At 46.0% G+C, this 121016-nt stretch overlaps 3 protein-coding genes across 3 annotated transcripts in view; 2 read left to right on the top strand and 1 right to left on the bottom strand.

The window, feature by feature from the left end:
• Positions 1-11771: 11771 nt before the first annotated feature.
• Positions 11772-72402, bottom strand: LOC311232739 (uncharacterized protein; the record flags this gene model as incomplete). The annotated part of the gene is made up of 6 exons (XM_084338319.1): positions 72172-72402; positions 60504-60738; positions 53631-53758; positions 38427-38588; positions 22051-22105; positions 11772-12364 (listed from the first exon to the last, which is right to left on the bottom strand). Exons 1-6 carry the CDS (start codon positions 72205-72207, stop codon positions 11772-11774), a joined length of 1209 nt encoding a protein of 402 aa, XP_084194445.1. The 5' UTR covers positions 72208-72402.
• A 4898-nt stretch (positions 72403-77300) lies between these two features.
• On the top strand, positions 77301-81792 carry tmem187 (transmembrane protein 187). Its single transcript, XM_084338310.1, has 2 exons — positions 77301-77857; positions 80443-81792. The coding sequence occupies exons 1-2, from the start codon at positions 77456-77458 to the stop codon at positions 80848-80850; spliced, it is 810 nt and encodes a 269-aa protein (XP_084194436.1). The 5' UTR covers positions 77301-77455; the 3' UTR covers positions 80851-81792.
• Positions 81793-113301: 31509 nt separating this feature from the next.
• LOC311232728 (NADH-ubiquinone oxidoreductase subunit 8-like) overlaps positions 113302-121016 on the top strand; it is an 11430-nt gene continuing 3715 nt past the window's right edge. The window contains exons 1-5 of the mRNA XM_084338309.1: positions 113302-113377; positions 116112-116162; positions 118190-118255; positions 119355-119444; positions 120665-120773. Of these exons, the coding sequence (XP_084194435.1) occupies positions 116117-116162; positions 118190-118255; positions 119355-119444; positions 120665-120773 (311 nt within the window). The 5' untranslated portion in view covers positions 113302-113377; positions 116112-116116. The remainder of the gene's footprint in view (positions 113378-116111; positions 116163-118189; positions 118256-119354; positions 119445-120664; positions 120774-121016) is intronic.

Below are 121016 nucleotides of genomic sequence, written 5' to 3'. Positions count from 1 at the left end.
ATAAAAAAAATTAAAAAAAAACATTTTTTTTTAACAACAGATGTATGTTTATTTTGCAGCAATTCTTTGTCATTGCCGCCATCTTTAGTGTTACATCCCCTCACACTCCAGTTCTCAGGCTGCAGCTGGTTTAAAAGCTAAAGTAAACCGGCTTCTCTGCTGGCTGTGGCTCCAGAGGAGTTGAACAGTTCTGGCTCTGCTAGTTTATTTTTGATCTTTTGGCGCTTTTTTGGTGGACAAACCACCGCACATGTGCACTGTGACTCGTGACTGGAGTCTAGTTCTGCTAGCACACATAGCCTACTGTGTACAGACGGTTTCAAAATGTATTTTAAATTAGAAAGCAAACAAAATAAATGGACAAGAGAAAAAGAAATCTGAATTTGGTCAGTATTGTCATTTGGACAAGCAAAGCCATTACTTTAAGTTGCAGGCAAGAAAGACAAGTCTGTCCACTGTCTCTGGTTTTAAAACTGCCCTGTTGCAGGTAATAAAAATAAAAATAAAATCGATTTTTTTTTAAATTTCGATATTCGATATCGATTATTAAAATATATCGCCATATTTATCGTTATCGTTATATCGCCCAGCCCTACATCCACAGGGCTTTTTAGAAAGGGGCCAAAATAAATGTATTGCTTTTCCCCCAAAGAAATTATTGATTAATGAATTCATCCTTTAGAAAGTTGTTGCGGGTCCAAAATTAACGTTGTTGTTTACATGTTGTGTTGCATGTTTAGGTTTACTTTATTTGTTCACAGTAATAAAACATTTTAAAAACGTAAATGCACCCAATTTTAGCCAAAAGGCTAATTTCCATTGGAAGTCCCCCTGCCAGAAGGTACAGGCTAAATGTATCCCCTCCCTACTTCCCATTTCCCCACATGGAAGGCACCTGATTGGGTAAATGACATGCTGGTGCTCTAGTGCGACATCTAGTGGCTGAATGATATCTATAGCACCTTTAATATTAACATCTAGTGGCTGAATGATATCTATAGCACCATCTAGTGGCTGAATGATATCTATAGCACCATTTAGTGGCTGAATGATATCTATAGCACCATCTAGTGGCTTAATGTCGCCTCTATAGCACCTTTAAGAAACACTTCCATCACTTGGATTTATATCCCTCCTGTCGTCCCGTGGAATGAGGAATGTTCTCTCTCAGCATCTCCTTCTGGGACCCAGTACAGGAGGAGTTTAACCAGCTGGGCTCAGAGCACAGGGTCAGACGGCAGCGCCCCCTGGAGCAGGGAGGGGGTGGACCTGTGACTGTTCCTAGGGCAGCGTCTTGGTGTCTTGGATGGACCTGTGACCGTTCCTAGGGCAGCGTCTTGGTGTCTTGGATGGACCTGTGACCGTTCCTAGGGCAGCGTCTTGGATGGACCTGTGACGGGCTCTTGGCCTGGTGGATGGCCTGGTTAGGGCAGCAGGCTCTTGGCCTGGTGAATGGCCTGGTTAGGGCAGCAGGCTCTTGGCCCGGTGGATGGCCTGGTTAGGGCAGCAGGCTCTTGGCCCGGTGGATGGCCTGGTTAGGGCAGCAGGCTCTTGGCCCGGTGGATGGCCTGGTTAGGGCAGCAGGCTCTTGGCCCGGTGGATGGCCTGGTTAGGGCAGCAGGCTCTTGGCCCGGTGGATGGCCTGGTTAGGGCAGCAGGCTCTTGGCCCGGTGGATGGCCTGGTTAGGGCAGCAGGCTCTTGGCCCGGTGGATGGCCTGGTTAGGGCAGCAGGCTCTTGGCCCGGTGGATGGCCTGGTTAGGGCAGCAGGCTCTTGGCCCGGTGGATGGCCTGGTTAGGGCAGCAGGCTCTTGGCCTGGTGAATGGCCTGGTTAGGGCAGCAGGCTCTTGGCCTGGTGAATGGCCTGGTGGCGGATCAGGTTGCTCAGGAAGGAGAACAGCTTGCCGCACTGCGCGCAGTGGAAGCGCTTCTCGCCCGTGTGCACGCTCTGGTGCACCTTCAGGTTGTTGGCCGTGCTGAAGCGCTTGCCGCACTGGGCGCAGCGGTGCGGCTTCTCGCCCGTGTGCACCAGCTGGTGGCGCTTCAGGCTGCACAGCTGGCCGAAGCGCTTGCCGCACTGGGGGCACTGGTAGGGCTTCTCGCCCGTGTGCACGCGCTCGTGGATCCGCAGCTGGCAGAGGTGGGCGTAGCGCCGGCCGCAGAACGAGCACGGGTACGGGGTGGGGGGCTCCATGGGGTACGGGACGGGGGGCGCCATTAGCCCCGCCCCCTGGTTCTGACCGGGGTACGGGGCGGGGGGCCCCATTAGCCCCGCCCCCTGGTTCTGACTGGTCGACGGCCGGTGACGAGGATCGGCGTCGGCGGACCGCAGGGGGGGCAGGAGGAGGGGGGGGGCGAGGGCGTCCTGGTAACCGGGCCAGCAGGACGGGGTCTGGTGCTGGGGTCCCTCGGTCGCCATGGCGATAGAGGGGGGCGGGAAGCCGCCCTGGTCGAACATCCCGTCGCCGCGGTGACCCCCACCGTGATGCGCCGCGCCTCTCGCCTGAAGCATCGCCGCGCCCCCGTCGACGTCGTCTCCTCGTAACCACGACGACGAAGGTGCGACGTCGCCGTCCGCCCGGTGGTCCGCCAGCGAGTCGATCACGATGACGTCGTGGTAGTCGGTGCCCGCGGCGCCCTCGTCTCGGCCTTCAGTCCCGTCGGCCGCAGAGGGGAAGTGCGACCATGTTTGGGCGGAGGGAGGCGTGTGCTGGGCGTCCGGGGGCAAGAGGTCAAGGGTCGGAGAGGAACCTGCCGAGGACACAGGAACACCAGCGTTAGAATGAATGAAAACTTTATTGACAGATTGCAGAATGGGTACAGTACAGTACGGCTCAATACACACAATTGTTAAGGGGATGCAGACCAGAGAAAGACTTTCGTCTTGTTTACATCAGGGTCCCCCGTTTTCAATTCATCATAAAGTCAACGAAAGTCTTTCTCTGGTCTGCATCCCCCCGACAATAGTGTGTATTGAGCCGGTGTTCTGCCAAATTCTGCTGCCAGCGCTCCTGCAGAATTCATATTGAAACCTGGTTGAACCTGGTTGTTGTTGTTGTGCTTCACTTCCTTGTGTATCTGTCATATAATAACCAGATAATATCTGTATTATAATAATAATAATATAATAATTTGGTCGATTGTGATGCTTGGGAGCTACTGGTGGGGAAGTGAACATAGGCCAGCGCTACCGGAGTCTCATGGCCGGCACAGAGACACTCAGAAGGAGCTTCTATCCCCCCAGGCCATCAGGATGCTCAACGACTCCATGTAACAACCCGTCATCTACACTCACTCACTTTAACTCATTCAGCGCCAGGGGGCGTTGTTTACCTTCTGGGCCAGCACTCTGTTCAATGGGGAGAAAGCCGAACTTGCGCGTGCTTAAAATATATGAAAGATTATAGCTATGGATCTAATAACACCGTCGATTGTCAGTGAGTTGCTTCCGGTCAACATGCAAAAAACAGATTGTTTTTTCATCCGTACATTTCCGTTTTATACCGTTTTGAATATGGGTATAGTTTGGGTGATTCTTAGTAATCCCAGGAAAAGACGCGATAATAGCGTTTTAGTGGAATCAAGTTATCACGTTGTAATTTTTCGCCTGATTATCGAATCTTCCCGAAATCAATGCTAGATTATCGTTATTATCCTTCCTCATGCAAGAATGAGATGGCGCTTGGACCGGCACGCCCCCCCCCCCCCCCCCCCCCAAATGGTAAACAGCCACACAGTCCACAGACGGCTTCGATCGCGGGAGAAAAAATTATCAGATCAACGCAAGATTGGATATATAGTGTCCTTACCTTGTCTCTGATGTAATGCAAAAAGAAGATTAATCCAATTCCTGTTTTGTTGATCGAACGTTATATGTCCAAAAGGCATAATCCATGCTGCTCCGAGTGTCCCAAACTCTGTGTAATAACGTTAGTCATGCTGGAGTAGGAATACCCCGCCCGGACTTCTCAGATCAGCGTACAGCCCATGGGGGAGGGATTTCAATGATGTGCAATACCGGCTGGAAGGCGTAGGCGGCGGTATTTGCCCTTTGCGAGCTCAGACCCATTCCCAATGATAACATCAGGCTGGATGGATGAAAAATTTATGGAAATAGCTAATAAAAGAAATAACGATTAAAACCAGAGATTTCTCGTGATTGGCACTCAACGCATTGGCGAGTTAACCCGACTTTTTCCGTGATTGGCGCTGAATGAGTTAATGACTCACTTTAGACACTTTAACACTAGATTATATTTATCTATTAAAGAGATTTGCACTACATTCATACCTCATTTGCACCTTACCTCAAAGTTTTGTACCTCACTGTTTATTCATTTTTACTGTATATTGTATATTCCTCTGTACTTACTTCTTTTTTACTGTATGAAGCACACTCTCAGGGGCTCATACAGAACCAAGCATTTCACCGTAAAGTATGTGTATTTTATTGTGATCATTAATAAACAAACTTGAACTAAATCAGAATCAGAAAGGTCTTTATTGCCAAGTATACTTTACACATACAAGGGATTTGCTTTGGACGTTACTGGTGCAACATTAGCGGACGGACATTAACAAACAGATAAAACAACAAAGTGGTGGAGTGAAATAAAATGAAATATGAGCCAAGTTAAGCACAATAGAATAATATATTTATGAAATAAAATATAGGCCACGGCTGTACGACTGTATAAGAGGTTGAATACAATTATGTGGAATATAAACTAAATTAAATATAGCTCAATAGATATAGTACAATTATAAGTAAAAAATAAAATAGGAGTAGGCCAGTTCTGTGCAACTGGGCAGATGTGGTCAATTATACAATTATATACACTAGTTAGAATGAAGTAACAATACAGTATATAGTCCAGTAGGGTGTGTTAGTGTAACACAGTGGGGGGGTGTCAGTGAGGGTCCCGAGCCTTGTTGATGAGGCTCATTGCAGAGGGGAAGAAACTGTTCTTGTGGCGTGAGGTTCTGGCCCTGATGGACCACAGCCTCCTGCCAGAGGGGAGTGACTCCAACAGGTTGTGACCGGGGTGGTAGGGGTCAGAGGGGAGTGACTCAAACAGGTTGTGACCGGGGTGGTAGGGGTCAGAGGGGAGTGACTCAGACAGGTTGTGACCGGGGTGGTAGGGGTCAAAGGGGAGTGACTCAAACAGGTTGTGACCGGGGTGGTAGGGGTCAGAGGGGAGTGTCTCCAACAGGTTGTGACCGGGGTGGTAGGGGCCAGAGGGGAGTGACTCCAACAGGTTGTGATCAGGGTGGTAGGGGTCGGAGGGGAGTGACTCCAACAGGTTGTGACCGGGGTGGTAGGGGTCGGAGGGGAGTGACTCCAACAGGTTGTGACCGGGGTGGTAGGGGTCGGAGGGGAGTGACTCCAACAGGTTGTGACCGGGGTGGTAGGGGCCAGAGGGGAGTGACTCCAACAGGTTGTGATCAGGGTGGTAGGGGTCGGAGGGGAGTGACTCCAACAGGTTGTGACCGGGGTGGTAGGGGTCGGAGGGGAGTGACTCCAACAGGTTGTGACCGGGGTGGTAGGGGTCAGAGGGGAGTGACTCCAACAGGTTGTGACCGGGGTGGTAGGGGTCAGAGGGGAGTGACTCCAACAGGTTGTGACCGGGGTGGTAGGGGTCGGAGGGGAGTGACTCCAACAGGTTGTGACCGGGGTGGTAGGGGTCAGAGGGGAGTGACTCCAACAGGTTGTGACCGGGGTGGTAGGGGTCAGAGGGGAGTGACTCAAACAGCCTGCCTTGGTCCTTGGCCGTGTCTCATAGGTGTAACGCGTGTGATATAGAGGCACAGAATGATTGTGTAGTTCCTTCTTCCAGTATGGCTGCCTGTAACCATGGTAACGCCTCGGTTGTGTTCATATATATCTCGGCACACGGCGACCATCGTCTCTTCCGCTGCCACGTACAAAACAATGGTTTCCATGTTACAGGCGGCCATGTTGGAAGACGGAGAACTAACACAAACATTGTGCGTGAGGCCTTTACACTCTGGTGCCACGCGCACACAAATTAGTTAAGTTGTTTAATGTTTATAGTTTCCTACCGCGCATAAAAATAATGACGTCTTTACAGCGAGTAGAACTCTGGACACGGACCATTTAGCACCGCTCTCTGGACACGGACCATTTAGCACCGCTCACTGGACACGGACCATTTAGCACCGCTCACTGGACACGTACCATTTAGCACCGCTATCTGGACACGTACCATTTACCACCGCTCTCTGGATACGTACCATTTACCACCGCTCTCTGGACACGTACCATTTAGCACCGCTCTCTGGACACGTACCATTTAGCACCGCTCTCTGGACACGTACCATTTAGCACTGCTCTCTGGACACGTACCATTTAGCACCGCTCTCTGGACACGTACCATTTAGCATCGCTCTCTGGACACGTACCATTTACCACTGCTCTCTGGACACGTACCATTTAGCACCGCTCACTGGACACGTACCATTTAGCACCGCTCTCTGGACACGGACCATTTAGCACTGCTCTCTGGATACGTACCATTTACCACCGCTCTCTGGACACGTACCATTTACCACCGCTCTCTGGATACGTACCATTTACCACCGCTCTCTGGACACGTACCATTTAGCACCGCTCTCTGGACACGTACCATTTAGCACCGCTCTCTGGACACGTACCATTTAGCACTGCTCTCTGGACACGTACCATTTAGCACCGCTCTCTGGACACGTACCATTTAGCATCGCTCTCTGGACACGTACCATTTACCACTGCTCTCTGGACACGTACCATTTAGCACCGCTCACTGGACACGTACCATTTAGCACCGCTCTCTGGACACGGACCATTTAGCACCGCTCACTGGACACATACCATTTACCACCGCTCACTGGACACGTACCATTTAGCACCGCTCTCTGGACACGGACCATTTAGCACCGCTCACTGGACACGTACCATTTACCACCGCTCTCTGGACACGTACCATTTAGCACCGCTCTCTGGACACGTACCATTTAGCACCGCTCTCTGGACACGTACCATTTACCACTGGGCTACTGAGCCACAGCTGTGGGGAATAATAGAACACAATAGAGAGAAGCATAGATTTTTGTTGTGATGAAACTTTTTATTTTCAATCAGCCATTATAGTAATTCGTAGTAATTAATTCGTTCAACAGAATGTATATATGTATAAACAATAACAGAAAACATACAGAACTATATACAGAAATAAAGGTTCCCAGGGTCCATGTCTCTGAGAGGGGAGAGAGGGACACTAGTCCAGCTAACGCTAGCGGACCAGGCTAACGCTAGCGGACCAGGCTAACGCTAGCGGACCAGGCTAACGCTAGCGGACCAGGCTAACGCTAGCGGACCAGGCTAACGCTAGCGGACCAGGCTAACGCTAGCGGACCAGGCTAACGCTAGCGGACCAGGCTAACGCTAGCGGACCAGGCTAACGCTAGCGGACCAGGCTAACGCTAGCGGACCAGGCTAACGCTAGCGGACCAGGCTAACGCTAGCGTACCAGGTTAACGCTAGCGGACCAGGTTAACGCTAGCGGACCAGGCTAACGCTAGCGGACCAGGCTAACGTATTTTCCGGGAACAAAAGCATTAATTATGAACGTTGCTCATCACTGATGCTTGAAAGGTGCGAACTTAGTGAAACAATATATTAGTGAAACAACATATGAACGGATCAGATATAGAGTTGCAGGTAGAGAGGACATATTTATTGAGGTCTGGGGCTTTATTTCTCACTGAGATCTTAAGAATCTGATGCTGGAGTAGGGATGGGCAAAACTAACTAAAATGCTATTGGATCAGTGGGAACTATCACTGGGAACTATTCGATGATCACTGGGAACTATTCGAATACTAATGAAAATAGTATTCGATTAACACACGTTAACATTATGATTTTGTTCTTACTTAACTCATTGGACGCCAGTCACGATGATAGTCGGGTTAACTCGCCATCGCTTGAGCGCCAATCACGAGTATAGTCGGGTTTTAATCGTTATTTCTTTTATTAGCGATATCCATAAATTTTCATCCATCCAGCCTGATGTTATCGTTGGGAATGGGTCTGAGCTCGCAAAAGGACAAATACCGCCCCCTACGCCTTCCGGCTGGTATTGCACTCCACTGGGAATGGTATCGTTTATTTTCTGGGACGATCCAAGCCGTGCGGGCGTGGTTTAAATACTCAAGCGAGGTAACCTGTTTCAACGATACATCTGCGAGGCTGCCCCCCTCAATATGCAATGCTGTTGAACGGACCTCCGTGCCCAGTACTTCAAATGGCGATGAGATAATTGGATTATTTCTTTTGCATTACATCAGATACAAGGTAAGAACACTATATATAAATTTGATCGTTGATCTGATATGTATTTCTACCCCGATCGACGCTGTATCTGTAAAAAGTAGATCAACAAAGGGCTATTATAGCGTCTTTCTCTGGAATTACTAGAAATCACCAAAACTATACTCTTATTCAAAACGGTATAAAACGGAAATGTACGGATGAAAAAACAATCCGTTTTGTACATGTTGACTGCAAGCAACTCACTGATAAGCGACGGGTGTATTAGACCCATAGCCATAATTTAAGATATATTTTAAGCACTCGCAAATCTCCCCGTCCTCACATTGATTAAAGCGGTGGCGCTCTAGCTGCCCTCTCGCGCACTTAAGCGGCGGCGTCCAATGAGTTAATAGCGAAAGTGAGCTAGCTGGCTGCCGCCATCGCTAACAGCTAACGCTAGCGGACCAGGCTAACGCTAGCAGACCAGGCCAGCGTATTTCCCACGAGCAAAAGCATTAATGCTGAAGAACGTTACATGACTGATGCTTGAAATGTGTGAACTTAGTGAAACAACATGGCAAACGTACAAAAACGTTGCTACCATGTAACATGGACATTTTACTGTTTGTACTGAACTGTCAAAATATTAAAAATAGAATAAAAATAGTATGATGAATAACATCATGTCTGAATATAAACAGTAGAAGGATGCAAACAGGACATATTTACATATAGTAGAAGAATGCTAACAGGACCTCTTTTCATACAGTAGAAGGATGCTAACCGGTGCTGTTTGGACTCTCTTACTTCCTGTAGTTGTTTGATAACAGCTGCTGTTTGGACTCTCTTACTTCCTGTAGTTGTTTGATAACAGCTGCTGTTTGGACTCTTACTTCCTGTAGTTGTTTGATAACAGCTGCTGTTTGGACTCTCTTACTTCCTGTAGTTGTTTGAGAACAGCTGCCGTTTGGATTCTCTTACTTCCTGTAGTTGTTTGATAACAGCTGCTGTTTGGATTCTCTTACTTCCTGTAGTTGTTTGAGAACAGCTGCTGTTTGGATTCTCTTACTTCCTGTAGTTGTTTGAGAACAGCTGCTGTTTGGACTCTCTTACTTCCTGGGCCCCGTTCCCCGTACCTGGCTAACTGAGTTAGCCGGATAATTCTCAGCATAGCTTGACTTAAGCCAGACCTTTCTGTTCCCCGAAGTCGGATTTTCTAAATCACCATGGTAACAGATCAGAAAGTTTGAACCTGGTCCGGAGCAGGGTTAAGTTCAGTTAGCTGGATGAACCATGGCCACGCCCCCGCAAAGAAATGCCAGCTCGCTTCCTGAAATATTTCTCACAGTCTAGATCCCATTATACCACTCTGAATTATGTTTCTGTGCTTCGTTTTCCTAGAGGGGGCTTTTGAAATGTATAATAATAGAACTAAATGCTGATAATAAATCATATTCAGCCTATAGATTTACTTTGTCCTAAATAAAATAATGCACGTCATATACGGCGCTCGGAGTGCGATACACGCTGCATGTGGTTATTTTAATAACGGCGCATTGCAAATGTGAATCCCGCGGGGATATTTTTAATGAATGAAACCTATCGGCCGTTTGGCTCTGATTAGTTTCATATATTCTCCGCTGTAGATTTTCTTAACGGAGCGCCCGGATTGTGTTTCATTCAAGCATAAAATTGAAGTGTCTATGCGTGGATTGTGGTTTTTGTGGATTATGAATTACGAGGACTCTGAGGATTGTTGAATTGTATCATCACTCACACGTTATTGTGATATTGTAACTGGGATTAAAATGTCTGATGAGATGCGCTGTTTGATGGATTTGAGAAATTGAATGAGCCGTTGACGTCACATTAATGCATTTGAGAATAAAGAGATAAAACTTCATTCAAAAGAAAAATATTCGAAACACGGGTCTCTTGTCCATTGATGGATACACAATGAATATATCCCGTCTGGCACAGTGGTGCAACGGCTAGTGCTCACTCCTGTCAAGCGGACGACCCGAGTTCGAAACCCCGCGTTTCCAATATAATTTTTTTGGAATATAATATTAATGATTATACGCAAAAGTAGCCTAGTTTTAAGTTAAAATATTATAAATCTACATGCATTGAGGATGTCATTCTTTATATAGCTCTCAACGTGCACAAAATTGAAGTATTTACAAATTACATTGCAAAAAGAAGAAAAAGACTAGAAGAAGGGGGACTCGAACGCGGGTCGTCCGCGTGAAAGGCAAAAGGACCAGCCGTCACACCACAGTGCAGATAAGTAAAACATCCACCATACATCAATCAATGGATAAGAGAGCCGTATCCTTATTCTGAAACAGTTGAACTAATTATTTTCGCTAGCAAGATCTCATTTGATTATTCAATCCATAAACCTACTGCCAGCAGGCACGTTTAAAGAAATATAATCTGATTGATTGGGGTAATGAGGGATTTAAAATTAGCCTATAGATTATGCATTTAACTTGTCGGCGAGGCTATTGAGCCGCCTGCAATCTGTTAATAAAGTTTTAAATCAATCAATCAATCAATGTCGTTAGAAAATCAGGATTTCTGCTATCGACACCTGCTGTCTTTTCAACTGAAGCGGCCGCGCGCACTTATCCTGAGTCTCAAGTCTGGTTCGAGTTAACGAGACTGAATCAGCGTTCGAGGAACAGGAAAATCCCGGCTTCAAACATCGGGTTAATTGAATCTGGATAATGGGACTCTTGATCGACTTAGTTGAGCCAGGTACGGGGAATAGGGCCCTGTAGTTGTTTGATAACAGCTGCTGTTTGGACTCTCTTACTTCCTGTAGTTGTTTGATAACAGCTGCTGTTTGGACTCTCTTACTTCCTGTAGTTGTTTGATAACAGCTGCTGTTTGGACTCTCTTACTTCCTGTAGTTGTTTGATAACAGCTGCTGTTTGGACTCTCTTACTTCCTGTAGTTGTTTGATAACAGCTGCTGTTTGGACTCTCTTACTTCCTGTAGTTCTTTGAGAACAGCTGCTGTTTGGACTCTCTTACTTCCTGTAGTTCTTTGAGAACAGCTGCCGTTTGGACTCTCTTACTTCCTGTAGTTGTTTGATAACAGCTGCTGTTTGGACTCTCTTACTTCCTGTAGTTGTTTGATAACAGCTGCTGTTTGGACTCTCTTACTTCCTGTAGTTGTTTGATAACAGCTGCTGTTTGGACTCTCTTACTTCCTGTAGTTGTTTGATAACAGCTGCTGTTTGGACTCTCTTACTTCCTGTAGTTCTTTGAGAACAGCTGCTGTTTGGACTCTCTTACTTCCTGTAGTTCTTTGAGAACAGGTGTCACATATAATCATATAGGTTTATCGCTGGTCTTGTCCCCTTATTGGAAACGTTACAATATCTATCTACCTGTCGTTTTTATACAGATCAAAATGAACAAGACATTTCTAGACGTTAGACCTCGAGTTACCAGCAGTTATCTGAAGACTTCTCGAGGATATGGGAGCCTGGGGGGAGGGGCATGTGGGAGGGGAGGGGCCTCTGGGAGGGGGCGGCGGGGGGAGGGGCTCTGGGAGGAGGGAACACTATCTTTCTCCTCTTCTTGATGTCCTCCAGCCACTGCTCCTTGGGCACGGACTCCACGGAGGGGCAGTACACGATGCCCTTGTACTGACTGTGCCCCGTGTCCGCCGTCCGGAAGTGGCCGCACTTCTTGCAGGTGTTGTGCAGCACCTTGCGGGTCAGTTTCCGGGGCGCTGGCGCCGCAGCGGTGGGACGGGCGGCGGCGGAGGAAAGGAGGGTGGCGACCAGGACGGGCGCCCCCCCCTGTGAGGTCACCGGAGGAGGCGGGGCGGGGCAGAGCTGCCGCGGGGGGGGGCGTGGCCACGCGGACTCCGGGGTCCCTCCTCCCATCCTCTTGGGGTCCACGTGGTACCGGTGAGACGGGCCGGGCTGAAGGGGCGGCGGGGGGCGGGTCTGAAGGGGCGGCGGGGGGCGGGTCTGAAGGGGCGGAGGGGGGCGGGTCCACCCCGCCTGCTGCTGGCGGCTCCGCTCCACAGCTGTGGATAACCAGGGGAGTCAGAGAGTCCTCTGATAGGGCGGCGATATGGCCTAGAAATGTTATCTCCGATTTTTTTCACACCACATCCGATTTACGATTTTAATCAATTTTTTCTCTTAAAAACTAGAAATGCCAAGGAAATCATTCAAATAAGCTTTGTTTTTATCAAACCAAGATGAATTTCCCTATTGGGATTGAAGTGCAAACCTAACTTTCACCAATCTTCACTTAAAAAATATATAAATAAGAATAATAATAATATATATATATATATATATATATATATATATATATATATAATATAAAAGGTTACTCTTGATCAAACAAAGATGAATGTCCCTATTGGGATTAATAGTGCAATAACACCAAACTTCACTTAAAACAAAATAAAGGTGCCTCTTGATCATCAAACAAGAATGAATTTAATAAAGTGCAAATCTAACTTTCACCAAACATCACTTTTTGTAAAATAAAAGGTGACAATTTTTTTTGGAAAATCATCCTAAATCATTCGCCCAGCCCTCTGGCTGCTGTTTGTTACCAGCTGTGCTTCTAAAAATAACCCACAGGGTTCCCACAGACATTGCAAAATGAAATTCAAGGACTTTCAAGTACTTTTCTAAGCACTATTTTTCCATTTTAAAAAGGGCATTTAAAAGGATCCAATTCACCTTTAAATGCTGTTTTTTATAGAAAAAAAATATCGGATCCAATTTTTATGGCTTAAAGGAAAACTCCAACATTTTTGGAAATTAGCTTATTTGCCATCTTCCCTGGAGTTAGACAAGAAGATACAAACCTTTTTTGTCTCTCTGCATGCATTAGGCTTAGGGAACGCCCGCACCGTTAGCGTAGCTTAGCTTCATCACTGGAACTGAAGTCCCCTACAGTCACGAAATACACACGAAATACAACTCAAACGTTCCTGTAAACATGTTGTGACCTGTGTATTTACCACGTGGAGAAATAAAAAATAATTGAATTCGACATTTACGTTTTCTAAGCAAATATACTCTGAATTTTTTTTTGCCGAACCACTCCTCTCTGGGCTCAGTGATTTCACGCAACGCAGTGCTACTTTCTAACGTGACGCCAGTGTTTGTTTACATTTTCATGTCATTCAAAGGATCCGAACCGATTGAAGTTTATGGATACCATGTGGTAAGTTTTCATTTATGTTTTTAGATGGAAGGCTGTATTCCATCTGTCTAACGTTAGCGAATATTGTGAGATTGATGAATAGGACATAACGTTGCTGGACTATCGACCTAGTTAGCCCCTTTCCTGACTGCGATGCACGGCTACAGGGTTTGGGCGAGTGAATCCACACTTGTGGTATTATTATAACTCATTTATTGTGTAACACTAGCCCCTTAAAACTTACCACAGTCATGGTATCCATAAACTTCAATCGGTTCGGATCCTTTGAATGAAATGAAAATGTAAACAAACACTGGCGTCAAGTTAGAAAGTAGCACTGTGTGAAATCACTGAGCCCAGAGAGTGGTTCGGCAAAAAATTGTTCAGAGTATATTTGCTTAGAAAACGTAAATGTCGAATTCAATTATTTTTTATTTCTCCACGTGGTAAATACACAGGTCACAACATGTTTACAGGAACGTTTGAGTTGTATTTGGAGTGTATTTCGTGACTGTAGGGGACTGTAGGGAACTTCAGGGTAAAGGACTGCCTCACTTCCAGTGATGAAGCTAAGCTACGCTAACGGTGCGGGCGTTCCCTAAGCCTAATGCACGCAGAGAGACAAAAAAGGTTTGTATCTTCTTGTCTAACTCCAGGGAAGATGTTAAATAAGCTAATTTCCAAAAATGTTGGAGTTTTCCTTTAAAACCAATTTCCAACAATTAGTTACACTTTAGATAAAAAAATATTATATTTCTTGATTCAGAACTATTTTATCATGGATGAACAAAACTTTCAATGTGAATGGTTGATTTGAATTTCAAGGAATTTTAAGCACCTTGTTAAAAATGTTGCCGTTTTCAATGAATTCCAGGCCTTGACTTTTTTTTGTAAAAAATCAATCACTTTAACCCTTTGGCTGCCGACAATGTAGATCTACGTTTCTGTCTCGTTATTTCTTTTATTCGCTATTGCCATTCATAATCCATCGAGGCACCTTGTGTAGGCTGTCCTGAATGTGTCCGAGATCGCAGACGGTCAATACCGCCACCTAACGCCTTGCGGCCGCTATTGCACTCCATTTGAAACTATGTGGTTTGTTTTCTCGGCCGAGCTGCGGCGTCGATTGATTGTTGATCCAAGCGAGGAATGGCAACGTGTTTAGTGAATTCCAATAAAACGCATTTATCGCGTCTTTTCCTGGGATTACTCAGAATCACTCAAACTATACTCATATTCACCACGGTATAAAACGGAAATGTACGGATGAAAAAATTATCTGTTTTTTTGCATGTTGACTGGAAGAAACTCACTGACAATCGACAACGTTATTAGATCCATAGCTATACTATTTAATTTTGTTATTTGCACTGCAAACACGGCATTCTCCCCATTGAATAGAACGCTGGCACTGACGGCCCACAGTGCCCCCTGCTGCCTGGCACTGTGTTAAGCACCTCGAGGACCTTGTGCCAACCCTGCCACCAGTGTCATCACTTTAAGCACTTTAAGCACAGTGCCGTGTGAGACGTTATTCTATAAACACGTCTTCTATTCCGACATCGCTGTGAAAAGACAATATTGATCTGCATGATGGCATCAAAGGAGACGATATTGATCTGCATGATGGCATCAAAGGAGACGATATTGATCTGCATGACGGCATCAAAGGAGACGATATTGATCAGCATGATGGAGATCAGAGGAGCTCCGACGACGAGGCCGTTTCTCCAAGAACAGCCTCCACATTTAACTACTTTTGGCATCAAATGGAATTCAGTTTTGAAAATTAGATAAATAAAATACTAATAAGGCGCTAGATAGAAAACATTCCAATGAACACAAACATACTATTTAGGGATGTCCCGATGCCGATACTGGTCCGATACTGGTATATGTTGCTGTACTCGTACTTGCCCGATGCCACTTTACGGCGAAGTGCCGCTAACGTTAGATCAGGTGGGCGCAGTGTGCGGTGGAGCAGGTGGGCGCAGGTGGGCGTTGAGCCATGGTAAACCTTCGCGCTCCTACCACATAATACCTCAGAAAAACCGCAACAGTGAGGCATTCACCGGTAGGGGGTAAGTGTGCAAAGGTTACGATACATCAGCGTTGTCTCTAGGTGTTCAGGAGACTCAGGTTAGCGTGGTCATGTGTCTCTAGTCCCCAGACAACCTGACTTCAGGAGACTCAGGTTAGCGTGGTCATGTGTCTCTAGTCCCCAGACAACCTGACTTCAGGAGACTCAGGTTAGCGTGGTCACGTGTCTCTAGTCCCCAGACAACCTGACTTCAGGAGACTCAGGTTAGCGTGGTCATGTGTCTCTAGTCCCCAGACAACCTGACTTCAGGAGACTCAGGTTAGCGTGGTCATGTGTCTCTAGTCCCCAGACAACCTGACTTCAGGAGACTCAGGTTAGCGTGGTCACGTGTCTCTAGTCCCCAGACAACCTGACTTCAGGAGACTCAGGTTAGCGTGGTCACGTGTCTCTAGTCCCCAGACAACACGACTTCAGGAGACTCAGGTTAGCGTGGTCATGTGTCTCTAGTCCCCAGACAACACGACTTCAGGAGACTCAGGTTAGCGTGGTCATGTGTCTCTAGTCCCCAGACAACCTGACTTCAGGAGACTCAGGTTAGCGTGGTCATGTGTCTCTAGTCCCCAGACAACCTGACTTCAGGAGACTCAGGTTAGCGTGGTCACGTGTCTCTAGTCCCCAGACAACCTGACTTCAGGAGACTCAGGTTAGCGTGGTCATGTGTCTCTAGTCCCCAGACAACACGACTTCAGGAGACTCAGGTTAGCGTGGTCACGTGTCTCTAGTCCCCAGACAACCCGACTTCAGGAGACTCAGGTTAGCGTGGTCACGTGTCTCTAGTCCCCAGACAACCTGACTTCAGGAGACTCAGGTTAGCGTGGTCATGTGTCTCTAGTCCCCAGACAACCCGACTTCAGGAGACTCAGGTTAGCGTGGTCATGTGTCTCTAGTCCCCAGACAACACGACTTCAGGAGACTCAGGTTAGCGTGGTCACGTGTCTCTAGTCCCCAGACAACACGACTTCAGGAGACTCAGGTTAGCGTGGTCACGTGTCTCTAGTCCCCAGACAACACGACTTCAGGAGACTCAGGTTAGCGTGGTCATGTGTCTCTAGTCCCCAGACAACCCGACTTCAGGAGACTCAGGTTAGCGTGGTCACGTGTCTCTAGTCCCCAGACAACACGACTTCAGGAGACTCAGGTTAGCGTGGTCACGTGTCTCTAGTCCCCAGACAACCCGACTTCAGGAGACTCAGGTTAGCGTGGTCACGTGTCTCTAGTCCCCAGACAACCCGACTTCAGGAGACTCAGGTTAGCGTGGTCACGTGTCTCTAGTCCCCAGACAACACGACTTCAGGAGACTCAGGTTAGCGTGGTCATGTGTCTCTAGTCCCCAGACAACCCGACTTCAGGAGACTCAGGTTAGCGTGGTCATGTGTCTCTAGTCCCCAGACAACACGACTTCAGGAGACTCAGGTTAGCGTGGTCACGTGTCTCTAGTCCCCAGACAACACGACTTCAGGAGACTCAGGTTAGCGTGGTCACGTGTCTCTAGTCCCCAGACAACCCGACTTCAGGAGACTCATGTTAGCGTGGTCACGTGTCTCTAGTCCCCAGACAACACGACTTCAGGAGACTCAGGTTAGCGTGGTCATGTGTCTCTAGTCCCCAGACAACCTGACTTCAGGAGACTCAGGTTAGCGTGGTCACGTGTCTCTAGTCCCCAGACAACACGACTTCAGGAGACTCAGGTTAGCGTGGTCATGTGTCTCTAGTCCCCAGACAACCTGACTTCAGGAGACTCAGGTTAGCGTGGTCACGTGTCTCTAGTCCCCAGACAACACGACTTCAGGAGACTCAGGTTAGCGTGGTCATGTGTCTCTAGTCCCCAGACAACCTGACTTCAGGAGACTCAGGTTAGCGTGGTCACGTGTCTCTAGTCCCCAGACAACACGACTTCAGGAGACTCAGGTTAGCGTGGTCACGTGTCTCTAGTCCCCAGACAACCCGACTTCAGGAGACTCAGGTTAGCACGGTCACGTGTCTCTAGTCCCCAGACAACCCGACTTCAGGAGACTCAGGTTAGCGTGGTCACGTGTCTCTAGTCCCCAGACAACCCGACTTCAGGAGACTCAGGTTAGCGTGGTCATGTGTCTCTAGTCCCCAGACAACCCGACTTCAGGAGACTCAGGTTAGCATGGTCACGTGTCTCTAGTCCCCAGACAACCCGACTTCAGGAGACTCAGGTTAGCGTGGTCACGTGTCTCTAGTCCCCAGACAACCCGACTTCAGGAGACTCAGGTTAGCGTGGTCATGTGTCTCTAGTCCCCAGACAACCCGACTTCAGGAGACTCAGGTTAGCACGGTCATGTGTCTCTAGTCCCCAGACAACCCGACTTCAGGAGACTCAGGTTAGCGTGGTCATGTGTCTCTAGTCCCCAGACAACCTGACTTCAGGAGACTCAGGTTAGCGCGGTCACGTGTCTCTAGTCCCCAGACAACCCGACTTCAGGAGACTCAGGTTAGCACGGTCACGTGTCTCTAGTCCCCAGACAACCCGACTTCAGGAGACTCAGGTTAGCGTGGTCATGTGTCTCTAGTCCCCAGACAACCCGACTTCAGGAGACTCAGGTTAGCGTGGTCATGTGTCTCTAGTCCCCAGACAACACGACTTCAGGAGACTCAGGTTAGCGTGGTCATGTGTCTCTCTAGTCCCCAGACAACACGACTTCAGGAGACTCAGGTTAGCGTGGTCATGTGTCTCTCTAGTCCCCAGACAACACGACTTCAGGAGACTCAGGTTAGCGTGGTCATGTGTCTCTAGTCCCCAGACAACCTGACTTCAGGAGACTCAGGTTAGCGTGGTCATGTGTCTCTAGTCCCCAGACAACCTGACTTCAGGAGACTCAGGTTAGCGTGGTCATGTGTCTCTAGTCCCCAGACAACACGACTTCAGGAGACTCAGGTTAGCGTGGTCATGTGTCTCTAGTCCCCAGACAACACGACTTCAGGAGACTCAGGTTAGCGTGGTCATGTGTCTCTAGTCCCCAGACAACACAACTTCAGGAGACTCAGGTTAGCGCGGTCATGTGTCTCTAGTCCCCAGACAACACGACTTCAGGAGACTCAGGTTAGCGTGGTCACGTGTCTCTAGTCCCCAGACAACACGACTTCAGGAGACTCAGGTTAGCGTGGTCACGTGTCTCTAGTCCCCAGACAACACGACTTCAGGAGACTCAGGTTAGCGTGGTCATGTGTCTCTAGTCCCCAGACAACACGACTTCAGGAGACTCAGGTTAGCGCGGTCATGTGTCTCTAGTCCCCAGACAACACGACTTCAGGAGACTCAGGTTAGCGTGGTCACGTGTCTCTAGTCCCCAGACAACCTGACTTCAGGAGACTCAGGTTAGCGTGGTCATGTGTCTCTAGTCCCCAGACAACCCGACTTCAGGAGACTCAGGTTAGCGTGGTCATGTGTCTCTCTAGTCCCCAGACAACCTGACTTCAGGAGACTCAGGTTAGCGTGGTCATGTGTCTCTAGTCCCCAGACAACCCGACTTCAGGAGACTCAGGTTAGCGTGGTCATGTGTCTCTAGTCCCCAGACAACCTGACTTCAGGAGACTCAGGTTAGCACGGTCATGTGTCTCTAGTCCCCAGACAACACGACTTCAGGAGACTCAGGTTAGCGTGGTCATGTGTCTCTAGTCCCCAGACAACCCGACCTACGAGCGAATCTATGAAGGGGAGCAAAATATGGCAGGAGACTTATTTTGCAAAAACTCAAGCACTCCATACCTTCAGGAGGTGATAACCACTAATAAACTACAAAACCAAAAGGTCTATCATATCAAAAGATAATCTGATAAGATTTGGTCGTGCCGAGCCACATGTACACACACACTGTCTGGTAATCTGAGTCTGCAAACTAATCTGAGTGGTAATCTGAGTCTGTAAACTAATCTGAGTCTGCAAACTAATCTGAGTCTGCAAACTAATCTGAGTCTGCAAACTAATCTGAGTCTGCAAACTAATCTGAGTCTAATCTGAGTCTGTAAACTAATCTGAGTCTGTAAACTAATCTGAGTCTAAACTAATCTGAGTCTGTAAACTAATGAGTCTGTAAACTAATCTGAGTCTGTAAACTAATCTGAGTCTGCAAACTAATCTGAGTCTGTAAACTAATCTGAGTCTGCAAACTAATCTGAGTCTGTAAACTAATCTGAGTCTAAACTAATCTGAGTCTGCAAACTAATCTGAGTCTGTAAACTAATCTGAGTCTAAACTAATCTGAGTGGTAATCTGAGTCTGTAAACTAATCTAGTCTGGTAGGGGTGTAACGGTACACAGAAGCCACGGTTCGGTAGGTACCTCGGTATTGGGGTTAGGGTTCGGTACGAGTTCTGTACAATAGGATTTTTTTTTTATAATAATTTCTTTTTTTTAATTATTATTATTAAATAGAATAATTTTCTATAGGCTTGCCGTGGTAGTCAGTGATACTGGTGTCATTCTGTGTTCAGTAGGGGTGTAACGATGCATCGATTAATCGAAATGCATCGATTCTAATGTGTTCGATTCGATGCATCGATTTGAATATGTTAGAATCGATTATAATCAAAATTAATCGAAATTAAAAAATATATTTTTTTTCCTTTTTGTTTTTTTTGTGTGTGTATTGTTTTTATTGACCTATAGTCCTTTCATGCTGAGTGAATCAGTTCCCCCAGCCACATTTGTGTATTCAAAAACTGATATAAAATGCATCGAAAATTTATCGAATCGAAGTCAAATGAAGAGATTTCATGATGCATTGAATCGTTGCCTGAAGAATCGTAATCGAATCGAATCGTTGTGAGGTCGACTCATTACACCCCTACTGTTCAGGCATCCACTGAGTAAATTAATTGCCTACCGCCCCCTTAACACTTTCTTTGCCAGGCTTATGTACATCCTTATACCGTCCTCTGCCAGCTCTATTTGTCTATGGAGAAGTTCCCCTTCTTTGCAGGGCTATAACTTTTTAAATTGTATTGCTAAATTGACATTACTATGGCCCATTCAACGTCAATTATCTATCGTTCAGGATGTATGAACGTTATACTTTTTCATTCACATATTCATACTAAAATACGGTCTAAAGTATAAATGTTTTTATCGTTTTCTGCAGCATTCTGCAGAACGTGATTTATAGCCCTAAATGCATTATATTGATGATCAAATACAGTTTGATAGCGATCGGCGCGAGAAAAAAAATTTCAAATGGACGTGCTTCTAGAAGTTACTACTTATCATCTGATGTTTACCGGATGGGGGGGGGGTCGTTTATAATTCCGTGGCCAACGTTAGATGATTCTAGTGTGGGTGATATGATCATCAGAGCAGTTTGTATCGAACACGGTAAAAAAAAACGCTGAAACTTACCCCAGTCTCCTCGGGCCGTTGGGCGATGAGCAAAAATATTCCTATTATGGGATGTTGAAATATGCGATCCATCTCCAGGTTGTATAATGGTATATACGTCCAAATCATGTTGTTTATCGAGTTATTGGTAACGGATCGCTATCCATTGTGTCGAGCTCGAGTCCCGGGAGCTATAGCGAGTGATCGGACCGAATTTGGATGAGCACCAGTTTCTGTTTCCGGTTTGGGCGATCCGCCGATCGGCCACCAGATGGCGCTCTTGAACCGTTGGAGAGTTGAGAGGGGATCAACAGTAGATCTCAAGTCTCCGCGGGAGAAATATGATTGCGATCACAGATTTTTGAAATATTGATCTCAATGACGTGTTACGGCATCATTGGCAGAATTAGCATGGCGGGGAATGACGAGTTAAGGCGTCCTTGGCGATTAAAGTGTTAACAAATTATGCTTGTTAAGTTTCAGTTTCACTTGTAGAGAGGATTTAACTTAACGTGAAGCCGAGACTGAAGACTAGAGAAGAGATGACATGTTAGTTACACAACAATGGCAGAGGATTTATCAATATTTTGGATTTAAACACCGTAGCAGCTCAACTGGAGAGGAGCTCAGATGATCAGTCCGGAAAAGTATGTATTGCTTTTTTTTTCTCCGATCAGCTGTGAGAGAAAGTCCGTGGGAGAAAGTTGGCGTGTGTGTGTGTGTTTCCATTGGTTAACATTATTGGGCGAACAAGAAAACTAAAGAAAACTGTAAAATTGTAATGACCCTGCTGTGTTACACGCCCGTACCGTAAATTTGCGGGACAAATACACGTACCGTTACACCCCTACAGTCTGGTAATCATGAAGTAATATGAGTCAGTAATATGAATCAGTAATATGAGTCAGTAATATGAGTCAGTAATATCAGTAATATGAGTCAGTAATATGAGTCAGTAATATGAGTCAGTAATATCAGTAATATGAGTCAGTAATATGAGTCAGTAATATGAGTCAGTAATATGAGTCAGTAATATGAGTCAGTAATATGAGTCAGGTAATCATATGGATCGGGATGGATGGAGGGTAGAGGCAGAAATATTTACCTTCAATCCGTTTCATTGTCTCCTGAGAAAGACTTCTTTCTCTCGTCAGATCAACCTGGAGAGGAGGATAGTAGAGGAGAGGATGAGAGGAGAGGAGGATAGTAGAGGAGAGGAGGAGATGAGGAGGATAGTAGAGGAGAGGAGGATAGTAGAGGAGAGGAGGAGAGGAGGATAGTAGAGGAGAGGAGGATAGTAGAGGAGAGGATGAGAGGAGAGGAGAGGAGGATAGTGGAGGAGAGGAGAGGAGAGGATGAGGAGGATAGTAGAGGAGAGGAGGATAGTAGAGGAGAGGATGAGAGGATGAGAGGAGAGGAGAGGAGGATGGTGGAGGAGAGGAGAGGATGAGAGGAGGAGAGGAAGATAGTGGAGGAGAGGAGAGGATGAGAGGAGAGGAGGGGAGAGGATAGTAGAGGAGAGGAGGAGAGGAGAGGAGAGGATGAGGAGGATAGTAGAGGAGAGGAGGATAGTAGAGGAGAGGAGGAGAGGAGAGGAGGAGAGGAGGATAGTAGAGAGGAGGATGGTAGAGGAGAGGATGAGAGGAGAGGATGAGAGGAGAGGAGGATAGTGGAGGAGAGGAGAGGAGGGGAGAGGATGAGGAGGATAGTAGAGGAGAGGAGGATAGTAGAGGAGAGGATGAGAGGAGAGGAGAGGAGGATGGTGGAGGAGAGGATGAGAGGAGGAGAGGAAGATAGTGGAGGAGAGGAGAGGATGAGAGGAGGATAGTGGAGGAGAGGAGGGGAAAGGATGAGGAGAGGAGGATAGTGGAGGAGGAGGGGAGAGGATGAGGAGAGGACAGGATGAGAGGAGAGGGGAGAGGATGAGAGGAGGGGAGAGGATGAGGATAGTGGAGGAGAGGAGGGGAGAGGATGAGAGGAGGATAGTGGAGGAGAGGAGGGGAGAGGATGAGAGGAGAGGAGGAGAGGGGAGGAGAGGAGAGGAGGGGAGGAGAGGATAGTAGAGGAGAGGATGAGCGGAGGGGAGAGGAGGAGAGGAGAGGGGAGGATAGTAGAGGAGTGGAGGAGACGAGACGAGAGGAGAGGAGGGGAGGAGAGGATAGTAGAGGAGAGGAGGGGAGGAGATGAGGAGAGGAAAGAAGAGGAGCGTTTAGCTGACAAGACAGATTCCACACTTAAATATTAAAGTCATCATTTTGGACATTTACATATAAATACATGTATATATTTTGCTATTCTCCGTCACCAATTGATACACAATACTGACCCTCCTACCCAGTTCATGAATGTTTTAACATTTGCCGTTCTTGGACGTTCTGGTGTCTGGCAGGACAGTCCTGTTGTAAACACTGGTGTCTGGCAGGACAGTCCTGTTGTAAACACTGGTGTCTGGCAGGACAGTCCTGTTGTAAACACTGGTGTCTGGCAGGACAGTCCTGTTGTAAACACTGGTGTCTGGCAGGACAGTCCTGTTGTAAACACTGGTGTCTGGCAGGACAGTCCTCTAAACTCTGGTGTCTGGCAGGACAGTCCTCTAAACTCTGGTGTCTGGCAGGACAGTCCTCTAAACTCTGGTGTCTGGCAGGACAGTCCTCTAAACACTGGTGTCTGGCAGGACAGTCCTGTTGTAAACACTGGTGTCTGGCAGGACAGTCCTGTTGTAAACTCTGGTGTCTGGCAGGACAGTCCTCTAAACACTGGTGTCTGGCAGGACAGTCCTCTAAACACTGGTGTCTGGCAGGACAGTCCTGTTGTAAACACTGGTGTCTGGCAGGACAGTCCTCTAAACTCTGGTGTCTGGCAGGACAGTCCTCTAAACTCTGGTGTCTGGCAGGACAGTCCTCTAAACTCTGGTGTCTGGCAGGACAGTCCTCTAAACTCTGGTGTCTGGCAGGACAGTCCTGTTGTAAACTCTGGTGTCTGGCAGGACAGTCCTCTAAACACTGGTGTCTGGCAGGACAGTCCTCTAAACACTGGTGTCTGGCAGGACAGTCCTGTTGTAAACACTGGTGTCTGGCAGGACAGTCCTGTTGTAAACTCTGGTGTCTGGCAGGACAGTCCTCTAAACACTGGTGTCTGGCAGGACAGTCCTCTAAACACTGGTGTCTGGCAGGACAGTCCTGTAAACTCTGGTGTCTGGCAGGACAGTCCTGTTGTAAACACTGGTGTCTGGCAGGACAGTCCTGTTGTAAACACTGGTGTCTGGCAGGACAGTCCTGTTGTAAACACTGGTGTCTGGCAGGACAGTCCTGTAAACACTGGTGTCTGGCAGGACAGTCCTGTTGTAAACACTGGTGTCTGGCAGGACAGTCCTGTTGTAAACACTGGTGTCTGGCAGGACAGTCCTGTTGTAAACACTGGTGTCTGGCAGGACAGTCCTGTTGTAAACACTGGTGTCTGGCAGGACAGTCCTGTTGTAAACACTGGTGTCTGGCAGGCAGAGTTGCGTTCCTCTTATCAACATTGGCTGCACGCACGCTAATGACGCCACGTGCGCGCGCTCCCGCGCATGCGCACAAATGTTCCCTCGCTTAAGCACAGACCAGAGTCATAGGCCATGGTTAGACTAGTGTATTCCTGGCGGTTTTTTATACGTTTTTGACGACGTTTCATGTCCCTATTACACAGAAATGCGTTTTTTGGCGTTTTTTTTTGGATACGGGTTGAAACGCAAAATTGTGTTTGCGTTTGGAGATACGCAAAAAAAACGCGTCGACAACAGCGTGTAGTCAGCACGGAGCCGTTGTTGCGAAAACGCCCATGCGCAGTAGATACCATCTGCGTGCCCTTCCGGTGACAACAGTGTGTGTGTTTGGGACATAGCTCCGTGTCCCAAATAGCTTCAGCTACCATGTGTTGTCAAGTTATTGTTATAAGGAGCCCAGTCCAAGCTACAACAGTCTGCATTTCCTTAACAATTGTTTGTATTGAGCCGTATTGTATTGTACCCATATGCAATATGTTAAATAAAGTTTACATCCATTCATTCTGCTAGCATTACCGATTGCATGAGCAGCTGGCTAACGTGAGCTATCAGGATTCAGACCCTGTTAGCTCAGAGCTCCTCTTTCAACTTAACAAGCATTAAACTAAATGGCCCAGTCATCTATTCACCTTTGTTTAATACACAGCGTTGTCTCTAATGTTATCTAACTACTGATAGCTCGCAATATCATCAGTTTTGGTGCTGGCTAAGTAGCGTGAGCTAACGTTAGCTTCTAGCCACAATGCTATATTGTTATAATGGCATACTCCATTGACGTTAGCATGCAGCTAACAATGCTACCGATCTTTTTTTAGACTAAACTATCCGCTCTTGGTGGTCACTTGTGTTGATGTTAGTTTTGTTTCATCAACAAATGACAGGCAGAACACACAGTGAATGTATCCGTTTTGTTTATTGCACTTTTATTAGGCTTTGCTGAAAAAGAATTGCTGCATTGGGTAACTAGGCAAAAGATGGTGGCCGCCTTGTTGACATTTGCTTTGCAGGCACATTCAAGTTCTGATTGGTTGAAATTGCCTTCATGTTTGCCACCTACTGCCACCTACTGCTTTGGCAGTGTACTACATTAGTGTGCTCGGGTGACAAAAACGAGAAAAAAAACGAAAGTGTGACTCGAGGCGCACGACGTCGCGGCGAAACGCATATGACGACGATACGAAAATGATACGAAAGGTGTAACCGACGCCATAGATTATAAGGCTCTGGCACAGACTAAAGACGATGCCTAATTGCCTCTACGAATGGAATGTAACACATTTCATTCACAAGTTCTGTGTGAATGTATCCGAGAACGTCTTTAACACACCTGACGACCGGCGCTATTGATATGCAAAGTACTTATAGCGAGTTGGCGAGTGAAGCGCATTCCTGCGTGCACGCGCTTCTGCTCACAAAACTTAGCCTCGTCCCATGAAGAACGCATCCCTGCTGGTAGGACATTCGTAGGAAAATCATATGTCACACATCAGCAGCGACAGCAGTTCATTTTGGAACGGGTTTGGCCTGATGGTGGCGCTAGACTAGAGGACAGTTCATGAGTTTGGCCTGATGGTGGCACTAGACTAGAGGACAGTTCATGAGTTTGGCCTGATGGTGGCACTAGACTAGAGGACAGTTCATGAGTTTGGCCTGATGGTGGCGCTAGACTAGAGGACAGTTCATGAGTTTGGCCTGATGGTGGCACTAGACTAGAGGACAGTTCATGAGTTTGGCCTGATGGTGGCGCTAGACTAGAGGACAGTTCATGAGTTTGGCCTGATGGTGGCGCTAGACTAGAGGACAGTTCATGAGTTTGGCCTGATGGTGGCACTAGAGGACAGTTCATGAGTTTGGCCTGATGGTGGCACTAGAGGACAGTTCATGAGTTTGGCCTGATGGTGGCGCTAGAGGACAGTTCATGAGTTTGGCCTGATGGTGGCGCTAGAGGACAGTTCATCAGTTTGGCCTGATGGTGGCGCTAGAGGACAGTTCATGAGTTTGGCCTGATGGTGGCGCTAGACTAGAGGACAGTTCATGAGTTTGGCCTGATGGTGGCGCTAGACTAGAGGACAGTTCATGAGTTTGGCCTGATGGTGGCACTAGAGGACAGTTCATGAGTTTGGCCTGATGGTGGCACTAGAGGACAGTTCACGAGTTTGGCCTGATGGTGGCGCTAGAGCAGGGGTTCTCAAACCTTTTCATACCGTGACCCCATTTAATTTAGGATTTTTTTTGGAGACCCCACACTTTTGCGCATTGCGTAATTTCAAACTTGGAATTAAGGAGTATAAAAATAAAAGCACACGTTGTTGAACTTGATCATGCATATTTATTAGAACATTTAATTACAGCACTATGTTATCAATACACATTTATAAAATGAGGCATATTTAGCCAAAATATGTTGCCAGAACGGTAAAAAAAAAAAAAAAACGATTCTACTTGCCAATGCGCGACCCCAATTTGGGTTGCGACCCGTAGTTTGAGAACCACTGCACTAGAGGACAGTTCATGAGTTTGGCCTGATGGTGGCGCTAGAGGACAGTTCATGAGTTTGGCCTGATGGTGGCGCTAGAGGACAGTTCATGAGTTTGGCCTGATGGTGGCGCTAGACTAGAGGACAGTTCATGAGTTTGGCCTGATGGTGGCGCTAGACTAGAGGACAGTTCATGAGTTTGGCCTGATGGTGGCGCTAGAGGACAGTTCATGAGTTTGACCTGATGGTGGCGCTAGACTAGAGGACAGTTCATGAGTTTGGCCTGATGGTGGCGCTAGACTAGAGGACAGTTCATGAGTTTGGCCTGATGGTGGCGCTAGAGGACAGTTCATGAGTTTGGCCTGATGGTGGCGCTAGAGGACAGTTCATGAGTTTGGCCTGATGGTGGCGCTAGACTAGAGGACAGTTCATGAGTTTGGCCTGATGGTGGCGCTAGACTAGAGGACAGTTCATGAGTTTGGCCTGATGGTGGCGCTAGAGGACAGTTCATGAGTTTGACCTGATGGTGGCGCTAGACTAGAGGACAGTTCATGAGATTGGCCTGATGGTGGCGCTAGACTAGAGGACAGTTCATGAGTTTGGCCTGATGGTGGCGCTAGACTAGAGGACAGTTCATGAGTTTGGCCTGATGGTGGCGCTAGACTAGAGGACAGTTCATGAGTTTGGCCTGATGGTGGCACTAGACTAGAGGACAGTTCACGAGTTTGGCCTGATGGTGGCACTAGAGGACAGTTCATGAGTTTGGCCTGATGGTGGCGCTAGAGGACAGTTCATGAGTTTGGCCTGATGGTGGCACTAGAGGACAGTTCATGAGTTTGGCCTGATGGTGGCGCTAGACTAGAGGACAATTCATGAGTTTGGCCTGATGGTGGCGCTAGACTAGAGGACAGTTCACGAGTTTGGCCTGATGGTGGCACTAGAGGACAGTTCATGAGTTTGGCCTGATGGTGGCGCTAGAGGACAGTTCATGAGTTTGGCCTGATGGTGGCACTAGACTAGAGGACAGTTCATGAGTTTGGCCTGATGGTGGCGCTAGACTAGAGGACAGTTCATGAGTTTGGCCTGATGGTGGCGCTAGAGGACAGTTCATGAGTTTGGCCTGATGGTGGCGCTAGACTAGAGGACAGTTCATGAGTTTGGCCTGATGGTGGCGCTAGACTAGAGGACAGTTCATGAGTTTGGCCTGATGGTGGCGCTAGAGGACAGTTCATGAGTTTGGCCTGATGGTGGCGCTAGACTAGAGGACAGTTCATGAGTTTGGTCTGATGGTGGCGCTAGACTAGAGGACAGTTCATGAGTTTGGCCTGATGGTGGCACTAGAGGACAGTTCATGAGTTTGGCCTGATGGTGGCGCTAGACTAGAGGACAGTTCATGAGTTTGGCCTGATGGTGGCGCTAGACTAGAGGACAGTTCATGAGTTTGGCCTGATGGTGGCGCTAGACTAGAGGACAGTTCATGAGTTTGGCCTGATGGTGGCGCTAGACTAGAGGACAGTTCATGAGTTTGGCCTGATGGTGGCGCTAGAGGACAGTTCATGAGTTTGGCCTGATGGTGGCGCTAGAGGACAGTTCATGAGTTTGGCCTGATGGTGGCGCTAGAGGACAGTTCATGAGTTTGGCCTGATGGTGGCGCTAGACTAGAGGACAGTTCATGAGTTTGGCCTGATGGTGGCGCTAGACTAGAGGACAGTTCATGAGTTTGGCCTGATGGTGGCACTAGACTAGAGGACAGTTCATGAGTTTGGCCTGATGGTGGCACTAGACTAGAGGACAGTTCATGAGTTTGGCCTGATGGTGGCGCTAGAGGACAGTTCATGAGTTTGGCCTGATGGTGGCGCTAGAGGACAGTTCATGAGTTTGGCCTGATGGTGGCACTAGACTAGAGGACAGTTCATGAGTTTGGCCTGATGGTGGCACTAGAGGACAGTTCATGAGTTTGGCCTGATGGTGGCGCTAGACTAGAGGACAGTTCATGAGTTTGGCCTGATGGTGGCGCTAGAGGACAGTTCATGAGTTTGGCCTGATGGTGGCGCTAGACTAGAGGACAGTTCATGAGTTTGGCCTGATGGTGGCACTAGACTAGAGGACAGTTCATGAGTTTGGCCTGATGGTGGCACTAGACTAGAGGACAGTTCATGAGTTTGGCCTGATGGTGGCGCTAGACTAGAGGACAGTTCATGAGTTTGGCCTGATGGTGGCGCTAGACTAGAGGACAGTTCATGAGTTTGGCCTGATGGTGGCACTAGACTAGAGGACAGTTCATGAGTTTGGCCTGATGGTGGCGCTAGACTAGAGGACAGTTCATGAGTTTGGCCTGATGGTGGCGCTAGACTAGAGGACAGTTCATGAGTTTGGCCTGATGGTGGCGCTAGACTAGAGGACAGTTCATGAGTTTGGCCTGATGGTGGCGCTAGAGGACAGTTCATGAGTTTGGCCTGATGGTGGCGCTAGACTAGAGGACAGTTCATGAGTTTGGCCTGATGGTGGCGCTAGACTAGAGGACAGTTCATGAGTTTGGTCTGATGGTGGCGCTAGAGGACAGTTCATGAGTTTGGCCTGATGGTGGCGCTAGACTAGAGGACAGTTCATGAGTTTGGCCTGATGGTGGCGCTAGAGGACAGTTCATGAGTTTGGCCTGATGGTGGCACTAGAGGACAGTTCATGAGTTTGGCCTGATGGTGGCACTAGACTAGAGAACAGTTCATGAGTTTGGCCTGATGGTGGCGCTAGACTAGAGGACAGTTCATGAGTTTGGCCTGATGGTGGCGCTAGAGGACAGTTCATGAGTTTGGCCTGATGGTGGCGCTAGACTAGAGGACAGTTCATGAGTTTGGCCTGATGGTGGCGCTAGACTAGAGGACAGTTCATGAGTTTGGCCTGATGGTGGCGCTAGACTAGAGGACAGTTCATGAGTTTGGCCTGATGGTGGCGCTAGACTAGAGGACAGTTCATGAGTTTGGCCTGATGGTGGCGCTAGACTAGAGGACAGTTCATGAGTTTGGCCTGATGGTGGCGCTAGACTAGAGGACAGTTCATGAGTTTGGCCTGATGGTGGCACTAGACTAGAGGACAGTTCATGAGTTTGGCCTGATGGTGGCGCTAGACTAGAGGACAGTTCATGAGTTTGGCCTGATGGTGGCACTAGACTAGAGGACAGTTCATGAGTTTGGCCTGATGGTGGCGCTAGAGAGGACAGTTCATGAGTTTGGCCTGATGGTGGCGCTAGACTAGAGGACAGTTCATGAGTTTGGCCTGATGGTGGCACTAGACTAGAGGACAGTTCATGAGTTTGGCCTGATGGTGGCGCTAGACTAGAGGACAGTTCATGAGTTTGGCCTGATGGTGGCGCTAGACTAGAGGACAGTTCATGAGTTTGGCCTGATGGTGGCGCTAGACTAGAGGACAGTTCATGAGTTTGGCCTGATGGTGGCACTAGAGGACAGTTCATGAGTTTGGCCTGATGGTGGCGCTAGAGAGGACAGTTCATGAGTTTGGCCTGATGGTGGCGCTAGACTAGAGGACAGTTCATGAGTTTGGCCTGATGGTGGCGCTAGAGGACAGTTCATGAGTTTGGCCTGATGGTGGCACTAGACTAGAGGACAGTTCATGAGTTTGGCCTGATGGTGGCGCTAGACTAGAGGACAGTTCATGAGTTTGGCCTGATGGTGGCGCTAGACTAGAGGACAGTTCATGAGTTTGGCCTGATGGTGGCGCTAGACTAGAGGACAGTTCATGAGTTTGGCCTGATGGTGGCGCTAGACTAGAGGACAGTTCATGAGTTTGGCCTGATGGTGGCGCTAGACTAGAGCAGTGCTTCCCAATCCTCTCCTCGAAGCACCCCAGCCGTTCCATGTATTTGTTAAATTCCACCACCAGCACACCTGATTCAACTTAACAAGCCCTTTATTAGTTGAATCAGGTGTGCTGGTGGTGGAATTTAACAAATACATGGAACGGCTGGGGTGCTTCGAGGAGAGGATTGGGAACCACTGGACTAGAGGACAGTTCATGAGTTTGGCCTGATGGTGGCGCTAGAGGACAGTTCATGAGTTTGGCCTGATGGTGGCGCTAGACTAGAGGACAGTTCATGAGTTTGGCCTGATGGTGGCGCTAGACTAGAGGACAGTTCATGAGTTTGGCCTGATGGTGGCGCTAGAGGACAGTTCATGAGTTTGGCCTGATGGTGGCGCTAGACTAGAGGACAGTTCATGAGTTTGGCCTGATGGTGGCACTAGACTAGAGGACAGTTCATGAGTTTGGCCTGATGGTGGCGCTAGACTAGAGGACAGTTCATGAGTTTGACCTGATGGTGGCGCTAGACTAGAGGACAGTTCATGAGTTTGGCCTGATGGTGGCGCTAGACTAGAGGACAGTTCATGAGTTTGGCCTGATGGTGGCGCTAGACTAGAGGACAGTTCATGAGTTTGGCCTGATGGTGGCACTAGACTAGAGGACAGTTCATGAGTTTGGCCTGATGGTGGCGCTAGACTAGAGGACAGTTCATGAGTTTGGCCTGATGGTGGCGCTAGAGAGGACAGTTCATGAGTTTGGCCTAATGGTGGCGCTAGACTAGAGGACAGTTCATGAGTTTGGCCTGATGGTGGCGCTAGACTAGAGGACAGTTCATGAGTTTGGCCTGATGGTGGCGCTAGACTAGAGGACAGTTCATGAGTTTGGCCTGATGGTGGCGCTAGACTAGAGGACAGTTCATGAGTTTGGCCTGATGGTGGCACTAGAGGACAGTTCATGAGTTTGGCCTGATGGTGGCGCTAGACTAGAGGACAGTTCATGAGTTTGGCCTGATGGTGGCACTAGACTAGAGGACAGTTCATGAGTTTGGCCTGATGGTGGCGCTAGAGGACAGTTCATGAGTTTGGCCTGATGGTGGCACAGTTCATTTTTCCTTACCTTCGTCTGAGAGTGTTGCATTCATTTATTGAAACATGTTTGGACTTCATGGTGTTTTTGTTTTGGTCTTGATTTATTGTGATGTTTCTTCTTGACTTGTTTAACTCTTTCGCGGCCAACCACGTATAAATACGTTATTGGGCGCCAACGGTTAACACTTTGGGTGCCGTTCACGAGAATTCTCGTTTCTGTGGCCCAGCGATTTTAATATCCTATTCAATGTCACGGAGCTGTACCGTGCAGTACCGGCCAGATCCTGCTAGTAGGCAGTATCAAGAGTGCAGTAAACCCTGTTCCAGACCGGGTGCTACGTTTAAACCGCTCCGGGCACACTTTTCTAGTAATGGGAAACCTAAGGCTTCACTCGATCGCATTGAACCGTTTTCGGGACCCCAGATCCATATGTTGTGGTGGGTTATGTCGTGGACCAGATGGACATAGGATGGACCAGATGGCGATCAAATAATTGGAATATTCTTTTTGGAATACCACCGATCACAGGTAAGGACAATCAGATGTCAATTTCAGCTTGATCATGCATGGTTTTCATACTCATACCCCTGATCGGCGTGTGTTGTGGTAATAACGAATGCCGCTATTGGCAATCAAATAATCAGAAACGATTCATTCACGTTTCATGATGAAACATAATACCCATCATATGCATTTGATTTGAAAATAGCTTGTCACGGCGGCCGGGTAGCGCAGCGAACTAAACGTCTGTCTACCACCACAGAGACACTGGTATAGAATCCGGCTGTCGGTGGTGCCTCCGGCTTGGCCGGCCGTCATACTGACACAATTGGCAGAGTCAGCGGGAGGGAAGCTGGTGGTGTTCTGGTCGTTGTGGGCAGCCTGCACAGCGAGGGAGGGAGCTGGTGAAGGTAGTGTGACCTCCCACGCGTTACACCTCACCAATGAGAGTCCTCGCTGCCAGGTGAAAAGAGGCTGCTGGCTGTCTCCTATGTATCGGAGGAAGCATCTGATAGACTTCAGGGCTCCCTAGACCAGCAAGTGGGGGGCAAATGCGTGCAACGACCAGGAAGGGGAGGGGGGAATTGGCATAACGACTACAAATTGGGATGGGAGGAAAATACAAAAAAATAGGAGAATAAGTGGATAAAAAAAAAGAGAAAGTATGTGAGAAATCTGCGTGTGCAGGGACGAAACGCGAATGGTTTTAGTAGAATTCACGTTGCGCCCTGTAGCCAGCCTCCCAGGAATTAGCCCGGATCATTCCGAAATTATACTTATATTCACCACGGGATAACGCGTGAACGTATTTATGAAAACATTTATTCTTTTTGCATCTTGAACGGAAGATAGTTGCTGTCAAATGACCATGGTATTGTATCCATAGCTATAATATAAAATATAGATTTAGCTCTACAAACAAGGTGACGCACAGTGAAACTATGTAATGATAACCTGGCCGTGCTAGAACAGGATGGGGAAATCGAATGGCCCCGAATGTGTTAAAGAAGACGTGTCCGGCCCATGGGGTGTGTTGTCGGGCCTTACAAATAAATTTGATTTGATTGAAATACCTAGGCATCGAGATTTTCCCCACCCTAAGTCAGACAGTTAGACATAACTTTACAGGCACTTACAACAAAATACTTCAGGATCTCAATAGATGGTCGAGCCATCCCAACTACAAGCCCGAGCATCCACAATAAAAATTAACATACTGCCCAGGATAAACTTTGTTAGCTCAATGCTCCCCTTACCCCCTCCAATCAACCACTGGCGCAAGATACAAGCTATGGTATCTAAATTATATTAAATATTTCTGGTCCTTCTCATTGAGAGCCCTGATAAGCTGGTTGTCGTGGCGATACCTTAGACTGGAAGCAGCAGTCTATCCACAAGGATTACAAGATATAGTTATTATTATTATTTATTATAGTATACTCCCAACACCCCTATTACAAACTGTCAATTAATACAATATGGTCCTATCATCTCCCATGTGATTCAAACATGGCGTAACGCACAGAGGTCTTGTACTATCAAGAAACGTCTTTTGTAATGTCTGTGGCAACTTATTTTATATTCTGTTTTTATTATTTCTATTTATTGTCATTATTGTTATTATTATTACTGCCATTATTGTCCTGTGAAGTCTAGTCCATTATTGTTGTTCATTATTATTATTATTATTACTGTACTGTGCTTTAATAATAATAATAATGACTTGGGGATTTATATAGCGCTCTTCATGGCACCCAGAGCGCTTCACAGAGTCCATTATTCGTTCATACACAGTCATACCGGTGGTGGTAAGCTACAATTGCAGCCAGAGCTGCCCTGAGGCAGACTCACGGAAGCGTGGCGAATAATCATCGCCTACGGCCCCTCCGACCACCACCAACATTCATTCACATGCATACACACTCATACGAGGCAAGTAGGTTAAGTGTCTTGCCCAAGGACACAACGGCAGTGGGATGGACATGGGCTTGAGCGGGATTCGAACCACCAACCCTTCGATCATTGGACGACCCGCTCTACCCCTGCGCCAAAGCCGCCCCACATGTCTTGTCATATGAAAAAAAAGAAAAGCAATAAAGATTTGATTAAAAAAAAAGAATCAATTACAGAACAATTAAAACAGGAATTGTACAGTGTGATTTATCAATGCAAACTGTATTAATCATTCTGAAACAAGTACATTATTGGCAAAACACACAAGATTAACAAGTAAAATAAATAAAAAAGTATATTTATATGCCGTTAAAAACAGTATTCATTGATATTCTCCATCTTTACCAATGACCTTCCACACTAAAACCGTATGCAGATGACACAATCTTATATGTCATAATCCACAGTTAGTCATCTAACTATGGCTCTGAATGAGGAGCTGCAATCAATTGTAAGTAGGTAATAAAAAAATAAATCAGCTCTCATAATATCAATCTGCAGTGCCCTGCGTGGGGAACGGTTACCAGTAGGTGCATTTTTATTTGTCATACCATGACAACTCAGGACAACCTTTGAACAGATTTAATGATTTTCCTGGAGTTTGCGCGTCAGTCAAGGTTTCTCTCGTGGAGAGTGGAAGCAGAGGACGTCACAGTCACTTACTGTGTGTTGTTTTATCCATAAACAATTTGCAAACCTTTGGTTCCAGAGATAAAAGCCACAAAGTGGGAAAATCCAGAAACACTGGCTCAGTTGATCTGACACTAACATCACATCAGTCCTCTGAGATCAGTTGATCTGACACTAACATCACATCAGTCCTCTGAGATCAGTTGATCTGACACTAACATCACATCAGTCCTCTGAGATCAGTTGATCTGACACTAACATCACATCAGTCCTCTGAGATCAGTTGATCTGACACTAACAGCAGTCCTCCTCCTCTGATCTCAGTTGATCTGACACTAACAGCAGTCCTCCTCCTCTGATCTCAGTTGATCTGACACTAACAGCAGTCCTCCTCCTCTGATCTCAGTTGATCTGACACTAACAGCAGTCCTCCTCCTCTGATCTCAGTTGATCTGACACTAACATCACATCAGTCATCTGAGATCAGTTGAGGGAGAGGAAGAACGGGAGACAGAGCGGGGGGGGGGGGGGGGGGGGGACATTCGGCAAAGGACGCCGGGTCCGGGAATCGAACCCGGGTCGGCCGCTTCGCGACGCAGCGCGCTACATGGTCCGTGGGCGCCCCTATATATTTTTATTCTAAGATTGCAGACGTCTAAATAACGTGGAAAAGTGGAAGAGGGAAAGGTGTCGCTCAATTTCAAATGCCACATTAAATATCCATTAACAAAACTGTCCAAATACGTTGGTTTATTCGTTAAAATACGTTATTTTCTTCCTTTACCTGCTCTTCTCTCTCTCTCTAAAACTCTGTTTGAACCCTGCATTAATTAATATGTCATATGGTGCAACACAGCCATCTCAAGAAACTTGAAAGCTTGCAAAAGAGAATACTAGGAGTAGTGTCATGGTCCGGGTTTAATGCGCCCACACGTCCTCTAGTCCATCGCTTTGGTCTCCTGAGGCTCGCTGAGTTTAACGTCCACCAAAACGCTTCAATGGTGCATCAAGTTGTGTATAACATGAATCACAGACTGTCTGAGCTCGTCCCGGTCTGCCGTCCGCTGCACGTCCACAACACAAGGAATAGGCATCTTATCTTTGGTAAGAGGAGAAAGCTCAAATGTGTCTAAGTATAGCGTGCAGTAGGGGTGGACGGTATAAACGGTATACGGTATAAACGGTATGAATTTGCTCTACGGTATGGATTTTGACTATACCGTATAACCGGTAGTGCAGCTCTAAAATAGCAATGACGTCATGTAACCACAGCGCGACTATTTCACTCGCATTTGCCCCTAAAAATAGATAGAATTAGTCATAGATAATAGATATGTGCGAACTAGAAAAAGTTATTTAGGAGGCTTCGCGCAGTGGGCGTGCCAGCCCCTCCCGCACGCATGTAAACACGGGTCTACTAGTAGTCTAGTGGGACGGGACGTCTCCCTGAGCTAACGTTAGCTTAGCTACCGTTACAAAATGACCCAGTCAACTATTCACTTTTAGTTTAATACATGATGAGGCATTGTCTAACCGAACGGTATCTAGTCGGCCAGCTACCGATAGCTCCTGACATCAACAAACGCTCCATCAAGTCTAGTAGAGTAGACGTGTATGATAGCTCCGTTAGCCGTTAGCTCACGTTAACGCAAATTAGTTCACCGTTCAAAACGAAATGTCCCATTGAACTAAATAATTCACTGAGGCGTTGTATTAACGTTATATATCCGGCTAGCAGTAGCTACAGATAGCTCCTGATATCAATGTCTTATAACACTGATTCGATGCGTATTCGAGCTGAGGGCTTGCTAACGTTATAGTACCAATACAATAGGGTCCAGGTGCAGCGCCGGAGAATCCTGGCCGTAGCTCTGCTCGAGGCTACTCGAGTATAGGTCCAGGTGCAGCTCTGGAGAATCCTGGCCGTAGCTGGAGGCTACTAGAGTACACACAGACAGTGGAGCTTGTTGCGTGGTGGCGATGTCTCGCAGATAATACAAGTACAAGTCTAATTATATAATATATATATTTTATAAAAAAAAAAAAAAAATTATATAAAATAAAAATTTTTTTTTATCAAAAACGATGATACCGTGATATATACCGTTACCGTCTATGCTTCAAATTATACCGTGATATAAATTTTAGACCATACCGTCCACCCCTAGCGTGCAGGGGCCCGCACATCTGGAACGAGCTTGACGAGAGTCTGAAACTGTCAAAATCCACCCCCACCTTCAATAAAACACTGAAAGAGGATTTACTCAAATCATATCTATAAATTGTAACCATACTTGAGAATATTATTTGTCTGTATTTATGTATCTATGTTGTATGTATGTAAGTAGGTAGGTATGTAAGCCTATCCATGTTATTATGGCACACTACACGATAACGATGATATTTATTGTATCGTGTGTGTGTGCGTGTGTGTGCGTGTGTGTGTGTGTGTGAATAAATTCAAATTCAAATTGTTGCATCTTTTCTTTTTTTTTTCGTTCCAAGTCATACAAGCTGGTCTGGGGTCAGCGGTCCGTGCTGCAGCTTCTCTTCAGGTTGCTGGGGTGATGAGGAGCAGCTGGTCTGGGGTCAGCGGTCCGTGCTGCAGCTTCTGGTGCCTCTTCAGGTTGCTGGGGTGGGAGAAGCGGCGGCTGCACACCCGGCAGCCGAAGGGCCTCTCGCCCGTGTGCACGTTGCGGTGGATGTCCAGCTGGCTCTGGCACACGAAGCTCTTGCCGCACACCGGGCAGCCGTAGGGTTTCTCCCGGCTGTGGCGCGCCTGGTGCTTCTGGAGCTCCGCCTCCAGGGAGAAGCGCTTGGTGCAGCTGGTGCAGCCGTAGGGTCTCTCCACCGCGGCCTGCTGGGGGGGGCCCGGGGGGAAGCCGAGGTAGGGGGCGGGTCTGAGGGCGGAGTTACTCTGAGACGGCCTGTGGTGACCGAGATACGCCGTCGGTCTTTGGCTAAAATGGCCGAGAGGGTGATACGCCGTCCTTTGTGTCGTCCGCACCGCGGGGAAACGGGAGGCGCTCGGCCCGACGGAGGGCCCGGGGCGGTCGGCGGTGGGGTCCCGCCCCGCAGCGCCCTCTCTCCTCCACGGAGCGCCCGCCTCGCCCCCCCCCTCCTGGTCCACGCCGTCGATCACGATGACCTCCGGGTGAACCCTGACCTCCGGGTGAACCGTGACCTCCGGGTGAACCCTGACCTCGGCGGACGCTCCGCCGGGGGGCGAGGGGTTAACGCCTCCCGTGAACTCGCCGCAGGGCGTCGAGGAGGCGTGGCCTATGTGCACCGACACGTCCGCCCACACCTGCGTCAGCGTGTCGCTAAACAAGCGCTCCCCGTCCTCCTCCTCGCCGTCCTGCGCTTCCACTCGGACGCCGCCGCTCGGCCGGGGATTCTGGGTACAAACGCTACCGCTGTCTGTCTGCTGTGATTGGCCGGAAACGAGGGTGAAGATGATGTCGGAGCCACTGACCTCCGTTTGGCTGCTGCTGCGTCGTCGTCCGGCCGGGTCCTCCGAGGCTCCGGGGGGCGCTGTTGCTGCTGCTGCTGTGGCGTCTCTGCTGCTGGTCTCCGTGGCGCTCTCCACCTTCACGATCAGCAGCTCCGCCTCCTCTGCGTCCTCCGCGTCCAGACACTGACGACAGAACACAGTCCTGAGTAAACACACTTCCTGTCATCAAGTAAACACACTTCCTGTCATCAAGTAAACACACTTCTTGTCATCAAGTAAACACACTTCCTGTTGTGGTGGCAGAATGCCATATAAAGCACATCCTATATAAAATAGATTACACCTTTATGGATACAGGTCATTACAAAAAGGGAGCATCACTAACACATTGTTTTCATCACAATTTGAGAGGCCTAGTAATAGACACAGGTGTATTCGGACACTGTGAGTACATTCCCTGGGGTCGTGGATGTCCCTGGATGCCAGGGAGATGCAAATGGACCTCGTAGGAAGTGGAGCAATATTCCATTTGCCAATATGTATATGTATATTATATATATATATATATATAATAGTAAATATATATTTTAGGCGGTTTTTTCAGAAAACGTTCCATAGGTGGAAAAAGTGTAAGGTAATGAACAGATGATTTGTCATTTGATCAAAGGGAGGAATATAGAGAATAGGTAGAGAAGAGCAAGGACGACTGACCAGACATGAGTGAGTATGGAGACGAGTGAATGGGCGCGCCATGGATGTTTGATCATCAACCTAAAGCTGACTAACTTGATATGATGTAATTGCATGGAAAAGCTAAACTAATAAAAAAGTGCTAACGTAACACTGAGGCAAACAGGTCATTGCAGGCCAGCATCGCAGCTTAAAAGGTCCTGCATAGGACTTTTGCATGAGCCGCCTGTTGCAAACAGTGCGAATAAGCATTCTGTCAAAAAAGAGAGCATCCTTTGAAGGAGAGAGACCAGAGTGGGGCGAGCCAATCCAATTCCGAGACAAGGAAGCACGACTCAGCATCACCTGGAGCGCAACACAAGCACAGCACAAAACAAGGACAGTGTTGTAATAATATAATGACAAACAGAAATTACTAGGGATGCACCGATATGAAAATTGGCCGCCGATACCGATACCGATTGTTCAACTAACACTATCGGCCGATACCGATACCGATATTTGTATATTTGTATATAAGTATTTGTAAAAAAAAAAAAAAAAAAAAAATTATGAAATTACTGTATATTTGTATGTGTATGTTTGTATTTGTAGGCCTCTTTACTTACTTAAAAAAAGGAAACATCAAGAAATATGTTTATGGTATCACTATCTCTCTCCCAGTATCGTCTGGCGGCCTGCAGAGGGATACTATTTTCTCAACCAGAGCTTTCAACCAATGCAATGGAACCATTCTTGCGGCCTGCAGCGGGATACTATTCTCTCAACTAGAGCTTTCAACCAATGCAATGGAACCATTTTGATTGGCAGTCGATTCGGCCAATTACGCCACACCGCTAGCACCCACCTCCTGCTGTCCTTACCACCAATCGGCAAGCGTTTCTACTTTCGGGCATGCCGCCATTGTTCTGTTTGCGAGAGCAGAACACACTTAACGTAGCTACGTTAGCTGCCCGGCCCGCCGACCGGCGCTCCACATCATGACCAAATGAGACATAATGATTTTACTGCAACAAATGTTATAATAAAACAAAGCCTTTCTATACATTTGTCTGGTTGAAAACTTTATTAACAGATTGCAGAATGTGTAGTTGGGTACGGAATGAGCAACGGAATGGAACCGAGCTATGAACGGGCTAACGGAGTAATGCCTTGTTTACTGCTATCTTCGGGTAAATAATATGCTTGTTATTGAACGTGTAACACTAACTATATAACGTTATGCCACAAAACGAATGTTTGTGTCATTTTAACAGCAGATACTTTCTTAAATGCCATCTTCCCGAGAGAGGGTGTTGACGGGGAGTTGTGTTATTAATAGCATTGAACAGCTAACCGAAAGCTAGCGTTAACTATTGTTAAAGGTTTAGCCATAACGTTACCTTGGCTAAAGTTGGGGCTATTCATAATGCAGCAATAATGGCTGCAGACCTGCAAGCAAAGTACAGCAAGTTGGCAAAGAAGTATTCCAACGCAAATCACATTTTCACCAGTAACGTTAGTCTTGCAGCTCCCGGTAGCTAATGAATGGACTCTGAGTAATGCCTTGCTGCTATGGGTAATATTAATATGCTGATGTTATTGTCCGTGTAACACTAACTATATAACGCTAATGCCACAAAACGAATGCCTTGTTAATCATAAGTAGTAACTGATGCAGTAGCTTGTGTGTGTGTGGGGGGGACGGCGGGCGTTGTGCAGGTAGGTCGCGAGTGAACTTTTTTTTTTTGCCTTTTGACGCTACACAAATTGATGGGTATTTATCGGCGACTGCTATCGGCACATTTGAGCTTATCGGCCGATAGGCCGATAGCAGTCAACAAGGCACTTATCGGCCTATACCGATACCCGACCGATATATCGGTGCACCCCTAGAAATTACCATGTGCAAACACGCAAAAGATGGTATAAGGTTTCTGTTCTGTATTCTTTTATCATAAATCCAAGTGGGACAGCAGAGGCTGGAGGAGGCAGAGACTGAGGATCCAAGGATCCAGGGGGAGATACGCTGGACAGAAGGTCGAGTTATCGAAATGCAAAAGCCAGCACCTCAAAGTTAAGTACAAGTGCAACTCCCACATGCCAGCCCAATTGGGGTCACCTTGCCAGCAATCTCACTGTATGAACATATATTGAGTATATTTGTTTTTTTTTCTTTTTTTTATGGCATAAGGAGAGCAAAAATAAGCCTCCATAGTTATATGTATATCCATATAATGTATGTCCATGACATGACCTTTGACAATATAAAAAGAGGCCAGATAATGAAATAGGATTATAGAGCCACAGTGTCCTCACATTTTAGCATTTCAATAGTCCTGGTGACTAAGTAAGTCATTAATGTATGAAATGAGCAGAAGAGGTGTAATGACACACCAAGGGACCAGTATTGAAAACTAGCACTTGTGCTATAAACATGCAAAACAATACGTCTGGTCTATTCATTGTGATTGATCCAATGTAGCTGTGGTGTCATTTTTTAAATGAAGATATCATACATTGAGGTGCCCCAGTTTGACGACCAACACGATAAAGAGAGTCATGATGGACGTGATGAATGTACCTGGAATGTGACAAAGTGATGTGAAATGTGAAATTCATGTATTTGGAGTTAAGGCCTAAGGGATTCCTGTCTAGATTTGTGCCCGGGGAATGGGGACCTCTCGGTTATAAAAAAAAAAAAACTGGATCAAAGAAGAAGAAATCTACCAAAGGGTGTGTCCTAAGGGACAAAGAGGTGTACTCTACCAAAGGGAGGTCCTAAGGGACAAAGAGGTGTACTCTACCAAAGGGAGGTCCTAAGGGACAAAGAGGTGTACTCTACCAAAGGGAGGTTCTAAGGGACTGAGAGGGGTATCCTACACAAGCAGGTCTAAAGGTCAAAGTGGTCAAAGTGAACCATACAAATTAAAGAGTCTTATTCATCATTTCTTTCAATGTATTATATAATTGGATATTTGCAGGAAGCGGTTGTATGTCACTAGGACAGTTACTGCACAAGTCTGGTTTAGCAAATAATTGTGTCAATATGAATTTGAAACTGACATGTGGTGAATGAGAATTGGTTGTGCATTCAATGTTTACTTTTAGGAGGTTGACTATTATAGTTTGTAAGATAGGCCGAGATGGCTAGGAGAGAGTATTAGTCAATTTAAATCTCTCTGTAAACTATTATGTGTATTGAAGTAGACAGTGAAAATGTGGGCACGGGGCTGTACAATGGAGCTTGGCTAGATCAAATTTAGAAGGGTGGTGTAAACAAGCAGTTAAATATGGGAATTTCTAATTGTAATTTTTTTTCTGTTGGACATGTTGCAATTGTACCCTGGTCAAGACAGTGTGGAAAAAGAGGGACATTGGAGGAGGATGAGGACTTTCTGTCTGAGGACAAGTTGCTGCCATACTATCCTGGAGTCCTGACACAACTGACCTGGCCTGATCCTAGAAGCTAAGCAGGATCAAAGCCTGAGGCCAACATCATCAAGAAAGCGAGTGGCAGATGAAAGGACAATTGGGTTGTGGACTATGGACTAGATGATGGACGAAATGTGGACAGTAAAGAGTGATTAAATGATTAAAGTGTTATTAGATTTAGGCCATGACATGTTACATTACATGTTGGTTTTGTACTCAAGTGAAAATACGCATGAGAATATGATCTTTTATTTGATGAAGAACTAAAGATTGAAGTGGAGCCGAATGTTGGAAAATGTAAGGTTACTGGCTGTAAGTCACAATAGGTCACGGTTTTACCTTTCTTACAAATCTTGACAACAGGGAGTTAATTTCTTCTCCTGTAAGGACGGAAGTTTACTGGCAAATATTGTGGGCCTTTTTGCAAAATGCCTCGAATGGACTTGCGGAATTAGTAGGTCTATGGATTAGATAAGCCTGAGCGGTGATTTTCACTGCTGGTCGACGTATTCTGCTTCTAGGCACAGTAACTGGGGGAGTTGATATATGTATACACTAAACACTAGTGCAGAGTCACAGTATAGATACGGGTGTATCTAAAGGGAGGATATGTTGAGATGGGATGATGTGGAACAGTATGATGGTTGAATAAAGATTTTAGGTGGGGAGATAAGGTGTAAAAAACACAGGAAAAAGGACGTACGAGGCACTGAACAAGCAAAGTTGTGTCCTACTATTTAACATTATCAAAATGTTTTCAGCATATAAAAGAAAAGGCTGTTAGATGATAAGTTGGTTTTTGCAAATATAGAAGGGAAAACTTCATACAATAATCTGCAATTTACTTGGTGATGAATAAGTTACAAATAAGAAATGAATTTAATAGTAGTTTATGTTTTAAAAATGTTCAACTTGTGCATGCTGATGGTTTACAAAGACCAACAATGAGACCCAGCATTTCAGGTGCCACTAAGGAACGACACTAGGATACAAGTTTCTTTCTGTAAACAAATCTGCGGTGTCAGGTTTTTTCCCTCTTGTTAATGAAGTGTTTCATTAATGAAAATGTATTGTATAACCAAGTGTGGCAACCCCAAGCCACCCCTGGGCTTGGTGATTGATGGGCGCTATGTGGCGACCCAATGGCTGGGCGCTGCCCATGTTTGGGCGTCCGCTTCCGGACGCACCTGTCACTAAATACTCATCAGAGTGATTACCTGATTAGCGAATCACGGCGCGGTGCGCCTGTTGGAGAGGGGGGACTTAATGGAGCCGAGGAGCCTCCTCTCGGTCCCCCGTAGCAGCGCAAGGCAAAAGGCCACAGAGCAGAGACGCCGCCCGGCCGACAGCAAACCGTTATTTTTTTAGTAAGAAAATAAAGAGTATGATTTTGGGAACTGCAACCTGTCTGTGTGTTGTTTATTCTGCCACCCCTACACCTGGAATTGCCACAGTGGTGGAGAATGCGGGCATAGTCTACTGGCAATCAGGGGTGCAGAATAAACAACAATAGACTTTATCAGAATAGAATAAAAGAAATTAAAAAAAAATATATATATATATATATATAAATTTAATAACGGAAAAAGCATGGACGCGCTGGTGCAGCAGCTTGTACAGGCGAGCATGGAACAACAGACCCGGCACGAAGAGGCCCTGCACGAACAGAGGAAACAGACGGGGATGATCCACGCGGAGCTCCAGCGGATGGCCGCTCACCGGCAGGAGGAAGGGGCCGCCGGGACGCGGCCTAACCCCGGGCGCTTCATCCCCAAGCTGACGGAGCAGGAGGATATAGAAGCCTATCTCCTGGCGTTTGAGCGCACCGCCGGCCGGGAGGGCTGGCCCGAAGATGACTGGGGGGGACTGCTGGCCCCCTTCCTGTCGGGTAATGCACAAAAGGCCTACCAGGACCTGCCACCGGAGCAAGCCGGGAACTACACTCTGCTAAAGCAGGAAATTCTGTCCCGGTACGGCCATAGTCTGCAGTCCCGCGCGCAGCGGTTCCATGACTGGGTGTATGACGCACAGGCCTCCCCGCGCTCCCAGATGCACGACCTGGTCCGCACAAGCCGAGCCTGGCTAATGACTGACCCCGGAGGGCCCACGGTTTTGGAACGGATTGTTATGGACCGCTTTGTCAGAGCCCTCCCCTATGACTCGAAGAAGCAGGCGAGTCAAGCGGACCCCCGCTCCGTGGAGCAGCTGGTGAATATTGTGGAGGCCCACCAGGTAACGCGGGAGTTACTCAAAGGGGGGCGAGGGGAAAAGCCAGAGCGGCCGAGAACAAGGAGGGGTCCCGACGAGCCCAGCCCAAGGGGCCGGGTAGGGAACGCAGGTGAGCCCGAACTACCCCGAAGAAGACCGCTGTTCGACCAGGACCAAAGACGCTGCTACGACTGCGGCGAGCCCGGGCATCTCTCGTGGAACTGCCCAGGCCGGGATGTGTCCATGCCATCGGCGGCAGCTTCAGACCCCCGCGGAAAGACGTGCAACTATGGCGCAGCCTGTTGGGCCCATAAGGAAACATCGGCGACACTTTTACCCGTGCGCGTCAACGACAAAGATGCCGTAGCGCTCCTGGACTCGGGTAGTGCCATAACGCTGGTTCAGCCCCATTTGGCACACTGCGACGCAGAGGCTCCGCAAGTGTCAGTGTCCTGTGTGCACGGGGACACAAAGTTGTATCCTACAGCGCCGATCACCCTGACAACCACCAAGGGGGTCTGCTCGATGACAGCCGGCGTCATACCTAACCTGCCGGTAGCGCTGCTGATTGGTCGAGACTGCCCCCTGTATCGCCAGCTGTGCTCAGCCGTCATCTCCCCGTGCACCCCACCCTCTACGGGTAAACCGAGGAAGAAGAAAGGGTTACGTCAGCCGAAGGTGTGTGCTCTGAACGTAACAGGGAGTGAGACTGAGACGGCCTCAGATGTAGGTGACGACGCGCCGGAACCCCTGGATATACCGGGGAGTGAGACAGAGACGGCATCAGGTGTGGGTGACGACGCGCCAGCGCCCCAAGCGGGCCCCGAGACGGATAACAGTGACGAGGACCCCTTTGCGGAGTTCCCCCAGGCGGACGAGGTGGGGAGGGACCTGGCGGGTCAGTTCGGAACGGCCCAGCTGGAAGACCCAAACCTAACGCAGGCCCGGGCGAATATCAAGACCATAGATGGAAATCCCGTGGAGGGGGTGAGTAACCTGCCATATCCTCACTTTGCAATAAAAAGACAATTGCTGTACCAAGTTGTAAAAAAGAATGATGAGGTTAGGGATCTATTGCTGGTACCGAAGTTCTTTATTCCCACTGTACTCCAGCTGGCGCATTCACATATCCTCGGAGCGCACCTGGGCGTGGACAAAACCATGGAGCGCATAAGGGCGCGTTTCCATTGGCCGGGCATGAAGAGAGCGGTAGAGGACTATTGCCGGAGCTGCCCAGAGTGTCAACGCGCAGCACCAAAGGTACAATATAAAAGTCCTCTGATCCCGCTGCCCATCATTGAGACCCCATTCTCAAGAATTGCCCTCGACGTAGTGGGCCCTCTAGTTAAATCGTCCCGAGGCCACCAGTATATACTGGTAATCATAGATTATGCTACCCGTTACCCCGAAGCCATCCCGTTACGCACGGTGACGGCCAAAATTGTGGCACGGGAGCTCTTTCATTTGTTTAGTCGGGTGGGAATTGCCGACTCTATTCTCACGGATCAGGGCTCGTGCTTTATGTCGCGGGTCATGAAAGAAATGTGCAAACTAATGAAAGTGGAACAGCTACGAACCTCCATATACCATCCACAGACGGATGGACTGTGCGAGCGCTTTAACAAGACCCTGAAAAGCATGCTAAGGAAGGTGATGGAGAAGGATGGGAAGAATTGGGATCAGTTGTTGCCCTTTCTGATGTTCTCTGTGCGTGAGGTCCCACAGGCCTCCACTGGCTTCTCGCCATTTGAGCTGCTCTACGCCCGCAAGCCGCGGGGTCTCCTGGACATCGCAAAGGAGATTTGGGAGGAACAGCCGTCGCCCCACCGGTCTCTCATAGAGCATGTGCAGGTAATGAGAGACAGGATGAAGGCGCTCTGGCCAGTGGTGAGAGAACACATGCAACAGGCCCAAGACGCACAGAAGCGCATTTATGACCGGGGCGCACAGCCACGGGAGTTTAATGTGGGGGACCGAGTCCTAGTACTGGTACCGACAGCAGAGTGCAAATTCCTAGCCAAATGGCAGGGACCCTACGACATAATCGAGAAAGTGGGTCCCGTCAACTACAAGGTCCACCAGCCCGACCGTAGGAAGCATCGACAGTTATACCATGTTAACCTGTTGAAGAAATGGCATGCCCGGGATGTGTTGCTCTCGCCCCCCCCTCTTCCCTCTTTTGCGCAGCAGGTGGCAGAGGCGGCCGATGTTCCCATCGGGGAACAGTTGTCCCCGACCCAACGGCAGGAGCTTCGGGAGCTGGTCCAACAGAACCGGGACGTGTTCTCGGCCACGCCGGGCCGCACCACATTGGCCCAGCACCACATCATTACCAGCCCAGGAGACAAGGTAAAGCTGAAGCCCTATCGTATCCCAGAGGCAAAAAGAGAGGCAGTCAGAAGAGAAGTGCGGGTCATGCTGGAGATGGGAGTAATTGAGGAGTCTCATAGCGGGTGGTCCAGTCCTATTGTTTTAGTGCCAAAACCCGACTCAACAACCAGGTTCTGTAATGATTTCAGGAAGCTTAATGAAATTTCAAAGTTTGACGCCTATCCCATGCCTAGAGTGGATGAGCTCATTGACAGACTGGGCCTGGCCAGATTTATCACGACACTAGACCTAACGAAGGGTTATTGGCAAGTCCCTCTGGCCCCCGCCTCAAGGGAGAAGACGGCTTTCTCCACCCCAGATGGGCTGTTCCATTATAAAGTTCTCCCGTTTGGCCTGCATGGGGCGCCATCTACCTTTCAGAGGCTGATGGACAGAGTACTACGGCCCCATCGGGAGTATGCAGCCGCATATCTCGATGACATTATCATCCACTCGTCAGATTGGGACACCCACCTCCAAAAGGTGAGAGCGGTGTTGGGGGCCCTCCGGGAGGCGGGTCTCACCGCCAACCCAAAGAAATGCAGGCTGGGATTAGAAGAGGCAGAGTACCTGGGGTTCACAATAGGCCGGGGCAATGTGAAACCGCAGAAGAGGAAGATTGATGCAATAAGGGAGTGGCCTCGCCCTTTAACCAAGAAGCAGGTCAGGACATTTAATGGGCTAGCGAGCTATTATAGGAGGTTTATCCCTAACTTTGCTGCTCGCGCTGCTCCCCTCACAGATCTGACCCAGGCGCGGCGGCCGTTCACGGTGAAGTGGACACCGGAGGCGGAGGCGGCGTTCGAGGACCTCAAGACTGCCCTCTGTTCGGGACCGGTGCTGATCTCCCCGAACTTCGACAAGGAGATGACGGTACAAACAGACGCATCAGAGGTGGGACTGGGAGCGGTCCTCTCCCAGCAACTGGAGGGTGAGGAACATCCGATTTTATATGTGAGCAGGAAGCTGCTGCCACACGAGCGCAACTATTCTGCGGTGGAGCGCGAAGGTCTGGCAATTAAGTGGGCACTGGAGACGCTCCGCTATTATCTGCTGGGGAGGCGTTTCACGCTGGTGACGGATCACGCCCCCCTAGTCTGGATGGCCAAGACAAAGGGGACCAATGCCAGGGTGACTCGATGGTTTCTGGAGTTACAGTCATTTAACTTTTCTGTCATTCACAGGTCAGGGGTGGCGCATGGCAACGCAGACGCCCTCTCCAGGAAGGATGCCTGTTGGGCGTCGGACGCTCTTCCCCGACGGTCGGAGCTGGAGGGGGGGTACTGTGGCAACCCCAAGCCACCCCTGGGCTTGGTGATTGATGGGCGCTATGTGGCGACCCAATGGCTGGGCGCTGCCCATGTTTGGGCGTCCGCTTCCGGCCGCACCCGTCACTAAATACCCATCAGAGTGATTACCTGATTAGCGAATCACGGCGCGGTGCGCCTGTTGGAGAGGGGGGACTTAATGGAGCCGAGGAGCCTCCTCTCGGTCCCCCGTAGCAGCGCAAGGCAAAAGGCCACAGAGCGGAGACGCCGCCCGGCCGACAGCAAACCGTTATTTTTTGACTAAGAAAATAAAGAGTATGATTTTGGGAACTGCAACCTGTCTGTGTGTTGTTTATTCTGCCACCCCTACACCAGGAATTGCCACACAAGGTATATCTGAGGTACATCTTGCATGTTAGTACTGAGTGTTGTGTTTATACTCATTCATTCAGTCATGTGAAGTATTAACAGTCATTATTACATATAAATCACTAGTAAACAAATGTCACTAGTACATATATGTGGTAGGTACATATAAGTAGTACATATTCATGGCATTGCCATGAAAGGGAGGATTGTGGTGGCAGAATGCCATATAAAGCACATCCTATATAAAATAGATTACACCTTTATGGATACAGGTCATTACAAAACGCATCCCATGTCACAGACATTTATATTCTCTGAGCAAACTGTCAGAATGGACCACGAGGGGTGCAAGGGATGTTTTCTAGTGTTCTTATTTGGATTTGGATCTAACCTCGGTCATGACCTGAAATGAACCTCATAGACTCCAGCGCAAACTGGATTGGAGTCTGCAGATGTGGAAAGACCAGAGCCAGAATAAAACGCAGTTTATAAAGATTTGGCACTAACAGAAATTATTAGACACACCTAGCTTGCACCAAAACTTGACCAGTCACTCCAATGCCGTAAGAGTCTACCAATGAGAAATAACCTGCCTTTATTGAAACATGCCAAGTTTAGAAGAGTATAAATAGACTTCAATACTATTGACATGTTAGGACTTTGGTTTTCGAACTTGTGTGAAATAAACTATATCTCCTCCTATTCATCCGGTCTGCCCTGTGCCGTCTCTCTTCAGCTCTGTTTCATGTATACTCTACAAGTCATAGAAGTTAACTACTAGTGTGAGAAATTTAAGTAATTAGCTACCACACTGTCATCAAGTAAACACACTTCCTGTCATCAAGTAAACACACGTCCTGTCATCAAGTAAACACACGTCCTGTCATCAAGTAAACACACTTCCTGTCATCAAGTAAACACACTTCCTGTCATCAAGTAAACACACGTCCTGTCATCAAGTAAACACACTTCCTGTCATCAAGTAAACACACGTCCTGTCATAAGTAAACACACGTCCTGTCATCAAGTAAACACACTTCCTGTCATCAAATAAACACACTTCCTGTCATCAAGTAAACACACGTCCTGTCATCAAGTAAACACACGTCCTGTCATCAAGTAAACACACTTCCTGTCATCAAGTAAACACACGTCCTGTCATCAAGTAAACACACTTCCTGTCATCAAGTAAACACACTTCCTGTCATCAAGTAAACACACTTCCTGTCATCAAGTAAACACACGTCCTGTCATCAAGTAAACACTCGTCCTGTCATCAAGTAAACACACTTCCTGTCATCAAGTAAACACACTTCCTGTCATCAAGTAAACACACGTCCTGTCATCAAGTAAACACACTTCCTGTCATCAAGTAAACACACGTCCTGTCATCAAGTAAACACACCTGTCATCAAGTAAACACACTTCCTGTCATCAAGTAAACACACGTCCTGTCATCAAGTAAACACACGTCCTGTCATCAAGTAAACACACGTCCTGTCATCAAGTAAACACACGTCCTGTCATCAAGTAAACACTCGTCCTGTCATCAAGTAAACACACGTCCTGTCATCAAGTAAACACACTTCCTGTCATCAAGTAAACACACTTCCTGTCATCAAGTAAACACACTTCCTGTCATCAAGTCACACCGAACACCTTTTTTTTTACTTACATTTTGTATTAAGATTTATAGACAAACAACACTTACACTAGGGGTGGACGGTATAAACGGTATACGGTATAAACGGTATGAATTTGCTCTACGGTATGGATTTTGACTATACCGTGTAACCGGTAGGGCAGCTCTAAAATAGCAATGACGTCATGTAACCACAGCGCGACTATTTCACTCGCATTTGCCCCTAAAAATAGATCGAATTAGTCATAGATAATAGATATGTGCGAACTGGAAAAAGTTATTTAGGAGGCTTCGCGCAGTGGGCATGCCAGCCCCTACCGCACGCATGTAAACACGGGTCTAGTAGTCTAGTGGGACGGGAATGAATGAATGAATGAATGAATGAATGAATGAATGAAAACTTTATTTAACAGATTGCAGAATGGGTACAATACAGTACGGCTCAATACATACAATTGTTAAGGGGATGCAGACCTGAGAAAGACGTTTGTCTTGTTTCCATCAGGGTCCCCCATTTTCAATTCATATAGTAACGTATAGACACGGGAAGACGGCGGCGTCTCCCTGAGCTAACGTTAGCTTAGCTACCGTTACAAAATGACCCAGTCAACTATTCACTTTTAGTTTAATACATGATGAGGCATTGTCTAACCGAACGGTATCTAGTCGGCCAGCTACCGATAGCTCCTGACATCAACAAACGCTCCACAAAGTCTAGTAGAGAGACGTGTATGCTACCTGTTAGCTCACGTTAGCACAAGTTAGTTCACCGTTCAAAACGAAATGTCCCATTGAACTAAATAATTCACTGAGGCGTTGTATTAACGTTATATATCCGGCTAGCAGTAGCTACAGATAGCTCCTGATATCAATGTCTTATAACACTGATTCGATGCGTATTCGAGCTGAGGGCTTGCTGAGCACAGTTAAGTAACGTTATGCCAATAGGGTCCAGGTGCAGCGCCGGAGAATCCTGGCCGTAGCTCTGCTCGAGGCTACTCGAGTATAGGTCCAGGTGCAGCTCCAGAGAATCCTGGCCGTAGCTGGAGGCTACTAGAGTACACACAGACAGTGTAGCTTGTTGCATGGTGGCGATGTCTCGCAGATAATACAAGTACAAGTCTAATTATATAATATATATATTTTATAAAAAAAAATAAAAAATTATATAAAATTTAAAAAAAAATTATCAAAAACGATGATACCGTGATATATACCGTTACCGTCTATGCTTCAAATTATACCGTGATATAAATTTTAGACCATACCGTCCACCCCTAACTTACACAATACCTACAATGACATCAACAGCACAACAGTACATCCACATGGTCCCCTTGAATTCGGCTGCGCTCAGCCTCCCAGACCTCCATGAGGGCCCCCCCCCCCCTCCCCATCCCGCCATCCACCCCCAGAAACGGGGCTCCTCCACATCCCAGGGCCGTCCCACGCGGGGCCCAGCACTCAGCGACACGGGTACCTTGAATTTGATTGGGCCAGACCCAGTAGAGGGGCGACGGGTGGTACTCCCCCCCCCACCGAGCCAAGCCCGCTACCTCCCATGCCACCCAGCACCCCGCCCCACAGCCGATGACCCCACAACATCCAAGACCCCACTCTCCCGGCTCAAACCGCGGAAACGATGGCCCCCCACCCCCGACATCCCCCCCCCCCTGAGTTGAGCCCATTGGCGCCCCCCATATCCCAGGCCGATGCGCGCGCCGCCGGGTCCCCGGCAACACGGGTCCCTTGAATCGATTGGGCCAGCCCAGTAGAGGAGAGGGAAGGGGACTCCCCCCCACCAAGCCAAGACCGCTATTTCCCATGCCACCGAGAGCCCCACCCCACCCCACGCCCACCGACCCCCCCAACACACAGGACCCCACCGGGCAAAGCCCAGCCGCTCTGATCCCCCTGAGAGAGACCCCTCCCTCCCGCCCTCCTCCCCGAGAAACAGAACACCCCCATATCCTGGTCCACCATGCGCGGAGCCGAGCACCCAGAGCTCCCACCCGCCCCCGCCCGCCCGCCCCCGCCCGCCCGCCAGGCCCCCGAGAACCACAAGCCCAGGCCCGCAGAAGGCCAAAGCACCACACCTCAATGATCCCCCGACCCCCCAAACCCGGTGTCCCCCCAGCCCAGTGACCAGACTGCCCAGGCCACGGTGTATATTTCAGTTGGTTAGATAGTCAATTCTATTGACTTATTTGTTTACACTGCTTGTGTTGTTTTCACTACCTGTGTACCCCCCCCCCCCCCCCCATGCTGCTCAATGATCTTTCGTGTGACGAGCTACTGAAAGTCAAGTTCACTGGACAGCTCCTCGCAAAGTTGTGGACATCAGTCTGGAACGAGTACCCAGTGCTGTGTAATGCTGCGCTGAGAAGTTAACGCTTGTCCCCTTCGCATCAACATACCTCCGTGAGGCCGGGTTTTCAGAGTAGAAGCGGATCTGCGCCAAAGCGCACGTGTTCTGGCAACATATTTTGGCTAAATATGCCTCGTTTTTATAAATGTGTATACAGAAACAATTCTGTTGCTTTTGTTGATAATATTAATACATTTCATTGATAACATAGTGCTGTAATTTCATTTTCTAATAAATACACATGATCAAGTTCAACAACGTATGCTTTTATTTTGATATTCCCTATTTCCACGTTGAAATGACGCAATAATCATTTGGGGGTCGCCAAAAAAAAATCTTAAATAAAATGGGGTCGTGGTATAAAAGAGTTTGAGAACCCCTGATCTATATACATCTGGATGAGACGGATAGAACCCCTGATCTATATACATCTGGATGAGACGGATAGAACCCCTGATCTATATACATCTGGATGAGACGGATAGAACCCCTGATCTATATACATCTGGATGAGACGGATAGAACCCCTGATCTATATACATCTGGATGAGACGGATAGAACCCCTGATCTATATACATCTGGATGAGATGGATAGAACCCCTGATCTATATACATCTGGATGAGATGGATAGAACCCCTGATCTATATACATCTGGATGAGACGGATAGAACCCCTGATCTATATACATCTGGATGAGACGGATAGAACCCCTGATCTATATACATCTGGATGAGACGGATAGAACCCCTGATCTATATACATCTGGATGAGACGGATAGAACCCCTGATCTATATACATCTGGATGAGACGGATAGAACCCCTGATCTATATACATCTGGATGAGACGGATAGAACCCCTGATCTATATACATCTGGATGAGACGGATAGATACCTCAGTCTTGGTGGTAGTGACCACTTCCTGGTCTGGGTCTTGGTCCAGGTCAATGGGCTGGGCCTTCTGGACAGACAGGTGTCCTGGAGATCTGTTTAGAAACCTGTTCCTGGACTGACCCGGGCCGCCTGCAGGGGGAGACAGAACCACATGATGAGGAACAGAACATACCGGACCAGGAGGTCGGTTCTGGAGTTAGCGAGTGAACATAAACATAGGGTTATGGTTAAAATACCAACATTATTCATTTCTTACAGACCTCACTCTGCCATATCTGTTTGTTAGATACAAGTATTCCTCCATATATATATATATATTAGGGGTGGGAATCACCAGAGGCCTCACGATACGATACTATCACGATACTTAAGTCACGATAAGATAGTAATTAGTATTGCTATATAAATATTGCGATTTATTACCTTTTTTCAACTGCAAAGTAAAACTTTGTCAACGTGTTTTATCTAATACAATAACGTTTTCAGTCTGTTCATCTCACTTCAATCATTTTTATTGCAGCAATTGGGATTTTCTCAAGCAGACAGATGTCAACACTGTAATCTGTGTTGCATGTACCTGACAAACTGAACCGTTTGTATTACAGTCATATATATTTTTTTTTATCCACCTTTTCTCCCCATTTTCTATTTTTCTCCCATCCCGATTTCATATTTTTTCCAATTCTCCCCTCCCCTGTCTTGAACGTTGCTAGACCATGCCTCCCACTGGTCGGCTGTAGTGAGGATAGAAGCCTTGCATCACGTGTCCCCTCCGGTACATGAGGAGGCAGCCTGACGCATCTTTTCACCGCAGCAGCTCGAACTCTCAGTGGCGAGGAGTAACGCGTGGGAGGCTCACGCTGCCCCCGATACTTCCTGTAGGAGTCGCTGTCCACAACGTCCAGTCCCCACCCACCGGCTTTCCCACCCCCTAACACTTGCCAATTGTGTTAGTATGACGGCCGGCCAAGCCGGTAGCAACATCGAGAGCTGGGCTCGATACCAGCATCTCCTGTGTTAGTGGTGAGCGCCTTGCCCACTGCGCCACTCAGCCGCCCTGTATTACAGTCATATTCCAACTTAACTGAATGCACACGTGTGTGTGTAGACTACTGTACTATTACAGGTATTGAAATGAACAATGCAACTTCCTTATTTTTGCATAATAAAACATCGATACTTGGCATCCTTGTATCGATACGCAAAGTATCGCGATACTATACTGTAGGGATGCCCCGATCGATCACCGATCGTTATCGGCCGATAATCAGTATAAATATGCGATCGGGGAATTCCGATAATTAGTCATATTCGCCGATCGCGGAAACTGATCAAGTGGATATCTCACTCGCTTGTCTCAGACGCACAGGACCTGCAAACTGCTCCTCCTCCCTAGCCCCGCCCGCCCCCGTGTAGAGTTTGTAAACAAAGAGGTGCGGCTCCTCTGCTCGAGTCTGTAGTGCATTCGACCTGAGCTAACGTTAGCTACCTAGCTATCGTTACTGTTTAAACAAAATTACCCAGTCAACTATTCACTTTTAGTAGGCATTGTCTAACGGTATTTAGCCGGCTAGCTACCGATAGCTCCTGATATCAACAAATGCTCCAGCAAGTCTTGTAGTGCACGTTGATACCTCCGTTAGCTCGCGTTAGCTGACGTTAATTCACTGTTCAAAACGAAATGTCCGATTGAACTAAATAGTTGTCTTAACGTCATCTAGCCGGCTAGCAGTAGCTACAGATAGCTCCTGATATCAATGTCTTATAACATTGATTGAATGCGTATTCGAGCTGAGGGCTTGCTGAATGTGAAATGACCAAAGCAGTTAACGTTACCAATGGGGTCCCGCTGCAGCGCCGGAGAATCCTTTTGCTCGCTATCTGCAAACAGCTCCACTGTCTGTGTGTACAGTGGAGCTGTTTGCAGATAGCGAGCAAAAGGATTCTCCGGCGCTGCAGCGGGACCCCATTGGTAACGTTAAGTGCTTTGGTCATTTCACATTCAGCAAGCCCTCAGCTCGAATACGCATTCAATCAATGTTATAAGACATTGATATCAGGAGCTATCTGTAGCTACTGCTAGCCGGCTAGATGACGTTAAGACAACTATTTAGTTCAATCGGACATTTCGTTTTGAACAGTGAATTAACGTCAGCTAACGCGAGCTAACGGAGGTATCAACATGCACTACAAGACTTGCTGGAGCATTTGTTGATATCAGGAGGAGCTACTAGAGTACACACAGACAGTGGAGCTGTTTGCAGATAGCGAGCATTTTGACTTGTTGCGTGGTGGCGATGTCTCGCAGATAATACAAGTACAAGTCTAATTATATAATATATATATTTTATTAAAAAAAAAATTATATAAAATAATTTTTAATTTCTTTTTAATCAAAAACTATCGGTATCGGATCGGTATCGGCCGATATGGCTCACGACGATCGGTGATCGGTATCGGTGGCAAAAAACGTGATCGGGGCATCCCTACTATACTGTATCGATATTTTCCCCCACCACTAATATATGTAAGGGATAATGTATAGCTACGAGGTCATTGTCGCAAAATAATTGACCGACAGAGTTTAAAATACCGAGCCGCCTCGGCGAGGTGTTTTAAACGTCAGTGAAGGTCAATTATTTTGCGACAATGATCGAGTAAAGCTATACATTATCCCGCTTATTACATGGCTAACTTACTAACAATATACCTAATTCATTTTACATCGACTCGCAACACTGGTTCTGGCTGCGTTCTGGCTCCGCCCCCTGTCATCGCCGGCAGCAGAACACCGGCAGTGTCTAATTGCACTGAAACAGTGTGTGTCAGTGGGCTTGATTGCGAACAGCTGCGCACAGCGGTCATTATTGTCCCACAGCGGTCATTATTGTCTGATAATGACCGCTGTCGGGGGGCTATTGACCAATCACAAGCAAGCATTTCGGCGAATGTGAAAACGCCATGTAATAAATAGCTATATAGTAAAATATTATAGTGTGAATTTCTCCAGACCTCTCGTCAAAGCCTGGGCTGTGGCCCCCTATCCCCACCCCCAGGGGGCATAGTTTAATAGGGAAGTGGCACTGTGCTGCAGTCAGAGCCTGCATGGGGCAGATGGTCAGAGCCTGCCCGCCGGCGCCACTTTGGCGATCCGGGTGTGCATTTTTTTTATACGATATATATATCGAATTAAAGCCCAATCTGTTGCCTGTCGATTCAGCGGTTCTCGAGTTACATGCCGATATGTGAGGCGTGCACCAAAGTCTTTAGACTTTTATTTATATTATACAGACTTTATATTTTTTCAAATACCACTCCAGACTCCCGACGCTCTAGCTCCGTCAATCATTTGGCGATCTCGAAAACTATTGGACAGGGTTGTAACCAATGAGTGTGGCTTTTCAATGCTACCCCAATGGCCACTTTTGGGGTTGCCAGTTAAGAGGTTAAGAAACCCCGTTAGTGGCACTCCGGGATAATCAGCAGAGATTTTGGGGTATTTACTCTGCTTGGTGGCTTTTTCTAGGAACAGAATGTTGCAACAAATTATTTGAAGCCCATCACCTGTAGCCACTGGAAGGGCTCATTGAACAACTTCGGAGAGAGAGCACGGACAATTTGGACAACTGGATCAAAGACCCGTTCATTGCGCATGACGCAGCAGGCCACTGTCTGAGCAGGGAGCGCTCAATGATCTTTCGTGTGACGAGCTACTGAAAGTCAAGTTCACTGGACAGCTCCTCGCAAAGTTGTGGACATCAGTCCAATTCTGTAGTGTGGTAGTGAAAGGGTTAACATTATGTAGTGTGGTAGTGAAAGGGTTAACCCTTTGTCATGTGGTAGTGAAAGGGTTAACAGTATGTAGTGTGGTAGTGAAAGGATTAACAGTATGTAGTGTGGTAGTGAAAGGGTTAACATTATGCAGTGTGGTAGTGAAAGGTTAACCTTCTGTAGTGTGGTAGTGAAAGGGTTAACCTTCTGTAGTGTGGTAGTGAAGGGTTAACCTTCTGTAGTGTGGTATTGAAAGGTTAACCGTCTGTAGTGTGGTAGTGAAAGGTTAACCTTCTGTAGTGTGGTAGTGAAAGGGTTAACCTTCTGTAGTGTGGTAGTGAAAGGTTAACCTTCTGTCGTGTGGTAGTGAAAGGGTTAACCTTCTGTAGTGTGGTAGTGAAAGGTTAACCGTCTGTAGTGTGGTAGTGAAAGGGTTAACCTTCTGTAGTGTGGTAGTGAAATGTTAACATTCTGTAGTGTGGTAGTGAAAGGGATAACCTTCTGTAGTGTGACAGTGAAAGGGTTAACCTTCTGTAGTGTGGCAGTGAAAGGGTTATCCCTCTGTAGTGTGGTAGTGAAAGGGTTAACCTTCTGTACTGTGGTAGTGAAAGGGTTAACCTGCTGTAGTGTGGTAGTGAAAGGGTTAACTTCTGTAGTGTGGTAGTGAAAGGGTTAACCTTCTGTACTGTGGTAGTGAAAGGGTTAACCTGCTGTAGTGTGGTAGTGAAAGGGTTAACCTTCTGTACTGTGGTAGTGAAAGGGTTAACCTGCTGTAGTGTGGTAGTGAAAGGGTTAACTTCTGTAGTGTGGTAGTGAAAGGGTTAACCTTCTGTAGTGTGGTAGTGAAAGGGTTAACCATATGTAGTGTGGTAGTGAAACTTTTGAAAGGGTTAACCCTCTGTAGTGTGGTAGTGAAAGGGTTAACCTTCTGTAGTGTGGTAGTGAAAGGATAACCTTCTGTAGTGTGGTAGTAAAGGGTTAACCTTCTGTAGTGTGATAGTGAAAGGGATAACCTTCTGTAGTGTGGTAGTGAAAGGTTAACCTTCTGTAGTGTGGTAGTAAAGGGTTAACCTTCTGTAGTGTGATAGTGAAAGGTTAACCGTCTGTAGTGTGGTAGTAAAGGGTTAACCTTCTGTAGTGTGATAGTGAAAGGATAACCGTCTGTAGTGTGGTAGTGAAAGGGTTAACCTTCTGTAGTGTGATAGTGAAAGGTTAACCTTCTGTAGTGTGGTAGTGAAAGGATAACCTTCTGTAGTGTGGTAGTAAAGGGTTAACCTTCTGTAGTGTGGTAGTGAAAGGGTTAACCTTCTGTAGTGTGGTAGTGAAAGGTTAACCGTCTGTAGTGTGGTAGTGAAAGGTTAACCTTCTGTAGTGTGGTAGTGAAAGGGTCAACCTTCTGTAGTGTGGTAGTGAAAGGTTAACCGTCTGTAGTGTGGTAGTGAAAGGATAACCTTCTGTAGTGTGGTAGTGAAAGGTTAACCTTCTGTAGTGTGATAGTGAAAGGTTAACCTTCTGTAGTGTGATAGTGAAAGGTTAACCTTCTGTAGTGTGGTAGTGAAAGGTTAACCTTCTGTAGTGTGATAGTGAAAGGTTAACCTTCTGTAGTGTGATAGTGAAAGGTTAACCTTCTGTAGTGTGGTAGTGAAAGGATAACCTTCTGTAGTGTGGTAGTGAAAGGGATAACCTTCTGTAGTGTGGTAGTGAAAGGTTAACCTTCTGTAGTGTGATAGTGAAAGGTTAACCTTCTGTAGTGTGATAGTGAAAGGTTAACCTTCTGTAGTGTGGTAGTGAAAGGATAACCTTCTGTAGTGTGGTAGTGAAAGGGATAACCTTCTGTAGTGTGGTAGTGAAAGGGTTAACCTTCTGTAGTGTGGTAGTGAAAGGGATAACCTTCTGTAGTGTGGTAGTGAAAGGGTTAACCTTCTGTAGTGTGGTAGTGAAAGGGATAACCTTCTGTAGTGTGACAGTGAAAGGGATAACCTTCTGTAGTGTGACAGTGAAAGGGATAACCTTCTGTAGTGTGGTAGTGAAAGGATAACCTTCTGTAGTGTGGTAGTAAAGGGTTAACCTTCTGTAGTGTGGTAGTGAAAGGTTATCCCTCTGTAGTGTGGTAGTGAAAGGTTATCCCTCTGTAGTGTGGTAGTGAAAGGGTTAACCTTCTGTAGTGTGATAGTGAAAGGTTAACCTTCTGTAGTGTGATAGTGAAAGGTTAACCTTCTGTAGTGTGGTAGTGAAAGGGTTAACCTTCTGTAGTGTGGTAGTGAAAGGTTAACCTTCTGTAGTGTGGTAGTGAAAGGTTAACCTTCTGTAGTGTGGTAGTGAAAGGTTAACCTTCTGTAGTGTGGTAGTGAAAGGTTAACCTTCTGTAGTGTGGTAGTGAAAGGGTTAACCTTCTGTAGTGTGGTAGTGAAAGGTTAACCTTCTGTAGTGTGGTAGTGAAAGGGTTAACCTTCTGTAGTGTGGTAGTGAAAGGTTAACCTTCTGTAGTGTGGTAGTGAAAGGTTAACCTTCTGTAGTGTGGTAGTGAAAAGTTAACCTTCTGTAGTGTGGTAGTGAAAGGTTAACCTTCTGTAGTGTGGTAGTGAAAGGGTTAACCTTCTGTAGTGTGGTAGTGAAAGGTTAACCGTCTGTAGTGTGATAGTGAAAGGATAACCTTCTGTAGTGTGGCAGTGAAAGGGTTAACCTTCTGTAGTGTGGTAGTGAAAGGTTAACCTTCTGTAGTGTGGTAGTGAAAGGTTAACCTTCTGTAGTGTGGTAGTGAAAAGTTAACCTTCTGTAGTGTGGTAGTGAAAGGTTAACCGTCTGTAGTGTGATAGTGAAAGGTTAACCTTCTGTAGTGTGGTAGTGAAAGGGTTAACCTTCTGTAGTGTGGTAGTGAAAGGTTAACCTTCTGTAGTGTGGTAGTGAAAGGTTAACCTTCTGTAGTGTGGTAGTGAAAAGTTAACCTTCTGTAGTGTGGTAGTGAAAGGTTAACCTTCTGTAGTGTGGTAGTGAAAGGGTTAACCTTCTGTAGTGTGGTAGTGAAAGGTTAACCGTCTGTAGTGTGATAGTGAAAGGATAACCTTCTGTAGTGTGGCAGTGAAAGGGTTAAAAAGGTGAATACCGGGGGGCGTGTCCCGCTGGGGCCTGTTGAGGAGGCGGACCCCGGTGAAGGCGTCGGGGCCGCCGCCCCTCCCCATCCTGTTGCCGCGGTAACGCGCCACCTGCAGCTCCAGCAGCCGCACCTTCCTGCGCTGGAACTCGCTCTCCTTGTGTCTCTGCTGCAGCTCCAGCTGGACCAGCGCGTAGCCGTCGTCCACCAGCTTGCAGATCTCCGCCACGGCCGAGTTGGCCAGGACCTGCAGACACGACGGCGTATCATGTATCGGTTAGTTCAGGGGTTCTCAAACTACGGGTCGCGACCCAAATCGGGGTCACGGGTAGGTGAAAAAAATAATAATTTTGGCAACATATTTTGGCTAAATATGCCTCATTTTATAAATGTGTATTGATAACATAGTGCTGTAATTACATTTTCTAATAAATATGCACGATCAAGTTCAACAACGTGTGCTGCTTTGATTTTGATATTCCTTAAGTCCACGTTGAAATTACGCGATACATTAAGGTCAAGGTCAACTTTATTTATATAGCACATTTAAAACCAACCGAAGTTGCACCAAAGTGCTTTACAATATAAAAACGGAAATACTAAAAAGTACAATATAAAAACTGAGAAATAGAAAAAATACAAAACACAGTAATATACACAAAATCAAAAGCTGCAATACATTAAAACAATCACGACACGGGGGCGGCTAGGTGGTGCAGTGGGCAAGGCACTCGCCACCAACGCAGGAGACACTGGGTTCGAGCCCAGCTCTCGGCGTTGCTACCAGCTTGGCTGGTCGTTCACACTAACACAATTGGCAGTGTTAGGGGTGGGAAAGCTGGTGGGTGGGTCCTCCTGGTCGTTGTAAACAGCGACTCCTACAGTTCGGTCGGGGCGCCTGCTCAGCGAGGAAAGGATCTGAGGGGGGTAGTGTGATCCTTCCCTCTCAGTGAGAGTCCGCGCTGCCAGGTGAAAAGAAGCGGTTGATTGGCTGGACGTGTGTCGGAGGAAGCACGTGATAGCCTCCACTCTCCCAGATGATCTGACTGTGGGGGGTAAGTGCGCAGCGACCAGGAAGGGGACTGGGAATTGGCATAACGACTAACATTGGGATGGGAGAAAATCGGAGGAAAAAAAATTTAAACAATCACGACACGACCGGGGATGTATGGCTTACTAAGCCTCGAAACGCCAAAGGCCACAGGTGAGTCTTCAGCTGTGTTTTAAAACTCTCCTGGGTCTGGACTCTGGGCTAAAGACCTGGTCTGCAGTGGAAGACTGTTCCACAGTTTAGGGGCAGCCACTGCAAAGGCTCTGTCACCTTTTGTTTTGAACCTAGACCTCGGGGCGTCTAAAAGTAGTTTGTTTGATGACCTCGGTGCTCTAACTGGGGTGGAAACATGGAGGAGGTCAGCTAGGTAGTGAGGGGCCAGACCATTCAAAGCCTTAAACACAAACATCGCAATTTTAAAATCAATCCTGAAGCGAACAGGGAGCCAGTGCTGGTCTGATGTGTTCACGCCTCTTAGTGCGGTCAAGAGGCGTGAGCAGCGTTCTGCACCAGCTGCAGGCGTCGTAGGGAGAGCTGGTCCAGACCCACATACAGGGAGAGCTGGTCCAGACCCACATACAGGGAGAGCTGGTCTAGACCCACATACAGGGAGAGCTGGTCCAGACCCACATACAGGGAGAGCTGGTCTAGACCCACATACAGGGAGAGCTGGTCTAGACCCACATACAGGGAGAGCTGGTCTAGACCCACATACAGGGAGAGCTGGTCTAGACCCACATACAGGGAGAGCTGGTCCAGACCCACATACAGGGAGAGCTGGTCCAGACCCACATACAGGGAGAGCTGGTCCAGACCCACATACAGGGAGAGCTGGTCCAGACCCACATACAGGGAGAGCTGGTCTAGACCCACATACAGGGAGAGCTGGTCGAGACCCACATACAGGGAGAGCTGGTCGAGACCCACATACAGGGAGAGCTGGTCTAGACCCACATACAGGGAGAGCTGGTCTAGACCCACATACAGGGAGAGCTGGTCCAGACCCACATACAGGGAGAGCTGGTCCAGACCCACATACAGGGAGAGCTGGTCTAGACCCACATACAGGGAGAGCTGGTCTAGACCCACATACAGGGAGAGCTGGTCTAGACCCACATACAGGGAGAGCTGGTCTAGACCCACATACAGGGAGAGCTGGTCTAGACCCACATACAGGGAGAGCTGGTCTAGACCCACATACAGCTGGTCTAGACCCACATACAGGGAGAGCTGGTCCAGACCCACATACAGGGAGAGCTGGTCCAGACCCACATACAGGGAGAGCTGGTCTAGACCCACATACAGGGAGAGCTGGTCCAGACCCACATACAGGGAGAGCTGGTCTAGACCCACATACAGGGAGAGCTGGTCTAGACCCACATACAGGGAGAGCTGGTCTAGACCCACATACAGGGAGAGCTGGTCTAGACCCACATACAGCTGGTCTAGACCCACATACAGGGAGAGCTGGTCTAGACCCACATACAGGGAGAGCTGGTCTAGACCCACATACAGGGAGAGCTGGTCGAGACCCACATACAGGGAGAGCTGGTCGAGACCCACATACAGGGAGAGCTGGTCTAGACCCACATACAGGGAGAGCTGGTCTAGACCCACATACAGGGAGAGCTGGTCTAGACCCACATACAGGGAGAGCTGGTCCAGACCCACATACAGGGAGAGCTGGTCTAGACCCACATACAGGGAGAGCTGGTCTAGACCCACATACAGGGAGAGCTGGTCTAGACCCACATACAGGGAGAGCTGGTCTAGACCCACATACAGGGAGAGCTGGTCTAGACCCACATACAGCTGGTCTAGACCCACATACAGGGAGAGCTGGTCCAGACCCACATACAGGGAGAGCTGGTCCAGACCCACATACAGGGAGAGCTGGTCTAGACCCACATACAGGGAGAGCTGGTCCAGACCCACATACAGGGAGAGCTGGTCTAGACCCACATACAGGGAGAGCTGGTCTAGACCCACATACAGGGAGAGCTGGTCTAGACCCACATACAGCTGGTCTAGACCCACATACAGGGAGAGCTGGTCTAGACCCACATACAGGGAGAGCTGGTCCAGACCCACATACAGGGAGAGCTGGTCTAGACCCACATACAGGGAGAGCTGGTCTAGACCCACATACAGGGAGAGCTGGTCTAGACCCACATACAGGGAGAGCTGGTCCAGACCCACATACAGGGAGAGCTGGTCTAGACCCACATACAGGGAGAGCTGGTCTAGACCCACATACAGCTGGTCTAGACCCACATACAGGGAGAGCTGGTCTAGACCCACATACAGGGAGAGCTGGTCTAGACCCACATACAGCTGGTCTAGACCCACATACAGCTGGTCTAGACCCACATACAGGGAGAGCTGGTCCAGACCCACATACAGCTGGTCCAGACCCACATACAGCTGGTCCAGACCCACATACAGCTGGTCCAGACCCACATACAGCTGGTCCAGACCCACATACAGCTGGTCCAGACCCACATACAGGGAGAGCTGGTCCAGACCCACATACAGCTGGTCCAGACCCACATACAGGGAGAGCTGGTCCAGACCCACATACAGCTGGTCCAGACCCACATACAGCTGGTCCAGACCCACATACAGCTGGTCCAGACCCACATACAGCTGGTCCAGACCCACATACAGCTGGTCCAGACCCACATACAGAGCATCACAGTAGTCCAGCCTGGACGATATGAACGCTTGGACGACCCTCTCCAGGTCTTTGGGAGAGAGAGAGGTAGGGCTTCATCTTTGCCAGGAGCCTAAGTTGAAAAAAGGAGCCTTTAACCACAACAGACCCAATCTGTTGGTCAAGTTTCAGATCACTGTCAAAAGTGACACCAAGGCTTTTTATAAAATTACGTTTTTTGGCATCGAGGGGCCGAGGGCCCCTAAAGCACCAGCAGAGTGAGGGCCCCTAAAGCACCAGCAGAGTGAGGGGCCCCTAAAGCACCAGCAGAGTGAGGGGCCCCTAAAGCACCAGCAGAGTGAGGGCCCCTAAAGCAGCAGCAGAGTGAGGGGCCCCTAAAGCACCAGCAGAGTGAGGGGCCCCTAAAGCACCAGCAGAGTGAGGGCCCCTAAAGCACCAGCAGAGTGAGGGGCCCCTAAAGCACCAGCAGAGTGAGGGGCCCCTAAAGCACCAGCAGAGTGAGGGCCCCTAAAGCAGCAGCAGAGTGAGGGGCCCCTAAAGCACCAGCAGAGTGAGGGGCCCCTGAAGCACCAGCAGAGTGAGGGGCCCCTAAAGCACCAGCAGAGTGAGGGGCCCCTAAAGCACCAGCAGAGTGAGGGCCCCTAAAGCACCAGCAGAGTGAGGGGCCCCTAAAGCACCAGCAGAGTGAGGGGCCCCTAAAGCACCAGCAGAGTGAGGGGCCCCTAAAGCACCAGCAGAGTGAGGGCCCCTAAAGCACCAGCAGAGTGAGGGGCCCCTAAAGCACCAGCAGAGTGAGGGCCCCTAAAGCACCAGCAGAGTGAGGGGCCCCTAAAGCACCAGCAGAGTGAGGGGCCCCTAAAGCACCAGCAGAGTGAGGGGCCCCTAAAGCACCAGCAGAGTGAGGGGCCCCTAAAGCACCAGCAGAGTGAGGGGCCCCTAAAGCACCAGCAGAGTGAGGGGCCCCTAAAGCACCAGCAGAGTGAGGGGCCCCTAAAGCACCAGCAGAGTGAGGGCCCCTAAAGCACCAGCAGAGTGAGGGGCCCCTAAAGCACCAGCAGAGTGAGGGGCCCCTAAAGCACCAGCAGAGTGAGGGGCCCCTAAAGCACCAGCAGAGTGAGGGGCCCCTAAAGCACCAGCAGAGTGAGGAGGGGCCCCTAAAGCACCAGCAGAGTGAGGGGCCCCTAAAGCACCAGCAGAGTGAGGGGCCCCTAAAGCACCAGCAGAGTGAGGGCCCCTAAAGCACCAGCAGAGTGAGGGCCCCTAAAGCACCAGCAGAGTGAGGGGCCCTAACGGTCCAGATGCCCAAACACAATGACCTCCGTCTTGCCGCCGGGCCTAAAAGAAAAAATGGTTTGGTTCCGGTTGCCGACCCAATTTATTTTATGAGTTTAAAAAAATATATATATTAAAAAAAAAAAAAGCTTTTTTTTTCTTCAATAAAGTTTCATACAAATCTTAGTCAAACCTTTAGTTTTATGGATATTAAACATGCTGGCAGAGTACATGCATCCATGTTGTCGTGCACATTTTTATTCAATAAAGAAATTCCCTATATCCATAGTCGCCGTGGGAAAAAAAAAAAAATCCCTGCCTACCCATGTGGCCTTAACTGACAACCAACAGGAACCAAAAAAAATTCTTTTATGCCTCATTAAGATTTGGGAAGTTTAGATCCATCCAAATCCTAATGTCGGCAAGAGCCGCCAGCAGAGGTTCAAGACTAAAGATAAAAGGGTCCCAAAATATTCCTAAATAAAATGGGGTCACGGACGGTATGCAAAGGTTTGAGAAGAACCCCTGGGTTAGTTCCTTCCTCCTGCATGTAAACCAGATCATCACAAAAACCGCCTTCTTCCACCTCAGGAACATTGCCCGCCTACGCCCCTCACTATCCTTCTCTGCTGCTGAAACACTGACCCTAACCCTAACCCTACGCCCCTCACTATCCTTCTCTGCTGCTGAAACACTGACCCTAACCCTAACCCTACGCCCCTCACTATCCTTCTCTGCTGCTGAAACACTGACCCTAACCCTAACCCTACGCCCCTCACTATCCTTCTCTGCTGCTGAAACACTGACCCTAACCCTAACCCTACGCCCCTCACTATCCTTCTCTGCTGCTGAAACACTGACCCTAACCCTAACCCTACGCCCCTCACTATCCTTCTCTGCTGCTGAAACACTGACCCTAACCCTAACCCTACGCCCCTCACTATCCTTCTCTGCTGCTGAAACACTGACCCTAACCCTAACCCTACGCCCCTCACTATCCTTCTCTGCTGCTGAAACACTGACCCTAACCCTACGCCCCTCACTATCCTTCTCTGCTGCTGAAACACTGACCCTAACCCTAACCCTACGCCCCTCACTATCCTTCTCTGCTGCTGAAACACTGACCCTAACCCTAACCCTACGCCCCTCACTATCCTTCTCTGCTGCTGAAACACTGACCCTAACCCTAACCCTACGCCCCTCACTATCCTTCTCTGCTGCTGAAACACTGACCCTAACCCTAACCCTACGCCCCTCACTATCCTTCTCTGCTGCTGAAACACTGACCCTAACCCTAACCCTACGCCCCTCACTATCCTTCTCTGCTGCTGAAACACTGACCCACCCACGCACTCATCACTTCCCCACTGGAGACTACTGCAACAGCATCCTGTAATGTATGGCACATCCACCAAGATCCTCAACATTTACATGCATTTAGTCATTTAGCTGAAACGCTTTTATCCAAAGCGACTTACAAGTTCTGTACGACAGGTCATCAGGAAGGGCACAACTCTATCAGCTGAGCAACAATGTTCATCAAAGTGTTGAGTGCTTAAAAAATGACAATTTGATTCAGAATTTTTTGTTTGTCCAATTACTTTTGGTCCCTTAAAAACACTCCAGTCCCCCCCCCCCCCCCTCACTATTGGATGCCTCCGTCTGAGCATTCCCACTTCCCAGGGATAGCTTAGTTAGCGTTAGCGTTAGCAGCTAACATAGTTAAAGGTCCCCTATTGTTCACTATTTGGGCAATTTTACACAATTCCTGTGAGTCTGTACGTTTTTTTTCCAATAGAATTCATTGTTTTGTATTTTTAATCAGGTACTTTGGTGCACCACCACCTTCTCCCCTTCCAAAGTACAAGCTGTTTTTGGCTGGGCTCCGCCCACACTCGCAATGCGCTTTGATTGACAGTCGCCCACATGCACTGGTCTGGCAGATACGCTAGGATGGAGGAACCTTTTCAAAGCGCACCAGTAGAAAGAGAAAGAGAGAAAGAAAGAAAGAGAAACAGAAACAGAAAGAGAGAGAAAGCGGCCACACTTTATTTAAAAACAGCCAATCAAATCCCCATCAATGGAAAATGAACCCGCCCATACCCCGTGCTGATTGGTCCTTGTGCAACACTAGAAAGCGGGGATCTTTGATTAAACATCTGCTATCAGAAGAATAGACAGTCAGAGTGACGAGCTACAGAAGACGGCCACAAACGATAGTACGAGTGATGAAGAGGACGAAACGGAACATTTCATTGCCCCGTAATAAAAATAAAAAAAAGGGGTTTTAATTTTACTTTTTAGCACTTAAGTACATTTAAAAGTAGAAACTTTTTTACTTTTACTCAAGTGTGTTTTTAGCCGGATAATCTGCCTTTTACTTGAGTACGATTTTGAGACGGTACCCATACTTTCACTTTAATTATAATTTCTGGGTACTTTTTACATCCCAGATTTCCCCTAAAACAAATTTGGAATTTGAATGTATCATTTCAAAAATGTTTGCGGGTCCAAAATGAATGTTGTCGTTTTACATGTTTCGATCGCGGTTTTTACTTTTTTTTTTCTTTTTTTTTTTAACAAACATGACCATGTTCCCGTCTTAAACTCATACTGAGGCCTTAGTTTTGGTTTTAAATTGCATATCATTCATTTATTTATTGTCACACAGAGCAGAAGAATTTTGCCAAAACAAACGCATTTCCTTTGATTTAATTATACATCAAATGATTTATGTCAAGGATTGCAATGCCTCGCTTGAATGAAGTAAACTTTTCACCTGGATAACGTCAACATTCAGGGTGAATGTAATGTGAGAAATTGGGTTGAAAAAATATATATATATGTTAAAAAAAAAAAAAAAATTGATCGGATCGGTAGATACTCAAAATCACATGATCGGGATCGGGAGCAAAAAGATTTGATCAGGACATCCCTAGTTCATGTATAGACCACTGCACTTCCGCATTACATTGAGCTCATGGAGCAGAGAGAGGAGATGAATGAATGGACGAGAGCCTCGACATTAAGTGGTTGTTGCCACGGCTGTGGGGGCGCTGGAGACACCATCTTTATATACGAGTCTCCTGAACACGGCGCGACCAATCCCAAGTCCATCAGCACTTTCTCGGCCCAGCTGTAGTAACTTTTTCCGCACCTACTCCCAATCCAATCTATTTATAAAGCACTTCTTTTTTTGATCCACTTTTTCTTCTCTTTTTCTATTTTTCTCCCATCCCAATTTAGCCGTGCCAATTCTCCCCTCCCCTGTCTTGAACGTTGCTGGCTTATGCCCCCCACTGGCCGGTTGTAGGGAGGATAGAAGCCTTGCATCACGTGTCCCCTCCAGTACACACGGAGGCAGCCTGTCACATATTTTCACCTGCCAGCGCGGACTCTCAGGCTCACACTCCCCCCGCCACTTCCTGTCTCTGCTGTGCAGGCGTCCCCCAACCGACCTGTAGGAGTCACTGTCCACAACGTCCAGATTACCACCCATCGACTTCCACCCGCTGACTCTGCCAATTGAGTTAGTATGACGGCCGGCCCAAGCCGGAGGCAACGCCGACAGCCGGATTCGAACCCGGTGTCTCTTGCGTTGGTGACGAGTGCACTGTCCACTGCGCCACCCAGCCGCCTTATAAAGCACATTTAAAAACAACAAAGTTGACCCAAGTGCTGTACAAGTCGCACAACATAAGATAAAAAAACATAAAAAGATAAAAGCACACAATAAAAACATACAATATGTCACATAAAAAGGCAGGTCTCTCAAAAACTGTTTAAAAACAAAAAGCCAGAGCAAATAAATGTGTTTTGAGGCGTGATTTGAACACCTGCAGAGAGGGGGCCTGTCTAACATGCAGAGTGGGGGCCTGTCTAACATGCAGAGTGGGGGCCTGTCTAACATGCAGAGTGGGGGCCTGTCTAACATGCAGAGTGGGGGCCTGTCTAACATGCAGAGTGGGGGCCTAACATGCAGAGTGGGGGCCTGTCTAACATGCAGAGTGGGGGCCTGTCTAACATGCAGAGTGGGGGCCTGTCTAACATGCAGAGTGGGGGCCTGTCTAACATGCAGAGTGGGGGCCTGCCTAACATGCAGAGTGGGGGCCTGTCTAACATGCAGAGTGGGGGCCTGTCTAACATGCAGAGTGGGGGCCTGTCTAACATGCAGAGTGGGGGCCTGTCTAACATGCAGAGTGGGGGCCTGTCTAACATGCAGAGTGGGGGCCTGTCTAACATGCAGAGTGGGGGCCTGTCTAACATGCAGAGTGGGGGCCTGTCTAACATGCAGAGTGGGGGCCTGCCTAACATGCAGAGTGGGGGCCTGTCTAACATGCAGAGTGGGGGCCTGTCTAATAGAGCCATATGAAATCCGCGTTCACGGAATCGCGGACGGAATCGCGGAATTGACCAATAAAAATGGAATCAACTGCAAAACGTGGAATATTGCAGAATTTGGCCTAATCTGGACTGAAATTCCGTTTTTGGGTGGAACGCTTGGTGCACACGCGACCGGGGAGGCGGACGCTAGAGCGGGTTACACACAACACAGGCAGTCTCCCAAGCGTCTCGCTGCTTCGGTGTTTACATCGTCAAGAAGCTAATAAATTCCCCAATAAGCCCTCAATTCAGAGCAGAGCAGTATCCTAATGACTTTTATGCCTCCGGCGATAAGGTGTTTTGCTAATTCTGTCAACGTTCCGTGGACTGGACCCGCAAAAACACTTGCGACACTATTGTGATTAAATAGCTATGAATGAATGAATGAAAACTTTATTTAACAGATTGCAGAATGGGTACAATACAGTACGGCTCAATACATACAATTGTTAAGGGGATGCAGACCTGAGAAAGACGTTTGTCTTGTTTCCATCAGGGTCCCCCATTTTCAATTCATATAGACGTTAGGACATGATCGCTTCTTGCTAAATCTAGTGCACCCATCCATTTGTTTAATGCAAACGAGTCATTATACACTGCCCTTTATAATCGAAATAAACTTAAATAGCTATGAAACGTTTTACAGTACATAGGACTATAGATGGAAATGATAGCTTCTTGCTAAATCTGGTGCAATCCATTTGTTTAATGCAAACGATTGTCATTATACACTGTCCTTTATAAACGAAATAAACTAAACTAAAGGTGCCTAAATTATGCATTACTATATTTCATCACAATAAAATAGATATAGCTAGGCTACTGACATTGTGATAATGTCAGTAGTAGCTAGCTGTATCCATTGTTTACACTTGAAATGTGTATTTTTATTTTGTCACAATATTATTTGAAAAGTATTGTGTAAAATGTAACTGTATTTCTGAGTTGCAGCACTTAAAAACATTAAATGGACTGTTATATCATATTCAATTGTAGACATTTATTCATTCCCACTTATTAGACACTATTTCTGATGGTAAAATGAGCATAAAAAGCAAAATACAGAATTCTGAAATATTAAAACGGAAAAAACGGAATTTGGGAAAAAATAAAATGGAATTTGGAAAATAATAAAACGGATTTCATATGGCTCTACTGTCTAACATGCAGAGTGGGGGCCTGTCTAACATGCAGAGTGGGGGCCTGCCTAACATGCAGAGTGGGGGCCTGTCTAACATGCAGAGTGGGGGCCTGTCTAACATGCAGAGTGGGGGCCTGTCTAACATGCAGAGTGGGGGCCTGTCTAACATGCAGAGTGGGGGCCTGTCTAACATGCAGAGTGGGGGCCTGCCTAACATGCAGTGGCAGCTCATTCCAGAGCGTTGGGGCTGCCACTGCGAAAGCACGGCCCCCCCTAAAGCTTCAGCCTGGACTTGGGAACAGCCATCTACGCATGCGCAGATTGATAGAGCTAGACTCCGTGGGCAATCTGCGCTACAATGTGTAGTTCGGGAGTAGGTGCGAAAAAACAGCTCAGCCGAGAAAGTGCCGATCGACTTGGGATTGGTCGCGCCGTGTTCAGGAGACTCGGGCGTATAAAAGTCTATTGGATCACGTCTCCAGCACCCCCACACCGCTCTCTCTCCCATGATTTCAGAATCCTGGAAGTGTTGCAGTGGTCTATGTATCTATCCCCTCCCTACTTCCCATTTTCCCCACATGGAATGCTCCTGATTGGATAAATTGTATGCTGATTGATTGAAAACTTTATTAACAGATTGCAGAATGGGTACAATTATACAGTACAGCTCAATACACACAATTGTTAACGGGATGCAGACCAGAGAAATACTTTTGTCTTGTTTACATCAGGGTCCCCCATTTTCAATTCATAATGACATTAATAACATACACAACATATCTTGACATTTCTGACATACATGACATACACAGATATACAGTACTAGTTACATTTGTGACATACAAGATATGGAAATATATAGTACTACAGTAGTGCGATATCTAGTGGCTGAATGTTATGTATAACACCTCTAATTAACCTTAAATTAGCTAATACATCATTCATCCAAACTGCGCCATCTGCTGGACAGGGAACCAAAACGCTGTGAACTCTGCTGTTGAAAACGGGTCGTTTTAATCTCAGTCTGACTTTTGTTTTGTTTACATAATGTGTATTATGCGTACCGCCGACGCCGCAGAGCTGCTTACGTGTATATAGATGTGTATAAAACCCTTGTAATTCTGCAGTAATGGTGTTGACGGTAATTAATAACACGAACCTCCAAGATGGAGGCGATCTGCGAGTGCAGGTCCATGGCGGCAGGAAGACGAGCTTCTGTTCCGCAGCTCAACTTCCACTCACTCTCGGTGTTTCTCCAGCGCCAGATAAACACATTCAGTCAAACATATTCTCTTTGATGTGTGCCGTGTGGTGGTAAAAAAAAGTACAATAATAATAACAATAAAGGTTAAAAAGCCACCGAAAAGAGCGGGACTACTTCACTCTTTGTTGTGTTGACTGCTGGAGGGATACCGGATATCCGTGTTACTGTTTTGCTTCTTCTTCTGTGGTGTTTGAAGTCGGTCGTCATCCAGAGTTACTGTGACAACGGCGCCTCCTGCTGGAGTGAGGCGGCACTGATTCAAACTGGGCTAAACTATAGGAATAAAATACAGGTAAAACAATAATAATAATAATAATAATAATAATAATAATAATAATAATAATAATAATAATAATAATAATAATAATAATAATAATAATAATAATAATAATAATAATAAAACAACGTTGAATCAAATCATATCATATCAAAGTGAAATAAACGCATATACTGTATGTATGAATGAATGAACAAGTAAATAAATGCATTAATAAAAACTAATGAGCTGATGTCGCCATCTGGTGGCTGTAGCAGGTTATGGACGGTTGCCAGTGACAGTAAAGAGCCTGGTCAGGTTAGGTCAAGGTTATTATTTGCATAGCCACAAATAAATCACATTTTATGTTTCAACAACACCCGTTGACTTAATCCTTGGTGAAGATAAATAAAAGCTCTCACAACAACCTTAATATGAGAAGAAAAGGGGATGAACTAGGATGGACAATTCAGTGAGAGATCTATCTATCTATCTATCTATCTATCTATCTATCTATCTATCTATCTATCTATCTATCTATCTATCTATCTCGGTGTTTCTCCAGCGCCAGATAAACACATTCAGTCAAACATATTCTCTTTGATGTGTGCCGTGTGGTGGTAAAAAAAAGTACAATAATAATAACAATAAAGGTTAAAAAGCCACCGAAAAGAGCGGGACTACTTCACTCTTTGTTGTGTTGACTGCTGGAGGGATACCGGATATCCGTGTTACTGTTTTGCTTCTTCTTCTGTGGTGTTTGAAGTCGGTCGTCATCCAGAGTTACTGTGACAACGGCGCCTCCTGCTGGAGTGAGGCGGCACTGATTCAAACTGGGCTAAACTATAGGAATAAAATACAGGTAAAACAATAATAATAATAATAATAATAATAATAATAATAATAATAATAATAATAATAATAATAATAATAATAATAATAATAATAATAATAATAATAATAATAATAATAATAATAATAATAATAATAATAATAATAATAATAATAATAATAATAATAATAATAAAACAACGTTGAATCAAATCATATCATATCAAAGTGAAATAAACGCATATACTGTATGTATGAATGAATGAACAAGTAAATAAATGCATTAATAAAAACTAATGAGCTGATGTCGCCATCTGGTGGCTGTAGCAGGTTATGGACGGTTGCCAGTGACAGTAAAGAGCCTGGTCAGGTTAGGTCAAGGTTATTATTTGCATAGCCACAAATAAATCACATTTTATGTTTCAACAACACCCGTTGACTTAATCCTTGGTGAAGATAAATAAAAGCTCTCACAACAACCTTAATATGAGAAGAAAAGGGGATGAACTAGGATGGACAATTCAGTGAGAGATCTATCTATCTATCTATCTATCTATCTATCTATCTATCTATCTATCTATCTATCTATCTATCTATCTATCTATCTATCTATCTATCTATCTATCTATCTATCTATCTATCTATCTATCTATCTATCTATCTATCTATCAATCATTTGATTGATTCAGTTCAGTTTCAGTTTATTTAAAAGGACAGTACACATTAATCAGCATGTCTGTACATGTGCCAGTTGTAGCCAGCTGGCTAATTCGCAACTGTAGTCCTTTTGGCAAGATGTTATAAGACCATACACCTAAAATGGAAGCATTAAAAGTTAAAACACAATATTTACAACACAATCCAACATAATAGTAAAAGCAATAACACAATACACACAATGCACTGATTAAAAGTGATTACATGTTTGATTTGTCAATAGCCAGGTTTTTTTGTAAAGGTGTGGTAGTAGGTAGTGTAACGGAGGTACCACAGTCTATCCACAGTCACGAGGTACAAGTCGTGAAGTGGCTGTGGACGTTAAGCGGTACTGCAAGTAAACTCACTCCCCAGAGGCATCCAGACCCGGTGGTCTGTGATGCCGCCCGCGATGCAGGCGTCCGGGGTTCAACTCCCACTCAGGGCGATCCCTTAACAGGGGTCGAATCGACTAAACACAACGCAGACAAGATCACACCGGCTACAGTAGCACAGTGTCGTATTTCTGCTGGTAGGATGTTCCAAAACTATTACTAAAAAAATTTAAGCTGGAGGTCATGAAGCTGGAGGTCACAGGTCATGAAGCTGGAGGTCATGAAGCTGGAGGTCACAGGTCATGAAGCTGGAGGCCATGAAGCTGGAAATCACAGGTCATGAAGCTGGAGGTCACAGGTCATGAAGCTGGAGGTCACAGGTCATGAAGCTGGAGGTCATGAAGCTGGAGGTCACAGGTCATGAAGCTGGAGGTCACAGGTCATGAAGCTGGAGGTCATGAAGCTGGAGGTCATGAAGCTGGAGGTCACAGGTCATGAAGCTGGAGGTCACAGGTCATGAAGCTGGAGGTCATGAAGCTGGAGGTCATGAAGCTGGAGGTCATGAAGCTGGAGGTCACAGGTCATGAAGCTGGAGGTCATGAAGCTGGAGGTCATGAAGCTGGAGGTCACAGGTCATGAAGCTGGAGGTCATGAAGCTGGAGGTCACAGGTCATGAAGCTGGAGGTCATGAAGCTGGAGGTCACAGGTCATGAAGCTGGAGGTCATGAAGCTGGAGGTCACAGGTCATGAAGCTGGAGGTCATGAAGCTGGAGGTCACAGGTCATGACGCTGGAGGTCACAGGTCACTAGAGCAGCTGTTCCTGGTTCTAAACCTCATGTTGAAATGCAGCTCTAGGACCTTTCATGGTCATTTATAATGTTGCTGTTCTTGTTCAGAGATTCCGGTCCTGAACCCTGAAAATCCAAATGTATTGACTATGTTTACAATCAATACAAAGGTAAAGTGTTAAAGTGATGTTTATCTTCACCTCGCAGCACGAGCTTCATCAGCTGAGAGAGAAAAGCAGCTTCCAATTGAATGTTGTGATTTATCATGCACAACATATATGACATCATGACATTTGTGGCATAGGGACATACATGACATACAGGTATATAGTACTGTTACATTTGTGACATATATGATATGCAAATATACAGTACTGTTACCCCTAGATCCTGACAGAGAATATATACATATGATGGGGAGGGGACTGTACATTAGGAGGGGGTGGGTGGGAGAGAAATATACATACGGTGGGGAGGGGACTGTACATTAGGAGGGGGTGGGGGTGGGGGGGTTTGGACATTTACGGTGGCCAGTTTAGAATTGCAGTCTCCTGTAGGTGCTCTTTGAGAGTGGTTTTGAAAGTGGGTAGGGATTCACATTCCTTTACAGCTTTGGGTAGGGCGTTCCACATTGATGTGGCATAATTGCGAAACGTGTTTAGTCCCTTGTTTGAGCCGAATCTGGGTTTAACATGATTTGTGGAGCTCCCTCTGGTGTTGTGATCGTGGTATTCACTGACCTTTGGGAAGTATTTTGACATGTACATGGGTACCTTGGTCGTGTAGTGTATCTTGTACACCAGGCACATTGCAAGTTGCTGTACTCTGTCGTCTACTCTAAGCCATCCTAGGTTGTCAAAGTGGGCAGGGGTGAGGTGGGTTCTAGGAGTCAGGTCAAGCAGTAGTCTGACCAGTTCGTTTTGAGATGTTTGTAATCTTGTTTTTAGTGCCTTTGAGGTGCTTTGGTACCATGAGGTGCAAGCATAGTCGTAGTACCCTTGAATGAGTGCTCCTGTTAGAGTCTTCAGGGTATTCTTGTTTACCAGTGAGGAGATCCGGTACAAGAATCTAGTTTGTTGGTTGACTTTTTTTATTACCTTGGATGCCATTTTGTCACAGGAAAGATTTGCCTCTAGGATGGAACCTAGGTATGTAATTTCATCTTTCCTTTTTTTTTATCCACTTTTTCTCCTTATTTTTCTCCCATCGCAATTTCGCCTCGCCAATTCTCCCCTCCCCTGTCTCGAACGTTGCTAGACTATGTCTCCCACTGGTCGGCTGCAGTGAGGACCAAGCCTTGCATCACGTGTCCCCTCCGGTACATGACACATGTATTAGTATGAACGACCAGCCAAGCTGGTAGCAACGCTGAGAGCTGGGCTCGAACCCAGCATCTCCTGCGTTAGTGGCGAATGCCTTGCCCACTGCGCCACTTAGCCGCCCATAATTTCGTCTTTCCTTGTGACAATATTGTCACCCACTGTAACTGAGAAGCCGTCAGTCTTGCTGAGTTTGTTATTTGATCCGAAGAGAATGGACTCTGTTTTACCCAGGTGTAATGATAGTTTGTTATCAGCGAGCCAGAGAGCCAGAGAGAGAGAGAGAGAGAGAGAGAGAGAGAGAGAGAGAGAAAGACAGAAAGAGAGAGAAAGTCGAGAGAGAGAAAGATAGAAAGAGAGAAAGTCGAGAGAGAGAGAGGAAGTCGAGAGAAATAGAGACAGAGAGAGAAAGAGAGAGAGAGAGAGTGAGAGAGAGAGAGAGAGAGAGAGAGAGAGAGAGAGAGAGAGAGAGAGAGAGAGAGAGAGAGAGAGAGAGAAAGAAAGAGAGAAAGTCGAGAGAGAGAGAGAGAGAGAGAGAGAGAGAGAGAGAGAGAGAGAGATAGAAAGAGAGAAAGTCGAGAGAAAGAGAGAAAGTCGAGAGAAAGAGAGACAGAGAGAGAGACAGAGAGAGAGAGAAAGTCGAGAGGAAGAGGATCAACAGTTCAGCAGCCAATCAACACTCTCCATTCACCGACGTGCGTCACGTGATTGCCGCGCCGGAACAACAACAAAGTAAAGTCTGAAGTCTGAAGTCTCTCTCAGGTCGCTGGTTCCAAACCCTCCCGAGTCCCAGAGAGAGAGACTCCTGCAGAACAAACACGCTGCTGTCACCTCTGCGCCTGCGCCGCGTCACGACTTGGTACAACAGTTGTTGTTGTAACGTCGTCCAACTCTGCGCGTGAAGGAGCGCGTGTAATAATAACGCGTCTTCAGCCAAAGAAGAAAGCGCCGCCATGCTGCGCGCGCTGCTCCACGTGTCGCTGCCGGCTCTGCTGCTGTGCGTCGCCGCGGCCCACAGCGGCGTGTTCGGCGGCGTGGCCGTGGACCTGACGCACGAGCATTACGCGGAGCCGCCGGTGGCGCGTCTGCCCGGGTTCCTGGGCACCATGCCGTGCAACTCTCTGGTCAACCTGGGCTACGTGCTGCTGGGTCTGTACTGGCTGCTGCCGCCGAGGAGAGGAGGAGGAGGAGGAGGAGGAGGAGAGGAGGAGGAGGAGAGGAGGACCGCGTACCTGAGGGAGGTGTTTGCCTTCATGGCGCTGTTTTACGCGCCCGTGCAGTGGACGCGCCTCGCCACTCTGCGGCGCGCTCCCGCGGTCCTGGACCAGTGGGTCACCCTGCCCATCTTCGCCTGGGTTAGTTCATCCTATCATTTATAGATTAGTCTGGGTCAGTTCATCATATCAGTTATAGATTAGTCTGGGTCAGGTCGCCTATATATTAATGCCAGCCCAAGAGTGGCTTCCGCGTTTCTCTGATTGGCCGCGACGCCCCACGTGACAACGCCTAGCACCGCCCCGCGGCAGAGCGGCAGCGGCGCATAGGTTGCCGCGGCATTATGCATTCGTAATCCCCGCTGTTTTAACATCGACGGTTAGCTCAACTCGTTCCTCAGCTTGCTGTGGAGCCTGCGGTCAGTTGGTGACAAGTTCAAATCACTTCAATTTTTTTTTTTTTTTTTTTTTTTTACGTTTAATTAATTTATCATCTCTCTATATAAACGTAACTAGCGTCTGTCTTTCTTTCGCCGGTTAAGTTTAGGCATTCTTTCGCCGGTTAAGTTTAGGCATTCTTTCGGAGTTGGTTAAGGTTAGAGGCATAGGCGGCGCGTATATAAGGCCAGGGGGGGCTATGCCTACCCAGAATATTATGCTCGGAATCTTGAAATGTATATAATATGTGCGCAGGCTGCTGGCTATTGTGTGTGTCTTGTGCTGCAGCCGGCTGGCCGAGGTGTCAACGACGAAGGTGTCAATCGGTGGCAGCGTTTAACATTCCAGGTACAGGCAGTAACCAATCACGCATAGGCTCAGGTTAAATAATGTGGCCAATCACATCAGACATTCACATGATCATCCTGATCCCGCAGGCAGAGTAAAGCAAACATCTGTGTTCTGAATTTCAGCCCGCCGATCGCTTTGTAGAGAAGCGAGGAGAGGCATAACTAGCGATCACCTGAGGCTGTATGTTGTTTTATCTTGGCAAACAAGGGCTTGCTCTAAGAGGACATGATGAGAGTCCGAGTTCATCAAATCGTGGGAAACTTTTTTGTTGTGAACGGTCTTTCTCACCAAGACGAAACGTCGCATTTATCTGCATTAAGGTAAGACAATGGTTCATATATTATTGGATGCCTTCATTTGAACACTTAATTTGCACTATATATAAATGAGTGGGGCTCGCTGTAGTATAGCCTAGTAGTGTGTGTGTGTATATGAAATCAGAACCTGGACAGTTTGCGTGCAACCAAAAATAAAAGGTCAAATTTTTCGCGCTACACGCAATGGCCGTTCCATTTAACGGCCTACCTGGACCTGAAGCCCACCCGCCGCCTATGGTTAGAGGTTAGTCGCAGAGCATGGCAATAGAATGCCTGTCTTTCTTTCGCCGGAGCAGCAGCCTATTTCCGCTCTGCTGCGCGCTGTGGTCACATGGGCGTCGTGGCCAATCAGAGAAACGCGAAGCACTCTTGGGCTGGCATTAATATAGACGCGGTCAGGTCATCATATATCAGTTATAGATTAGTCTGGGTCAGGTCATCATATATCAGTTATAGATTAGTCTGGGTCAGGTCATCATATATCAGTTATAGATTAGTCTGCGTCATTTTATATTATAGCCTATATGTCATGTTAGCATCATAATACATGAAGCTTTCAACTGTAAACATTCATGAGCCCGGTGTGATCCGTTGCTATGGGAGATTAACTATGGCACTTTGAGCTGCCTGCCATTCTTGTATGAAAGGTGCTATACAAATAAAGTTTATTATATTATGGCTAACTGGGCGGGTGATAAATACATTGTCACAGTAATTAATTGGTAATTAACTAAATAGTCGAAAATGTGTTTAATACCTGATGTCCTTTACAATGACTGACGACTGACGGGCCAATCAGCGTAAAGATAGATGATGTCATCTCTTCAGGGAAGCTGATTGGATATCTGGAAGGGTTTTGATTGTGTTGATCAAAGGGCTTTAGTCATCCTCACAACAACAACAACAACAACAGCAACAACAGTTGTAACATGTTGGGTAATGTTACATTTATTTAATTTATTGATTTAACCTTTATTTTAACCAGGAAAAAGTCTCATCGAGATTAAAAATCTCTTTTACAAGAGCGTCCTCCTGGCCAAGACGGGCAGCAGCACTGTTACAATTTCACAATTATAGACGAAAACAAACAAAAAACAAAAAACATATATTAAAAAAAAAAAAAAAAAAAACAAGGACAATTCACAGAACCATTTATAGTCGGTCAAAACATCTGCAGCCAGATGCGCTGGATTCCATATCGTGTGGAAGGGTTTTAAAAGCAACCAGTGAGACCAGCTCATCATGCATCACCACCTGCCCATCGTCCTGCTGACTGTAATAATAATAATAATAATAATAATAATAATAATAATATAATAAACTTTATTTGTAGAGCACCTTTCATACAGAAACTGCAGCTCAAAGTGCTTCACAACAGACAAAAATGAGCACATAAAGTGCAGACATATAAAATCACAGTTTTCCACATTAGGATCTAACATCCCAACAGGCCACCTAGTCTATGGTTTGATTCAGTTTTAAACAGACAATAATAAAAAGAGTGAGATAGAATAGACACAGTAAAATAGTGCAGTGCAATAAAATAGTAGAATATAGAATAGATAAAAAAAAAAAATCTTTTTTCTTTAAACGCTGTAACGCTGTCTCACCCTCCCTCAGGTGTCGGTGTGGTGTGACTCCCTCCAGCAGGGGGCAGCGTGGAGCCCGTGGCGCGCGGCGGTGGGGCAGCTGTGTTCCGTGCTCAGCTACGGCCTGGCGCTGGTCCACCCGCTGGGCTTCGAGGCGGCGCTGGCCGGCCACGTGGCGCTGGCGGTGTGCGGGGCGCTGCGGGTACAGTGCGCCCGGGGGGACGCGCGCTCGCGGCGCTACCTGGGTCTGGCCGTGGCGTCCTGCGCCGGGTTCGTGGTTCTGAAACTGTTGGACCACCACATGGCCCGGTACCGGCTGTTCCAGAGACTCACCGGACACTTCTGGTCCAAAGTCTGCGACGTCGCGCAGTTTCACTACAGCTTCTGCTTCCTGACCAGCCTGGCAGCAGGACCCTCGGACATGGGCAAGAAGAAGTAGAGAGAGAGAGAGAGAGAGAGAGAGAGAGAGCTAGCAGGTAGAGAGAGATGGAGAATGAACAGAGAGAGAGAGCTAGCAGGTAGAGAGAGAGAGAGATGCAGCTAGCAGGTAGAGAGAGATAGAGATGCAGCCAGCAGGTAGAGAGAGATAGAGCTAGCAGGTAGAGAGAGATAGAGCTAGCAGGTAGAGAGAGAGAGAGAGAATGAACAGAGAGAGAGAGAGCTAGCAGGTAGAGAGAGATAGAGATGCAGCCAGCAGGTAGAGAGAGATAGAGCTAGCAGGTAGAGAGAGAGAGAGAGAGAGAATGAACAGAGAGAGAGAGAGCTAGCAGGTAGAGAGAGATAGAGATGCAGCCAGCAGGTAGAGAGAGAGAGAGAGAATGAACAGAGAGAGAGAGAGCTAGCAGGTAGAGAGAGAGAGAGCTAGCAGGTAGAGAGAGAGAGAGAGAGAGAGAGAGAGAATGAACAGAGAGAGAGAGAGCTAGCAGGTAGAGAGAGAGAGAGATGCAGCCAGCAGGTAGAGAGAGATAGAGCTAGCAGGTAGAGAGAGAGAGAGAGAGAGAGAATGAACAGAGAGAGAGAGAGCTAGCAGGTAGAGAGAGAGAGAGATGCAGCTAGCAGGTAGAGAGAGATAGAGCTAGCAGGTAGAGAGAGAGAGAGAGAGAATGAACAGAGAGAGAGAGAGCTAGCAGGTAGAGAGAGATAGAGATAGAGCTAGCAGGTAGAGAGAGATAGAGCTAGCAGGTAGAGAGAGAGAGAGAGAGAATGAACAGAGAGAGAGCTAGCAGGTAGAGAGAGATAGAGCTAGCAGGTAGAGAGAGAGAGAGAGAGAGAATGAACAGAGAGAGAGAGCTAGCAGGTAGAGAGAGAGAGAGCTAGCAGGTAGAGAGAGAGAGAGCTAGCAGGTAGAGAGAGAGAGAGCTAGCAGGTAGAGAGAGAGAGAGCTAGCAGGTAGAGAGAGATAGAGAATGAACAGAGAGAGAGAGAGAGAGAGAGAGAGAGAGAGAGAGAGAGAGAGGTGTAGCTAGCAGGTAGAGAGAGATAGAGAATGAACACAGAGAGAGAGAGAGAGAGAGAGAGAGAGGTGTAGCTAGCAGGTAGAGAGAGATAGAGAATGAACAGAGAGAGAGAGGTGTAGCTAGCAGGTAGAGAGAGATAGAGAATGAACAGAGAGAGAGAGAGAGAGGTGTAGCTAGCAGGTAGAGAGAGATAGAGAATGAACAGAGAGAGAGAGAGAGAGAGGTGTAGAAAGCAGGTAGAGATAAAGAGGATGAATCAAAAACAGTCTAATTAAAAGGAATGTGCTGATTTAACTGTGATGTTTCTGGACCAGTGGAGCAGGTGATTCTGTCTCCTTCACTTCTTTCTATTTATCTCTGTTTATTATTGGGACCAGAATCACAGCTAATAATGTACTGGGAGTCAATTAGCCTCAAACCTGTGTGGGCAGCAGACCTGAACCATCGCTGTGTGGGCAGCAGAGGGCAGCAGACCTGAACCATCACTGTGTGGGCAGCAGAGGGCAGCAGACCTGAACCATCACTGTGTGGGCAGCAGAGGGCAGCAGACCTGAACCATCGCTGTGTGGGCAGCAGAGGGCAGCAGACCTGAACCATCACTGTGTGGGCAGCAGAGGGCAGCAGACCTGAACCATCGCTGTGTGGGCAGCAGACCTGAACCATCAATGTGTGGGCAGCAGAGGGCAGCAGACCTGAACCATCACTGTGTGGGCAGCAGAGGGCAGCAGACCTGAACCATCACTGTGTGGGCAGCAGAGGGCAGCAGACCTGAACCATCACTGTGTGGGCAGCAGAGGGCAGCAGACCTGAACCATCACTGTGTGGGCAGCAGAGGGCAGCAGACCTGAACCATCGCTGTGTGGGCAGCAGACCTGAACCATCACTGTGTCATTTCAACATTGATTGATTGAAAACGTTAATTTAAAGATTGCAGAATGAGTACTCAATCCAAACAACTGCTAAGAGGATGAAGACCAGAAAAATACTTTCGTCTTGTTTTCATCAGGGTCCCCCATTTTCAATTCATCAGGACATTTATGACATACACGACATACAGATATACAGTACTGTTTAAGAAAAAGAGATCATAAAAAAAATATACATTCGAAGGGGAAGAAACTGTACATTGGAGGGGGTTGGGTGGGTGGGTGGGTGGGGAGGGATTTGGACATTTACCGGGGCCAGTTTCTATTTGCAGCCACCCGTAGGTGCTCTTTGAGAGCGGTTTTGAAGGAGTTTTAACATGGCCGCCCACATAAACATTAATGTTGTTGTTAGCCGTTTTAAGAGTACATTTGTAAGTATATTAGCTATGTCATGTCTTTGTGACTTGTAGTTCATGATTCAGAAGTATCTATAGGCCTATCCCTTGTCTGTTTGTAATATGAATAAATCATTTTAATTTGTGTGTGTTATAATCATCATTGTCATCATTTTATTAGAATTAGTGTATGTATATACTTGACCACAGTGTAATCTTATTTTTCTTTTTTTTTTTTACTTATAATTATACTATATTCTATTGTGCTCCTATATTTAATTTAGTTTATATCCCATTTTATTTTATTCCGCCTTTTCATTTTATTATCCGTCCGTTAATGTCGCACCGAAAACTACCAAATCAAATTCCTTGTCTGTGAAAACTACTTGGCAATAAAGACCTTTCTGATTCTGGTTCTGATTCTGGTTCTGATTCTCCAGCTGTAGCTAATTTATTTAGTATCCACTAGAGCTCAGTGTATTTTAAAAAGGTATCATCCTAACAATGTTTGTTCCACCACTTCAGCCATAACAAACATTGCTGTATATCTGCAGGGACGTGCACAGGACTTTAGAGGGGCAGGTGCTCAAAGGCTGAAAAGGGCACTGGGCCTGTGCTATTTTTGGGGGCCCTTTTTGGGCGGGGAGGGGCCTTTTTATGCTTTTTGGGGGGTTTTGGTGATCAAATATTGAATATTGAACTATAATAATCAGTGCAGGAGCTCACTTATCCTTGAAAGACACTTTTATCACTGACTTAAAAGGCCCATACATCTCCATAAATGTTCAGGGCGGAGGGAATAAGTGCTTACCCTACAGACCCCAAGTCTGTTAGGACAGCAGACTCGGTTGGCACTGCTCAAAACTTACCTTTTTAAAATAGCTTTTAAATGAATTATTATCTTTATTTCATTGTCTTATTTTTCATTATTTCTATAAATTTGACTTAAATATTTTATTATAATTTGTATCATTGTTTTATGTAGTTTTTTTTTTATCATTTTATTTGTTATTTTTTAATGTCAACATATTATTTAAATTATTCAAATGGAACTCAAACATGTTCCGTTGTGATGTCACCAGTGTTGGGCAAGTTACTTTTAAAAAGTAACTAGTTACAGTTACTAGTTACTTCTTCCAAAAAGTTACTAAATTACTTAACTCAGTTACAAATTATAAAAGTAACTAGTTACTTCAGAAAGTAGTGAGACTAGCCTCCAATCAAATGCCATGTATGTAGCTATTATAATTACTATGTTTATATAGTGGATCATACAAATACAAACACAATAGATGTTTTGGAACTTTTGATATGTATTGCCCCTCAACAGGCCACAACTGGGCAACATTAAATTATGCTTGTTAAGCACTATACCAAAAATAAATAACAAATATATACTGATTGATTGAACATTTTAATTACCAGATTGCAGAATGGGTACAATACAGTACAGCTCAATACACACAATTGTTAAGGGGATGCAGACCAGAGAGACTTTCGCCTTGTTTACATCAGGGTCCCCCATTTTCAATTCATGACATTTATGACATACACAACATACAGATATAAGAATCTAATCTAATCATCTATTCTAAACTAATCTAATCATGACATTTAACACTAGCACAGCCGGCATTTTCAATAAATGTATTCTAAATGACTTCAGGAAAATGTAATTAGAACGTTATTCCACATATATATGGAATATATAATATGTGGAAAGTCACAGCACTTTGTGAGCGTATATACAAACACTCCTCCTCCTCCTCATCTTCCTCCTCCTCCTCCTCCTGCTCCTCCACCTCATCATACTCCTCCTCCTCCTCTTCCTCATCCTCCTCCTCCTCCTCCTCCTGCTCCTCCTCCTCCTCATCTTCCTCCTCCTCCTGCTCCTCCTCCTCATCATACTCCTCCTCCTCCTCTTCCTCCTCCTCCTTTTCCTCCTCCCCCTGCTCCTCCTCCTCCTCCTCCTCCTCCTCCTCCTCCTCCTCCTCCTCCTCCTCCACGGGGAGCAGCGTACTGGCTCATGTTAAATGGCAGGCCATGCATTATGCAGCAGCTTAGGCCACCGCGCTGGGTCTTCATGTCCTCGGCTACAGTCCACTTGTCGCTGCTCTGGTCGTAGCGCTCCACGTTGGAGATGGGGTTGAAGTCATCAGTGTAGCCTCCGACCACGAAGAGGAGGTCGTCCAGCACCGCGATGCCAAAGTAGCAGCGGGGGGTGAGCATGTCGGGCAGGGCGCTCCAGGAGTCAGTCAAGGGGCTGTAGGCCTCCGCGCTACGCAGGACTCCACCGTCCGACCCTCCCACCTGAGGACAGGACACATGAGAGGAATGTTTTAGTGTGTGGCTCAGGCAGGCAGACACTGTATTAATCCATTTGGGGAAATGAGGGCATCACAGCAGCATTGCAAGTCAAATGATACACAGACCACATACACAAAAAAGCAAATCAAAGACTCTTCTTCCTCCGCCAGCTCAAAAAATACAGAGTCAAAAAACATCTCCTGCTCCGTTTCTACCAGGCCATCATACAAAGCATCCTCACCTTCTCCATAACTGTTTGGTACAGCAATCTGGACACTCACTCCAAAAACAAACTACAAAGAATCATCAATAAATCCTCAAAAATAATCCGCACCCCCCTCCCTTCTCTCGAATCACTCCACCGCCAAATCACAATCAGGAGAGCCAGAAAAATCATCTCTGACCCCACTCACCCAGCACACCACATCTTCCAGCTGCTGCCCTCCGGGAGGCGCTACAGATCCCTGACCACCAAAACAACCCGGTTCAAAAACAGCTTCTTCCCCACTGCCATACGGACACTGAACTCCCTGTAGTACCCCCCCCACCCTCCCTGTAGTACCCCCCCGCAACCCCCCTTACCTCTGCTGACATGGACAACTCTGAACTGTAATCTATGTAATTGTGTTTTCTTTTAACTGCATGTAGTATGTACGTTGTAAGTGATGTTATATGTTCTATGTTTTATGTTGGAACTGCAATGCACTGAAACCAAATTCCACCAGCCTGGCTGGGTGGTCATTAAAGAAATTGGAAATTGGAATTGGTTGGAATTGGTTGTTTTCAGAAACAGGTCCTGTTTTTCACTTAAAGTGAGAAGTCACCTGATCTCGACCACCTTCTTACCACTACTCGATTATGGTGACTTACTCTATATGTATGCACCTGATCAGTACCTTAGAAAGCTTGATACTGTGTACCATTCTGCCTTACGCTTTGTCACGGGATGTGGAAATCGAGTGCACCATTGCACCCTATATACCATTGCAAGTTATCCATCTCTACAAATACGGCGATTTTCTCGATGGCTCTCTCTGGTGCACAAAGCTCTGCTTAAACTGGTTCCCTCGTACCTAAGTGTGCTTCTGTACACAAAGCAATATAAGTATGCCCTTCGTTCTCAAGCTGTTCTAACACTGGAAGTTCCCCATATGAGAACTGAATTGGGAAACAGGGCTTTTAAATATGCTGCTCCTTCATCTTGGAACAAGATACAGGAGGACCTAAAATTACCAGGACTGGTCACCCTCGGAGAATTCAAAGCCATTTTAAAATCCTACGAACTCAGTTCCCTTGGTCAGTGCAACTGTGTTTGATCATTTGCCTGTTTGATAACTTGCCTGAAATTGGAGCTTGATGTAAATGTTTTATCTGTATTTTATTGTGATGTTCTTTTTTATGTTGAAACTTTCTGCTGCCTTGCTTGGCCAGATCGCTCTTGAAAAAGAGATTTTAATCTCAATGATGCTTATCTGGTTAAATAAAGGATTTGATTGATTGATTGACATATCTATAGAAATATCTAGTATAAAGCATTTGTCTCTGTGTGCACCTACCGCATAGAGTTGTTCTCTGTACGCAGCGACTCGCAGTCCCCAACGCCTGCTGCTCATGGGGGCGATCAGAGTCCACTGGTCGGTGTCTGGGCTGTAGCACTCAGCTGTGAGCAGACACTCCCCCCTGTCACACATTCCACCACAGATGTAAACCTGTAATAAGAAAGAATATTCTAATTTAGTTTATATATTCAATTTGATTTCATTCTACTTTAATTGTCTGTTAATGTTAATGCACCAAAGGACCCAGACACATCTTTTGTATGTGCAAGCTTACTTGGCAATAAAGACATTTATGATTTCTGATCTAACGTTCCTTGTGTTCATCTAGCACCCTGTGTCCCTCAGTTCCACCCACCTTGCCCTGGAGGGCTGCTGCCCCGGCGCCTCTCCTGCGCTCCAGCATGGGTGAGATCACTGTCCACTGGTTGGTTTCAGGCTCGTAGCGCTCGGCGGTGTTCAGGGGCACGTATCTGTCCCACCCTCCCATGGCATAGATACAGCCGTCCAACACGACCACGCTGAGCTCACAGCGGTGTGAGTGCATGGGAGCCGCCTGCAGCCAGCTGCGAGTGACGGGGTTGAACCTGCTCACACTGCTGAGACGCTCTACGCCGTCCGAGCCGCCGACACAGTAGACCAGACCGTGGAGATAAGCGGTGCCGTGGCCTCTCCGGGGACTCTCCCCCTCAACGCTCACGTCCATCCATCCACCGGCTCGGATATTGTAAGCATCCATGCCACCCCAGCCTCCGATGGCCAATAGGACCTCCTGGGGCTGGCGTGGACGCGTCAGGGGGTTTGGGAGCCTGTCGGAGCCAGGGGGGTTCAGGACGCTGAGGATGAGGGGCCTGCAGTCGTGGCTGTCCCTCACCACAGGGTTGTTCTGGACGTTGCTCCTGAAGTAGTCAGGCCTCATCAAGCCCATGCGAACCTGGGAAGAGATGAGCAGACAGCGGGTACAACTTAGACATCGGTTGTAGATGGTGTCTGTTGCTAGGGAACAGTTTGGACCCAAATTTTGACAACCACTGTACTAGGGAACCTAGTGTTGTTTTAATGTAATGCACAGTAATACAATTATATATATATATTTTTTTATAAATGTTTTTCTTTTCTTTTCTTTTCATACATAAAACAGAACATAACAATAATAATAATAATAATAATAACAATGACAACAGCGACGACAACAATAATAACAGTAACATGAATCATAATGACCTTGGGGCGGCTACGTGGCGTAGTGGGCAAGGCGCTCGCCACGAAATCTGGAGACGCTGGGCTTGCCTGTTCGAGCCCAGCGTTCCACATTTGCTTTCAGTTTAGCTGGTCGTCCGTACTAATACACATTGGCCGTATTAGGGGGTGGGAAACTGATGGGTGGGGATCGGGCGTTGTGGACAGCGACTCCTACAGGTCGGTTGGTGCGCCTGCGCAGTAGAATCAGGAAGTGTCGGGGGCAGCGTGAGCCTCCCACGCGTTACTCCTCGCCACTGAGAGATCGAGCTGCGCAGGTGAAAAGATGCGACGGCTGTTACCTCAAGTACCGGAGGGGACTTGTGCTCTGTATGACTTAGTCCACATTGCAGCCGGCTTGTGGGAGGCAAGAAACAGCGTCCGTGACAGGGGAGGGTTGAATTGGATGATACGAAATTGGGATGGGAGAAAATATAGAAAATGGGAGAAAAAGTGGAAAAAAAAAAAAAAAAAATCATAATGACCTTGACAAGAGACAGACAAACAAGAAAAAGTAAAATAATAAAAATGTAATTAAAAATAAATGTGGCTCAGGCACTAGCAACCATGTTTGTGTATCCGTAATACAATTAGTTACCTTGGGCAGCAGCAAAGGGATGTGTGTTTTACGCTCCTCACGGGAGTGGTCGATCCAACGGAGGACGGCCTCGAACACCGTCTCCTCGCTCTTCACGTTCAGTTCATCCCTCTCGATGATGTCCACCAGTTGCTGCGGGGACAGCTCCACAAACTCCTGTGAGACGTGCAACATCTCCTCAAAGTGGCTCACGATGCAGAGATGGGCCTCGCGCCTCAGGTCAGGGCAGCAGTAGATGTCCGTGAACCTCCAGATGCCGACACAGTTTTCCAGAGACAGCTGGCCTTCTAGGAAGTCAGAGCACGCTCCTACTATGCCAGTGACGCGAAGCTGGTCTGCAGCCACCAGAAGCTCTTTCACGTTCTCTGCTGACACCAGCACAAAGCGTGTGTAGGAGTACTCTATGATGAGCTGCATCATACCCGGGGACACCCCAGGGATAGTGTAGACTGCTTTCTCTGAGTCGCTCCAGCGAGTGAAGAGGGCTCTGTGGGACGCAGAGTATAGAGATATCTGATGAGTAAACAGTAAGCAACATTCTGTCCTGTGTAGTCATATATTTTCACTGTAGACATATAGGGTCTTAGCACAGTAGAAGTATAGTATATTTTTACAGTATAGTATCTGTTTACAGTAGAAGTACAGTATAGTATCTGTTTACAGTAGAAGTGCAGTATAGTATCTATTTACAGTAGAAGTACAGTATATTATATGTTTACAGTAGAAGTGCAGTATAGTATCTGGTTACAGTAGAAGTACAGTATAGCATATATTTTTTTACAGTATAGCATATTTTTTTACAGTAGGCCTATAGGTACAGTATAGTATCTTTTTACAGTATACATACAGTATAGTATCTGTTTACAGTAGAAGTACAGTATAGTATCTGTTTACAGTAGAAGTACTGTATAGTATCTGTTTACAGTAAAAGTACAGTATGGTATCTGTTTACTAACCAAGCTAACCTGAACCAAGCTAACCTAAACCAAGCTAAGCTGAACCAAGCTAACCTAAACCAAGCTAAACTTACCTGAAAAAGTCACTGCAGTCACACAGGAGGGCCTTGTGGGCATTCAACTCAGTGCTGTTGACTTTAATAACCACATCACAGAACCTTCCCTCCAGACGCAGCTCATTAAGGATTGTACAGGACATTGTTTCCTTTTCCATGTGGTGATTTTAAATTGTATCTACAGAATATATTCAAGCTTACAGACAAATAGCCGGAAACAACAAGTGAGATCTTGACTTGTCTTCTGAGATCTGAGATATTCTTCTTCTTCTTCTTCTTCTTTAGAATTCCCGGCAGTGTAGACGCATCGTGGCGTATTACTGAGAGAATTGTTGAATATATACTGTACACAAATGTTCTAGAATGTTTGATTATGACATCATACTGTGACATCACAAATGTTCTAGAATGTTCTATTATGACATCATACGGTGCCATCACGAATGTTCTAGAATGTTTGATTATGACATCATACTGTGACATCACAAATGTTCTAGAATGTTCTATTATGACATCATACTGTGACATCACAAATGTTCTAGAATGTTTGATTATGACATCATACTGTGACATCACAAATGTTCTAGAATGTTCTATTATGACATCATACTGTAACATCCAGTGATGGGAATAACGGCGTTCGTTTTTTCAGTAACGAGTAATTACTCTTCCAATCTTAATAACGCCGTTACCTTTACTGCCAAAAAATGCGGTGCATTACTATGATTGAAGCTGTTTTTTTCCGCTGAGAAGCAATACTTTTTTTCCTTGGTTAGTGGGCAGTGCGCGATTGGCTGATGTTGAGTAAAATGTCATGGTAAGCCAATCAGAGGTAGAGGTGGGCGGGTGTTCGAAAGAATCCAGAGTCTGACACACAGCGACAACACAAGCGACTCAGTCAACGACACACGTGTACGTGTACGTTTTGATAGTTTGTTTGGCGAGCCCAAATAATCCAAAACTAATCCAACAAACAACACAAGCGAGCAGTCAACGACAGACCGCGGGTCCATGAGCATTTTTTGTTCACTCTTGTGTTAGTTGTGTTGCAGCGCAGGGCACTACAGTAGTGGAGGCTACAGCCTTATCAACAGTGCTGCACGTCCTGGTTTAATAGCACAGTCTGCAGGTGCTCAGTGGCCGGCTCAGTGGCCTCGTGGGTAGAGCGTCCGCCCTGAGTTCGGGAGGCTGGGAGTTCAAGCCCCGGCCGAGTCAACCAAAGACTATTTAAAAATGGTACCCATAGCCTCCCTGCTTGACACTCAGCATCAAGGGTTGGTTTGGGGGGAAGTCCTTGCGACATACTAGAGTCACGTCCAAGGCGTGTACTTGTACATCAAGCTGCCTCACGCTACGGAAACAGGAGATAGGCTCCTGCCCCATGTGCCGTTACGGCTCCAGAACCATTGGTTCTCAAAGGCAACTTATTTTCTTTCAGGTGCTCAGAGATATATATGTCTTTATACAACGGCATGCAAATTTCTCGATTCTGATTGGCCATTTACACGTCTTTATTGGCAACAATCCACGGTCCTGGGCTCAGGACCCGCCCACAACCGAATCACATAATCACTCCGCCGGCTCACTCCGGGAGAATGTTGATAGCGCCAGAATGTTGATAGCGCCATAAGCCCATAACGACTAAATATGAAGCGATTCTGTCAAGGGGAATGTGTTAGTCCTTTAAACAATGTTGGATGATGTAATTGATGGGTCTTGAGTCAATCTAGAACAAAAGAAAAATCGCGGATTGATTGATAGATTAATTGATTGATTTAAATTTCTACTTCCTTCCCACTGACTGCAGCGTTCACTCTCACACTGTCCGACGCTGGCGTACCCACAAACACACACACACACACACACACACACACGCACACACACGCACACACACACACACACACACACACTCCTGTCTGCAACAGCGGGGGAGTCAGACTGAGAGAGAAGCAGCGCTGTTTTAAGTGAGCATGGTCTATTGAATTGATTGATTGGTTGATTGCTAATTTTATTACTGTACCCCTGGTTTCCAACTGGTTAAGTTTAGGCTAAAAGAAATAAATAAAAAAATAGGGCGAAGAAAACGTTTTTTTTTCCTATAGGGCAAAGAAAACCTTTTAATTTGTTTTACCTACTTTATATAGAAGCATCTAAGAATGAAGTTCTATGGAAAGTAGGTCTGCATTCCCTTAACAATTGTGTGTATTGAGCCGTACTGTATTGTACCCATTCTGCATCTGGTAATACAATTTTCAATCAATCATTCCAATAATACACAGTTGGATGTGTTAGTTGGTTGGATGCACTTCAAGCTGCTTCCACATGAGGCAACTTCTCTCAATCATTCCAATAATACACAGTTGGATGTGTTAGTTTGGTTGGATGCACTTCAAGCTGCTTCCACATGGAGGCAACTTGTCTTTTTTGTAGTTGTGGGAACTACTTTTTCTGGCGGATGGTTTTTTCAATAAATCTTCGATTAATGTGTGTTTATTGTATAGAAATAAGGTTGGATGAATCTGGCAGTTGTATAAAAGCTTTACACCACGTGCAGTCGTGATTTGTGACCAATAAACCATGCCTAGGGGGGTCTAACGACCCTCGGCTGCGCCTCGGGCCTAACGACCACCCCTAGGCATGGTTTATTGGTCACAAACCACTCCTGCGTGTGATGTAATGCTTAAGTATGTCATGCATGTCTTAACACTAGAACAGCCATGGAGAAAATGTCACTGATTCCCGCCGGAAGGGGTCAGATGACCCCACAGATTATATGAGAAATATGAGAAAAATAAACAGTGTAAACTATATAATTACCTCTTAATATAAAAATATGAGGTTTACCACAGGTTTTAGTGACAATTATATAAAAAAAAAATATATATATAAATATATATATATTTTTTTTCATTTCAACCTTTATTTAAAATCGTAAGCATCTGAGGTTTCCCTCATTTACAGAAACGACGATTGTACAGTACATAATAAAAACAATATTCACAGAAATTTAAACACCAGAGTAAAACAAATTAAAAACGTTTAAAAATAATTTTAAAATATCAACTAAAACAGTTACAGGTAGTCACACAATGGTCTGAAATCATACATTTAAACATTCCAAGGGAAGGGAGAACCTCCAATTTTAGCGTGAGTTGAAGGACATTCCATGAGTTAGAGGCATCAAAGGAAAAGGCTGACTTCCCTCGATCAGAACAAACGTGAGGAACCCTAAGAACCATCCAGTCATTCGATCGAGTTGAATAGGTTCCAATATTCCAATTTAACAGTGAGGAGATATAAACAGGTTGTTTACCAATAAGGGCTTTAAAAATAAATAAATACCAGTGTTTGTTGCGCCTTTCTGCAAGAGAAGGCCAACCCACCCTATCATACAGGACACAATGGTGAGTATCATATCTGTCACCAGTTATAAATCTGAGAGCTGAGTTTTTATTTTTATTTTTGGATGGAAGAGACTCACATTGACGGGCCATGGGTTGGCCACCCCTGCGCTAGACGCTCACAAAGTGCTGTGACTTTCCACATATTATATATTCCATATATATGTGGAATAACGTTCTAATTACATTTTCCTGAAGTCATTTAGAAATTTCAGAAACCGTGCTGCAGATAAAACGGGTACTTTTAGGAAAAGTCATTGAGTGACAGAGCTGGAGCTCGACCGAGTGACGAGGATACATTTATTGAAAATGCCTAGGGGTCATGTGACCCCTTGTCGGCTGTGCTAGTGTTAAATGTCATGATTAGATTAGTTTAGAATAGATGATTAGATTAGATTCTTATATCTGTATGTTGTGTATGTCATAAATGTCATGAATTGAAAATGGGGGACCCTGATGTAAACAAGGCGAAAGTCTCTCTGGTCTGCATCCCCTTAACAATTGTGTGTATTGAGCTGTACTGTATTGTACCCATTCTGCAATCTGGTAATTCAAATGTTCAATCAATCAGTATATATTTGTTATTTATTTTTGGTATAGTGCTTAACAAGCATCATTTAATGGGGCGGCTACGTGGCGTAGTGGGCAAGGCGCTCGCCACGAATGCAGAGACGCTGGGCTCGCCTGTTCGATCCCAGCGCTCCACATTTGCTTTCAGTTTAGCTGGTCGTCCGTACTAATACACATTGGCCGTATTAGGGGGTGGGAAACTGATGGGTGGGGATCGGGCGTTGTGGACAGCGACTCCTACAGGTCGGTTGGTGCGCCTGCGCAGTAGAATCAGGAAGTGTCGGGGGCAGCGTGAGCCTCCCACGCATTACTCCTCGCCACTGAGAGATCGAGCTGCGCAGGTGAAAAGATGCGACTGCTGTTACCTCAAGTACCGGAGGGGACTTGTGCTATACATGACTTAGTCCACATTGCAGCCGGCTTGTGGGAGGCAAGAAACAGCGTTCGTGACAGGGGAGGGTTGAATTGGATGATACGAAATTGGGATGGGAGAAAATATAGAAAATGGGAGAAAAAGTGGATAAAAAAAAAACAAGCATAATTTAATGTTGCCCAGTTGTGGCCTGTTGAGGGGCAATACATATCAAAAGTTCCAAAACATCTATTGTGTTTGTATTTGTATGATCCACTATATAAACATATAATTATAATAGCTACATACATGGCATTTGATTGGAGGCTAGTCTCACTACTTTCTGAAGTAACTAGTTACTTTTATCATTTGTAACTGAGTAAGTAATTTAGTAACTTTTTGAAAGAAGTAACTAGTAACTGTAACTAGTTACTTTTTAAAGGTAACTTGCCCAACACTGGTGACATCACAACGGAACATGTTTGAGTGACATTTGAATAATTTAAATAATATGTTGACATTAAAAAATAACAAATAGGCGCGCCCCAGTGGCGAACCACATAGCGCGCTCAGCCGCGACACGGCCGACCCGGGTTCGACTCCTGAACCCGTCGTTATTTGCCGAATGTCTTCCCCCCACTCTGTCTCCCATTCCTCCTCTGTCTCTCTCTACTGGACTGCCCAGTAGCAATAAAGCGATAAAACGCCAAAAAATTTATCTTAAAAAAGAAAAGAAAAAAATAACTAATAAAATGATAAAAAAAACTACATAGAACAATGATACAAATTATAATAAAATATTTAAGTCAAATTTATAGAAATAATGAAAAATAAGACAATGAAATAAAGATAATAATTCATTTAAAAGCTATTTTAAAAAGGTAAGTTTTGAGCAGTGCCAACCGAGTCTGCTACGCTAACTGCGTGAACATTTAAGGCAACCAACTTGTGTTCCGCTTTTCGTTCAGCGTTTCTCTGATTGGCCACACGGTCACGTGACCGCGCTAGCCCTGCCGCTCTGTGTGTTGTTGCGCCGCCCGCGGCAGAGAGCGACGCGGCAGAGAGTGACCCGTCGGCCGCGCATGCGCATGAGGCTCCCCAGGTGCTCTGAGAGGTGCTCGTTGTGTTGTTGGTTAATGCCAGAGGTGCTCGTTACGCCGTTGTGTTGTTGGTTAATGCCATATCACCATATCAGCAGTGTTCGCGCGGTTGCTTAACGCCATAACTATATATAAAAAATTGTATATCACTTAATTTTGCAATACAGGGTTGAGGTTACACACATGTTGTGCATGAACCTTCAAGTTCCCTGGTGCAAAATATAACATTTTGGCAGCCCATGAATCAAGACAAACAATACAGTAACAGTAATAATCAACAATTATTTGTAAATAGAAGAAAATTCATTCATTGTCCTTGTGTTACATAAAACCCATCTGTGGCCTCGCGTAGAGGAAGGGCGTAAATACATGTTAAGATGTTCAAAATCGTCACAGCAGTATAGTTTGTTTATACTTCAGAAGTATGATATTTGAACATGGTCCCCAAAATGAATGGAAGCGAATGAGGAGCCTGACGCCTGACACCTGGGAGGAATGGGGGTGTTGCAGCATTGGGGATGTTTAAAAAATATAATTTAATATATGTGTTGTTATTATAATACATAATATTGGTTCCGCCCGGTTGTTGTAGTACCCGGACCGAGGACCGGGGTAGAGGAACAGTGCTTGATGTACGGATGCACAACAGAGAGAGTGCCTTGATGTACGGATAGACAACGTGAATAAAAGCCAGTAAAGAAACCCTAGCCTAGCCTGTTTATTCCTAGTTAGGAATACTGGAAACAACAAACATAACAATATATAATATAATATAATATAATATAATATAATATAATATAATATAATATAATATAATATAATATAATATAATATAATATAATATAATATAATAATAATCTGGTCAGCAGCCTCCACTGATGTAGCGTGATTCAAACCCCCTCAATGTCAGTTAGGACGCGTGAACATTTAAGGCAACCAACTTGTGTTCAGCTTTTCTCTGATTGGCCACGACCCCCCGCCCCCTTTTGCCGCAAGCGCGGCAGAGGTCCCAAATGAAATGAATGAAATGCGGAGCTGTAATCTTTGTCCGAATCGAATCACGCGAATACACAACGCATTTATCAAAACAACTACGCGATTCACTAGTTTCTAGAGAGAGAGAGAGGTGTAGCTAGCAGGTAGAGAGAGATAGAGAATGAACAGAGAGAGAGAGAGAGTTGTAGCTAGCAGGTAGAGAGAGATAGAGAATGAACAGAGAGAGAGAGAGAGTTGTAGCTAGCAGGTAGAGAGAGATAGAGAATGAACAGAGAGAGAGAGTTGTAGCTAGCAGGTAGAGAGAGATAGAGAATGAACAGAGAGAGAGAGAGAGTTGTAGCTAGCAGGTAGAGAGAGATAGAGAATGAACAGAGAGAGAGAGAGTTGTAGCTAGCAGGTAGAGAGAGATAGAGAATGAACAGAGAGAGAGAGAGAGAGAGCTAGCAGGTAGAGAGAGATAGAGAATGAACAGAGAGAGAGAGAGAGAGAGAGAGAGAGAGTTGTAGCTAGCAGGTAGAGAGAGATAGAGAATGAACAGAGAGAGAGAGAGAGAGAGTTGTAGCTAGCAGGTAGAGAGAGATAGAGAATGAACAGAGAGAGAGAGTTGTAGCTAGCAGGTAGAGAGAGATAGAGAATGAACAGAGAGAGAGAGAGAGAGAGTTGTAGCTAGCAGGTAGAGAGAGATAGAGAATGAACAGAGAGAGAGAGAGAGAGAGAGAGAGAGTTGTAGCTAGCAGGTAGAGAGAGATAGAGAATGAACAGAGAGAGAGAGAGAGGTGTAGCTAGCAGGTAGAGAGAGATAGAGAATGAACAGAGAGAGAGAGTTGTAGCTAGCAGGTAGAGAGAGATAGAGAATGAACAGAGGGAGAGAGAGGTGTAGCTAGCAGGTAGAGAGAGATAGAGAATGAACAGAGAGAGAGAGAGAGAGAGGTGTAGCTAGCAGGTAGAGATAAAGAGGATGAATCAAAAACAGTCTAATTAAAAGGAATATGCTGATTTAACTGTGATGTTTCTGGACCAGTGGAGCAGGTGATTCTGTCTCCTTCACTTCTTTCTATTTATCTCGGTTTATAATTGGGACCAGAATCACAGCTAATAATGTACTGGGAGTCAATGAGCCTCAAACCTGTGTGGGCAGCAGACCTGAACCATCGCTGTGTGGGCAGCAGAGGGCAGCAGACCTGAACCATCACTGTGTGGGCAGCAGAGGGCAGCAGACCTGAACCATCGCTGTGTGGGCAGCAGAGGGCAGCAGACCTGAACCATCACTGTGTGGGCAGCAGAGGGCAGCAGACCTGAATCATCGCTGTGTGGGCAGCAGAGGGCAGCAGACCTGAACCATCACTGTGTGGGCAGCAGAGGGCAGCAGACCTGACCATCGCTGTGTGGGCAGCAGAGGGCAGCAGACCTGAACCATCACTGTGTGGGCAGCAGAGGGCAGCAGACCTGAACCATCACTGTGTGGGCAGCAGAGGGCAGCAGACCTGAACCATCGCTGTGTGGGCAGCAGACCTGAACCATCACTGTGTCATTTCAACATTGATTGATTGAAAACGTTAATTTAAAGATTGCAGAATGAGTACTCAATCCAAACAACTGCTAAGAGGATGAAGACCAGAAAAATACTTTCGTCTTGTTTTCATCAGGGTCCCCCATTTTCAATTCATCAGGACATTTATGACACACACGACATACAAATATAGAGTACTGTTTAAGAAAAAGAGATCATAAAAAAAAATATACATTCGAAGGGGAAGAAACTGTACATTGGAGGGGGTTGGGTGGGTGGGTGGGTGGGGAGGGATTTGGACATTTACCGGGGCCAGTTTCTATTTGCAGCCACCCGTAGGTGCTCTTTGAGAGCGGTTTTGAAGGAGTTTTAACATGGCCGCCCACATAAACATTAATGTTGTTGTTAGCCGTTTTAAGAGTACATTTGTAAGTATTAGCTATGTCATGTCTTTGTGACTTGTAGTTCATGATTCAGAAGTATCTATAGGCCTATCCCTTGTCTGTTTGTAATATGAATAAATCATTTTAATTGTAATTTTAATTTGTGTGTGTTATTGTGACGGGGTCCTCTCTCGAACTCCTTTGATTCTCTCATAAACAGGCGTAGTCGGAAAGATCTCGTTGGTGGGTTTTTATTTCCCAGCCTCCACGGTGCAGAGGTGACATTTCATAACAAGTGACATAAACTAAATAAATAACTAAACTATACTACCTCTGCAGTCTATCAGATGCGTTCCACAATAACGGCATCTGAGAGACAAAACACTTACTGGGTGGCGCTTCCCTAGTTACCCATTTTGCAACTGTTATCTGGTGAAGCACCACCACAGAGACAAACAGACTAACAGACACATACGGCACTTCCCTCAGTCACCTACAGTGTAACTGGTGCAGGGCAAGAACCCAGAACCTTGGGCACGCAGCCCTCATGACACCTGCACTCCTCCCCCTCCACAGGTGCCACACATAATTAATTAACAAGACTAAACAGGTGCTACACATCAATTGAATTACCGTTTCCTATACACACATTATCTAAAAACAACCTCCAACACCAAATACCCTCACAACCCAATAAATAAATACATATACACAACACAATAAATATATGTATGAATGGATATATGAATGTATGTATAAATGCATGTATGCTTAGATTAATGGATATGCATGTTTGATTATGTTTTTTTTTTTTTTTGATCCACTTTTTCTCCCATTTTTCTATATTTTCTCCCATCCCAATTTCGTATCATCCAATTCAACCCTCCCCTGTCACGAACGCTGTTTCTTGCCTCCCACAAGCCGGCTGCAATGTGGACTAAGTCATACATAGCACAAGTCCCCTCCGGTACTTGAGGTAACAGCAGTCGCATCTTTTCACCTGCGCAGCTCGATCTCTCAGTGTCGAGGAGTAACGCGTGGGAGGCTCACGCTGCCCCCGACACTTCCTGATTCTACTGCGCAGGCGCACCAACCGACTTGTAGGAGTCGCTTGTTCACAACGTTCGATCCCCACCCTTCAGTTTTCCCTCCCCGTAATACGGCCAATGTGTATTACTGCGGACGACCAGCCAAACTGAAAAACAATGTGGAGAGCTGGATTCGAACACGCGAATCCTAGCGTCTCCACACTGGTGGCGAGTGCCTTAGACCACTACACCACCTAGCCGCCCGCATGTTTGATTATGTATGAATGTATATGATGAGTGAATGTTGTGTGTATGTGTGCGTGCGTGCTGCCCTGGCGTCAGTGACAGACCCACTCTGTCACAGTTATAATCATAATTTTATTAGAATTAGTGTATGTATATACTTGACCACAGTGTATTTTTTTTTTATTTTTTTTTACTTATAATTATACTATATTCTATTGTGCTCCTATATTTAATTTAGTTTATATCCCATTTTATTTTATTCCGCCTTTTCATTTTATTATCCGTCCGTTAATGTCGCACCAAAAACAACCAAATCAAATTCCTTGTCTGTGAAAACTACTTGGCAATAAAGACCTTTCTGATTCTGATTCTGGTTCTGGTTCTGATTCTGGTTCTGATTCTCCAGCTGTAGCTAATTTATTTAGTATCCACTAGAGCTCAGTGTATTTTAAAAAGGTATCATCCTAACAATGTTTGTTCCACCACTTCAGCCATAACAAACATTGCTGTATATCTGCAGGGACGTGCACAGGACTTTAGAGGGGCAGGTGCTCAAAGGCTGAAAAGGGCACTGGGCCTGTGCTATTTTTGGGGGCCCTTTTTGGGCGGGGAGGGGCCTTTTTATGCTTTTTGGGGGGTTTTGGTGATCAAATATTGAATATTGAACTATAATAATCAGTGCAGGAGCTCACTTATCCTTGAAAGACACTTTTATCACTGACTTAAAAGGCCCATACATCTCCATAAATGTTCAGGGCGGAGGGAATAAGTGCTTACCCTACAGACCCCAAGTCTGTTAGGACAGCAGACTCGGTTGGCACTGCTCAAAACTTACCTTTTTAAAATAGCTTTTAAATTAATTATTATCTTTATTTCATTGTCTTATTTTTCATTATTTCTATAAATTTGACTTAAATATTTTATTATAATTTGTATCATTGTTTTATGTAGTTTTTTTTTTATCATTTTATTTGTTATTTTTTAATGTCAACATATTATTTAAATTATTCAAATGGAACTCAAACATGTTCCGTTGTGATGTCACCAGTGTTGGGCAAGTTACTTTTAAAAAGTAACTAGTTACAGTTACTAGTTACTTCTTCCAAAAAGTTACTAAATTACTTAACTCAGTTACAAATTATAAAAGTAACTAGTTACTTCAGAAAGTAGTGAGACTAGCCTCCAATCAAATGCCATGTATGTAGCTATTATAATTACTATGTTTATATAGTGGATCATACAAATACAAACAGAATAGATGTTTTGGAACTTTTGATATGTATTGCCCCTCAACAGGCCACAACTGGGCAACATTAAATTATGCTTGTTAAGCACTATACCAAAAATAAATAACAAATGGGTAGAATGGGTACAATACAGTAGAGCTCAATACACACAATTGTTAAGGGGATGCAGACCAGAGAAAGACTTTCGTCTTGTTTACATCAGGGTCCCCCATTTTCAATTCATGACATTTATGACATACACAACATACAGATATAAGAATCTAATCTAATCATCTATTCTAAACTAATCTAATCATGACATTTAACACTAGCACAGCCGGCATTTTCAATAAATGTATTCTAAATGACTTCAGGAAAATGTAATTAGAACGTTATTCCACATATATATGGAATATATAATATGTGGAAAGTCACAGCACTTTGTGAGCGTATATACAAACACTCCTCCTCCTCCTCATCTTCCTCCTCCTCCTCCTCCTGCTCCTCCTCCTCATCATACTCCTCCTCCTCCTCTTCCTCATCCTCCTCCTCCTCCTCCTCCTCCTCATCTTCCTCCTCCTCCTGCTCCTCCTCCTCATCATACTCCTCCTCCTCCTCCTCCTCCTCCTGCTCCTCCTTCTCCTCCTCCTCCTCCTCCTCCTCCTCCACGGGGAGCAGCGTACTGGCTCATGTTAAATGGCAGGCCATGCATTATGCAGCAGCTTAGGCCATAGCGCTGGGTCTTCATGTCCTCGGCTACAGTCCACTTGTCGCTGCTCTGGTCGTAGCGCTCCACTTTGGAGATGGTGCTGAAGCCATTGTCTCCGACCACGAAGAGCAGGTCGTCCAGCACCGCGATGCCAAAGTCGCAGTGGGGGGTGAGCATGTCGGGCAGGGCGCTCCAGGAGTCAGTCAAGGGGCTGTAGGCCTCCGCGCTACGCAGGTCGTTTCCACGGTCCTCCCCTCCCACCTGAGGACAGGACACATGAGAGGAATGTTTTAGTGTGTGGCTCAGGCAGGCAGACACTGTATTAATCCATTTGGGGAAATGAGGGCATCACAGCAGCATTGCAAGTCAAATGATACACAGACCACATACACAAAAAAGCAAATCAAAGACTCTTCTTCCTCCGCCAGCTCAAAAAATACAGAGTCAAAAAACATCTCCTGCTCCGTTTCTACCAGGCCATCATACAAAGCATCCTCACCTTCTCCATAACTGTTTGGTACAGCAATCTGGACACTCACTCCAAAAACAAACTACAAAGAATCATCAATAAATCCTCAAAAATAATCCGCACCCCCCTCCCTTCTCTCGAATCACTCTACCGCCAAATCACAATCAGGAGAGCCAGAAAAATCATCTCTGACCCCACTCACCCAGCACACCACATCTTCCAGCTGCTGCCCTCCGGGAGGCGCTACAGATCCCTGACCACCAAAACATCCCGGTTCAAAAACCAGCTTTTTCCCCACTGCCATACGGACACTGAACTCCCTGTAGTACCCCCCCCCCCCCTCCCTGTAGTACCCCCCCGCAACCCCCCTTACCTCTGCTGACATGGACAACTCTGAACTGTAATCTATGTAACTGTGTTTTCTTTTAACTGCATGTAGTATGTACGTTGTAAGTGATGTTATATGTTCTATGTTTTATGTTGGAACTGCAATGCACTGAAACCAAATTCCACCAGCCTGGCTGGGTGGTCATTAAAGAAATTGGAAATTGGAATTGGAATTGGATACATATCTATAGAAATATCTAGTATAAAGCATTTGTCTCCGTGTGCACCTACCGCATAGAGTTGTTCTCTGTACGCAGCGACTCCCAGTAGCCAACGCCTGCTGCTCATGGGGGCGATCAGAGTCCACTGGTCGGTGTCTGGGCTGTAGCACTCAGCTGTGAGCAGACACTCCGTCCTGCTGAAGCCACCACAGATGTAAACCTGTAATAAGAAAGAATATTCTAATTTAGTTTATATATTCAATTTGATTTCATTCTACTTTAATTGTCTGTTAATGTTGATGCACCAAAGGACCCAGACACATCTTTTGTATGTGCAAGCTTACTTGGTGTGAAGTGCCACAGAACAACAAGTGACACTTTTGGAAATTGACATCCTGATTCGTTCCAATATAGCCGTATATACCTATTTTTCACATGTAATTATATGCTTCATTATTCAATTATTCAATTGACGATGGACAATGACCTCCCAGGATGACAGAGAGGGTGTGAAGTGCCACAGAACAAGTGACACTTTTGGAAATTGACATCCTGATTCGTTCCTATAACCAGTATATTCTGAAATGATGGTTCTGCTTAAAAAATGAAACTGAGCCTTTAATGAAGAAGGTGTCTGTTGTCTGTGAGAGCAGGCCCCCGATGGGGAGTCAACCTGGGGAATGTGGGCCCTGAGCAGAGGAGAGAAAGCTGTAAATGTTAACCCTTACAGAAGGGAAGGGAATTAAAGGTTGAGGTTGTGAAGTTTTAGAGAAACAGGGAGTCCTGAAACGATAGAGAGAATCTTAAAAACTATATAACAATTAAATGTTTAATGTGTACAGTAAAAGTTTTCATAATGGCATGCTTATAATTAACTGTCAGTAGAGAATAATACTAAAAATGATGTGTAAAACTGTTTTCTGGAGGGCATCTCTAAGGAGTCTTGATAAGAAATCTTATGGATGGCCTCGCTCGGTACTGCCTGGTACCATACCACGTGGTTACCACAGACAAAGCAGTTGTTTGTTCTGAAGAAATAAGGGACTTTCTCTTACTTAAAAAAACACTAGGTAACTAAAAGTAACGCTAGTACAAAGAAGGAGGAGTCCATACGGATTATGTATTGTATTTTGGTTTGCTAAACGAAAATGACATCCCTGTGACATCACTGTGTTTAGACCAATCGGAAATATGATACAATATCAATATAAAAAGGACTGTTGCCCAGTCAAGGATGGGACTTTTTTGAGAGATTTGAAGATGTTGCTTGCAGACACCGGGCACAAGCCGTGCCAGATGAGATGTTTTGTTTTATCTACTTGCCTTTTCTAATTAAAAATACCTCTTTATAAATATATCTTTTTTGTCCATTCTTCTGACCTTACGGACGGGTAAGCATTGAAATGTTGTTTGCATTGTAACTTCACCCTTTGCGTTCTGATTTATGATGTAAAGACTTTAGAAATCAGCCGACAACCACGCGGTCCCTTTGCGTTCTGATTAATGATGTAAAAACTTTAGAAGTGGGGCTTTATCCATACGGAGGCCTAAGGAGAAATATGTCAACCACGCGGTCCCGTAATGTTTCTGATTTATGATGTAAAAACTTTAGAAGTGTGGCTTTCCCCAGACGGAGTAAAAGGAGAAATATGATTATGCATTAAGGACTAAAGGTGGGTTCTGTATAACTGTTATTATCAAGTAATGCCATACAGTGGTAATACGGCCAACCGAGTAAGTTAAAGCAAAATAAGAATAAATATAAATATACTCCGCAACTCCAATCAATCAACCGTATGACTGGGGGGGACGGAGGGGTGCAAATGTGTGTGAGCCTGGGTCGGCTGGGTTTAAGCCCTGAAGTTTTATAGACGCATTGAGTCCTAGACACCCCAGACGTCGCAGGACGCTGCTTGAAGCTGAGATGCGGACCAATGAGTTATGGGATAATCAATCTGACCTAGGCTTATGACTCGTACTTAACACTTGGCAATAAAGACATTTATGATTTCTGATCTAACCTTCCTTGTGTTCATCTAGCACCCTGTGTCCCTCAGTTCCACCCACCTTGCCCTGGAGGGCTGCTGCCCCGGCGCCGCTCCTGTGCTCCAGCATGGGTGAGATCACTGTCCACTGGTCGGTTTCACGCTCGTAGCGCTCGGCGGTGTTCAGTACCACGTCTCCGTCGTCCCCTCCCATGGCGTAGATACAGCCGTCCAACACCACCACGCTGAGGCTACTGCGGCGTGAGTGCATGGGAGCCGCCTGCAGCCAGCTGTGAGTGACAGGGTTGAACCTGCTCACACTGCTGAGATCCTGTACGCCGTCCGAGCCGCAGACGCAGTAGACCAGACCGTGGAGATAAGCGGTGGCGTGGGCGGACCGAGGACTCTCCCCCTCAACGCTCACGTCCATCCATCCACCGGCTCGGATATTGTAAGCCTCCATGCCACCCCAGCCTCCGATGGCCAATAGGACCTCCTGGGGCCGGCGTGGACGCGTCAGGGGGTTTGGGAGCCTGTCGGAGCCAGAGGGGTTCAGGACGCTGAGGATGAGGGGCCTGCAGTCGTGGCTGTCCCTCACCACAGGGTTGTTCTGGACGTTGTTCCTGAAGTAGTCAGGCCTCATCAAGCCCATGCGAACCTGGGAAGAGACAAGCAGACAGCGGGTACAACTTAGACATCGGTTGTAGACGGTTTCTGTTGCTAGGGAACAGTTTGGACCCAAATTTTGACAACCACTGTACTAGGGAACCTAGTGTTGTTTTAATGTAATGCACAGTAATACAATTATATATATATATTTTTTTTATAAATGTTTTTCTTTTCTTTTCTTTTCATACATAAAACAGAACATAACAGTACAATAATAATAATAACAATGACAACAGCGACGACAACAATAATAACAGTAACATGAATCATAATGACCTTGGGGCGGCTACGTGGCGTAGTGGGCAAGGCGCTCGCCACGAAATCTGGAGACGCTGGGCTTGCCTGTTCGAGCCCAGCGCTCCACACTTGCTTTCAGTTTAGCTGGTCGTTCGTACTAATACACATTGGCCGTATTAGGGGGTGGGAAACTGATGGGTGGGGATCGGGCGTTGTGGACAGCGACTCCTACAGGTCGGTTGGTGCGCCTGCGCAGTAGAATCAGGAAGTGTCGGGGGCAGCGTGAGCCTCCCACGCGTTACTCCTCGCCACTGAGAGATCGAGCTGCGCAGGTGAAAAGATGCGACGGCTGTTACCTCAAGTACCGGAGGGGACTTGTGCTATGTATGACTTAGTCCACATTGCAGCCGGCTTGTGGGAGGCAAGAAACAGCGTCCGTGACAGGGGAGGGTTGAATTGGATGATACGAAATTGGGATGGGAGAAAATATAGAAAATGGGAGAAAAAGTGGATAAAAAAAAATAATAATCATAATGACCTTGACAAGAGACAGACAAACAAGAAAAAGTTAAATAATAAAAATGTAATTAAAAATAAATGTGGCTCAGGCACTAGCAACCATGTTTGTGTATCCGTAATACAATTAGTTACCTTGGGCAGCAGCAAAGGGATGTGTGTTTTACGCTCCTCACAGGAGTGGTCGATCCAACGGAGGACGGCCTCGAACACCGTCTCCTCGCTCTTCACGTTCAGGTCATCCCTCTCGATGATGTCCACCAGTTGCTGCGGGGACAGCTCCACAAACTCCTGTGAGACGTGCAACATCTCCTCAAAGTGGCTCACGATGCAGAGATGGGCCTCGCGCCTCAGGTCAGGGCAGCAGTAGATGTCCGTGAACCTCCAGATGCCGACACAGTTTTCCAGAGACAGCTGGCCTTCTAGGAAGTCAGAGCACGCTCCTACTATGCCAGTGACGCGAAGCTGGTCTGCAGCCACCAGAAGCTCTTTCACGTTCTCTGCTGACACCAGCACAAAGCGTGTGTAGGAGTACTCTATGATGAGCTGCATCATACCCGGGGACACCCCAGGGATAGTGTAGACTGCTTTCTCTGAGTCGCTCCAGCGAGTGAAGAGGGCTCTGTGGGACGCAGAGTATAGAGATATCTGATGAGTAAACAGTAAGCAACATTCTGTCCTGTGTAGTCATATATTTTCACTGTAGACGTATAGGGTCTTAGCACAGTAGAAGTATAGTATATTTTTACAGTATAGTATCTGTTTACAGTAGAAGTACAGTATAGTATCTGTTTACAGTAGAAGTACAGTATAGTATCTGTTTACAGTAGAAGTGCAGTATAGTATCTATTTACAGTAGAAGTACAGTATATTATATGTTTACAGTAGAAGTGCAGTATAGTATCTGGTTACAGTAGAAGTACAGTATATTATATGTTTACAGTAGAAGTACAGTATAGCATTTTTTTACAGTATAGCATATTTTTTACAGTAGGCCTATAGGTACAGTATAGTATCTTTTTACAGTATACATACAGTATAGTATCTGTTTACAGTAGAAGTACAGTATAGTATCTGTTTACAGTAGAAGTACTGTATAGTATCTGTTTACAGTAAAAGTACAGTATGGTATCTGTTTACTAACCAAGCTAACCTGAACCAAGCTAACCTAAACCAAGCTAACCTGAACCAAGCTAACCTAAACCAAGCTAAGCTGAAGCAAGCTAACCTAAACCAAGCTAAACTTACCTGAAATAGTCACTGCAGTCACACAGGAGGGCCTTGTGGGCATTCAACTCAGTGCTGTTGACTTTAATAACCACATCACAGAACCTTCCCTCCAGAGGCAGCTCATTAAGGATTGTACAGGACATTGTTTCCTTTTCCATGTGGTGATTTTAAATTGTATCTACAGAATATATGCAAGCTTACAGACAAATAGCCGGAAACAACAAGTGAGATCTTGACTTGTCTTCTGAGATCTGAGATATTCTTCTTCTTCTTCTTCTTCTTTAGAATTCCCGGCAGTGTAGACGCATCGTGGCGTATTACTGAGAGAATTGTTGAATATATACTGTACACAAATGTTCTAGAATGTTTGATTATGACATCATACTGTGACATCACAAATGTTCTAGAATGTTCTATTATGACATCATACGGTGCCATCACGAATGTTCTAGAATGTTTGATTATGACATCATACTGTGACATCACAAATGTTCTAGAATGTTCTATTATGACATCATACGGTGACATCACGAATGTTCTAGAATGTTTGATTATGACATCATACTGTGACATCACAAATGTTCTAGAATGTTCTATTATGACATCATACTGTGACATCACAAATGTTCTAGAATGTTTGATTATGACATCATACTGTGACATCACAAATGTTCTAGAATGTTCTATTATGACATCATACTGTGACATCACAAATGTTCTAGAATGTTTGATTATGACCATACTGTGACATCACAAATGTTCTAGAATGTTCTATTATGACATCATACTGTGACATCACAAATGTTCTAGAATGTTCTATTATGACATCATACTGTGACATCACAAATGTTCTAGAATGTTCTATTATGACATCATACTGTGACATCCAGTGATGGGAATAACGGCGTTATGAATAACGGCGTTAGTTTTTTCAGTAACGAGTAATTACTCTTCCAATCTTAATAACGCTGTTACCTTTACTGCCAAAAAATGCGGTGCATTACTATGATTGAAGCTGTTTTTTTCCGCGGAGAAGCAATACTTTTTTTTCTTGGTTAGTGGGCAGTGCGCGATTGGCTGATGTTGAGTAAAATGTCATGGTAAGCCAATCAGAGGTAGAGGTGGGCGGGTGTTCGAAAGAATCCAGAGTCTGACACACAGCGACAATACAAGCGACTCAGTCAACGACACACCGCGGTTCTGTGTACGTTTTGATAGTTTGTTTGGCGAGCCCAAATAATCCAAAACTAATCCAACAAACAACACAAGCGAGCATTTTTTCACTCTTGTGTTAGTTGTGTTGCAGCGCAGGGCACTACAGTAGTGGAGGATACAGCCTTATCAACAGTGCTGCACTTCCTGGTTTAATAGCACAGTCTTCAGGTGCTCAGAGATATATATATCTGTATGTCATGCATGTCTTAACACTAGAACAGCCATGGAGAAAATGTCACTGATTCCCGCCGGAAGGGGTCAGATGACCCCACAGCTTATATGAGAAATATGAGAAAAATAAACAGTGTAAACTATATAATTACCTCTTAATATAAAAATATGAGGTTTACCACAGGTTTGAGTGACAATTATTAAAAAAAAAATATATATATATATATATATATATATATATATATATATTTTAATTTTTATTTTTGGGTGGAAGAGAGTCACATTGACGGGCCATGGGTTGGCCACCCCTGCGCTAGACGCTCACAAAGTGCTGTGACTTTCCACATATTATATATTCCATATATATGTGGAATAACATTCTAATTACATTTTCCTGAAGTCATTTAGAAATTTCAGAAACCGTGCTGCAGATAAAACGGGTACTTTTAGGAAAAGTCATTGAGTGACAGAGCTGGAGCTCGACCGAGTGACGAGGATACATTTATTGAAAATGCCTCGGGGTCATGTGACCCCTTGTCGGCTGTGCTAGTGTTAAATGTCATGATTAGATTAGTTTAGAATAGATGATTAGATTAGATTCTTATATCTGTATGTTGTGTATGTCATAAATGTCATGAATTTAAAATGGGGGACCCTGATGTAAACAAGGCGAAAGTCTCTCTGGTCTGCATCCCCTTAACAATTGTGTGTATTGAGCTGTACTGTATTGTACCCATTCTGCAATCTGGTCATTAAAATGTTTAATCAATCAGTATATATTTGTTATTTATTTTTGGTATAGTGCTTAACAAGCATCATTTAATGTTGCCCAGTTGTGGCCTGTTGAGGGGCAATACATATCAAAAGTTCCAAAACATCTATTGTGTTTGTATTTGTATGATCCACTATATAAACATAGTAATTATAATAGCTACATACATGGCATTTGATTGGAGGCTAGTCTCACTACTTTCTGAAGTAACTAGTTACTTTTATAATTTGTAACTGAGTAAGTAATTTAGTAACTTTTTGAAAGAAGTAACTAATAACTGTAACTAGTTACTTTTTTAAAGTAACTTGCCCAACACTGGTGACATCACAACGGAACATGTTTGAGTTCCATTTGAATAATTTAAATAATATGTTGACATTAAAAAATAACAAATAAAATGATAAAAAAACGACATAAAACAATGATACAAATTATAATAAAATATTTAAGTCAAATTTATAGAAATAATGAAAAATAAGACAATGAAATAAAGATAATAATTCATTTAAAAGCTATTTTAAAAAGGTAAGTTTTGAGCAGTGCCAACCGAGTCTGCTGTCCTAACTGACTTGGGGTCTGTAGGGTAAGCACTTATTCCCTCCGCCCTGAACATTTATGGAGATGTATGTGTCATAATCACAGCACGGGCATACTTCACTCCCCCTCCTTTTCCCCTCACGTTCTCCACACGCTCCTCTTCATCCCCCTCTCCATCCACTACACACTCCTCCTCATCCTCTCCTTCTCCATCCACTCCTCCATTTACCCTTATACGACCAGCATCACTTCTTCACGCCACCTAGCCCAGCTGCACTCCATCCCCCTAATTCACACGCGGTCAGGCACCTCACTCTTCACAGCTGCACCCTATCCTCCCCTGATGAGGTGCCTACTTCTACTTCTGCTTCTTAGAGCGGCACGGTGGTGTAGTGGTTAACACTGTCGCCTCACAGCAAGAAGGTCCAGGGTTCGATTCCCGCTTGGGGACCAGGTTTCCATGATGCCAGTTACCCAGGTGGGGTATCTCCCAGGCCTTTCTGTGTGGAGTTTTCATGTTCTCCCCCTCTGTGCTCGCAAGGGTTTCCCCCCCGATAAGATAAACCCAATGGAAAAACATGCACAACAACAAGATCGCTAACGCTGTGGCGTCCTTGACGAAGACGGACAGGAGCACTTGGATTGGTCCCCTGGCGCGGCTCACGTTGACGCCTGTCTGCTCCCGGCTGCCCTTGGGGGGGAAGGGCGACGGGATGGGTTAATCGCAGATACGAATTGCATGCATGCATCGCATGTGTGCCAATTGATGACCTCAGAGCAGGTCCTAAATTATTATTATTATTTATTACCCCTCGACGCTGACCAGAAGTCGTCGTGGTATTAAATACCACTACCCAGGTACGACGTCTCTGCCTAAAGCTCTGCTGGAATCTACCCTTTGTATTGCCTACTCTAACCTGTTCTCTCCTGTGCCCCAAAGGACCGCCGTCCCTGCCTGGACGTCTCCTGTCCCCGAAGAGGAACACTTGCTCACCCGCTGCAGCCCAGCAGCTCCCAAGACAAGAACAAGGACCACTTGCTCGCTCGCTGCCGCCACGGCAGCCACAAGACAGAACATAACCCTGTTCTATTCCCCCCAATTCCTGTGTTGCTCATTTCATTAAAACCCTTGAAAACGCTCCTATCTCCTCTCCTGTGTATTCAGCAATTGGGCTGTGTTCCAGACCACAATCTCACAGTATGGGCCTTTTAAGTCAGTGATAAAAGTGTCTTTCAAGGATAAGTGAGCTCCTGCACTGATTATTATAGTTCGATATTCAATATTTGATCACCAAAAACCCCCCAAAAAAGGCCCCTCCCCGCCCAAAAAGGGCCCCCAAAAATAGCACAGGTGTAGTGCCCTTTTCAGCCTTTGAGCACCTGCCCCTCTAAAGTCCTGTGCACGTCCCTGCTCTGGTGTTGTGGTCGTGGAATTCACTGACCTTTGGGAAGTATTTTGACATGTACATGGGTACCTTGGTCGTGTAGTGCATCTTGTAGACCAGGCCCATTGCAAGTTGCTGTACTCTGTCGTCTACTCTAAGCCATCCATAGGTAGTCAAAGTGGGCAGGGGTGAGGTGGGTTCTAGGAGTCAGGTCAAGCAGATCTGTGGCTCCCTCTAGTGCCGAGACCATGTAAGTCACTGACCTTGGTGAAGTCATTTCTGAGGTATTTTGGAACAACATTGTTTACTATCCTGTGGACCATGCCGAGTTTGATTTGGGTTACTCTCTCATCTACTCTGAGCCACTTGAGGCTGTCGAAATGACACTGTTGTAGGTGAGGCCTGGGATGCAACTGTAAAATGAGTCTAACTAATTTATTTTGTGCGGTCTGCAGCCTATTCGTCAGTGACACTGTGATGCTTTACATATCTGTAGATACTAATAATAATAATAATAATAATAATAATAATAATAATAATAATAATAATAATAATAATAATAATAATAATAATAATAATAATAATAATAATAATAAGTAGTACTCATTTATATATTTTGTATACAGTTTAATCACCTGTACACTGTATATTGTTAATGCACTTTACTGTTACATTTGCACTCTGGTTGGATGCTACATTTATTTTCGTTGTACTTGTGTTGTATAATGACAATACATTTGAATCTAATAATATTACACCTATTACACCATCAGTAAAGTGCATTAAAAATATACAATGTAGGCTACAATTGATTAAATGTGATTCGTATTTACAATGACGGCCTGGCGACAGGGCAAAGGGGATGTACTGTATTGTACCCATTCTGCAATCTGCTAAATAAAGTTTTCATTCATTCATTCAGGGAACAAAAACAATAATAAAATAAAATAAAATAAACACCACGCTAATCTCTCCTGTGACAAAATGGCATCCAATGTAATAAAAAAAAGTCAACCAACAAACTCGATTCCTGTACCGGACCTCCTCTCTGGTAAACAAGAATACCCTGAAGACTCTGGCAGGAGCACTCATTCAAGGGTACTACGACTATGCTTGCACCTCATGGTACCAAAGCACCTCAAAGGCACTAAAAACAAAATTACAAACATCTCAAAACAAACATGGTCAGACTACTGCTTGACCTGACTCCTAGAACCCACCTCACCCCTGCCCACTTTGACAACTTAGGATGGCTTAGAGTAGACGACAGAGTACAGCAACTTGCAATGGGCCTGGTCTACAAGATACACTACACGACCAAGGTACCCATGTACATGTCAAAATACTTCCCAAAGGTCAGTGAATACCACGATCACAACACCAGAGGGAGCTCCACAAATCATGTTAAACCCAGATTCGGCTCAAATAAGGGACTAAACACGTTTCGCAATTATGCCACATCAATGTGGAACGCCCTACCTAAAGCTGTAAAGGAATGTGGATCACTACCCACTTTCAAAACCTCTCTCAAGGGACACCTACGGGAGACTGCAATTCAAAACTGGCCCCTGTAAATATCCTAACCCAACCCCCTCCAATGTACAGTAATTTAACTAGTATGGTTTTGTCAATAGTCCAATGTACAATTTTGCTTGTTTGTACAGTGTCTCCTCCCCCCCCCCCTCAATGTACAGTTTTGCTTGTTTATACAGTGTCTCCCCCCCCCCCCCCCCCAACCACCTCCAATGTAGATTACCCAGTATGGTTGTCAATATCCCAGTGTACCCAACCCCCCCCACCCAACCTCCTCCAATGTACAGTTTCTACGTCAAATGTATATACTCCCTTTTCTTGACTCCTTCTGTATCACAAACAGTACTGTATTTGCAAATCTGGTATGTCATAAATGTATAGATGTAGCAGTACTGACTATCTGTATGTCATGTATGTCATATATGTCCTGATTAATTGAAAATGGGGGACCCTGATGTAAACAAGACGAAAGTCTTTCTCTGGTCTGCATCCCCTTAACAATTGTGTGTATTGAGCTGTACTGTATTGTACCCATTCTGCAATCTGTTAATAAAGTTGTCAATCAATCAATCAATCAATCAAACGCACCATCTAGGGGCGTGATGACGTGAGGACGTGATGACGCGTCCAACGTAGGGCGTGGCGACGGTCTGACGTAATTACGTATTTCAACTTCCTGTCCACGCAAAGTCCCACATCCAGAAGCCGTCCGCTGTTCTGGTTTAGAAGGCCAAATAGCGACAGACCGGTGAGTTTTAAACAGTTTAAAACATATTCACAACACGTCACTAGTGATGATCGATATCGAATCTTAGTTCTGACGGCATTCATGTCTCGTGTCGGAGACGTGCCGCCCGCTTTAACGTCTCCCAACACGACCTTTACTCAAAAGTCCTTGAGGTTTCTGACAGACGGTTAGCTTATTATTAGCTTGTTAGCTGAACAACACGTCTGTTGGATAATAATATCGCGTTGTTGTTAATATTAATACTCGGTGTCGTCAGCTGTGTGTCTTCCAGTGTTTACCATCTTTTAACCAGGTACCCGACTGGTTCACTTAACTCTTAACTTGTCCTCAGCGTGTAACGTTAGCCCTGTCCCTGCTGTTGGTGGAAGACATGGCAACTAACCTGCTGTGTATTGTCGCTGTGAAAGGGTTAACCTGCTGTTGTGTTGATTGATTGATTGATTGAAAACTTTATTAACAGATTGCAGAATGGGTACAATACAGTACAGCTCAATACACACAATTGTTAAGGGGATGCAGACCAGAGAAAGACTTTCGTCTTGTTTCCACCAGGGTCCCCCATTTTCAATTCATCAGGACATATATGACATACATGACATACAGATAGTCAGTACTGCTACATCTATACATTTATGACATACCAGATTTGCAAATACAGTACTGTTTATGATACAGAAGGAGTCAAGAAAAGGGAGTATATACATTTGACGTAGAAACTGTACATTGGAGGAGGTTGGGTGGGGGGGTTGGGTACACTGGGATATTGACAACCATACTGGGTAATTTACATTGGAGGTGGTTGGGGGGGGGGGGGGGGCACACTGTATAGACAAGCAAAACTGTACATTGAGGGGGGGGGAGACTCTGTACAAACAAACAAAATTGTACATTGGACTATTGACAAAACCATACTAGGTAAATGACTGTACATTGGAGGGGGTTGGGTTAGGATATTTACAGGGGCCAGTGTTGAATTGCAGTCTCCCGTAGGTGTCTCTTGAGAGAGGTTTTGAAAGTGGGTAGTGATCCACATTCCTTTACAGCTTTGGGTAGGGCGTTCCACATTGATGTGGCATAATTGCGAAACGTGTTTAGTCCCTTATTTGAGCCGAATCTGGGTTTAACATGATTTGTGGAGCTCCCTCTGGTGTTGTGATCGTGGTATTCACTGACCTTTGGGAAGTATTTTGCCATGTACATGGGTACCTTGGTCGTGTAGTGTATCTTGTAGACCAGGCCCATTGCAAGTTGCTGTACTCTGTCATCTACTCTAAGCCATCCTAGGTTGTCAAAGTGGGCAGGGGTGAGGTGGGTTCTAGGAGTAAGGTCAAGCAGTAGTCTGACCAGTTTGTTTTGAGATGTTTGTAATTTTGTTTTTAGCGCCTTTGAGGTGCTTTGGTACCATGAGGTGCAAGCATAGTCGTAGTACCCCTGAATGAGTGCTCCTGCCAGAGTCTTCAGGGTATTCTTGTTTACCAGAGAGGAGATCCGGTACAAGAATCGAGTTCGTTGGTTGACTTTTTTTATTACATTGGATGCCATTTTGTCACAGGAGAGATTAGCCTCTAGGATGGAACCCAGGTAGGTAATTTCATCTTTCCTTGTGACAATATTGTCACCCACTGTAACTGAGAAGCCGTCGGTCTTGCTGAGTTTGTTATTTGAACCGAAGAGAATGGACTCTGTTTTGCCCATGTGTAATGATAGTTTGTTATCAGCGAGCCATATGCAGATTCTGCCTAGTTCCGAGCTGAGTGTGGCGGTGAAAGGGTTAACCTGCTGTGTATTGTAGCTGTGAAAGGGTTAACCTTCTGTTGTGTGGCAGTGAGAAATTGTTAACCTGCTTTTGTGTGGCAGTGAAAGGGTTAACCTGATGTTGTGTGGCAGTGAAAGGGTTAACCTTCTGTGTATTGTCGCTGTGAAAGGGTTAACCTGCTGTTGTGTGGCAGTGAAAGGGTTAACCTGCTTTTTGTGTGGCAGTGAAAGGGTTAACCTTCTGTTGTGTGGCAGTGAAAGGGTTAATTTTCTGTGTATTGTTGCAGTGAAAGGGTTAACCTTCTGTGTATTGTTGCAGTGAAAGGGTTAACCGCTTGGTAGTGCGGCAGTGAAAGGGTTCACTTGTCCTCAGCATGTAACGGTAGCCTGACGCCCTGTCCCTGCTCTTGGTGGAAGACATGGCAGCTAACCTTTAACCTCAGCTCAGGTCACCTGTCAGTCTGTCTGTCTGTCCTCAGCCGCCCTGCAGACCTCCACCCACCTGTAAAGCACTGTATATTACATTATGTCGTGTTAGCTACTAGCCAGCTAGCGGTGAGAGCGGTAGGTCGAGGTTATTGGTCATTAGCCAGTTCAGTCGTGTGTGAAACCAACATCACGGTGTGTAGGGAGGTAGGTAAACAAGCCTCTCTCAGTCACATCATATTTAACCATAAAGAAATCACACGACTTCCCTGCTGACAATCTGATAAACCCTTGATGTCATGCAGTATAATATGCACTTGTGTTACACATACAGCTTATAATATAACGACTAGAGAGACCTGTATATTTACATACAGCGTATAATATAATGACTAGAGACCTGTATGTTTACATACAGTTTATAATATAACGACTAGAGACTAGAGAGACCTGTATGTTTACAAACGGATTGAATTGGCTTTGGATACATCATGTTTACTGTTGATCTGCCTCTCTCTCCCTGTGTGTGTTTTGAATGTGTGTGTGTTTCTAGTGAAGATGATGGCTGCACCATTGCGCTTACTGTACTCTGCCTCAAGACCAGGTAAGATGTTTCAGATTCACAGGGTCTCAGGGCTTTAGAGCTGCTGGTCTCAGAGCAGCTGGTCTCAGAGCTGCTGGTCTCAGAGCTGCTGGTCTCAGAGCTTTAGAGCTGCTGGTCTCAGAGCTTTAGAGCTGCTGGTCTCAGAGCTGCTGGTCTCAGAGCTGCTGGTCTCAGAGCTGCTGGTCTCAGAGCTTTAGAGCTGCTGGTCTCAGAGCTGCTGGTCTCAGAGCTGCTGGTCTCAGAGCTTTAGAGCTGCTGGTCTCAGAGCTGCTGGTCTCAGAGCTTTAGAGCTGCTGGTCTCAGAGCTGCTGGTCTCAGAGCTTTAGAGCTGCTGGTCTCAGAGCAGCTGGTCTCAGAGCTTTAGAGCTGCTGGTCTCAGAGCTTTAGAGCTGCTGGTCTCAGAGCTGCTGGTCTCAGAGCTGCTTGTCTCAGAGCTTTAGAGCTGCTGGTCTCAGAGCTTTAGAGCTGCTGGTCTCAGAGCTGCTGGTCTCAGAGCTGCTGGTCTCAGAGCTGCTGGTCTCAGAGCTGCTGGTCTCAGAGCTGCTGGTCTCAGAGCTGCTGGTCTCAGAGCTGCTGGTCTCAGAGCTTTAGAGCTGCTGGTCTCAGCTAATAAATATGTTACTTTGCCCAACCTTAGTGCAGTGGTCTGTGTGATATTGAGGTGGTCTGTCTGATATTGTGGTGGTCTGTGTGATATTGAGGTGGTCTGTCTGATATTGTGGTGGTCTGTCTGATATTGAGGTGGTCTCTGTGATATTGTGGTGGTCTCTCTGATATTGTGGTGGTCTGTCTGATATTGTGGTGGTCTGTCTGATATTGTGGTGGTCTGTCTGATATTGTGGTGGTCTGTCTGATATTGTGGTGGTCTGTGATATTGTGGTGGTCTGTGATATTGTGGTGGTCTCTCTGATATTGTGGTGGTCTGTGTGATATTATGGTGGTCTCTCTGATATTGTGGTGGTCTGTGTGATATTATGGTGGTCTCTCTGATATTGTGGTGGTCTGTGTGATATTGTGGTGGTCTGTGTGATATTGTGGTGGTCTGTGTGATATTGAGGTGGTCTCTCTGATATTGTGGTGGTCTCTCTGATATTGTGGTGGTCTGTGTGATATTGTGGTGGTCTGTGTGATATTGAGGTGGTCTGTCTGATATTGAGGTGGTCTCTGATATTGTGGTGGTCTGTGTGATATTGTGGTGGTCTGTGTGATATTGTGGTGGTCTGTCTGATATTGTGGTGGTCTGTGTGATATTGTGGTGGTCTGTGTGATATTGTGGTGGTCTGTGTGATATTGTGGTGGTCTGTGTGATATTGTGGTGGTCTGTGTGATATTGTGGTGGTCTCTGTGATATTGAGGTGGTCTGTGTGATATTGAGGTGGTCTCTCTGATATTGTGGTGGTCTGTGTGATATTGTGGTGGTCTCTCTGATATTGAGGTGGTCTGTCTGATATTGAGGTGGTCTCTCTGATATTGAGGTGGTCTGTGTGATATTGTGGTGGTCTGTGTGATATTGAGGTGGTCTGTGTGATATTGAGGTGGTCTCTCTGATATTGAGGTGGTCTGTCTGATATTGTGGTGGTCTGTGTGATATTGTGGTGGTCTGTCTGATATTGAGGTGGTCTGTCTGATATTGTGGTGGTCTGTCTATTGTGGTGGTCTGTGTGATATTGTGGTGGTCTGTGTGATATTGTGGTGGTCTGTGTGATATTGTGGTGGTCTGTGTGATATTGTGGTGGTCTGTCTGATATTGTGGTGGTCTGTGTGATATTGTGGTGGTCTGTCTGATATTGTGGTGGTCTGTGTGATATTGTGGTGGTCTGTCTGATATTGTGGTGGTCTGTGTGATATTGTGGTGGTCTGTGTGATATTGTGGTGGTCTGTGTGATATTGTGGTGGTCTGTGTGATATTGTGGTGGTCTCTCTGATATTGTGGTGGTCTGTCTGTGTGATAAGTTAACTGAAAGGGGAACCGTGGAATATCTTCTCTGGTTTCCATATTCAAGTCACTGCTGTTGTTTTTCCTTCAGGCACTTTGGCGGCCAGACAGATTGTGCTGAGGTCCTTCAGCGTGTCTGTCCAGCGGGAGGCCTTCAGTAAGTAACACTGTAGTTGGGATGTTCGATGTTGGCTTCTTTTTTTACCGATATCAACCGATACCGATATATGCAGGCCCCCCCCCCCCCCAAAAAAACTGAATAATTTCAGGTAATTAACATTACATACATATCTCTTGTCGTGGAATTAACACAACATTATGCATACTTTTGACAATAAATAAAATAAGAATGTGTTCTTACTTGCTTGGGTAAATAAAGGTTAAAGAAATGACTGTAGAAGAGTATCTTAACTTGTTGATGGCATGTACCCCTTCAGTAACCCTTTCTTATTATTATTACTATAAAGTTACTACTTTATAATAAAGGCATTCGTTTTGTGGCATTAACATTATATAGTTATACGTTCAATAACATCAGCGTATTTACCGGACCATAGCAAGGCAAGCAATACTCAATTCATATCTCAGTTCCTTTCTTTGCTCAGAGCGTGCTGAGTTGTCCCATTCTGCGGTCTGTTAATAAAGTTTTCAATCAGACAAGTGTATAGAACGAAGGGCTTTTATTATAACATTCGTTGCAGACAGTAAAATCATTATGTCTCGTTTAGTACTCCTGAGGAGCGATGGTAGTCCACTCCGGCGGGGAGCTAAAGCTAACGTTATTAGCCGTATTGTGATGAGCTCTGATCAATGGCTGACATTCAGGACGTAAAAAACTGCAGGACGATCCAACGTGTGACGCGTCTCTCTTCTGACCAATTAGTGGTCTGCAATGTTTCACGTGACTTTTCTGGTACCCAATAGGGTCGCTTGGAACCTCGATAGAGGAGTAGGGTATATCTGCAGAGCCGCAAGCCCAACGAGAGGAGGGTACTTTATTATTATTATTATAAAAAACAGCAGTGATGCGGTATTCGGCCTACTCTGCGGTGGCCGTGATGTAACAGCGATACTGTGGTAATCGTGGCAGCTCTACGCTCACTAAACATGTTTCTCTCTCTCTCTCTGTCTCTCTCTGTCTCTCTCTGTCTGTCTCTTATCTCTCTCTCTCTCTCTCTCTCTCTCTCTCTCTCTCTCTCTCTCTCTATGTCTCTCTCTCTCTATGTCTCTCTCTCTCTATGTCTCTCTCTCTCTAGAGTATGTGAATGCAGCAGAGCTCCCTACAGACATGAGGTCCATCACGGACAGAGCAGCTCAGACTCTGCTGTGGACAGAGCTCTTCAGAGGTTAGCCCCGCCCTCATCTCTGACATCACAGAGAGTAGCCCCGCCCTCGTCTCTGACATCACACAGGGTAGCCCCGCCCTCACCTCTGACATCACAGAGGGACACGTTTATTCAGAACCTGTACAATAGGTTATATTATGACTAGTGCTGTCAATGGATAAATTTTTTTTTACTAATTGATCTCAATTTTCTGTAATTAATCTAGATTAAAAATAAAAAATTTCGACTTAAGACCGAAGCTTGTAACCGATATTTACTTGAGTAAAATCATGGAATTAATGTAAAATCAACACGAAGAAAGTATATTTAGATTCAAAGACTATTTTAATAGCTTTCTTTGAATACAGTTTCTCCTGTGAAATACAAATGTTCAACAAAACCATCAACATTGACTCAGCCAGACCGCTTTCCATCCAGAGTCGATGCAAAAAAAGAACAAGCAAATATACTGCTGAAAGTTCATAACGTTGAAGATTTTTCACTCCATAGATTAATCTAGATTAGTTTATTTTAATGCTTTAAATAATTTAAATTAATCTCCAGAGTTAAAGCATTAACTTTGACAGCCCTAAATATGACATGTTATTGTCATGTTTATATCACCAGGGCCCCGTTCCCCGTACCTGGCTAACTGAGTTAGCCGGATAATTTTCAGCATAGCTTGACTTAAGCCAGACCTTTCTGTTCCCCTAGACTGTGAGAAATATTTCAGGAAGCGAGCTGGCATTTCTTTGCGGGGGCGTGGCCATGGTTCATCCAGCTAACTGAACTAAACCCTGCTCCCGACCAGGTTCAAACTTTCTGATCTGTTACCATGGTGATTTAGACAATCCGACTTCGGGGAACAGAAAGGTCCGGCTTAAGTCAAGCTATGCTGAGAATTATCCGGCTAACTCAGTTAGCCAGGTACGGGGAATAGGGCCCAGGTCTGTTATATTATGACATGTTATTGTCATGTTGTTATATCACCAGGTCTGTTATATTATGACATGTTATTGTCATGTTATGTTATATTATTACATGTTGTTGTTATGTAATATTATGACATGTTATTGTCATGTTTATATCACCAGGTCTGTTATATTATGACATGTTATTGTCATGTTATTGTCATGTTATGTAATATTATTACATGTTGTTGTCATGTTATGTAATATTATGACATGTTGTTGTCATGTTATGTAATATTATGACATGTTGTTGTCATGTGATGTCACCAGGTCTGGGGATGACGATGAGCTATCTGTTCAGAGAACCAGCGACCATCAACTACCCGTTTGAGAAGGGTCCCCTGTCCCCCCGCTTCAGAGGAGAGCACGCCCTGCGCAGGTACCACCCCCCCACCCCCGACCTCCAGGGGCCACGCAGGGTTCACTACACGCCCTGCGCAGGTACCACCCCCCACCCCCGACCTCCAGGGTCCACGCAGGGTTCACTACACGCCCTGCGCAGGTACCACCCCCCACCCCCGACCTCCAGGGTCCACGCAGGGTTCACTACACGCCCTGCGCAGGTACCACCCCCGACCCCCGACCTCCAGGGTCCATGCAGGGTTCACTACACGCCCTGCAC

The sequence above is a fragment of the Notolepis coatsorum genome, assembly GCF_963971535.1.
Source record: "Notolepis coatsorum genome assembly, contig: SUPER_7_unloc_2, whole genome shotgun sequence".
In the NCBI taxonomy this organism is placed as follows: domain Eukaryota; kingdom Metazoa; phylum Chordata; class Actinopteri; order Aulopiformes; family Paralepididae; genus Notolepis; species Notolepis coatsorum.
Note: the sequence above shows the minus strand (reverse complement) of the source record. Positions and strands in the feature narration are given on the sequence as shown.

Excerpts from the sequence above, each read along its gene's own strand:
- tmem187 (XM_084338310.1), top strand. The coding sequence starts at position 77,456 with ATGCTGCGCGCGCTGCTCCACGTGTCGCTGCCGGCTCTGCTGCTGTGC. Across the intron at positions 77,858-80,442 it reads CCCTGCCCATCTTCGCCTGG|GTGTCGGTGTGGTGTGACTC; the intron begins GTTAGTTCATCC and ends ACCCTCCCTCAG.